The 144179-nt window shown below is 39.9% G+C and overlaps 1 protein-coding gene across 4 annotated transcripts; it reads right to left on the bottom strand.

Annotated features, from left to right (window-relative positions):
• Positions 1–21005: 21005 nt before the first annotated feature.
• Positions 21006–98053, bottom strand: HYCC1 (hyccin PI4KA lipid kinase complex subunit 1). 4 transcript variants are annotated; one of them, XM_075212218.1, is made up of 12 exons: positions 97714–98048; positions 80829–80890; positions 67647–67728; positions 65911–66012; positions 63261–63440; positions 50947–51027; positions 49242–49357; positions 46439–46534; positions 37787–37903; positions 35584–35671; positions 33165–33324; positions 21006–23799 (listed from the first exon to the last, which is right to left on the bottom strand). In XM_075212218.1, exons 3-12 carry the CDS (start codon positions 67695–67697, stop codon positions 23210–23212), a joined length of 1581 nt encoding a protein of 526 aa, XP_075068319.1. In that variant the 5' UTR covers positions 67698–67728; positions 80829–80890; positions 97714–98048; the 3' UTR covers positions 21006–23209. The 4 variants fall into 4 exon arrangements, with proteins under 4 accessions (XP_075068319.1, XP_075068318.1, XP_075068321.1 ...); XM_075212220.1 differs by lacking the exon at positions 80829–80890 and adding an exon at positions 24766–24980 and having other exon boundaries at positions 23662–23799; positions 97714–98053; XM_075212219.1 differs by lacking the exon at positions 80829–80890 and adding an exon at positions 24688–24980 and having other exon boundaries at positions 23711–23799; positions 97714–98053.
• Between the last annotated feature and the right edge of the window lie 46126 nt (positions 98054–144179).

The following is a 144179-nucleotide window of genomic DNA, read 5'->3' on the forward strand; positions in this document are numbered from 1 at the left end:
CCATTGCGGACCTAGGGGCTGGTGAGGTGCACTCATCCATTCCTCTGCTGCCACATATTTAGTCTGCACTACTTTCAGCGGAGCAATAAATGAAGACAGGAACTTAGCTTCCTGATGTTGCTGACTTTTCCGCTCCTTCAACTGATGCAAAGGCAGGTTTGTAATATTCATGGCCATTCTGCACCACTTTTAGGAGAATATTACTAACTGGATTCTTGTGAGTTGGGCCTCTGGTAAAATAATGGATAGTTCTAGATCACTTAGTTCCTTTTGTTTCCGAAATCCAATTTGGAATGAACCTCAAAGTCATGGTCAAACCTCTCCCAGTTATCTTTAATGATTTATAGCATGCTGATGTTCTCAGACAGGACTTCTATAACCTGCTTCACATTGTCTTGAATGGATTTAGTCTTGTACTGAAGGTCTTTTTGAACATTAGGCAATTCTGACTGAATTTGTGAGGTTTATTCCTAGGAGTTAACTTAAATTTCTTTTCCATCTACAGACATTTGTTGGCTTCCCAGTGCTGTTATCTTTGCTTCAGCCTGGGCATGAGAATCTCTTAACTCTTGTACTTCTTTTTGAGAAGCTCGCTCTTCTGACTGTGCTGGCTGGGCTGCGAAGGTCTCAGCACCCAGCTTATCATGCTGAATCTTTAACTCTTCATACTGAGTCTTGTATCGCCATCCAATATTTTTATCCTGGGTTATGGTCTTAATTTGCTGCTTGTATCTTAAAAATCCCACTTGTGTAACTTCAAATCTTGTTTCAGAAACTACTTCAACTCATCTCACAAATCTGAGCATTTCTATAACTTCTCCTGAGACTTTCCTTCTCCACTGAAAGAGACATTGAATGCTCCCTCTTGATCAGATGTCACCATTTTACTGAGGGCTTCATGGTCTTGGTGCTGTTGCCTCTAGGTCTCCTCAAGGGCTAACTGTTGCCCCCTGGTGGATGCCTGCTGAACCCTGATTGCTTATCAGAACGCTTTAACTGCGTCCTCCATCTTAAGGCACTGTAATACAGCCCAGTTTTTATCCACGTAATGTGCTTCCTGCAGGTTTCCCAAGGCTACTGCTGTTCTCAATATGCGCAGATCTCATGCTCACATTCTCCACCATGTTGCAACTGGGTTAGGGGAACAGGTGCCATCTCCTGGGGAAGATGGCCGTGTACAACAGCAGAGAAGTCACAAAAGTCCAAGGTTTTGGTACATTTGACCGCAGCCAGTTTTATTAAGCAAAAAAAATAAAGAGAATTTCAATATAAACACCTTGCCTGTCTGGTACTAACTAAACACACAGAAACATCCTCTCTCCTGTGAAGGACCCTGTGTCCCACACATATACAAAATATACAACCTACTGGTCACCATTTGCAGTGTCTCTCAGGATGCATCTAACCTCCTCCCCAGGTCTGAGACTGATCTAACAACTTTGAAACACATTTTTCAGGTGCAACCATTAATCAGTCTGCTGTCACACTGGGAGATCAGAAGACCCAGACTGGGCTTCATAAATGGAGCCCACCCTTCTCTCTCTATTTACACCTTAGGGACCCTTACCAGTTTGTCCGAAAGCTGAACATACTATTTGGGAAGCTTTACCCAAACACCAACAATCTCCATGGGGTTTAAAAGCATATTAGAAGCATATTAGACAGACAGCCTGGTACATATATAACTGCAATTTGCCAATTTCCCAGAGCTTCTGTTACAATATATTTACAAAAAACATATGAACAAAGCGATGATTGTTGCAATACCACACATGAATCTCTTAAGGGCAATGTATATGTGATCATCATCTACTTGAAACTTCATTTGTTAAACAGTAATCAGTTGCCCCCAGGACTTAAGTTTGGGTAGTAGTAGTTGTTGATTAACAATTGCCCGATTGAGAAGACAGAACATGGTAGAAGGTAGTGAGCAACCAGATGCTGTAGTATTGCAAATTGAGAATCAGACAGGCAGGGTTTAATGCAAATAACAGACAGGCCATGGGTCCGGAGTGAAGAATACAGCAGAATCTGTTAAACAAGCCAAGGGTCAGGACAGGTAGAGATACATATGAAGATCTATTTAACAAGCCAAAGACCATGAGTGGAGAAAACAGCAGTATCCTTTAAACAACAAGGCGCACTTGGTAATAGCATTTCTATGAGGCCAAAAAGAGGTTTATAAAGGCAGCAGCACCAATCAGAAACTGCAGGGTGATTAGCTGCATGAGTGTGATAGTAATTGCACAGCTAAAGCTGCCAGACAGAGTTGAAGAGAGGCTGGTTGTTAGTTACACTAATTACGCTAATGTGGTTGCTAGGCAACAGGTTGAAGTGCAGCAGCGGACATCCTGCAGATATACATATCTTAGCATAATTACAGCCACTTGCAAGGAAAATAATGGCAACTGATTGGACATGCGGCGGAGACTACCGCATGTCAAACATATGAGGGCACATACTATAAGCGGCTGTCAGGAGACATGCCGATTACACGATCTGACAGGTAGCGTTGACCAAAGTTTCCGGGGCACAAGTATCAATAGGATATGCAGTGGTGATTTAGTACATCAAGATGCAGCCCGCTGCTATCTGACAGAAAAAGAGTGCCGCCCACTGTTGCTAGGCAACTGATCCAGCGTGCTTGAGTGATCACCATGTTTCTTAATAGAATCATAGAAAGCTAAACATTAAAGATTCATCAACAGTCCCGTTCATAAGACCTGTGTAAAAGTTATCACACTTTAGAAAGGTCAATTAAGTAATGATGTAAAAAATATACTATAAGCCTCCTTTTTAAAGGCAATGATTTGTTCAGTTTAGAGCCAATAAATAGCATTGTCTGATATAGATAAATGCCATCTCACACATGCCTGAAGCTACTATACCTGATATATTATCTGTGTGATTCCTAGAAGGTGGAACAAGGTCAGCTATTTGTCAACTATCCTGAAGTTATGTCCATAGCTTTGTTTATCACACTAGTAGGGTGACACAGGGTGAGGCAGTACTGTTCATAATACAGCAGACACATGTTCTATGTCAGTTTACTTTACCCTTTTAATATAAAATAATATACTATATTATAGAATAATAAGAATTGTAATGAGTAGTTGCTCAATATTGGAGAACACGTACATTTCAAGGGACATTAATTTCCAGGAATCAATCCTTAAAACCTGGGACTGTCCCTGGATGTTAGGTACTATTAACCGCTATATAAACCATGTGGTAGGGAGTGGTCCATGGATATTTGTAGCGTAAAAAATAAAATAAAATAAAATATAGGCAAATATAGTGTAGTGAGTTCGATATATATATATTTTCTATATAGAGATATAGATACAATATGGTGTTTGTAGAGTCTAGAACTCTTAAAGACAATGATAATTTTCCGGTGATTGATGCTCCTATAGAATATATATCGAACAGATTACACTATATTTGCCTTTATATTTTACTCTCATATATCTGGTCCTATTGGATGACCCTTTTCCATCGTGAAAGTCAAAGGATATTTGGAAAACAATAGAAGAAGATCGGACTGTATGAATTTGATTTATGACTGTTAAATATGGCTATGATCCATTGCAAGAGCCAAAAGTTGTATATATGTTGGTTATTAGACAAGAGATATGCCCTGTTCATCCTACACTGGATGAAATTGCAGGCAATTCCCGAACTACACAACTTCCCCCAATATTTCATCTTTTGATGTAAAACATTTATACACTTCTGACTCTCTGCATCATTTCTATAAGGCTCGGTTCCTATGTTATGGAATGTACCTTCATCACGCTTAGAATCAGCTGACTAAGATAATCAGATTGCATTTATTGAAAAAGTCCTATTATGTTCAGACTAGGAATCAAAGTGCCCACTATGATATCTACAAATAGTGTCCCATAATTGACTCAAAATGAATAAACACAATACAGAGGGGAGAATTCAATTGGGAGCGTTACTGTAAAAAGTAACGCAGCTTGCGTACTATTACAGTAATAGTGCGCGTAATTAACATTAATACGGTAACTTCAACGCCGACTTTTTGCTTGCGGCTCTGGGAGCCTCGAACAGAAATCTCTTCAAAAATTACTGTATGAACGGTAATAAACTTAGCACTGCGTTGTTTCGGGGAGAATTGATTTCCCCCCCCCAGAATGTGCAAATTTTGCTTGAAAGAAATGTCCAAATAATAACTAGTTGTTGGTCATAGGCAAAATGGTGAAAAACATATATAAATGGCTACATTGTTGCATTTGTTCCAAAGTTACAATTACTTGTTAATAACTGTATGTGTCTGTTGGCCATACCTTGGGTGCCAGCGGAAATATCTCCTAGCGCTGGTATCTAAAAACAAAAGACCCCACCCATCCCTGGCATGTCATTCAGCTGATGTCACAAGAGATTATTTAGCTGCGCTAGTACTTTGAATTCTAAGGAGAGCTATAGCAAAGCCCATGACAATTACCAATGGGTAGCGTTAACTTCAATAAGACATATAGCTAGGTTGGCACTTGCATTTAATTGTATTTTCAAAACATAATTTCTAACAACTTTTGATTGAGTCAACATAAACATTTTTCCTAAGGGGGTCACTCCCCATAGCTGGAGCCTGCTACATCCAACTTCCCCCTCTCCCAGTTTTCATCCGAGCCTGCGACGGCGCCTTGGAGAAAAATGTCTGGATGCAGCAGCCCCTGGGGCTCCGTGTAGAGAGAGGGGCCACCTTGGGAGAAAGGTTTCCTAGGTGGAAATGTATTATTATTATTATTATTATTATTATTATTATTAATTTTTATTTATAGGGCGCCACAAAGTATCCGTAGTGCCGTACAAGGACAATGTAATGTAATTTCCTTGTAACTAATATTGATAACCCAAGTCTGTAATCTGATCCCAAATGCCTGAGATACAATGTGCAAAAGTGACCATGCAGTCACTAAAAAATGAAGAAAATAGACAAAAAAAATATCTATTAATACCTAAAAAATGTTCCTTGTCAAGAAATATGGCCATATGTTTATAGGAGAAATGTGATGTACTGTGAAACTGCATATACTCATGGAACAGAAATTAAAGCGAATGTTTGTCTTGATGGATCAGATGCAATAATATATCCTACAGTAAATAAAATATGTAAATACAGAGTGAGTTAATGCTCTTTTTAAAGTAAGTCCTGGAATATGTAGCATTGGTTTGAAATTTGCATAGAAAATGTGTTTTAATTGTTTTATTGCATTACTTGCTTTCCTTATTGTTATTTTTGCTTTAGTTTTGAGTTTGTTTTCACCAAGCTCTGATGATTCAACTAATATATGTAGGATAAATAACACATTATCCTAATAAAGATTTGGGATTTATTATCCAGAATGCTTGGAACTGGATTTTTAATAATTTGGCGCACCATGCCTAAAATACATTAACTTACATTTAAAATGTACCGCTGTGTTTCCCCACATTGCCCCTGCATTACACTTTATTAAACTATCTGATTAGTGAGTGCCTCTTCTTACAGTCACTCCGCTGAGCACTGCTAACAGGGGCAGGCTGGGCTGGGGTGTCTGCCTCACATGTCAGTCCCATACTGGGCTACCTTGGGCTGGGTCACTGGACCACCTGCATTTTTTTTCTTTAAAATGTTCCTAATAGGCTGGAGTCGAGTTCTGCCCCCCAGGCTAAAATTTGCCAGCCCTCCCCTGACTGCTAATGACATTATAACCGAGTTGCGTCAATAATTTTGTTTTGCTTCTCTCTCTTCGACATAACCGGGTTTCCAGTGGAACGATGCTAGACTTATAATCCACAAAGCAGAGCAATATACCAGAGCAGAATTCATATGTCACCAACTGAACATTACACAATGTACTAAACATCCTCATTGTAAGCAATGAAACACAGTTAAATAGTACATGCCAATAAAATTCTAAAGTCACCCACAGCATCATACATTTACCTTTATACTGTAGAGCTAAAATAGCATCCGTTTTGCACTCCTATTTTAAAAAAAATTCTACATCTTCCAAACACACTTATAAATGGACCTTGGTTAAGTATTTACCATATATTTTCTTCTTGTCCTTCTCTTGTGTATTAGGGGGCTGTGCTTCTGCCCTTTCATTTCCAGGACCATCAAATTCTTCTAATTCTTCCAGCATTGCAGATTACTATACACAAAGCAAACACCCATTTCAATTTACATACACTAGCAAACTTGAAAGCAAAGAAATAAGGTTAAAGAGCAATAATAATATAGTGGAAACATAATAAACACTAAAAAAAATATTGTTACATAGATTCATATTATTAAACTAAATAAAGAGTGCAAAGTATTCCTAAATATTTATCCCTTTTAAAAATTCCATAGTCAGGTAACAAAAACACTATGTAGATGTGGCTTCGTATTATGTTATCTTTCCCCGAAATAAAGAAACTCAAACTAATCAAACATAAAACATTCCTACCAGACATAAATAAATTCAGTAAATAAAAGCATGCAACAATAAAACCTCAATAAGTAATAAAATGACCAGCTAACGAATTGCAATAATTCAGTATACTCCCATATAGCACATGGATGCTTATGGTGCAACTGTGTTAACCCATAAACCCCCTATTGAGTAAAAAATGATCCCATTATAATATACAGAGTATCTTCCTGTTATCATCATCACATACAAATTAGGTGGACCTGATACGAACAGCTCAATCGGTAATTTAACTCAGGGATAACGGTTATTTAGACACAGTGCAGAATAAGCATTTATCTGCAATATTACACTTATAATGAAGGCACACAGTGTTTTTCTAAGTACATAATCCTGGTACTTACCATACACACGCAGAATCAAAACGCTCATCTGTCCTAATGAGTTTTTACAAACTGTTGCTGGAATCAGTTTGATAATTGGAGAGAGGCCCTCCCAGGCATGGAAAGATGATATTTTCCAAAAGGAAGGTGAAGGAAAAGAAAAGGGATGAGATCACTTTATGAAACTTACATGGACACTTGCTAACATGTACCCCATTGTGTAAAAATGCTGGAGGTGCAAATGTTTCATGTTTGTTGTGAAAAGGACAGCCAGCACTTTCTGTCACACGTGACAGGCTAGTACAATGTGCTGTATCTAGGGTCATTTTCAGCTATGGGAATGCAGTGGCTGGAGACAGGCTATGCATTAGACAGCTGGGGATTTCGTTTTTACAACACAATGGGGGGAAAAAAAACTGGACCGCTGCACGCAATCAGTGAAATATATATTGACAGAAACCCTACTGCTGCCATACAATATTTAGGATCAGTACGTCACTGTGACACTGAGGTTTACAGACTTCTCTGCGATTTTATAACTCAAAATTCTAATAAATTCATTGAAATTAACATTGGTAATTTAATATTGTAATAAATTATTTTTGCTAATGTGACACAAGTACCAAAAGTTACATATGGAAAGCCAACATTGCTACCCAGTAAATGCAATGTACAGATGAAAGATATCCTGACACTACACGTCGTTGATCATTATATTAAACTGTAACTTTTTACTGTTTGATGCTGAATAAATTGATCTACTGCCCTCAATATATTTTTTCTAAACTACAATTTTTTTTGTTCCCCATTATAGAAAATCTCCATCTGATTTCACCAAATACTAAAACTGGGTACACAACTATGTAATTACCGTGCAGATCACATGATTCACAACCGTTTGGTCGGATATTACAAGAGTGTGTACACTCCCACGATCATGCTTGATTGTACCAAACACATCGCATAGTTTTATTTGGTTTTCTAAATTTCATAAAAATCACGATCAATGATGGAACAATATTGGGCAAATTTGAAAGTTTTGCACGCACTCACGACTGTCTATCGATCACTTCTAGCGATAGTTCCTCCAACAGAGCCACTTTTGTGGCTGTGCATATTTAAATCTATAATGTTGTATCCTATGTGCTCTGTTGTCTAAACGTACAAACTCAGCACATGAAAATACAGTACTGTCTTCATAGCGAATCAATAGTACACGTTCTTTATGTCATCTATTTGATCCTGTATGTAAGTGTATAGAACATGAATTGTTAAAACATGTACAAATACATATTCTCTGTAAAGTTTATTTACTTGTGTGCTATGTGTAAATTTCTTAAATGTTGTGTTATCTACCAGTATGTAGTGTTATATTGCCTGCGCTTATTATATATATATATATATATATATATATATATATATATATATATATATATATATAAGCACAAGCATGGCCCAGAGTGCTCTTTTTGTTCTCATCCAACTCCAGTCTTAATGTTATATTATCCATATCTGTGTATATATAATTATGCGCAGTATAAAACATATGGACAAGTCCATAGGTTCACACCACATGTCAACTTACTAGGCCTTTATTGCAGGCTTTTTAAGGAATGCCACTAAATAACCCTTAATTGTCGTTTGAAATACTTTTCCAAGAAAGAAAAGTATTTAATTGTCTTTGAATCTCTTTCACAATATAGAATGCAATGATTGATACATAACAAGATATACATATATTAATTATTCACAATAAAAAACTCAATAACCAGAGAAACACAGCATCCAGATATAGTATTTGTCATTTCAATATAATCATTTAATAAAGGGCACATATATGACCATTTCAAGCTGTACACGGGGTGCAAACTGTATTCTCTGTGGTCCTATAAATATGCCTTCATAAATATATATTTTGTAAGTATTGTTTTATATTCTATATTATACTTTTATATTATATTAAAATAAATGTCAAATGAAAAATATTATTTCATATTTAGGGCAGATTTAATCCAAAATGAAACAAAATGAAAGTGTATCCTTGATCTGAGGCCAACACTAATAAAGCCCATTTAACTAGAGTGCAGTCCTGGTATTTGGGATTAAGGTATTAAGCATGAAGAAGTAGACGAGCCTCCAGAACAGCAACAGAAACATTCTGTAATTTACTGCATATATTGGTGGCTGAAAATCACCTTTTATATTGCATTTTATCACATTTACAGCTGTTGCATCTATGTGCAGTCTATTAAACGGAATATAAGTTTCCATAACCAAAAAACGACCTTGGTATAAAGGACGTTTTTTGGTTATGGAAACTTATATTCTGTTTGAGTTTTCGAGGTTGAGCTGAACGACCACATCACAAAATGTCTATCACCGTGGTTAGATGATGACTGCTCATATGGACAATGACTAATTGTTTTTCCACTCTAAATTATACAGATCCATTGGGGACCACTGATGTCTCTAGGACACCCACACACGATTTCAGGACAATTGTAACTTGGCCAAGTCTCACGTGTGTCATGGAGCTGGGTGGCAGAGCCATTGGTGTAAAATCTATGAGCATCATTTACAATACGCAAACCAGCAGAGGCACTTTGGTGGCACTGTGCTGTGCCAAGATGGAGAGCTTGACGATAAACATAAATTTGCACAATCTGATAGGGGAAGTTGAGTGGAACAAGGGCAATCCTTACGTATTGAGTAGGAGCAGTGTGAAAAGAGATTACATTTTGCGGATTGAGAATATTAAAATGAGATCTTTGGAGAGTAGAGTGGGGTCTCATGAATAGTGAGTGGAGATCTCTTCTGAACTAGCACTTACGCAGTGGATACCAGCTCAGAAGAGGCTCTCATTCTGCTCATTGAGAGCAGAGTGGGGAGTCTGGGAGGGTGGAGGGCATTGCCTAGCTCCTACCCAAGTCATGCCATTGAGCTCAGCAACTGGTGCTCTGCACTAAAACAGCGCAGTCCCTGGATAAAGGGTTGGAGAAGGCGTATTTTAAGGGACATTCCTTCATTTGCATTAGTACCCACAGATCCGGAGATCACAGAGCAGGCATTCACCTTCATGTGTGCTGGAGAAACCATCTAGGCACATCTGTGTAAAACTAAGGCATTTCTCAATCTCTTTTAGTGGGCTTTGTAATTGAAGTCTTATTATTGGCTTAAAGGTACAAAGTAAATAAATTGACATATAATTTTAGGCATTGTAGAGTATGTTATTGTTTTATATTTTGCTACATTTTATCACGCCATTAATTAATGATGCTTCAAGGTTTGTCAGATTTCACGGTGATGAATAACTACAGGTACTGTCACTAATTTAGCTGATGTCTATGGTTCTTGGAGTAGGAACAGTGCGAAGCGATCTAAAATCACTGTGTGAGTAAATATAGAGCTTTGCACAACAATCAGTGACTAGCTGACAAGGACAGACCCTTGTCTGAATAGGGTCAAGTATGTCAGCTAGTCAGGTTGAATAGAAATTTGGGTCTACATACCACTCAAATCCTATGCAATGCAGACTGGTAGCAGGGAGCTGAGTGGCTTACAGTGTGTTGTATCTTCATAAAGCAAAGAAACAACTTGCACAGGTATACTGTAATAATTATCCATCATCTCATATCCCATTGGTATTAAGCATGTTAATGTCCAATATCTCTCTTTCATTTGGGAGGTGACATCATTTAGACCCATAAAAATCACATCTACTTAAAACAATAAAGTCTTATATTATGATGCACTCTGAGAACGTAACCTTTATTATATTCGTCTAAAAAGCTATTTTAAATTCACTATTGTGTTCATTACAATGTCTAGCAAAATAAAAGCTACAATGTGAAAGAAAAGAAGGAGTAGCAGTTAAAAATGTTGCTGCGTCTTGTGATTGTTCATGTACCGAAAATCTATACATCCTGTATGTGCAATTCTTAATTGTCTGTGTGATTAGTAGAACAACAGTCACATTAACCCTTTCCTATAACTTTGCTACTATCAAAATCAGAACATGAATAACTTCATTCTGATATAGCTTTATAGAGCTCTTGCTCATATGAGTATATATCTCGCTTTTGTGATTGTAAATGGCAATAATTTCTATTGTTGGGCCAAATTTTTTCCAGCATTTGAAATAGAGACTGAGATCTTTGCGGGGGGGGGGGCGCTTTTTTAAAAATGCCTAGGGCGCCGTGGACCCTAGCACCTGCCCTGCTTACACAGAACTAGTCTCCAGTGGTATAGACACACTTCAAATGCAATGACAACCAAAAAAGAATAAAAATGTAAGTAAAAGTAAAGAGGTAGCTCTGCGAGAAATAATGTCATAGCAGAATGTGGAAATTAAACCATCCGGCATGGGAGAAAATGTGAATTATATGGCTTAAAAATGAATATCTAAATGAAGTATAAAGTAAGTATATATAAATAACAGTGCTATAAAATATTAATATTTAATGCAGCAACTAATTTTTTAAAAGAATATCTGGGAATCTATTGAAGAATGCACAAGACTCTGCTCTTTCATTTCTTTCACATTGTATTTTTTATTTCACTGGAGATTTCAATGAATTAAAAATTGTTTTTAAGAACAATATCATAAAGGTTACCGTACATTTATCCATTCTCAGAGTGCATCATAATGATTTTCTTTTCTTGTTTAAGAAAAGAGTGCAGTATTTCTATGAGTGCTGGTACACTAGATAGGCAAACGCAAATAAAGAATAAATGACCATTCAAGGGAGTTGAGGGTATTTTATTTAACCAATACTTTAAAGGATTTTTCAATGTGTTGCCAATAATGGGCTGTTACCCTGGAGATACACTAAAGATGGGGTGCTGCACCCAGTATTAATAGGCCACATGTATTTAGGTAGAATATATGAAGACTAGATCAGTTTATTTGAATACAAGAGTAACTCAAACTCACAGTGATTATCATTTCTGCTTCATAGTACTAGGGGCATAGATTCCAATGAGGGCACTATTGGTGTGGAGCTTGTATGTTCTTACGGATGTGGTTGGTTTTCCTGGCTCTGATATAGCAACATAGTGAAGAGTATAAGAACGACAAGGAGAAAATGTACACTTACCATTTAACAGACAAACACTATTTCCCCCAAGTTGAATGGGCGGCACATGTAAAATGCAACTTTAAGAAATATCGTCAGGAACAAATAATGTCACTTGTAATAGCTACACTAAAAATTGCGGTTTTAAAGTGGTAATGTCCGGACCCGCTGCCTGTATTATGTAATCCAGGTGGCGGTTCTGCCCATTGCCGCTTTAAAACCGGCTTTTTTACTGTCGGCATTGTAAGTGACGTAATTTGTTCCTGTAGAGATTTCTTAAAAGTCGCATTTTCTCCTTGTTGCTTTTATACTCTTTGCTATTGTAATCTTGTTGTAAGGTATGTCGGAATTTTCAGAGCCGGGAAAAAGACTAACACCTGTTCTTACGGTGTTTTCATGTCTTTCCTCCAGGTGCTCCAATTTCTTTCCACAATCCCAAAACATACTGGTAGGTTCAGAATTCTGGGCAGAGAACTTAGTGTAAGCTCCACTGGGGCAGGGGCAGAGTGATTAAATTTTCTTCATAATATGTTGGTGCTATATAAAATGTAAGTAATAAACAACATATGCTGTAGTTTTATGTGGATAAACAATTCCAAGCAGGAGATACAGTGAAACATAGTAAACCAGGGTTAGCAAATTTTGAAATGGAAATAAATAGGAGAAAGGAGACAGGTGGACATAACACAGTATCTAGAGACTGCCTTTAATGTATCCACAGGCTTCTTCTGATCACAATTTACTTATGTGGCCGGTAATGTATGTAATGCACCTCAAGAGAGAGTCTGGATTACTGGTTTTCATTGGTAGTGCGGAAAGTTTCAATATTCGTTTCAATATTATTGTGAATATTACACTATTTTGTTGTTTTGTGTAAGAAATGAGAGGAACTAATTTCAGTTGCAACCTGAGACAGCAGCATGGCTAATAGTTGTGGTACATTAGACAAGATAATACACAAGTTAGCAATTTAACTGGAACTGAAGTGGTTCTAGAGTTAATTCTGATCTTCAGAACATTGTTTGCAGCTGCATAATCTTCCACATTCTATGGATGCTGCATTATACCTAGATCACTGGAATCTGAGACCTTGCTGGATACCACAATGGACATATTTTGGGGCATTATAATTTGCATATTACAATTTGTTTGGGATTATCCACAGCATTTTGAATTTTACAAGCTCAATGATGGCATTTGGGAGAGACCATGTGACTCAATAGATGGTATGGTCAGTTCACCTTTTTCATGGCAAGTAACACCAGGATCAGTAATAGCATGTGGGACACATGGCCTAGAGCAGGCTTGTCTAACCTGTGGCACTCCAGGTATACCCAGCATACCCTTCCAGCAATACGCTGCTATATATTGGCAAAGCATGCTGGGGCTTGTAGTTTCACAACACCTAGAGTGCCACAGGTTAGCCAAGCCTGGCCTAGAGTATAACCAGACCATAAATGGTAAATCAGTGTGTTAAAAATAAAATACATGACATGCATGTGGCTTTAAGTGCTAATGTAATAGATGTTGAAGAAATTTTAACTGCAGAAATGTGTGTGTTTAGTTAATCACTCATGCATCAGAGTGGAGCACAGCTCTTTGGTCATTCAAATACAATTTTCCCTCTGGTTTATAGGTGTGGTCATTAAGTCATTGGGGGACCTATTAGGTGCTATTGAACCAAACCCTGCACTTTACAAAAGAGAATGCTCCTTTTAATTAAACAGCTCAGGAATGTGCATGGTCATATGCTGCGTCCTGTTCCTCACAGTCACACAGCTCATCCCTATCTTTAGATCAGAAGCAGCTTAGGGATTCATTGACAGTTGAACTACCGATCCCAAGTCTGCATGCACTGATGTCTAAGAAAGCAGCAGCTCATCCCGCAGACTCCACAAATCCACAGGGCAGGCTCCAGCTCCAGCCAATTGGATTGTCAGCATCTGCAGCAGTCTGTCTCTCACTTTCTGTTGCAAGGTAGATGACATCCAGGAATATCTATATTGATAATTGACAAAACTATAATGTGCCCTTGGGCAACGTCCCATTGGATGAACTTTGTACAAATGAATACATGCAGTGTTCCCTGAATATGATCGGCAAAAGATTATGTATCTCAGGATATGTGACTTTTTAAAAGATTTGCAAGTGCACAGTATTACACAATGGGTGCCTTACATTTCATGTACTGTGCCTAAAGAGCATAGAAACTCTCTCTGACTCCAAGCTGTTACATTTGATACTGCATTCACTGTAATACAGCAAAACTAAGCATTACCCACAGGGCCTCACCACATCACATAATTTGTCACAAAAACCTCATCCATCAGTTATAATAAAAGTGATACATAGTTCTCACAAGGTTAAAGAGGCCTTATGGTACCGCATCTGAGCAATGTTGGACAGGCTGAGGTTACGGGTCTTTTATAAACATCTGGTGTTACTGATCTGTTCAGTTTTGGCATGTGTAGCAATCCTCATCAGTGACACTACTAAAGTCTTGGGGGGTATATTTACTAAACTGCGGGTTTCAAATAGTGGAGATGTTGCCTATAGCAACCAATCAGATTCTAGTTATAATTTACTTAGTACTTTATACAAAATGACAGCTAGAATCTGATTGGTTGCTATAGGCTACATCCCCACTTTTTCAAACCCGCAGTTTAGTAAATATACACCCTTGATTTCTGTATTATCTCTCTTGTCCTTTTTTTTTGACTCCCTGCTGAAGGCCTTGTATAAACTTTCTGATCAACTTTTCATGCAAATCCTCAATGGGGCCAGATGCTTTGTCACAACGCACTGGAAATGTCCAGATGCACCTTCACAGCAGCAGCTCCTCAATAAATTACAATTCTTGTACACTTAAATAACAAATCTTACAAATACATGCAATTGGTTCGTCTACAATAGTCCACCTGCCAAAAAGAGACCCTTCCACAGCCTATCAGTAGCTAGTGTTTGCTTTTCTAGTTAACTCAACACTTGTGCTAGTTTGATGTAGCTTCCTGTTACATACAAGTGCTCCTATTCTCCTAGCGCAGATCCAAAGACGCCGGGCTCCTGTCCTTTGCCTCAACTCATCTTTCCCTAGCTCCTCCCCCTCCCCCAATACATCGGTACATGTCCCTTTAAGCCTGGTGGCACCTGTGTTTCTTGTCAGATATAAACAGATATGTGTGTTTGTGTGGATGAAGAGAGGGTAGACAGTGTGTGTGCGCGCGTGTAATGAAGAGGGGCAGACGGTGTGTGCGCGCGTGTAATGAAGAAGGGCAGACGGTGTGTGCGCGCGTGTAATGAAGAGGGGCAGACGGTGTGTGCGCGCGTGTAATGAAGAAGGGCAGATGGTGTGTGCGCGCGTGTAATGAAGAAGGGCAGACGGTGTGTGCGCGCGTGTAATGAAGAAGGGCAGACGGTGTGTGCGCGCGTGTAATGAAGAGGGGCAGACGGTGTGTGTGTGCGCGTGTAATGAAGAGGGGCAGACGGTGTGTGTGTGCGCGTGTAATGAAGAGGGGCAGACGGTGTGTGTGTGCGCGTGGAATGAAGAGGGGCAGACGGTGTGTGTGTGTGTGCGCGCGTGGAATGAAGAGGGGCAGACGGCGTGTGTGTGTGTGCGCGTGGAATGAAGAGGGGCAGACGGCGTGTGTGCGTGGAATGAAGAGGGGCAGACGGCGTGCGCGCGCGCGCGTGGAATGAAGAGGGGCAGACGGCGTGTGTGTGTGTGCCCGTGGAATGAAGAGGGGCAGACGGCGTGTGTGCGGAATGAAGAGGGGCACACGGCGTGTGTGTGGAATGAAGAGGGGCAGACGGCGTGTGTGCGCGCGCGCGCGTGGAACGAAGAGGGGCAGACGGTGTGTGTGCGCGCGTGGAATGAAGAGGGGCAGACGGTCGGTGTGTGTGTGTGTGTGTGGAATGAAGAGGGGAAGTGTGTGTGTGTGTGTGGAATGAAGAGGGGAAGTGTGTGTGTGTAATGAAGAGGGGAAGTGTGTGTGTGTGTGTGTGTGTGTGTGTGTGTGCGCGCGCGTGTGGAATGAAGAGGGGAAGAGGGTGTGTGTGCGTGTGGAATGAAGAGGGTGTGTGTGCGTGTGGAATGAAGAGGGTAAGTGTGTGCGTGTGGAATGAAGAGGGTAAGTGTGTGCGTGTGGAATGAAGAGGGTAAGTGTGTGCGTGTGGAATGAAGAGGGTAAGTGTGTGCGTGTGGAATGAAGAGGGTAAGTGTGTGCGTGTGGAATGAAGAGGGTAAGTGTGTGCGTGTGGAATGAAGAGGGTAAGTGTGTGCGTGTGGAATGAAGAGGGTAAGTGTGTGCGTGTGCGTGTGCGTGTGTGTGTGTGTGTGTGTGTGTGTAAGAAGAGGGGCAGTGTGATCATTTTTGTACGTTTTATTTTGTTTGATCTTATTCCTCTTAATATTAGCTGTCAATCAATCTGTGAAAGAAATATAATTGGAAAAAAATATTCTTTTCCCTTGGATTTATGTGTATTATTTTTGCAAACAACTTACTAAGTATATCTGTCCTGACCTAAACACTTTTTACGTTATTTTGACTCAAATACTTAAAAAAAAATGGGACTGCTCTGTAATTATTTTGGAGGGGTGCCTTGAAAAAATTATGGAGACTCTAAAGGGTGCTGCAAACTGAAAAAGTTTGGGAACCACTGACAAACTCTTAACACACAGGTACTGATTTTCTCTGTAAATAACTGCCAAACGCATTGACAGAACCAATCAGTTTGTGTGGCAGGAACTTACCACCCAAACAGCAAATAATCGCAGAGTAGCCTAGGCTGCACAAAACATGTATGTGCCATTAGCATCTTCACTGGTGTGCGAGTCTGCTCACAGCTCACCTGCTATGATCACACTATGGAAGGGATTCTCGTCACTCTCAGATGCCTCTGGATCAGCCGACTGTTTGGGACCTTTATAGAGGTGTTTTTAGGCTGAGTGGTATAGTGCACGTAGGTAGAGGGGATATAGCCCCTTTATTCCTAGTTACAAACATGTACATAAAAGTAGAATTGGTATAGCAACCAAATCCACACGTAACTTACAATTTAAGCTGAACATACACAAATCTTTGCTATTGTGATTAGCATAGGATTATCTTTAGTGTCTAAAGTGTGCTCCCACATACTTGCTCTTGTGGCGATACACCTTTTCATACACTTGGTAAATTTGGGTTCATGGACTGATATATATTATACACACACACACAAGATAATTCAGCATTTTAAACATAAATTAGTTTATCAGGAACTGTAACAAAATGAACAAGGACTTAAAGAAAACCACAACTCTAGACCCTATCAATGGGCAGCTCGGCCGCTCACCACTCTCGCTGTAGTGGCTTAACAAATAAATACACATTGTTTGTACTTCTCAAGTTACTGGCTGAGGAGGGAACTCTGGTCACTTGATGTGGTTCTGCTCTTCAGGAACAAGACTCCATCCTGTCTCAAATAAACTATTGTAGCAGATTTGGGTCTCTTTCTCACAGATGCTTCGGAGATGCTATCTTGCGGAATCCATTCTATATTAAACACACAACCATTGCACGAACAATGCAATCTCGTTTGTTTTTGCATTGTCCATTTATAGCTTTATATTTATTCTACAACTCCCCCCCTCCCCAATACTATTAAAAGCGTTCCAAATAAAGGTTAGTGAAATAATAATAAAAATCAATAATAATCGGTTGGTCACCCAAAATACAAAGCAGTCTGTAACAAAGAACAAAATGTATGAATACAAACAGAAACTTATGTTGCAGATTTTAGTAGGAAGAAGGGGGGGGGGGGGGGCTTGGAACCAGGGGCAGGACGGAAGAGTCGGGTGAACCACACAGCCAAGCGCTTTAGAGAGGAATATACCAATTTACAAAAATGTTATGCAATGTCCCCACGGAGAAGAGGTTGGGTTCTGGCTTAGTTTAGTTGAGGTTGGTTGTGGAAAGCAGAGGATCTTCTCAGAATACTTGTTGTATGCTTCATCTGATGTGTGCCACACACAGTTGCATACCAATGCAATGGCATCCTTAAAGCTGAGAATGGTGGATGTTTAGAGCAGCTGGACCAGGTGAGCAGCAATGACTCCAGCAGGCCACAGTTCCTTAAACAGGCACCTGGGAAGATGTCACGGAGACTAGTGGGGTTGTAATACCATCAATGTAGCATTTTATAGGCATTGTCTATACATTAAAAGAAGATTTTGCAACTTCTTCAAATAGGTCAGCCCAAGGCTCTGGGTCTATAGATTCACCAAGTTCAGCTTCCCAGTTTGATTAGAGAGAATCCATCTCACCATCTGAAATGGGGTGAGCATTATAAAGCATTGAAATGAGGCCCTTTTAAGAAAGACCGGAGAGGCAGAGGTACTCTGACATGAAAGCAGGCCTTGGCAGTGTGGAAGAAATGTCTGAGCTGCAGGTACTAGTGGAACTACTTCTTGGAGAACCCAGGTTAGCCGACCAGAACCGAGAACTAGGAAGGTTATTTATTAAAAAAAAGGGTGCCGACTTTAGACCACACAGAAGACAGTGTAGTGAAAGACCTGGACAAATTCTGAATTATCACAGAAACAAATGACTGGGAATGGGTCCGGGAGATTTTACTATATGAAGCCTAAATAGCTAAGGAGATGCAGAGCACAGTATATGTACATGTGGGAAGTGGTCTCTGAGCATGTTTATTCTACTTCAGATTAAGTCAGCAGAATGTCTGTACTATCTGTAAGAAGGAAGTCACAGAAGAGCGTTCGACTGTGTGGAATATTGCACTGAAAGATGAGCAGCGCCAGAAGATACATTTTACAGATAATTGCTTAAGATTAGGAAAATATAAATTGACATATAATCTTAACAAATTCTATTCACAGCACAATAATTCTTAGATTGCATAGTGAATTATTTATTCTAAAATTAAAAAAGTTACCCATCTTGCTCCTGACAAATGACAGATGTGAAATCACTGAGTAACATGAATTTCCCTTCATTGCCACCCAATTACAAATGGGATCTCACGCGGGCTGCTTGTGAATGGCTGATGGGAAAGGGGAATTCAGGCTTCATAGTGAAAGAGGTACAAAGATAATGTAGGAGTTGAGTCACTGGACAGAGAGCCCAATTAGGTGCAGTGTAGCTGGTGAGCAAATGCCACCAGAGCTTACGGTCTAAAGGGAAAGAGGGCAGACAAATGGTTGACAGATGGTGGTGAGCCAATGTAAGGGGATCTGAGGGCAAGAAGATAGAGTGGAAGTGATGGAGGATGAAAGAGTGAGGAAATTGGATTACAGTGCATACACCTCTCATTACCTGTGGTATTACATCAAATGGGTGCTTGTTATGCTAATGATTTAAGCGTATCTTGAAGTAATTATATTTAATACAATTTTTTTTAAAAAAAAAAAAAGAAGAAAAGTCAGTCCAGCGCTAGTGCTGTCAACCTGGTATTTGCAAAAATTGGGGAGATAAGTGTGGGGTCCCACAAAATGACAATAACCATCACTAGGCTATGCCAGCCGGGTGTGTTGGTGGAAGCAGGTAAAGCATAGGGTCCCCCCTGCCATAGTACCAACCAACACTAATCAGTCAGCACAGAGCTGAATTGCCAGAAGAGATAGGGTCTGCAAAAAACCATATAAAAACAAATGTATGTAAAAGCGTATTTTGCTGGACTAGTGTCCGGCTATGCACGAGGTCCAGTGTGCATACAGCTGTAGCTCGTTCTAAATTTATCTTTCCTGCAACATATGCTGTACTTGCAAATCTGTATACAATTGATTACCTAATGCATATAGCTGGATGCTAACAGATATGTAGTTTAAACATTTGTGCAGAAGTAGAGATACACAAGAAAACCTTTTTTAATATATATTTTTTTTTTTTTACAGGAATTTATTTCAATATGAAGACAATTGTGCATTACTAAATACTAGAGTGTAAAAAAGGTCTAAAAAGTAAAACACTGCTATACAACATTCCAATAAAGCAAAACTATCTGACATACAGTATATCAAAGACAAAACAATTTCTACATTAGACAAGGAAACATCATCTGTAAAAGTATCAATGACAAAGAGATGGGAAATACAAATGATATCAGAAATTACACTACAGGGCACATTTTTATCACAAAAGTGCCAAAAACAAACAATAATAAAAACAACAAACAAGAACAGAACGCACTCAGGTTAAATAAACTAATTCTTCACCAGGCTTCATTTTCTTCTGAAGGTTTTAGCCTTTATGTGAATATTGTTGGGTTACAAATGTCCTGTGGAATATAATAGTACAAGATATTGTAGCTCTTGAATTTTTTTATTAAAGCTAAATTACAGAACTGGAAATTTATGTTCAGGCCCTGAGCTTCATGTGTCCTTACCAGTGCCAGAGATGGAGAATATTACCCTACGAGATGAACAATTATGTGCAATGGGTATTATATCTGTACATACAACTAAGCCACAAAGACATGTGCTTTACATCAGTGGATAAACCATCCTGTCTATGAAATGGACACTGATAAACAATAGTACTTATGGCTGTGTTTTCAAGTAACTTAACTAGCACCAGTAATTTTGTTTTGAAAGACAGCAGTCCTGTTGTTGGTGATTATGTAATTCAAGATCTTTGATGTCACCCACGTTTATTTCAATGTAAGCTTTACCTTTCTACCAAGGAACTAAAACCAGAGGGTAAATGTATTATGGTCCGTTTTTTTCAACTCGCCGGATATCGGCGAGTTTACAGCTAAAGTTTAAAGCAGCGCTGGCTTGTAAAGGCAAACTTGCCTTTACAAGGCAGCACCGCTTTAAAATTTAGCTGTAAACTCGCCGATTTCCGGGGAGTTGAAAAAAACGGACCATAATACATTTACCCCCTGCTGTGGAATTAAGTTTTCAAATGTTCTAATCGGGTATTAGTACAGACATTAATTGAGCATGTTTGTTCCCCATCATTTCATGGTAATACTGTGATGGCACTGACTACAGGTGCATTTATAAAAAGCAAATGCAACCTCTAACATGCACTTCCATATAGTAAGGGGAGACTCATTGGAGGAAAGCCCTTCTTCCTTAGTAAGCCATTATATATGGTAACAGCAGACTAGAGCAGTGTTGGCTAACCTGTGACACTCCAGGTGTTGTGAAACTACAAGTCCCAGCATACCCTTCCAGCAATAAGCTGCCATATATTGGCAAAGCATGTTGGGACTTGTAGTTTCACAACACCTGGAGTGTCACAGGTTAGCCAACACTGGACTAGAGTAGAACATTAAAATGCATTGGTTTATTCCCAGCGTGTCTATTGTGCCAAGAAGAGAGGATAGGCAAAAGGTAATACCCTAATTAATGCAAAGCACAAGAATTCAATCCCTTTTTATATCACAGCAATAGTCTGTCAACTTTAAAAGTATTTTCTCAAACTCTGACCAATGGAAAAGACTAATCCCAGCACCCCATCCTATTCACTACTGTACACCCCAGCCTTAAATCACTTGCTAATAACCAGCTACATGATGTTGAATACTTTTGTGTCTGTTTACAAATTAATGACAGTCTCAGTCATTAATTTGTAAACTAATGAAGGGGCCTCTGTGCTCTGAAAGCTACTAAATCTAAAAAATTATATTGGTTAGCCAATAAAGGTATTGCTCCTATAACACTTTTGTCTTTTTGACACGAAAGTATTCATCATGTAGATTTTTCTGGCTGACACGGTACTGCAATAATTTGTTTTTTCTACTACACATTCTAGCAACCAGCTATAAAGTTATCCCTTCAAAGCTTTGTAATTTGAAGATCACACTGCTCAAGATACTGATGAGCAAGGGCAATCTAGGCAACTCTATTGTTTCACTTATCAATTACTTGTCTTCCCTCTGTGACCCCCTAATTCCACCTACAGCCAGCTAATGTATGTATATAGACTTTGTAAGAACTTAATTGTAGCTTTTCAGGTTAGCAAAACATTGAATGGTGTTGTAAGCTCTGTCTTCTCCAAACACCAATCCCTACTTTTGACAGGTATTGGTAGCATAACTATGAAAGGGGAGGGGATGTTCAGAGGCACAAATAGAGCCATACGATTAGCAGAACTTTGCTGACCGATCCCTGTGAAAAACATTAATCTGTTGTAAAAGAAGGGAGGGTGTACAACTGTTTAATAGAGTGCAATAGAAACAAACAATTGAACAAAGTACTATAAAACCGTTCGGGTTAATAACTGGGTTGTGTTTTGCAATCTGCTAATAAGGATATTAATTTAGCAAAGATTGCAATGGTACGTCAGTAAATGAATAATTGTGGCGACAGCAGATACTTAGATAAACTGCAATTCCCATTAACTATTGTCCTACCACCAAATTATTAACTATGTCTCAATGTAATCTCCTTTTTTTTTTCCCCTCAAATTCATGCACTGGAATGCATGGACATATTAATATCCACAAATAACCATGGCTTATAGGTAGTTTCCATAGTAGCAATAAAAAAGGTTTAACTGTAAAATATCCAAGATCTTCCAAACATTAAAATATTTATATGAAATTAAAAAGGCCAAGTAGTAAAAATTCCTTTTTTTTTTCTGAATCACACTTATAGTTTACAAAACAACTACATGTACATTTGTATTTTCCCCCAACAAACCAGCAGCAGACCTGAAAACACTGTCAAACAGTACATAGCGCTGACATCTGGTGGTGTGTTCCGATACACTGTGGTATGTACTTTAGTGCAGACAATAAAATCCAATGTAAAGTGCCATCTCAACTACACATTACAGCAGTAAACATTTTGTGGGCTAGATGAATTTTCAAGAAAATTCAGCCTATCCATGGACAGGAACCAGTGATGTAACTGCTTCCTAGTGAATCGGCTTCCATTCTCTTGCAAATCCCTTCAATCCACAACATGGCTTCCTGAACAGTGTATGGGTTATGGGTCCACTTTAAAGTCAACAGATAGACATTTAAAACACAAACAAAAAACAACAACAAAAAAAACTTGCACATTATTTTCAACTAAATAGGCAACTAGTAAAATATATATTATACTAGGAGTGTAATAAAACTATAAACACTTGTCTGAGCAATACAGTTTTGAGCTAGGTGTTTTGTGGGATTGAAACAACATTAAAAAGCTATGGCGGATCACCCAAATTTATACAAACTGTTTAATGTTTCAATTGGGTAAGCAAGTAAAAACTTTGGCAAACCACAAGTAAGAGAAATATCAAAGGCCCCCAATAAAGTTTAGAAAAACGTAGGGACAACAGAATTGGCAGTTTACCATGCTTTGTAGCCCCCTGCCACATTACTGCCAGGCCTAGTCGGTAGACAATGTAATGCATATACTAGGGGACCTCTGATGGACATTTGGGTGGGGTTTAGCAGGCACCACAAGCTCAGTCCTCTCAGAAATGTAGACCAGTTTCTCCTCCTGTAGGCTGCACGCACTGAATCTATTAGTTCCCACACTAGAGCCTGTACCACTAGTGTTTGCACCTGGGACATAGTGTGAACCTGCTGCACCACTCATTTGTTCAAAGGACTTGCTGAATACAGCTGTCGCAGTCCGTGCAAGACTATGGCTGCCGGGCTTGGGGAGGGACTGACTGGTTGTCAGAGTCAGCCTCTTCAGTGACACCAGCTCCAGGTTCTCGCTCATCGCCCTCTGGTTCTGCTTCCTGCTGAGATGCTCACGGCAATAATCTCCCCCAGAATCCTTTTCTTTACCCCCAGCCTTGATTCCAGCAGATCTTCTCTGAATCTTTCCCAAGGGTGGCCTGCTGAAGCTCCCACTGCTGCTGTGAGACAGGGCAGACTGGCTTGAGTTAGAGGCTGCTCTTGAACAAAAACCTTCGTCCACCTCAGCTATTTCACTCAGTTCATCTGGAAGTGTCAGATCTGCAGAGTCTGGAGGAAGGGAGGAGTAAAAGCAGTTAATGTTAGTGGTCTAATTAGAAGAACAAGTAATTCCAATAACAAAGAAACATCCAAAGCAAAAATCATTTGGAGCAGCGTCATTCAATACTTACCCTTTTTTAAACAAGCACAGATTAATAACACTACTGTGCATATAGGGGGAAAAAAAAAGAATAGCATAGGCAAAGAAACATGCAAAAGGTGATTGTGAAGAAAGTTCAGTTGTTTATCATGCAATTCAGAGTAGATTACACCATCACCCAAGTATGCACTAGGTTGAATTTTTTGCCCTGTCCAAGCACATAAGAAACAAGCGTCATATTGATTTGTTGCAACGCTCACTCTTTCAAGAATTTGATGGCTAACAAGTGGAAAGGTCACATGATGCACACTGTGACGTGCGTGTCTATTAAGGGACATATAACTCAGCCCATACATTATTATTAATATTGTAACATTACGAGGATGGACCTGCCAGAAATGGGAAAGCATTTTATAGCCATCCATATATATTTTAGCTTACAAATTTTTTTTGGGGTGATATCCAGAGTTGAAAGCATGCTGGACGCGCATCTTTTCTTTTTTAGCACATTTGTTTATTATATAAAGTATATGCACACATACATGTGCTAACACACACATTGTATATTATACATAAACAAAACATACGTGCTAAGATAGATCTATATGACCGCTTTCAATTCCAGTCTAGTCTTCCAAGCCTCCAAAGTGGGTGGCTGTACCATGTGTTCAGGCATGGCTAAGCTCGGTGTACAGAGTATACCAACAGATAGGCATGCATGCTTGACCCAATTCATTTAGAAGTAAAGTCATGTTGTGTGTGCACCCATGCATTGTGACCATTTCACTTGCAGGTACCTTGGCGCCCATCTACCAAGTGATTTAACACTGCACTCTGCCAGGTGATGTTATTCCGTCCTCCATCAATTTCCTTACAGATTTTTGCCTTCTGATCTCAGGCATTGGCTTGCCCTCAGTTCTAGGTTCTGAACTGATTTCCTGCATAGCCTGCACATGCTGAACATCATTCTCTGTTAGTGATTTCACTCTCTCCCCATTCCCGATTCTGTCTCCGGACACACTTGTGACACTTATCTCAGGTATGACAAGGTTGCCCAAATCTGAGGATTCATTATTAGTGTCATTTTGTTCTGAATGGAAAAAAAAAAGAAAAAAAAAAAAAAGACAAAAAGAAAGATGGCGGCTGAAATGATAATGGTAGCACCAGGGAAACAGAAGTAATGTAAATGAAGTTTAACACAAAAGTTACATGAGTAATGAACAAATATAGATCAACTAGACATTAGTTTAGATGAAAAGTTTGAAAATACAGAGCATGGTCAAAAACATGGTTGATCTGAGGGGAATAAAGCCAATTTTCCCTTTACAACTCTGTAGGCTTGTGAGTAGGGCCCTTTTATCTGTCGGACTGTTAATACCCCGTCTTCTGTCATTACGATCTCTGTTCCCAACTGTAAAGTGCTGTGGAGTATACCAGCGCTAGATAAAGCTAATTCACCTACTCAGAATATGGCTATACAGACAGACGAGTTATATAACAATTACCTAGCCAGCTACACTGAACTGCACTAAGAACACATAACCTATTAATGTAGTTTAAAAAAAAACCCTCACTAACCCTAAAATATAAAAGTTACACTGTATGAACCTATTAATGTCATTAATAGCTTTTTTCAAATACCTTGAGATATTTGACAAGGTATTCTCATTTGCCGTCAGCTAATTGCCAGCTTTTTTTCTCTGTCATCTGTCAATTTCTAGAGACTGGCTGCAGTGTCCTTTTATGAGATGACAGACAAGGAAACTGCAGTGTATAGGAAAAATATCTTCCCCCCATGATCACAATTTATTCTCCAATATCTTAATAACACAGTCACACATATGTGTTATTAGTAGATCTTTTATACAATTATCCTTTCATTTTAGGCTTAGTGGTCCTTTAATGAATGGAAGATATAGTAAAAAATAATGGATTAGTACAGTAAAAAAAACAAACAACATTTAACCCCTTGGGGGGCGCTGTTCCCATTATGACCATTTCATTTTAAGCTATACACAGAGCCATTAATCATGCTAATAAAAAAGTAATATACAGACAAATTACGTTCTCTTTGTTGAAATACTTACATGTTTACCATCCATAGGTAAGTAAAGCCTACAAACGTGCACTCAAAACTCACCTCTTCCTCAAAGCCTACCCAACCATCTACTTAACCCCCATCTCCACCCTTTGCTTGTCCTCCCTTCTCTCATCTTGCCTCAACTGGCTCCTCTTGTGCCTGGTCTGTTTACCCTCCCTTAGGATGTAAGTTTGTATGAGCAGGGCCCCCTCCCCTCCTGTCTCCATACCTGTTCTTCCGCTCCGTCTTTACTGCATATGACTAGCTGGAGTTTCTGAAGTATTGGTACTTTTTTTTCATTGTTCTGTATGGTTTCACCCTGTATAGTCTACTGTTAGTACTGTGTGCGGCGTTGCGGATACCTTGTGGCGCCTAACAAATAAATGATAATAATAATACATAATGATTTTTAGGAGTCTAGGTTTTGTGAAATCACACAATGAAATGCGAGTGCTGAAAGTGCCAAAACGTTGAAATGGTGAGTGAATATTGTACTTGGTTATTGGACCAGAATAGTGTCAGGCAAATGCGCCCAACAATCTATTAATGACAGTTTATTTTATATAGAGTTACTCAAATCTGTATTCCTCATCCGAGCATAGACCAGGTGCGACCAGATGCCCACACGGCAGTGCAGGAAACCCATCACTTTTTCACAAGGCTGTATCATCATATAACCAAGAACATTTTTTTACAATTACTACATTTCAATAAACGATAGAGAGCAGCACAGATTTAAATGAGCAATGTCTGCTTTATATGATTTATTCCATCTTTAGAATTGTTTTATTTTACCTCCTTTTTGAACAGTTGGTATGGAGCATAACTCAACATAAGGAAGTTGAAAAAGAGGAAGGGGATAGGGTGAAAGGAGAATGGTAATCTAGGAGTCGGAGGATCTTGTGAAGATTGTATTCGCCAATGATGAGGAGCTGTAATGTCTGAGAATAAATAGGGGAATGAGTAATATCAAATGGGCCAACAGGGTTATCCAGCAGTTTAGATGCACTGAAATGTTCTAACCATGGGTTTCTAGTGAAGGTAAACGGTTTCTCGGTATCTCACAATACGGTTGTCATATACTCCATTATATCAACAGACAATATTCTACTAATTAAAGGGGAGAGCTCAGGAAGATCAAGTGACATTCATTTGGAAGTGATCAGGCAAGTGGCATATTTAAAGATATCTTGAACAGGAAGGAGGTGCAAGTAAAATTCAGGTGAACCTGGGAATTGGACATTAACCAAACTCAAAAGTAAATCTCTAACCAGAAACGTCAAAGCACTTTGGATGCATATGTAGAAGGGTGTCCCCCCATGGAGCGTTGCCCATGCAGAGGGCGAAGAAGAGGAAACAAAAAGAGGACAACGCCGGAGCCAGCCAGGAGGCAAAAAAAAGAAGAATATACTACTTACCTCTGATCCAGCACAGTCGGCGCTCCCCAGCATTGGTGACCGGGAATCTGAATACGATTTTCCCATTGTACTGTGTTGAGGTGTATGTATTGTCTTGTTACTGTTTGCTGTATGCTGCTGTTCTTCCCTATCCACTCCAATGTGTATTACAGTGAGTAGGGTCTTTCCAGGAAAAGTGCACTACACCTACTCTGCTGCAGTGTTGCACACAAACCCAGTACAATTGTTCAAGCCTTGTTGTTGAATAGGCTAAAGTTTGGTGGGATACACACTAACCGGAGATTAGGGCCAATCAGCCATGTGGGGAGGGTTTGTTCCGTTTGCCCCCAAAGCCACAAAAAGGAAGAGTGCACAGCAATTAAAGAAATAAAAATGTCCTTTGGTGAATGGACCCTCTTTGCGGTTTGTTTGTCCTCATGATTTTGTGCGCGTTTCTTTCAGGGCGTTACAGATCGGAGGTTATGGATAAGTGCTCTCAAGTATTGTGACGAATCCCTACAAGTAAAATAGGTAAAAGACTTCAAGGATATCTGATACTCCCCCATGTGGAGCCCCTTTTTACGGATGCCCCAGTGGTTGCCTCGTTATCAGGCAAGACGTTTGTGTGTTGTAAACCTTGAAATTAAAGAAAAGACGACAAGAGAGAAAGTTTTAGTTATTCTGTCCAAAATGCTGCAGGGGAAAGAGCGTTGGTAGCTCGCTACAGATTGGAGGAAACAAACAAGAAGGACACAGAAGTGTGGGGAAAGAAATAATCTATGAAGGCTGCTTCATTGTCAAAAGTTAGGGGCCAGGGAGAATAAGCAAACCAATGCACTGAGCCAAATGGGAAGCATAGAAATATTTTTGTTTGTTTATGTAGAATGTGCATTTTAACTCTGGATTTTCTCTCAGCTCAAATGAAACAGGAAGTTTAAAGTTAGGGATGTCAGGACCTTAAAAATAAGGGTTTAGCTTGCTGGTCACCCCTTTTACTATTATTAAATTTTTATTTATAGGGCGCTACTAGGTGTCCGTAGCGCCGTACAGGGAAAAACGAAATTACAATACGAGGAGAGACAGCACAGTACAGTAAACAATAAGCACAGTAACTCAGTGAGCTCAAAGCACAGCTAGGGGCGGGGGAGGGGAGAGGGGAAGGTCTGCATACGACGGAGCCCAAGAGGGTGGGCACGGATGACAGGGAGACTCCCAGAGGGGAGAGGAGGGAGCGAGAGGGGACAGGGGGGGGGGGGGGGGGGGGAGAGGATCCTCAAGGAGGAGGGCAAGGTAGCTGGAGAGCAGAGTTAAAAGTGGTGAAGACAGGAGGAGAGATGACCCTACTCAAAGGAGCATACAATCTAAGGGGTGGGGTAGACAGACAGACGCGGGGGAGAGAGGGAGAGAAGGAGGAACGGAGGATAAGGATAAGGGAAGGGGAATGAAGGGGAAGAGGCAGAAGAAAAGGTAGAAAATTAAGTGGAGGACTGGAAGGCTTTAAGAAAAAGGTGGGTTTTTAAAGCCCGTTTGAAACTGGACAGATTAGGGGAAGTTCTGATGTAGGGAGGGAGCTTGTTCCAGTGGAGGGGGGCAGCGCAGACGAAGTCTTGGATACGCGCATGGGAGGAGGTGATCAGGGGGGAAGAGAGGCGACGGTCATTGGCAGATCGGAGAGGGCAGGAAGGAGCATGAAGAGAGAGGAGGGTGGAGATGTAGGGTGCAGTGGAGTTGACGAGGGCCTTGTATGTAAGGAGTGAGGAGCTTGAAGAGGATTCTGAAGAGGACCCCTTCTCGTCTGCATTGTATTAGGCGCTAGCAGGAGCACAGAGCTGGATCTTTGCCTAGCTTGTGAATAACTATTATTTTGACTTATGTAGAAGATGGGTCGAGTGTAAATTAATTTTGGAGAATTTGACTTGCCTGCACAGAGCCGTGCCCTCAACCTCATTGACTAACTTTGGGATGAACTGAAATGTCGACTGCAAGTCAGGCCTTATCGCTCAACATCAGTGTCAGATCTCACTAATGGCTCTTGTGACTGAATGGTTGCGAATCCCTGCAGTCATGTTACAAAATGTAGTCAAAAGCCTTCCCAGAAGTGTGCAAAGGGGGGACCAACTCCATATTAATGGCCATGGTTTTGGAAGGAGATGTTCAACAAGCACGTATGGATGTGTGTCCACTTGCTGTTGGCCATGTAGTGTATATCAAAGTTCTGAGACTTTTCATATTCAGTGTATTACTACATATAAGCTCACTACAATGAATACACAGTCTCACTGCCTATCTAATGTCCAGCCAGGGTACAACACCAGAGCAACTGCAGTAACAGCCATCAGATTACACATAGGAACTTGCTTTAATATTAAACACAATCTCAGGCAATGTATATATCCTCAGACTCATGGAACCTTGAAGCAGCAATGATAATAGAGTTGAAGCTGAATTTTCAACCAGGGTAAAGCGCCAGGAACACCATGGTACAAGCAATGAATGGCAGTTTAGCGGCAGTCAGAAACCACTTCAGAAACAGCAGGTTTAGGAGCCAGTAATACAGTTCCTTCAGTAGTAGAGTCACCAACGGGTTTCCAGAGCAATAAGAAACTTAGCACCAACTATGCACTAACCAGATCAGTATGGCAGGCAGCGATCAACCAATCAAACAGATTGCTGGACACTAGTCAAACAGACTCAATCTGGCAAGGTAGCGTTCTACTGACCGGATCTGCGAAGGTATGTGCCCACCACCCAGGAAGTGCCAAGAAGAGCGCCTGTGCCATTAAGCATGAGACTGGGTGGCTTGAAAAAGGGACAACGTGCTTCACATTTCTCTGTCAGAGCTAGACCTGTCCAACCTTGTGCTGATCATCACTTAAGCAGGGAGATTCATTGGTGACAGTTTGAGGTATTTGGGGAGAAAGGTGAAAAAGGTATTTACCAGAGCAGAGCTTCTATTCATTTCATCAGCCCTTTTATTTCAATTGTTTTTTTGCATGTAGCTCACACTATGGATAGCCACTTGAAATTCATTTGGAAAAGCAGCAATATTTTCAAAACAAGTTCCCAGTGACAAATCTTTAACAAACCCTTAATTTGGAAGAAAAAATAATATTGCAATTTACTAGATTAGATTAGAGAGTTTGGTAAACAAATTTACAAATTTTATTATAGGATTTGAATCTCTGAACAAAATCTTCTTTTACTAGATCCGTACCTTAGCGTCATTGCCTTGGACATGCAATGTTTATCTAGTATGCAATCACTGGCTAATCCTCTCAACATAATCCAAATCTCCCCTCTATAACACCTACATTTTCTATTAAGCCCATCGTCACACAAAACTATGTAACTCTCTAGTTCATGTTTATTTAGAGATTTGTCTGGTATATTTCAAAACAGAACATTTCTAATGGAGATGGAAAACCAAATTTTGTAAATGCTCTGTTGTCTAGAATAAATTTAATTTCTGGTTACTAATGCTGCACTCCTAATTGGAGTTTTGTTATTCTGAAATCATACATTTATACAATGATACAGATAAAAACACTAAATTAGATGGAAAAAATTAAATTTCATTGCAAGGTGTGAAACAGCTTGTCACCTCCCAATGGCAGATGGGAGGTATACACAACCAGTAGGTAGAGGAAGGAATGTCCCCAAGTACTACATACCATGTTACTGCTCAGTGTCACAGCCTGTGAGAAGAGAGCGCCAGTGATGTCATATTTACAGCCTACCAATGATTTGGAGAAGCAGCAGGATGGGGCAGCACGGCGGCTAAGTGGTTAGCACTTCTGCCTCACAGCACTGGGGTTACGAGTTCAATTCCCGACCATGGCCTTATCTGTGAGGAGTTTGCATATTCTCCCCGTGTTTGCGTGGATTTCCTCCGGGTGCTCCGGTTTCCTCCCACAATCCAAAAACATACTGGTAGGTTAATTGGTTTGTATCAAATTGACCCTAGTCTCTCCCTCTGTGTCTGTATGTCTGTATGTATGTGTGTGATTGTGTGTGTATATTAGTGAATTTAGACTGTAAGCTCCAATGGGGCAGGGACTGATGTGAATGAGTTCTCTGTACAGCGCTGCGTAATCAGTGGCGCTATATAAATAAATGGTGATGATGTGTGATCTATTCCTCTGCCACTTGTAGATGAGGTAAGACGAGGGTGGGAGGAAGGACAATGGATTACACAGTGGATATAAATCAGTGTTCTCCCCCAAAAATTTTGCCAGCCGGGTGGCATTAAGAAGCAGCCGGGTGGGGGCAGTGTAATACTTTGCAATAATATTGAAAAATGTTGGCGGTTATTGCCCACCCCTGCCAGGACTGGCCATACTGGGGGTCAGTGGTCTAACACACACTGCTGGCTGTAGTGCTCACATAGTGCCTGTTAAAACAGGAGAAACAATGGTTTATTGTATTATAATAGGACTCTGTTGGGCTACAAGAGTGGCAAGTAAAAACAGTCGAGTGGAGCACCCAGGAAATAGGTGCTGGAAAGAACATTGTACATTATACAGGAGGGGTGGGTGAATTACTGGGGAGAGGGAGGTGTGAATGAATAGATACATTAAATGTTTTTATTTCCTATCAACAAAACACAATGAAGGCTGCCATTAATGACAATATTCATGAGAATGCAGCCCATCAGTCAGCAGGGACTAGTAACATCAATGACAGATAGGGCCCTTCCTGCCTCAGAAATTACACTATTTCCTAGTTAACTAATGGGCTGAAAATGTGTCCAGCCTCCAAAATGTTTGCTCCAACTGTGTGCAAACTACAGGTACACCGCAATTTAGTCACACCGATCTTAAATGATGTGATATAGCTAATACATCTAATTTCTCAAAAGCTTATCAGTAAATTCAACTGCAGACAAAGCAGAAAACATAGCTTCCATGTACTTTCAAAGCAAACATTAGAATTTGAAGTGATAAGTTATTGTAATCTATTAGAAATTCAGAACCAGACAGACAATCTTATACAAGGGAAAAAAACAAAAACACCATTTCATGCAGGTATTCGGCTTAAAAGCAGACAACAACAACATTATTATGCCTGAATGTGATTACATTATTCGTCACTTTACAATTTTTGTTATGTTATCAAATGCATATCAATTTTAAAAAACAGCTCATTAAGCATTTATATTGTCTTTGAAGGAGGAAAATGATGCTCTTTGAAATCACAAAACAATTGCACGCACATAGGCCATAATAGTTCTCACATTTGTGCAGTTAAGTGTGATTTGATGAAACGAGAACCTTTCACCGTAATGGTTATATAGATAGCATGGGTTTCTGGGAGGGGTAAGTGTGCTGTTCCCGGTTTTGTTACCAGTTAAGAATTGTATTTGTGCCAAGTCATTGCAAGAAAGCAAAATGGGCAGAAAAAGGTAGATATACTAAAACTAGAAATACTGTAGTAGGTAGTAATTATGTCAGCAGAAGGGCAAATAAAAATTATGGAAATAGCAATCATAAGGTCAATGTACTCTAAAAGCAAAAATGCACCACTTGTGGTTACCTATAAGCCATCTCCCCTATTACTTACCTATTATTCTAACCCATTACTACAATGCACGTACATGCTTTTGCTACAAGCGTCAATTCACTTTATTGTTCAGAACTTAAAAAACAAAAGGACAATTGTAAGTCAAGCTGTATTAACTACAGCATCATTTCATAGTTTTTCCAGTTTACCTCTAAAAATCCACACACCCCCCTAAAGGTCATTTCTCCTGGAACACCAAAGATACTAAACATAAACAGAAGATGAGGATTAGTCTCACCATTTCTCTTCCACCGGTGGCCACGTATAGACATACTGGTCACAGCGTTTCTAGATATCCTAGATGAGGTCGGGGCAATTTCAACCTCTATACATCTAGTTCCTTTCTTCGTTCCCTTAACAGCTCCTTGTGGTAATGAAGCTTTGATTGCATTCGCCACCTGGAAAGAGAAAAAAAACAAAACATTCAGAATGTAAGGAATGTTGTTTATTTTAATTATGCAATAACAGATATATACACGCAATAAATATATGATAGATAGTTAAAAAGATAGATACACACATATACACATGTCAATTTATGGCTCTGGCACCCCTGAATTTTTAGTATAACCTGTACAATATCTTCAGAAATAAATGTACCAATTTCCTATCATTTTAATAGGGTATCCAAAGTTAAGAATCCTAAAAACTTTCCTTTTCAAAGGACATGTGCTAATGTCAAAGACAAAATATGACCTGGACAGTATGAAAAGCACCCTGCCTTAATATTTGGTTATACACCCTCTGGCAACAATGACTGCCTCCAAATGTTTCTTGTAGTCATCTATAAGCTTCTTGCACATGTCTGATGGTAGTTTCTCCCACTCTTCTACTGTAATTTGTTGAAGCTCTTGAATGTTTGCAGGATTACTTTTTTTAAAGACAGATTTCAGTTCTCTCCAAATATTTTCAATTGAATTGAGATCCGGAAACATTGTTAGCCAGTTTAAAACCACAAATGGTTTCCTTTTCAAACATTCTTTTGTGCTTTTGGATGTGTGTTTTGGGTCTTTATCCTGCTGGAGGACCCATGTCCTTTTACCCAAACCTAGTTTTCTTACACTGGGCAGCACATTTTGCTTCAAAATGCCTTATAATCCTCTGATTTCACAATTCCTCAAATACGTTCAAGGCCTCTATTACGAGAGGACAACATTATGGATTCTCCACCAAGTTTAACTGTAGGTAAGGGTGGTGTTCTCCTTAAAAGCTTAATTTTGTGGCTAAGAAAAAAGAAAAAAAATTGCTGAAAGAGCTCTATTTTGCTTTTGTCTGTCGACTGAACATTTGCACAGAAGGATTGTAGTTTGTCTAGGTAAGTTTTGGCAAGGATCAGACTTTTTATGTCTTTCAGCAGTGGGGTCCTTCTTGGTTTAGTATGTGGCGTATAGACAGGTTGAAACCATCACTCCAGATTGTTTCAGGTCAACCATGCAAGACATCCAAAGACTTCTTTCTTCAATTTTCCCCTTTCCACCACATGCAGGGAGGTTCCTCAGAGTTCCAGGAGTAGCAAACTTCTGAACAACATTGCGCACGGTTGAAACTGGGATGCCAAAGGCTTTGGAGATAGCCTTGTACCCTTTAGAGGTCTTGTGTTTGGTGGTAATAGCACTTCTGATGTGCTAAGGCAGTTCTCTTGTCTTCATTGTTGTGCAACAAGGAATACAAAGTGGTCTTTAAACATTAAAGCCATCATTCATTGATTAATTCAAGTCACATGAGCACTGCCAATTTATCACGACGTATCTGCAGATCCGGAAGGGTGTTTGCCACATCCAATAGGCAGATATTTCTGTATATGGAGATCAACTCATGAGGATTACAGATAAGACTTATTTGATTTCCTAACTGTACGCAGATTATATTGAAAAACATCTAATTCTTGTTGTTTAGTACCACTACACTAAGAGCGCTCTGTAGCTGTGTGTGTATGTATATGTGTGTATATATATATATATATATATATATATATATATATATATATATATATATATATATATATATATATATATATATATATATATATATATATATTGCCATGCAGCTGGTACCATTGATAATATAGGATAAACCGAACGCAGGCTTACAGGCTTATGTTTTCTCTAGTTTTGTTTCAAAATGTTGTCTTAGCAGCTGTCAATCATGCCTATTTAAGGCTCATTTAGGTGTGGCTACAAGCCAGCCCTTGCTAGATGTAAGCCCCTATACCTGGGGGGTAAGTGCATCTGATTTTAACTGCATTTTAATGGTGTTTAAAGCATATAGATCAGTGCAGGACCTGCATACAATGAGGTGCCCTTGAGGCTGGGTTGCAGGCTTAAATGTTTTGATCAAAATATGAACCAATACCTCATGTTTACATTTTTCTAGATACACACATATATGCAGTGTTAAGGATAAGCGCGGACAACAAACTGATGAAGGAGATGGCCAAAATGGGGACAGAGGAATAAAAAAGAAAAAGAAAAAAAGAAGTGGTATTTTAACTGTAACCAGAAATAAAACGGTGTTTAAAGAAAGATGATCATTTTATAATGCGATATTCCGTTATTTATATTCACCAATGTAAAGCTACCAATCATTTCACAGTTGAGAAGATGGATTTGTACAGACCATTCAAGGCTATCCAGAATAAAGGAAATATCTACACTTACCAAGAGTGGCTCTGGGAATAGTTCCAGCTGCGCCCTGTACAGAACATCATCCAATGCTCTACGGGCTGCATCCCATTCTCCATTGTAACTACAAGTGAGATGAAGTTTGTTAACACGGAGACATTCTGCAATGTACGCGCACATCCAGAGTATGCAAAGCGCATATAAATGGCTGATAAGACAGGTGAAGCCCATCCCTTCTCACACACATTACAGGCACTGTAAGCTGCCTGCTTTCTGTGGTCTCTGTCCCATTTCTATTTAGTGTTATTGTTACGTTATACCTCTTGAGGCTTTGCTATGCTATTGTGATCATATGTCATGTTGTTGCATCTTTGCAGAGAAAACTGACAATTTCACAACAATGTGGGCATCAAGCAGTTAAACTCAGGTCTCACTGAATAATACCACATCTGAGTGCCAATAAGATACAGTGAACACGAAGCATTTATGCCATATGATACCCCATTGTTCGCCCCCCCCTGCATATGGCCTTGGCTAGATTAGCAAAGCGTAATTTATGTCCTCCACCCACATGTTCCTGGCTGCTCAAATCATACCATCTATGGCTGGGGTTACCTGTGCATGCTGGTTACCATGGTTTCAATACTTTACATCTCTAAGCTTCTATCTTTTATATCAATAAGATTAATTACGAAACAGATGATTAGTGACAGCCATTTATAAACAGGACTTCCTAAAAACAAAATGAACAATGTAACTGTTCAAATGTGTGTGTGTGTGTGTGTGTGTGTGTGTGTGTGTGTGTGTGTGTGTGTGTGTGTGTGTGTGTGTGTGTGTATATATATATATATATATATATATATATATATATATATATATATATATATATATATATATATATATATATATATATATATATATATATATATATATATATATATTTTACTTAGACACACACACACACATTTAAAAATCAATTATTTTTAAAACTGTTAATTTTATTATTTTTTTTTTGTTTGCACTACGTGGTTGATTTAAATGGATCCAGCGCTAGTTTTACAGTTACCATCTTGTATAAAGTCGCTCAACTGTAATCGTGGTCAGATAGAAAATGTGCATCACACACGAATTGGGGTTCATTTACAATTGGACATATGTCTTTTCTGTATGGAGCATAATAAACATGTACACACGTTTGTATGTTGTGCTGCATACTGTTGATCTGCATCACCTTACGCCATGAGAGAGCCGGGGCAGGAAAGCATAGGCCAAGCAACAATGATGATAAGTGTCAGCAGCAATGTCCAGCTGCTTCTGATTGGCCGACTGCGCACCAACCTGTCCAGCTGATAGCACTTAATAAGCGTTGCGGCTATACTATATGAAATAGCAGCCATATTTTCATATTATTTAGACCATTCCACTTGGCCTACAGCAGGAAAGCAGATTCCCATTTGATTTATTGCAAAACAGATATTTGTATTTAACTTAAAATGTAATTACTTCCAATTTTAAATTATGTGGAACATGTAACTCACTTTTATTAATAACTGGCAAGACAATATTCTCGTGTGTGTATGATACTTTATTACATTATTATATTGTGTACAAAAATGGTAATACGACTACAGCATTCACTACTAATAATGTGAAGCCACATCTCTGCACACTAAAAACTGACATATGCCTGGTACAAATACTACTGTGTCTAAACTGGATACATCTCGAGACTTAACATATGCACTACACTCACACACTTTATGCATCCACCTCTAAATGAGCCCCATTAAGTGCATGTATATATGTACACACACCCAACCAGGAGGAATCCAACTGTTCTAGTTGGACTGGTTAGTAGTATATCTTGTACACCGATGTTCCTGCTTTACTTAAGTAGTGGTGACCAACACTATGTAATGATAACAATACTTCATAAAAGCACGATATACCACATACTTTTACATAGTATTTTGCATTCCATGTCTTTTCTATTAACAAACATTTGCATATTGTACAAGCAATATATATTGTACAGAATATTATATTTATATATATTAAAATTACTGTACAAAATAATTTCATTTAGCATTTCATGGATCTATAAGACTCCAGATGGCCCTCTGAATATCTGTGGCTCACCCCTTGGCTCCTATGTGTCCTGACACTTGGGTGGCAGAATGGCACTTACACATAACATACATGGAGATAGACAGACAATACCACACAGGTGTAATCTTACAATGAGTAGTAAATGCCGGTTAGAAGCTGCACCATAAATTCAGAGGAGACCTGTATTCTGTTCTTGACACCCATGTATTTTCTTGCATGTTGGCGAGGGTATCCACAGACACAGAGCCTACAAGACAAATCAGTAACAAATATATTTAGTTAAGTTAAGAAATGAAAAAGGAATAAACAAGGTAAATATGAATTCATTCATTCATTCTGTTAGCATGCAGTTCTGTATACAAGGCCAGCGAATGGCCTCACCTTGGCTCTTTGTGAGCAGATAATTCAGGACATTGTCTGGACATGATGAAGTTAAAAAGGAAGTTTTATGTTTTTTCAAAAAATAAATTAAGAAGCAACTTACCAGTTGCTTCTTATATTGCAGCAATATACATCTCACAAACAGCGAGTTATTGTTTCCAGTCTCGTATGTCTTTTTTCTTTATTAACAACTGACAGTGCATTAGTCTCGGTAAGCATATGAATTATTATTATTCTAAGAATCACATTCGGAAACTACGTTTGGGAGTGTCATCTTGGTTCCATACATCCCAACATTTGGGTAGGCGGGGGCGGGCCTGTTTAAATTGGGAAGGTAGAGAGGTGTGTGGTTGTGAGTTCCAGATCTGGAATTGGTTGAAAGATTTAAAAAAAAAAAATTTCATCATCAGCTTTAAATCCACTGCAGAGTCTGGTGGACGGGCAATCTCTGCATCTCCCCCCACAACTGGCAGAGGTTGTGGTGCTGTTAGACCAGCGTCTCCCAGCAATGCTCTTGTGGATCTTTTGACTCTAAAAACGTGGTAACTAGTCCATCTCCTTCCATAGCTAGATGCCCTAATTAGAGTTAATTGTCACTTTGCTCATTTATCCTGTGTTTCTATTTGGGCTCATTGTTCAGACTGAACTACTTGTGAAATGTTGTTAAATATGATTGGCTCCTCTGCTAATTGTTAGCGTTTAGGCTTTTTGGTACAGAAACATGTATATTTGTTTTACTCTAGCTTTACTTAGGCTACTAGATGTCATTCTTTACATGTGTTTCCCACTGGGCACACTTTTCGGTTTTTACAAGTACCTTAGCCATCAAATATTTTAATGTTCTACAGCGAACACTTATTTCTGTTTCACTGTCTGTATGGCGTTTTTCCTGAAGCCTTACTGGGCAAACAGCTTGGGAGATAATAGCCTGTCATGATAGCTTCAACTTAATATATTATTGGCATATCTGTGTCAAAGCATAAGGTACTCTCTGCTGTACTATTCTCTTTGGAAAGTCCATTTTTTTACAAGACAGTTAGTGTATTCCCATTATCTGCACTTAGGATCTTCAAGCATCATCTAACTACAGTGATCAACGGTTAGCGAACGGCTCTTTACCTAGCTTCCTTATTGCTGATGATTTCCTATGTTGTAGACAGTGGTGTGACCTATAGATGCAGTTCATAGGTTTGTCCAGCACTTCAACTGGTGTGTGACTCTTGTGACTTTGCACCGGTCATACTTTTAGGTCACAACAGGTTGTGACATAAACCATGTTTAGAGAGTTTTTTCAATGACATGTTGCTTTAAAGACTAGGTACACCATTTACTGGCATCTTTCTGGTGTGCCGGTATAAGACTGTATGTCATATCGGCCCTTGTTATTTCTTACGGTCCCTGACCTGCAAGCATGTATTTTTCTACACTGCCACACTGATGTGTGCTCATGCGTTCGCTGTGTGTAATTTTTTTGTTATTGGTCATGCCCAGCAGTGTGACCTTCTTGGTTAATCAACTACCAGACTGCTGCCTCTTCTCATGCGGAGTGATGTAGACACTTCCATCTCCTGTTATACTTGGATAAGCCTGTGGTACAGACTGTCGGGCAACAGTGTAATGAGAGGCACTGTGATGAGGGGGGGCTGCAGTGTGATGATGGAGGGGCAAAAGTGTGAATTCAGTAGTGAGAGGGAATAGTAGGAAGAGGAAGAGCGAGAGAGAGAAGCAGGATGTGAGGCACAGGGGATAGCAGGTAGGGAGAAAGAGAGGGGAATACCTACAATGAAGATCGGGGCACATAGGAACAGAGAAAGGAAACAGATCAGAGAAAGATAAAGGGTAACAAGGAAGATATTTTGGAAAGTTTTATTATAATTTTATATAGATATTAGGGAACATGTAAGTACACAAAGTAAGTTATGAGGGAGAGGTGGAGGGACACAGAGGAAAGGTAATTGTACACAGGAGAGGTAGGAGACACAGGGTGGATAGCCTTGTATTATTTAATATGTTTTAGATTATACTATACAGTGTTAATATGAATCTAAAATTAATTTCACTTTATCAAAACCCCTAACCCTTCGGCGGCCTTGGCAGTCATTCAATTCAAAGTGAAAGTTCCAAACCAGCACTTCTACATTTCCACTGCGACCACTGGTGTAGGGAGATTGACAGTTATTGATTCTCCTCCGGGCACATTCTCATTGATTGAGCTCTCAGTTTCCCACTTGTATTCACCCACAAACTTGTCTTTAACATCTTGTAACATGAGCTTGTCGTCATCGGGTCTATCATCAAGTGCAGCCCCCAAGCAATTCATAAATGTTGGGGAAACACCACTACATGGAAGTCTTATTTATTCTCTGCCACTCTTAATATATTCCTTATGCAGTTTTTTATATGTTGGCCCTTAATCATCTTAGCTTGATAGCATTCTGATTAAATACAATTTATTGCTGACTTTGCTCTTTAATGTACTTTTTGTAACTCCTCCCACATTTCTTTCTTTAATATTAGCATATATGCACAATTTAATCATCATCTTTTGGATTGGCGAAATTCATCAAACTCTTGTAAGTTAATATTTTCTCTCTCTTCAGCCTTTAAGCAGAACTTAAGGGTTGAAGAATACAGAATGAAGAATACACTACGTTCCAACACACATATGCCAACGCAGTATAAATATATTGTGCGGCTTGTTGGAGGAGTTATGGACTGCAAAATCTATAAAGATGGTCACCACTGTTTGGAACCTTTGAACACTGTCGCAAGCCTGGTGAGGTCTAACGAAGAGTGACACACAGTCATTTTGTAACTGTGAGCCCTATGTAAAACGTTGCTCTATCATGCCGCTGACTTTGCAGCGATGCATATATCAGTAGTGCACAAGTTTAAAATCCAGTAGCACATGCTGTTGCCATTATTATCCTGTGTCACAAGCAACAAAATAGCAACATTAAAACAGACTAAACAGGCCAACTATTTCCCCAGTCCAGCTTTAATTAACAAATAAATAAATCTGATCGGCTTAAAAATGTGTCCAGGTGGAAGTTTTTAATATGAATAATGCAGAGTTCAGTAGCTTTAGCCCCATCGCTGGAAATCGCTCTGCTGCACCCCCCCCCCCTCCTCCCTCTCTCTCTCTCCAAAATCATAACAGATATGTAACTGGCCACATCAATATTGCTACTGGAGCAGCTAATTCACAATCCTGGAAGTCTCCCCTCCCCACAATGGTTGTAGCCAAAACTCAGAAGAGCTATGTTATGGAGACTCTTGGGTCTCCCATATTCCTCGTCAGCTTCTACCCCTCTGAATAAATGGTTTGATTGGAATACTTATTACTCCGAGCACCCAGCCCCATCACAGACGTCCTCCTCTTCGTAAAAGCAATGCAGCTCTACCAACTTCTGACATATATTTTCTGTTTGTGTCTGAAGTATTTGTTTAAAGTGAATCAGTGTACCCCCCTCGATGTCCTCCCTCACCTTACCTAATGTTGTGTATGTACCTTATATTGCTTTTATTCCCTAAACTTCAATAGAAATTTCATTTGTTAAAAAATGTGTCCAGGTAGGTAGTCAGCATGGGTATTGGACACTTCTCTTTACGCTTGATGTTTATTACAGTATATAGATGGCAGTGTCCATAAACAGTGCCCATAAACTACCAAACATTTACCTTGGGGCTTGTCTAATAACTTGGAGATTTGCACAATAATGTGCTGTGTCAGAGCAGCCAGATGTTTTCTTCAATTTTCAAGACAAAAAGTAGAGGTAGACTTTGATGGTCTGCTAGTGTTTCTGCAAACACTTTTAATAAACAAACCCTTGAGTTTGTGCAGTCACACAGAAAATTAAACTATTCCCGGTACTTGGTCTTCAAGCCCTGGACAGTCCATTAGTTACTATATTAATAGCGTGCAGAGATGATTGAAATGTTCTTTTTACAGCAGGGACTATTGAACGTCTCTGCACTTAATTAGTTAGATGATCAATACACTTCAGTCCGCGATCGTTCAAGCACAAAGAAGATTTCCATTTATATGTATTTAGAAAGTTAACAAATACACATCTTGAACAAAAGTGATCTACCAGCACCATAAAATACTGGTTACATAATAGACATCTGCATTCAGTCACTCTTATAAACGGCATTTTTTCTTTTACTGCATATTCATTTTATAGACACTAGTAATGTGACTGCTAGTATTCCAATTTCCTTGTTTCTATAGTAGACCTGATATATAAATACATTATATGTAAAGCCTTTCCATATTGTTCTATATCTATATATAGATATATCTATATAGCTATCTATTATAGAGAATTTATTTTATATAAACACTAATTAAAAGCATATGGGTATACCATTTTGCATATAATATATAAAAAAACATTTTTATACAAAGAATACAAACTACTTAAAACACTGCAGGAAATTGTGAACATCTAGGTGTGAGTTTATGCATATTGGCTCTGGGATATCTTGGCATGTCGGTGTGTTGAATAGAGACCACAACATGTACTGGGAGAGTGAGAGCTGGGAGCGTACCTTTCAGTATATAAAGTGCAATAAGCTGCGTCCACTTTGCCTTCTTAGGATGTACAGCACTGCGGTACCCTAGTGGCGCCTTATAAATAAAAGCCAATAGATAACGTGCACTGCACAAGGATTTGCTCTCAGATATACATCTTCATTTCAGACGTGATTACGACATGCACCAGTGGGGAATATATTTACCTCTTCACGCTAGCATCTAATCTGCATTATACACTGTTCATCAGAACAGGTCTGTATAATCTTTACTCGTTAGCAAAATTGGACCATGATGCAGATTTGGAACATAGCAAAGTTAATTAGACGCTGATGTGGCTCTGCATTCTAAGCTGTCCAATGATGGTCAGTAGATGTGGCAGCACTGGATTTGATAACTAATTTAAATAGCTATATTTAATACATTTTGGTGCAGTGCAATACCACATGATTTCCTTAGTAGCTGGTTTACAGTTTCAATTTTAAATTTCATTATGCCTCAAAGCGAACATTATCTTCTGTGGGTGCACTGACAGAACTTAAACAGTTGTGTTAGGTGATAGGTCCCAGAAAGTATGGTTAGTCCCTCTAAATGGGTACATAGGATTCAGTTAATCAGATTAAGATTTGAACAAGTGGATCTGTCCTGGCTGGTCGACCAAGACTGTGGCCACATTGAACAGATCTAGGGCTAGATTTACTAAGCTGCGGGTTTGAAAAAGTGGGGATGTTGCCTATAGCAACCAATCAGATTATCTCTGTCATTTTGTAGAAAGTAAAAAATAAATTAAAGCTAGAATCTGATTGGTTGCTATAGGCAACACCCCCACTTTTTCAAACCCGCAGCTTAGTAAATCTAGCCCCTAGTTGTATATATTTGAATGGTCATTTATTACCCTGAGCCTTAAAGTTCTTAGGTGATGGACTAAACATTCTATGAATTTTGGAACGGATTAAAACACTGTACACAACCTTTTACTGAATATTCAGATATGACAGGCACTGGGGTCATTTTAATCATGACTACCACATAAGGTCTCTAACCACTCAACCATTTCCTGGTACACACACAAATGACTGGTATCGGATGCGCAAATAAAAATATAATCAATGGCATTAGGATATAAGTTATTTTCATTAAATATTTCCTTGTTTAACAGTTTACAAGCTACTGCTGGAGTTCCTTAGGCCAAGAAAATTACTGTAGTCTCATAGTAGTGACTGTTTGTTACCAGTTAACAAAAAAAAATGGAAATGTATACTAACAATATTATTATTAAAAAGCAGAATGCACACTGTACATGTTGGCTAAAGTTCAATGTATGTTTATGTGGTTTTGAGTGTGTTACTATAGTCTGTTATTATGATCACTGATGTAGACACACATTAAATGCTTCACAATGTCAAAAAAAAATACAGGCCAAAAAAAAAAAAAAAAGGAAAAGCAAACCGTCCTAAAAGGTTGCTCAGACATGAAACACAATGTTCTTTTGTATCAATGCCTTATGGTAGTGCAGCTTTAGAATCAGCTGTCGATTGCCCAATGATAAAACTAACTAAAACATTCCATTAAATAAAAAATAAGAACTATCCTGCCAAAAATTTTGTTTACCGAGAAATTCCCCTCAGCTCTGGGCTTTAGAAAATGTCCCAGCTGAATCTGTGTAATCATGCACACTAAGAGGAGCAAACATGGAATGACTGCTAAGGAATACCCGCCTGCTCCATCTGTTAGGAAACATAAATGGAGAACAGGCAGGATTATTCTGACATAAGACTGGTTGTCCATTTAGGAGAACAGCATTTTCAATAAATGGTTTTACATTGTGGGCAGCTGCATCATATGAGCTATAAAAAGAATGGTCTCCTGCATTCCAGCCATTACTGTAGAGTGTCCTTTACCATCAGACAGGGGAATGCCAAGCAGCCTCACACCATTACTCTGCAATGCTCTGATTGGCTACATGTGGACCTATCCCCTGCCACTTCAAGTCTGTCTAAACAAGGACATGTAAGAGTTGGCTGACCTAAAATACCTTGTGCTGCTATTATAATGAAAAAATAAATAATATACTGTAGGTCTAGATCTAGCCAGTGAATTACACTTAAAGACAATACGTAATGAAAAAAATTGCAAGAAATATGGTACGGTTATGAGCCGCCATGGCCTGCGGCTCGTTTCCCTTGCTAGCATTTCGGCCGTTGCCATGTTGACAGCTGGGACGCTCTGTGTTACAGCGCCGCACACCGGCATTAGAGGACAAATGTTAGTTAAGCAAATTAATTAATCATCATTAGCCTCCTGTGGCTATCCTTGTTGCTGAGCTTAGTCTTGACGTGGTGTATGACCTGTGCAAGTGTACCTAGAAGAAGTGATGCTGTTTTGAAGGCAAATGGTGGTCACACCAAATATTGATTTGATTTAGATTTCTCTTCTGTTCATGATTCCATGACTATGTAGGAGGTAAGAATCATGTAAAATGATAAATCAGTCATCACTGGCATACACAGGCCATCATTTTCCAGAATCAGTTAGAGGTTCTGTAACATTTTGCCTTTATTTTGTAACTGGTCGCTCTTGTTCTTATACGAAGCTGGCATCAGATATAAGGATTATTACACAGGGAGAGAGAGTTTATACTTATTGGGAACAATTAATGAGAAAAGAGTAATAAAACATCTCCAAATGTTGGAGACAGAATACATAACAGCTGAAATCCAAAGCCAATATCAGATAAGAACCATTCCTGCCACTACAAAATTATAATGAGAAAATAAAATATTTCTTGCCCCAGAGAACATAATAAAAGGCTTATACTGAGATTAGTGTATACATTCAGCCTAGCAGGAAGCAATTACACAGCACACCATTCTGCAGATGGTTCAGCACAAACTGAGACACGGATCATTGTCTTTCCAGTAGGTGATCTGTGTCTACTCAGACCAGGGTCATAAGTCCATGCAAGATAAACGTAATTGGGACAATTGGTGGTTCTTAATTTTTTTGTCAGCTTTATGGATTAATTAATGAGGCACACGTTAGTGTCACGTCACTTACTCCTAATAAAAAATATATTAAATTCAAAATGTTGTTGGCTATTTTTTATTCAAACCCCCAATTGTCAAGTTGATTTGCAAACATGTTTTTCTATTTTTCTGCTGTCTCTGGCTGATTACAGACAAACCCTCAGCTTATATGCGTATAGGCGTAACTGTATTGTAGTGTGTGGCAACACTGTTTCAACAAAGTAAAATAAACTAAAACAGTAGAAGTGGTTGCCTGCCAAGTTGTATTGTAGTCATTAGAGAATATAGGGGATGGAGACTATACGATCATTTCAAACTCACTTGATAATTTTTTTAAGCTAAATCCTCTAATTCCCAAGACACAACTTTAATATAGGTTTTTTTTTCCAGCAGAACAAAAAAACAATTTGCAATAATTATAATCAATATAGACATGAATAAAAATAAAAAAAAATCACTGTGAAATACGTGTTTTATAAATTGCTTTTATAGTTCAACAGTACATAAAGGAGATTAAATATTTCCCATTTTGGAAATACAAATTCAAATACACAAAACCTCAATATTCTACAATACTGATCTGATTCATGCTGTATGTGGATTCCTTTGTAAAAGGTCTCATAAAAGGTTTTCACCCAGGGTAAAGACGATGCTACTATTTTAATACGGTTAAGGATCAGTGTTCTTAGGATTTAAAGACGGTCTTAGGAATTAAAGAATCTTACACAGACAAAGTCTTACTTTACCGATCATAATCAGTGAATGCATCAGAAATATACAAATATATACAGAAATAATATATGCTCCAAATATTGTCATATGCGAACTATAATCTTACCTTGAGGACATCTGACACAGGGATCGGAGGGAAAGAGCTGGCATGTAGTTTAAGGCAGCATTATAGCACAGTAAGAGAAATGTCAATACTTCAAACCTAGAAGAAGAAAGCACATAACACCGTCAGTACTGAAACACAATACATTATTAATACTCATGGAGGCAGGATATACAAGAGAATGAATATGGATGCTGGATGAGATTTAGCTTATGACACTCCTTTTCCTACTCTATTACAAAGTGAGTTGTATTAAGCCAACCATACAGGATATTATCCAGTTATTTAACCCAACTGCCAAATGCCCAGATCTGTTGGCCAAACCAGACAGGAACAGGGAGGCCAAATATTCAAGATCAGGTTGTTCAGCAACCGGGCCAAGGCCCTCAGTTGTTCGGAAAAATGGTATTGGCTGTCTACACTTTAAAATAAAAGCAGAAGCTTTAGAGAATCAACATCAACATTTATGTATATAGGGCCACCAAATTCCCTAACGCTTTACATTTGGGGACAAACCCAATAATATACAATACTGGGCAATACAGACAAAGATTGTAAGCTTGCGAGCAGGGCCTTCTTACCTCTAAGAGAATGACCTTTGGTGGGGCTGAGGGTCATACTGTAACGTAGGCCGTTTCTTAAAGTAACCCAAATTTGACCCTGTTTTAAAATGTTTAAAAGCTTCCAAGATATTCTGAGACCAAGGGATACGCCTCATCAATATGCAAGGTAAAGAACTGTACTACAGAGGCCATCTCCTGACATCTACAGAAGCAGCCAGTATGCATTACCAAATGAAATACCAGGGGGCTGTCCTAACAACCAATGCAGATAGACACCAGTAGTCTAATTGGTGATTATTGCTGGTAGCCAATTACAGCCCACTGTACAAGAGTCAGCTAATGCTATATACCAATCAGAGTGTTGGGGGCTGGAAGTCCAATAGAAACAAGGCACAATGATGTACCAAGGCCAGCCATGAGTAATCAAATTGGAGAAGGCACCAGAGTTTTAAAATTGAGGTATGTAATGTATAGTAATCACCACACTGAGGTCTGACTTGTAGATTGATCCCCAATGAGCTGTATACTGTACAGTCATCAGTATGTGCTCAGTATTATATAATTGTTTTCAGAACAGTACCAGTATTGCACATTCTAATGTCTACTAAACAATACAGAACGAACATTGTGCTCCGTACTGTATATTGCTCCTTAAATCCATTATTTAATTGCCAGATAGGGACTGTGTTATTTAGAATTACAACACTACTAAATTACACTTTTATACATTTTATTGGTTAGGTGAAAATGCCCACATCAAACCTACATCTTAAACACACAGTCATTCTCTTGCTGTGGCATGTACAGCAGAAGCCCCTAGAATTTACAGCCTCCACTGGATTTATATATAAAGTAGGAATACATATTACACAATTGTAAACCTATACTTCAAATACATATGGAAAGGTCATATGTATAACACTATAGCTATAATATTTTCAGGTATTATTTACAAACACACACACTATACACACATATTTAAAAAGGTTATAATTAAGTAGGAGTGCCTATTGTTTACTATAAAAGAACAGTAAACCTGTATTTCCTTATTCAGAGAGACTATGCATATAAATGCAGGGGGATGAGTAATACAATGCCAGACAGGAGATAAATTACTTTTGTTGTCTAAAGGTTTACGCTTCCATAATGATTGCAGATAAATGCAGATTAAAATTGCCTTTGATAACTGCTCTGCTCCAATGTGCTGAGGCAGACATGAAATTGTGCTCAGCAGAGATGAAAAACACCATCCCATCCCGATTTAAATAGACTGTTTGCTTTTCCATGCAGACAAAGCATATTACAGATAAACACTGTCTTACTTTACTGATCATAATCAGTGAGTGCATCAGGAATATGACACATGCTTAAAAAAGGTAAGCATTTTAAACATTAACTATGTATTTGCCACCAGGTTGAGCCATTTGCAGGGAATTACCGAATTTGGGAAAAATAAATAGGGTGGAATGAGCAAACGACAAAAGCCAGTAGCCAATGTTTAATATAAACAACCTCATTACAATTTACACCAGAATTATCAATGTAAGATTTGTTTTCAAAATTATAATACATTTAGCATTGTATTCCTTTTTATCATGGGCTAAATGATATTCTTACACACACATATCGAACATGTATAATACACTATATATTCAGCATTACAAACACTATTTGAATGACTCTGTAAAGTGAACACTGAAGTATGGAGTTGGAAACAGGCATTAAGCATCAGTAAAATAACTGAGCTTGTATCTGTATTAAAGTCATACTTGTCTACTCTCCCGGAATGACCGGGAGACTCCTGAATTCTGGGTATGTGTCCCGGACTCCTCAGAGAGCAGTAAAGTCTCTCGCAACCTGTCCCTAACGGGCCTCAATGATGTGATTCATGGCGAATTGCGTCATTTTGACTCCATCCTTCACCATGGATTTAAGGAGCAATATACAGTACAGAGCACAATTTTCATTGTCAAATGTCAAAATCGACATTCTGTCATGTGGGACGGGAAAGAATTACGGGATTCACAATGCCCCACCCCCTTGCGCGCTCCCACCACACCCCTCTTCAGGGATCTCCTTGGAAGGAGATCCCTCAAAGTAGGCAAGTATGATTAACATAACAATATTCCATCTGCATATCTCTACCGGGTGTATATCTATAAAGTTCTCAAAATCCAGAAACAAATCGTAAATTGTTGCTTTTCCATCCAAATATAAACGTTTATACCTGCTGCATATTTTACCTGTTTTGAGCTGTTAACATCTCTCTCTGTGGATGAGGTCCGCTGTACACGACCCTGGCAAGGCCATGCTGTGACAGAGCTCCGTCTGTGAGTGCCATTGACCCTATACTAGAAGGCTAAAGACAAAACATTGGAATTGGATGTAAAGCCAAACAACTGACAACAGGTGCATGTGATACCTTCAGATGTAAAAAGCTTTCACTGTTTTGTACAGTTCTAGTATTTAGCCGTCTTTAAGCCCACGTGACCATAACAATAATGGTTCCTCTGTAAAAGCTTAGCTTAGCTTTTTACAATTAGAAATGGCTGCTAACCATTTGGAGCCACCATATTCTGCTCCTCTGTTCCTTTCAGTTACCCCCCAAATATTACAAAGATGAGAAGAAAGCTAGAGGGTGAAGCTGCTCAGAGTTGGAAGATGTCAAGTTAATTAACATGTTAAACTGAAACTACGGCTTTCAACTTTTATCAAAACAGATCACAATTTAATGCACATCTATACATAAGCCATTACGGTGAAATAAAATTCCCCCCAAAGTACAACCGCGCTAAAACTGTTACTACGATAATAGTGTGCGAAATTACCATTATTACGGTAGTTCTAACGCCAGCAGCTCCCTGAGCTGCGAGCAGAAAGCTGGGTTAATATTACCGTAATATCTATAACGCGGCGGTACTTGAGGGGGAATTGTATTCCCCCATTGAGTCTGCTTAACACATTACACTAACAGAAGACAAAAATCAGTGAGATACACGGTTTATACCTTTTCTGTGAAGAATTATGCCCAAACAGTCATGACAGAATGCACTTGAAATATTGTATCACAACCAATAAAGTATGCACATCTATTTACTATTCTATTTATCTGCTATAGTCTAAAACAATTGGAAAAAAAAAAAAAAAAAAAAAGCATCCATACAGTATTTTTAGGCCCTTTATATATTAACTTTGGTAAAACCAATTTAATTAATTATCGCAAAAAATGTATAGTGAACCACTGCTCTCCTGTCCAACCCCAAACTCTTTGTAGCAAGCCGGACTAATATGCATCATTTGTTCACATGATATGACAATAAACAGCCCATTACTCCAGCAACTTTGCTTAAAGCAAAAACAAAAGATAAAAACAAGACAGCCATAATTAAAAGTGATTAGTAACTAGATGATTAAAAGCCTTGCTAATGGACACAGGCCATTAAATCAGTTCTTCAACTCAAATAAAGCGCTGACAAATTCCGAAATATTTCCAGTGGTGGAATTTTGCAAATTTTTTTTTTTAAAAAAAGGAGTTAGACCACCCTATTAGCAAAAGCGCCGTGGAGTGGCAGGTGGCTTAAACATACATCTGCATATGTGTGCAACTGAGACTTTTGCATTTTTATGTACAAGTAGACATGGCAGCTCCTTTGCTGGCTATAGCAGTGTGCTGGGGGATTTTTCTTTGTGTTTCAGGATAACCCCTCTCTTCCATGCACCTGCTATGAGCCTATAAATTGATTGAGCAACTTCCACTTCTGTAATATTTAAAAAGGTAACAACAAAACACTGATCCATCTATCTAGTCCCTATAGAGATAACATGTGATTAGGCGTACAATGTGTATAGCTAGACAGAATCAGTAAGCATAAAACAACTTCATTTTCTATATGCAAATTACATCTGGAAAATGAGCACACACTGAGAATGAAAACAGCATCTTCCTACCTCGTGGAATACGGATGGCTTCGATAAGGATGGAATTGTAAACGACAAAACCTTGCTGTGTCCCTGTTCATCCATAATTTCCTGAGGAAAGGGGGAGGAAAAGATTTTAGATTAAACATAAACCATTGACTACAACATCATTTGTTATTTTAACTCTTGTTTAAAACGGTGTTTAAACGGGCACCAGAATGAAAATTATTTTTTTGACTTTTATATAGGTGTTAACATTTCTCCGATTTATTGCTTTGGAATTTCTGTGCTTCTACAACACCAGTGCACAGCCGTTAGTTCACACTTTCATATCGTTTGAACCATTCTCTCATGTGGCCGGGTTTTAGCTATCTCGGCATAAAAGTTATTAGAGATAATATGTATGTATTGAAGTCGTGTTTTTCCAGAGAGATATTTTAAATGCTTTTTTTGTGTGCAGTTTTCAAACCCTGTGATTTATCAAAGCAAAAATCTCACATCAAAACACATTTAAAGTGGTTACTTATTTTGTCACCTGGGATTCACACAAATGGTATAATGTCTCAAGCAGCAAAAACAAACACGAACAAAAAAAAAAACCTCTGGACAAGTATCTTACATTCAAGACAACATTGGACACATTACAAAGGGACGTGGTTAACCTGTGTGTGCCCTTACTTTACCAAGCATAATATGCACTACTGAAATTACAAGGACAACTGTTACCTTTGGTACTGTAACAAAATTGACCAGAAACACATTTGTGCAAGTGTCCAGCTCATACATCAGGTAGTAACAACGGAATGTTCGGGAGACTCCGGAATTCTGGTAGGTCTCCCAGACTCCCGGAAGAGCAGGCAAATATCCTGCATCCTGCCCATTGTATACCAAAATGCTGCCAATCACCCCCCTCCCCCCAACACACCCCCTTCTCCAGGATCTCCCAGATGCCAGCAACATAAAGTTGGTAAGTATGACAAAACAGTCTTTGCGTTAGATTCAGTTGGCAAACAAGCGCTTTATAAAACGCATACAGTTTGCATCTTTTAAAACCACCAACACTTAGGGTGTGATTATACACAAACTGCAGATTAGTTCTTAATGCAATTTGTGTTTTAAAACGGCTTCCAACTGAAGGCAATTTCAGAAACAAAGCCACAATTAGGTATATCATATCCTTCACAATGTTTGCAGCATAAGGAAAAAGGAACAAGACACTGATAAAATATTAATTCTAAAATTGTAATACAAAGCCCAACATTCTAGAACATGGCACAAAAAATTTCTCTTGCATTATAGTGCCAGGACTTCTGCTGCAGAAGAGATCAGTCGCAGTGGTTCTAAATGAAAGCTGGCTGCTGATTGGGGGAGCAACTTTTACTAAGCGTCAGATAATAAAGCAGTGTATTTATTTAGCACTGCTCTGTATTCAAACATTTACAGTTCTTGTGACAAGGACATGATAAGCAGCTATTAGAATGAGTCCCTGAAGGCTTCATAGGTTGTACAAAGGACACAGTTCATTGCAGTAAAGAGATTAATAATTTGTATTTTTGACCGTCCCTTCAATTGTTACGTTTTATGGTGTTGGAGATAAGGACAAACCCTAAACAGGCACTTCTATCAATAAATGTTACACAACAACACACCTAGCTAATGTATGCATCAGAACAGGAGTCTTTTACATGGAGATAATGTTCCACATCTGAGAGAAGAAAATGAACACATAATTTAAATACCATGTGATGACACTGTATCTCTGCATTGCCAAGACAAATGCAAAACACACTCCACCATGTGTTTTTAATTCATATCCTCCAACTGATAGATTTGCAAATCACTATGTGCTCTCCACTATAGGGCAGCACAAAAAAAATATATAATATAATATATATATATATATATATATATATATATATATATATATATATATATATATATATATATATATATATATATATATACTAAGCTTATCAGCAGAATCCATCCAACCTGAACTAAAGGAGCTATAAATATCATATAACCCTCCCCATTCATTCCAGTTCACTATAAAGGACCTTAGCAGACAGCCTGCGGTTTCACACATTAATTGATAGCGTTAAATCTTAAGTTTACCACATATATCATTTAGGCCGAAGAGCCTTTTGTTTCCTATTTAACACCACATTATTATGCACCAATGTTAATCATATTTAATCATTCACATCAGCCCCTGTCACATTGGCCTACCAGTATGTTTTTGGACAGTGGGATAATGAATTGTGATGGAAAATTAAGCTAGTCACTTAAGTATTTACTATTTCTAAGTTGACTGATGGGGATAATGAACACCCCGATTTTACGTCCTAACAGGATTTCTGAAAAATGAATACAGGAATTTTATGGGCCCCGCACAATACAATGGTCAACTAATACAAAGCAACAAGACTGACCAACCAAATCTGTGTGTGGCCAGAATTAGTGCCGAGATGATGTTTAAATGCCGCTTTGCCACCGTAACATGTCAACTTTGCATCATGTACTAAAGCTATAAACAAGCTAAGAAACTCTACAGATGGATAAAATACATGGGGATGAATCGCTAAGTTTGTAAACTAATCTTTTCATCCACAGAAAACTGGACTTGTGGTAGAGATGGGGGAAGCGAGGGGAGAAGAGAAAAATAAATAAGGGGCCTCCTGTTACAGCTATTTTTCGTTACATCTCTAGCACGTAAGCTTCCGCGGGCAGGGTCCTCTCTACCTATTGTCCTACGTCTGTCTACTGTCTGACTCCCTTGTACCGACTGTTATGTCTTTTGCTGCACTCTTTGTGAGCTCACATAGCATTACTCACGCTTTGCTGTGCTACTTATGTGTATTACCCAATCTACTTGTTATCTGCTGCTGTATTTCTATATCTATATCTGGCGCCACAGAATCTGTGGTGATTATATATATATATATATATATACATACATACATACATACATACACACACACACGTTAACCCGTGCATGATACTCATGCATTCTAGTCAAATCAAGCTACTTAAGGTGTTAAAAAAGTTCTTGTCATGCATTTGGGCCTAGCCCAGGCCTCCTCAGGGGAAGAGCGTTAGTTCCCGACGCAAGCGCCCTTTTTTAACGTGGTTTTGTCCACATGTCACCACCTCATCATTTTTCTCCATCACCTCATCCTTCATCGCCACATCCTTCATCAAGCTACTTAAGGTGTTAAAAACTCCCCACTGTCACCCCCGGCAACCACCAACCACTCCCAACTGTCACTTCTCCTTCAAGAAATATATAGGTCAGTGTATAACTCTGCCCAGCAGGTGGCGCTGCAGCTTGGTTTTTTTTTCCACACACGCCACTAGGCATTTATATAGTAGAGATATTAATTAAATAGTAATAAGTTATAGTAACAATGGAGGGAGGGACAGGGCACTCTCTGTACAGTTCTGCAAAATTGGTGACTCTATATAAATGATGATATTTTTTCTTTCACATCAGTCCCTTCCCCATTGGAGCTTACAGTCTAAATGCCCTAACACACGGGTTCATTTTGTCAACAGACAATTAACCCACTAATCTGTTTTTGGAGTGTGGGAGGAAACGCACGCCAACATGGGAAGAACATACAAATTCCACACAGAAGTCCCTTAATGCATTAAAACAAAAAAACCAAAAAAAACAGCACCCTGTTGGTATGTAATAGACACGGGGCCATCATACAAATCTTGGACCTATTCCTATGATATCTTTACACAGAGAAAGATATTACACTCCACCCAAGAATACACACAAAGATGACAGCCAAAGATACTCTGCTGCCCGGCAGGGAAGCCCAATCATTAATCACCACATATACTTATAGCTGAAGACGCCTATACATCTCCCACAAGAAACGCCTCCAAGCACATTATCCAACAATAGGATTCATAATTACTGTTCATTACAGCTTCAAGCCACATGCCAACTAGAACGTCTCATTCTGCAGGTACAATTAAGTCACATTTTCCCCTTCCATCAATGGAAATACAACATAAGCAAGTACAAAACACTTTTTATTAAAATGAACTAGAAATAAAAGGGATTGTTTGCTATATTTTACAACGTGTGTGTGCTCTTTGCACAAGGTTACTGGAGAATAACTGTGCTGTTGCACAATGTAGGGAAAGCAGATACAAACTTGTTTGGAAATAAAGCAAATTGTTATTTTAAGTGTGCTACATTGTTCAATTCTGCAAGGTATCTGATAATGCTCACATTACATTATTCTATCTACATTCCTTTCTGCAAACATTTTGTACAGTATTTCCATTAAGAGTGATTTGCTGCTTAATAGGACAAACTATCCTCAGAGGGCAGACAGTGTTGTGGCTGAAACGTGTAATAAACACAGGGAAAGTGTAAAACATTGCAATTTATTATTTATTTATAGTCATGCTTTAATTGCATGTAGACCTGTTCTCTGTATGATTGCTCAGGATTTACAAGTTTAGCGGTTAGTGAATTTGCTCATATCTAGTATACTTAAAAACATACAAAACTGTACTATTCTACTGTAGATTTACAAACAATTACATTTACAATACATTACTGTTCATAGCACATATTAATGAACAAATTAATGTGATGTTTGCATGTTTCTCGTTGAATATACTGAAGACATACAGTTGTATATGTTACATACTAAAGTAAAAGGACAAATTTAGTATAAAGATAAAATGAAAGGAAAGACAGTGTAATTTGAGGCACTCCGTGGGTGCTTAATTAAAATATAACTTTTATTGAGTATGATTAAGATGGAAAGTACTGCAGATTTTGGGATATCTAGCGATGTCTTATGTTTTATATATTAGGATCGCTATTTAAACCCGGGAATACAATATCCTAATATTATAATCAGCATACAGTGCCTTTTTCAGTTTCAGGCAACAGAGTTTCATTACATCTTATATGCAATAGATACCATTATCAGTGCTATATCAGCTCACTATTGTATATGTATTAGGATATAGGTGAGACCTTGCAAAAAACTTTCTCCCCCCATTTTTTGCAATTTTAAATCACAGTTCACTATATTTTTATTATTTCGCTCATCTACTTTCCATCTTAATCATACTCAATAAAAGTTATATTTTAATTAAGCACCCACGGAGTGCCTCAAATTACACTGTCTTTCCTCTCCTTCTTTTATCTTTATACTCAATTGTTACAGTGTTGGGTGCACCCCCCGATTAGAGTCTCTCGTCGGGTTAACAAACAATTATCATACTCAGTGCTTGTGTTATTTTCCCTAGTGCGGTTTTCTACTCAAGTCTTAGTAAAAGGACAAATTTGTAGGGACATAAGATGGATAGGCACAATAGTATTTACATGGACAATCATCTCCACATGACACCATCCACACTCAATCACAACACAGGCTTCAGAACTACACCAAAGTACAGTCTTGTGTGAATGAGGCGGTGATTGGGGAACTGCGAATTGCAACATTTTAGACCCGTGCCCTGCAACGCTACGAACTCCCTAAAATAAATTTTAAAAAATAAATAAAAAAAAAAAGCTCCTTGAAAAAGTCTTATTGATAAGGCGAAACGCGTCGGTAGGTTTGCCGGCTGGAATCTTCTGCGATTGTGTGATAGGACAGATAAGCTTATTTTAATTGTTTTTATGTACGGGCATTGATTTTAGTGAGATGCAGTGTTTATCATGCTGCTAATAAATTTATATTTGCCTTGAGACTCATGGTCTCCATTTTTATGGTATCACACTATTGTGGCTATATTTGAGTCCGCAGGTATCCTGTTTGCTATTCTGCTCATATTGGAAGGATCCTCTGTTATCCAGGCTTGTCGTGAATTTCCAGTATTCTTAGAGAGAAGTTCATTCTATTGGCTCTAATCCAATTAATATCTGGTACGGAAAATACCTATCTGTGGAGAGTTTTATGTATTGTTAATCATCTGTAATACACTATGTGTGGCGCCCCCTGTCTTTTTTGTATTTCAAATAAAAAAAAAAAAAGGTCTAGGTCTGCCCCTGCCTCAACTCTCCCCTTCCAGAATATAACCCTATGTATGCTAAGCACAAAAGCAAACACCCACAAGCCTACAACTGATACAGCAGCACATTTTCAGTGTAGGACGTGACCTGAGGGACAACCCAACTAGGGGCTGTGTGGGATTATTGCCCATGTGATTGTACATAAATAAGGCTTCTTTTTACATATCAGGACATAATTAACAATCATCTAGTCCTCATTATGTGATACATTTTACTTTGATATTTAATAATAATAATTAAAAAAGTGACCATGAAGTTTGTATATATGTAAACCCCAGGATTCAGTAGCTTGTACAACCACAATTAGCAGCAATACGTTAAAAAGTAATCATTTTCTGTACAAGTTTACATCATATTTTAGTAATTTTGGTCCACTCCTTACTGCTCTAGTTCAGTGATCTTTGATGGCATTTGAGGGTACAGCATCGCAAAAGGGTAAAAGGGTTGAGGTCTGGACTTTGGCTTGGCTATTCCAAATCTTTGATTCTTTTCTATTAAATTGTATACTTGCTGGAGTGCTTAGGATCATTGTCTAGTTGTATGATCTGTCAGACAACTGTGGCGTGGCCAAAATTAGATGGCCTAAAATTTTCCGCTAGAATAAAATAGGAATTTGTGATGAAGTCGATGACTGAGAGACAACTAGGGGCAATGGTTGCAATACAGCCCCAAAATTGGCACATTAACTCTGGTAATTGATGGTTGGTGTTTTTGGTACTTGTGATGATAGTCAGTGCTTGGTTTTCTTCAAAAATAGCATTGAGCATGAAGACCAAACAATTCTACTTTGGACTCCTCTAGAGGCGACTGCAGTACGGCTTAGGTTTGAAGAGTTGTATCTGAACAAAGCAGAAGACTTCTAGAACAAAGTTTTGGGGTATTTCTGGAGATGAAGTGATTTCACCTGGCTACCCTTCCATGAGAGCCATACCTACTGGTAGATCTCTAGATGTCTCAGAGCATCATATGGTCTGATCATTGAGTGAATTTGCTGGGACATCCATTCAAAGGAAGATTGGTAATGATCTTCAACGTTACTCACTTCTAAATATTTCTCTCTGGATAACGACAGACTTTATTTTGGGGAAATGGCCTTATAATCCTTTACATATTAATGGGCACGAGTCTCCAAGATCATTGCCGATGTTTCTCCTGGTCACAGTGCTACCACAGACCTGAATGTTCCAGACCAAACTGGCAAAGTTTCTGCTTTTAAATAGTGGCAATAGCACTTCCTGGTGAACAAATAATGAAGGGCACTTGATTAGCAGCACCTAGTCCAAAATATCTTGCTTATCACTATGGAGAAAATACGTGTGTACTTACTTTTCACACAAGGCTTCTTTGTGTTGGCTTATTTTGTGGAATAAGTAATAACACAATCAAATCTATGTTATTTGACACAAGATAACTTGCTTGGCAAGTTACAGATGATTGCTAAATATGTCCTAATAGGTAATAACACAGATTAGCAAGGGGATGACCTATACTTTTCATAAGACATATTGTACTTAAGCAGCCTTAATACATGTGTATTGGGTTTGGCAAATAATTTTTCTATGTGTCGGATGTTACCTAAACTGTTCCCGCCCTACCTCCTACCACCAATGTGTGCGTAATATAAATATATATAAATATATAACCACACTTTAAAATGCTGGCAACAGCAGAGATCATCTACACCTCTTAAGCTGGGTACACACTACAGAAATTTCAAACAACTTTTTATGCCGAGCGGTTTTACATGCGATCGATGGTCCGATCGCTCGGTCCATGGACTGCATACACACTAGCCTTGTTTAGGACGAGAAAGGGAAGAGCGGACGTCCCGTTAGCGACTTTTTACAGCCATGTTGTCGTGAGCAATGACTGTAATTTCGTACTCACTGTTGTGGATCGGTCGGAAGTTTATACACACTACACAGCGGAAACGAGATTGGAACGAAAATATTAAACGGTACGACCAACCAAATGAGGCGACAATCGTCCATTTGGGCAGACTTTCGACCATCGTGTAACGGTACACACTGACCCGACTCTTGAACGATCGGTCGTATGTCGGCTGTTTGAGCCGATTATTGGACGAAAACAGTGTAGTGTGTACCCAGCTTTAAGCATCGAATACCATTGCTGCTTTAATGCTAACTTAATTGCTTATTTTAAACATGCTATACTAGAAACCAGTGTTCCCCTGTTTTATTCGCAAAAGGATTGCACCAGTTAGAAGCTCATGTTAAGATCCTGTACTTTGAATACACCAGTGTACTGCTAACAAGCTCAGCTGGGAGTCTATTTCCCTGCAGCCAACCTTTGACAGAGAATATCCTGTATTTTAAGTCATGAGTGTTTAGCGAATGTACAGTTCATGGAAGATTGGTTATTCACTCTTTTACTGTAAGCAGGGCATCAGCAGGGGAGCCTGAACGGACCACTGGATGACGGACCCAAATGCTTTTTATGTAATGTTTTCCAGTACAGATTCTTGCAAAAATACTTCTTCAATCAAAGGCAGCAACATGAAATTGATGGAACTCAAGATCTAATTTCCCAATAGTTCTGGTATCAACAGGCTAAAATGTAAGGCAGGAAAAGCAATTTTACTTATTTGAAGCCTATATTGAGACAGCATAGGCAACACAAATTACAGAGCAATACCTCACAGGTGTTTTTGCCACTTATGGCATCTGACCACATGCCATCCAGGTTCACTAGATGCAAAGTTTTGTTTTAAATAGTGTGTTCTCTGGACTTGGAGAGATTACAATCACTGGTCCAGCGATTCCAGCAATTTATCAAGGACATGACATGGTACAGTGCATACATAATTACATCTACTTTTATGGGTCAGCAGAAACATTCTCACACCTACAATGGGCATGGTTAACGGTGGTTCAAAAACACCCAATCAGGTGCGACGCTACAGTGCGCCTCCCTTGCACATGTGAAAGCATCACCACTAAGCACTGCCTGCTATCAAAATTGGCCAGACCCAACATTACGTTAAACTTACATTTTTCTTACACAATTCGCAAAAATGTATTTGCATTGTGCTTTGCTTGTGTATTTTTTTTTTTCACTTCGAGGCAGTGTAAACTTCACATAAATTTGCCTGGCTTAAAAGCCCTGCAGCAGCATGTACATTCAGGAAGGCAGTGTCTCTATCCATGATCTATTTTAATTTTAAAAAATACATAAATCTTGCTTTAAAGATAAAAAAGTAGGTTTAACAGTGTGCAAGACCCACAGAACTCTCTCCAGATCTATATTTCTTTCTGAAACATTAAACAGACCACCAGTCCAATAAATTCCTTTGGGTTTTTTTTTGGTCTGAAAAATGCCAGACAAAATATCATATTGCTTGAGGGAGAAAGCGCACATGACTATAAAGGAAGCAGGGGCGCACGCAAGATTTTTTTTTTTTTTTTTAAAAACCAGAGAGCTGCTGAGCATGCGGCCGCGCATGCGCAGCAGCTCCATTTCGGCGGCACTGCACTGAACAGCAGCCGCGACGCTGTCAAAGAAGCGTCCGCGGCAGTGCTGTATTGTACTACAATAGAGCACCGCCGTGGACGCTTCTTTGACAGCGACGCGGCTGCTGTCTGTATAGTACAGTGCCGCTAAGTAGGGACACTGTTCTACGCGGAGGGAAGGGGACTCCCCCTGCGTGCGCCACTGGGAAGGACTTGACTTGATCAGTAGCCCTCTAAATGCATTAGCAACACTGGGGCTTCACAATCTGAGTTTTGGAACAACATGTGCTTAGGCACATTTCAGCTTTAGCATGAGCTTACTATGCCATAAATGCATGTACCACATAACTTATGATCTATTTTACTTTAATAAGAACATTCTTACAGTCATTAAATGGTTCCTATGCGATGTGCAGTTTTGGCAACTAAAGTGCAGTGACCATTTGACCATAAAGGCAAGCTAGAAACATTCCCAGCAGCCCAGAAAATAGCTTAATTTCCAACAAGTTTCATTTTGATCTTACCCCATTTTGTACAAACACCTGTTTTTCTCACTGCCAAACGAATTAGCTTTTCTTCATATTTTTTTTTTTTTTTAAATATCTTAAAGTGTACCCATGCCTGCACACAACAAAGGCAGCAGTTTGTGGGTAGAACCACTACCCATTCACTGGGAACTAGTGACATCACTGAGGCATAAGACACTTTCTGCCTCATGCCTCAGCAATGAGACTAGTTTCTAGTGAATACTTAGACTAACAAATCCACTTTAAAACTAAGAATAAAATAAAACGAACACAAACAAGTTAGCAAAAAAAAAAAAAAAAAAAAAAACACAGTAAAGAGAAATCTTTGGCCCTTTTTTGAAGGTTGCAAATAGCTTACAGACAACCAAATATATTATACATTAACTGCTGACATTAAGTGCTGATAATAAGAGAAGGGAAAGTCACACACAGCTTATCAGAGTGAATACTGTCTGAGCAGACAGCATGGGATAAATTAAGACCGTGGGCACCTTCTCTGAAGGAGGCCCGTACCACATCCAGCACTTTGAATCTATAAACTGTTGTGTTAGATGTCTCCTCTCTAGTGAGAGGAAGGAACATCACCCCAGGCAGCAGAAATAGAATAAATGTCTCCTAGGGAGGACATGAGAATTGTCACATTTGCTTAAGTAAAAGACCCATCAAGTAAAACGCTTTTTATTGGCTGCCGTTCTGTTGCTCTAATTTTTAAAGATATTTAACCCCTTCATTGGCACCGCAGGAGGATTTACCATTTAACAATATCTTCTTCTCATAAAATGGGCTTTACACCAATTACCCTACATATTGTAAATAATACATTTTGGAGATATACCTTCCAGACATGAAACACAGGTACCTCCATGATAGAGAGAACAACAAGTGCACAATTCCATACAAGTCTATGGGTGACATTAATTTTACCTAGGCTGGCGGCGAGGGGAAGGGATGTATGGCAGCTCATTCTTGTTACTTAATGTAAATATACAGACAAATCAGGTTGTCTGAAGAATCCCTTCTATGGCCAGATTTTGCAAAAAGATAAAGCTTTAAATAAAACTATTATAACTAAAACATAAATAAATACATGAGAGCGCACAATGGATTTTAGCAGCTGAACCAATGTTTAGAGAATGCAGCCTATACAGTCTCTAGGAATTCTTGCTTCAGTGATGTCATCAATTACTAGTGAAATCATAGACTGCATTCACATGAACGTAAAATGGCTGCCTCCACAGCCTACAGCTGTGGTTCCCAAACTTTTCAGTTCGCCGCACCCTTACAGTCTCCATAATTTTTTCAAGGCACCCCTCCAAAATAATTACCGAGCAGTCCCGTTTTATAAGTAGTTGGGTCAAAATAACGTAATAAGTATTTAGGTCAGGACAGAAATACTTAGTAAATTGTTTGCAAAATAATACACATAAATCCAAGGGAAAAGAATATTTTTATATATTTTTTTCAACTATATTTCTGTCAAAGAATAGTTTACAGCTATATTAAGAGGAATAAGAACAAACAAAATAAAACATCACGTGCAAAAACCATCACTCTGCCCCCTCCTTCATCCACACACACTCTGCCCCCTCCTTCATCCACACACACTCTGCCCCCTCCTTCATCCACACACACTCTGCCCCCTCCTTCATCCACACACACTCTGCCCCCTCCTTCATCCACACACACTCTGCCCCCTCCTTCATCCACACACACTCTGACCCCTCCTTCATCCACACACACTCTGACCCCTCCTTCATCCACACACACTCTGACCCCTCCTTCATCCACACACACTCTGACCCCTCCTTCATTCTTTTGCCCCTCCATTGCTGTATCCCATCACGATTTCCCCTCAGTTTCTTTACTTACCATACTTGGCATTTTTTCGTCTGTCTTCTTACCAATCCGGCAGCTCCCGGGACCCAGCACCCTCCTCTCTCCTGTCGCTTCTCACTGAATATGTGAGAAGTGGGGAGGGAGGAGGATGCTGGGTCCCGGGAGTCGCCGGAATGGTAAGTATTCTTTCTTTTTATTTCCTGGCCACAGCGGCACCCCTGTGACAGCGCCGCGGCACCTCTGGGAACCGCGGTGCACACTTTAGAAACCGCTGGCCTACAGGATACAGGGGAGGTTGCCAAAAATGCAACAAGATGAAAGATGACAGAAACAGCAAAGATTCCCTCCCTCCCTCCCAATACATAAAAGAGGAGGTTGACAGGTAAAGCTTTAAGAGCTTTCCATAACAATACATTTTTCAGCATATCACAGGTTGTCACTCCTGGTATGGACACTAACCAAATTGTAGATACTCAGCAGAAGAGCCTCGATGCAGCCATTGCTCTGTAGGTCCCTGCTGGTGGACACAGACAGGTAACACCATATTAGTTCTGGAAGGAACTGAATCGTAAACGTCCTCAAGTGCTTCTCTTTGCTGCGGTAGAACTCAAAGAGTTGGTGGCAGACTGGTTCCAGCAGCTGTGGGGAAAAAATAGCCAATTCATGCATCATTTATGTATATAAAATATAACTACATAAATATATATATATATATATATATATATATATATATATATATATATATATATATATATATATATATATATATATATATATATATATATATATATTACAAAATTGTAAACACACTGACAAACGCAATACTGTCAGATTGTAAACAATAATTATGTGATGGGAGTACCAACAGCGCTGAATAAACAATAACATGCACAAATGCGTAAATATAGTATACTAAACATTATCCCAGGCTGGCAGGTCATGCTGGTACATGTAGTCCTACAAACAGCTGGAGAGCAATGTGTTGTCCTACCCGGCAGTAAAAAATAATTCTGATTACAGTACATGTGACAGTGAGACATCCACAAAACAGAGCCATATGTGCAGTGTACAAAACACTGAGCAGAAGCCATGGTGTCCTACCTACACTCTCCTCAAAGCAATCTAAAAAACACCATGCAGCAATATTGTTGCCGTGATGGCTGGACAAGTGCTAAAAATCAATTATATTGTTCTCTAAAAGCAGCCTTTAGACATAAACAGTGTTACTGATGCAAGTAAATGCTCCATAAAAACTGACTAGGTGGGTTGCTAAGCTGCGGCACTGACAGAAGTACCACCCACACCTTTCAAGAAAATAAACATTTTATGAATCACCGTAGCAGGATTCCATTCGCCTCTTTCAATCAGACCATTAAATGTCACTATTACAGTTGAATTTACACTTAAAGCAGTTCAAAATATATTACATCTAACCCTATCTACGCCCCCCACTCTCTCTCTATAAATCTATATCTAAATAAAACTGCAATGTGTAAGGCAGGAACTATTCTTTTTTTTTTTTTTTTTTTTTAAACGATGTTAGTCAGCGCAGTGAAATTATAAAGGATTGGTGCTAGCATTAGCATGTTTGGCATTTAATATGTTTCAGGTCTATGAATTCACCACTGTCCATGGCAGCCTGGACTGGGGACCCCTAAATTTCAAGTGTATGGCCTTTAAGCTGAACAACTGCAAGCATTTTCTTACCGTACCCAGTTGGCGACACTAGGTGTTACTACAATAGATGTAGTACGTCCTCGGCGTAGTCATGAGGGAGGAGACTAGAGAGTGACTGAGTGGAAAAACCTTGAGGGAGGTAAAAGCTCCCATGTAAGTTAGGAAGCACGTGTAAAACATGTGGATGGAGTAGATGGGATATATGTTGTGCATGTGGCAGGTGTTACTAGGCGGTAACCAGGACCCAGAAGCCTTTAAGCAAGGTAACAAATACCACAGACAGCACATACAGAGACTTATTTTAATAGAAAACAGAGAAATCTTATAGACAGACAGGCATTAGAGTTAGACTTCAGCATGTATTCCCAGTAGTTCTTCACATGAGGCCCACCAGTTCAGACATGATCCATACACGTTGCTTAACTGTATTGTAATTTGCACATATGCATGCATCAACAGTATTAGCTACAATATGTTATATGAACGTGTATCTAATTTTATGAATGTAGATTTAATCTAAAATAATGGGACTTTTATTTTACTTTCCACCACTGTTGAGGGCGGAAATTCAATGCACAGGGTACTACAAATGAGCAGTGTAAACCGTTATTAAATGGGGAGGGGGGATTAGTATTACTTGTTTAATGGATAGTTTTCATGGCAGAACAAAGACCAGAGGGTATATTTACTAAACTGCAAGTTTGAAAAAGTGGAGATGTTGTCTATAGCAACCAATCAGATTCTAACTGTTATTTTGCAGAATGTACTAAATAAATGAAAGCTAGAATCTGATTGGTTGCTACAGGCAACATCTCCACTTTCTCATACCCGCAGTTTAGTAAATATATCCCCAGGAAGGGTTTTCAAAGTTACTTAATTTCTCAGCAAAATGGAAAATGGACCAATTTTCTGTTGAAACTATGAGCTGCACAATGTTCTGGCTCAGACCTCAGCAATTGGCGGTCTCCTGCCTATAACCCGCACATGACTTATGTCCGTTATATAACATTAGTTTAGCTAGTTTAAATTATATTGAATAAACACTTAACTCATTGAGTGAGCAATAAGCACGAACAGTACAATGATAGCCTAAATATAAACATCTGACATGATGATGGGGGGGTGTTCAATTGTGCACAATGTACCGCTGAACATCGCAACTGCACATGATGTACCGCAAATAACATGGTGGATTTCTCCTTGCGGAGTGCCTTCATGACCGTTCTGGAGGCACTCTGCAGCCAACTGAATCCCCTCCCTCTCCATAAAGTGCAGATTATACATAAAACTCAAAAAACCTACTAAAAGAAATCCAGTTTGAAGTTCAAATATAGTGTTGTGGTTATAAGACACCGATTTATTATGACCAGTTAAAGATTACATCATATAAATGGTTTGCTGTAAACTCTATGAATCCACATTTGCTACTTACCTCACTCTGAGGTTCCTGAATCACTTCATACAGGGCAGAGACCAAAGAACTCTTCTCCTTCAAACTTACAGCATAATTGGTAATGGATGCCTCAGGCAGGGTCTAAGAACAAAACATAGTCTGTAAACAATTAAAAGATCTTTGTGCTCCCTCTAAAACCTTTTCCATAAACTAGTTACTCATATGCACGTAGACATCTGGAATTACCACAGGCATTATGCAAACATGGCTTTTTTTAAGCAAATTATAAGCCAATTTGAATGTGATTTCTCATGTACCTGTATCCATCACTGGAATTTGCAAATGAAGTGTAATCTTTTAGTTCTTGTATAGAAATAATATCTTACATACACAAGATATATAGCATCTGATAATTAAAAAATAAATAAAATAAAACGGTTAACGTGATGGGATAAGCACTACACCTTACACCTGCCTTCCACCAGCACCACTTTGTAGAACAACATTCCCTGTTTAGTACTTCTCTGCAAGATGCCTTCAGAGGAGCCCTCCCGTGGAAAGGGAGGCTGCGGGTGTAAAGCATTCTATAGCATCTGCATAGTTGACCAGTTGGTGATTGCACTACTCTTTGTGAAACTATTATTTTCCGCCATTAAGGCTTACTGAAAAGTTTTGCACAGAGACCGGAAGGTGCGTAGGAGTTTGTGGTATCTATAACAACAGATATGGTTAATGTCTGCATTCCTTCAAGATGTCTAAAATGCTAGGAGCCCTTGCTATGCAGCAAGTGCAAGTTATTGTTCTATTATCACCTATTCCAGCATCATTCTATAGGCGCAAAGAGAAGTAGTTAGGTACTCCGAGGACAAAAATGCTGGCTACAACCCTTGCTGCTTACCAAACACATCCTCCGTTCTTATATCTGTATGAAATGTAAAAATTATATATATATATATATATATATATATATATATACATACATACACACACACACACACACACTTGTATTTTAGGTTCAATGGCCCAATCAATTCATGCGTCTGCACTTCTAACTGTGCCTAGTGTACATGCAGAATTTACAAAAGGCAATTTGTTGGTGTATCCGTTATATACAGATATTGCAGAAGCCCAATGCCCTCTATCTTTATAAGCATTTACGTCAGGTCACAAAAACTTATTCTGAACAATACTAACAATTATTTTTGACATTACAGTGGATGACAAGTCACCTAATATAATATTACACATTAGGTTTGCCTCTAAGCATTTCTGTTCCATGGGTAAAGTGACAGCATGAGCACCATGAATCACCCAATGTGATAATGTCTGAAGCTTAATAACAGACACGTACGAGAGAGCCACATATAAATACTATCATTGCCAGCCAACAAAACTTGACCAGGGTCTTAAAAGGGGAATACCCTTATCTGGACGTCACACCCTAGCAAAAGAAGGTCATTTTTATTATCATTATGGTAGATTGGTAAGGTGCCAAGAGAAGCTATTGTGGCTCAGAGTGGAGATTGGGACAGTTGTGAGAGTGGATTAGTGCAAATAGTATCATCGGGATTAGGTAAACTATTAAAAAAAAAAAAAAGGATGGGTTTTCAGGGAGCGTCTACACCAATCAGGCTTTATCACAGCCTTCAAATCTTTATAGACTTGTTTTGTGTGTTGAAAAACATACACTGTACATAACCGAGGGGCAACAAACAACAATCAGTTGCCCCACTGATAGGTCACAAGAAGGTTTCATATAGTTCTCAAATAAATACCTTAAACTCAGATAACCATTCCTCCACAGCTCCTCTCTCTGTAGTCAACATCTTCCCACATCTAGTAGTCTATACTGGTCGTCTACAAGAAGATATAAAGGGAAATTAGAACAGTGTTAATGCAAATATCTGAACAAACAATGTTTACATTCAGTAATAAATTGAAACAATTAAACAATTCCTATATATTATCTCTAGTTAAAGTAAGGACTAGACTTGAGGGGAAAAAAAAAAAAAAGTTTTCATACAAGACTGATCCAAAATCTAGCCCTAGTTAAACAAAATCTAATTAGGTGAAATGAAATGTCACTATAGCAAAAATATTTTTCACAAATATACAATTTAAGTTTAGTAACAACTTTTAGTCCTTGTTGGCTCATCCCTGGGCCCTTGTAATATCTATTTTGTAAATGTCTTGTTTTTTGAACAAAAACGCACAAAAGGTGAAGAACAATAAATCAACGGATACATAGGTACAGGTGCATTTCACAGTCTTACAAAAAAGTCAAAAATACTAGCTCAAAGGGCAAAGATGGGTTCAATTACTCTGCTTGGAACATATACATACTGAGGTGTATCTATATGCCGTTGCCTTTTGGGGGGAGGAAGCCCTACAATGGGGTGGAGGGATCCAGGGAAGAGGGGGGTGGGAAGGTTATTAGACAAAATGTGAGAGTGGGAAAATGATGTTGGCCATTGATGAATCACTCATGTGGTGAGGGCAGATGGGGGGAGTTTAGTAAGTGGGAATAGGTTGTGGTTAAAGGAGGGGCATCTCCGTAGTAAGTCGTCCATAGTGACCAAACAGCCTGGAAAGCAGTGGGGGTATTATGAAGGGTGGTTGTGATGCTGTACTATGTGTCAGATCAACTTTTGTGTATGTATCAGGGATGGGTAGGGTAATAGTGTATATAGTACAGAAGGAAGCGTGCAGACATCAGTGATGGATAGTATAATCGAGTGGACTTCTTGCCAGTAGAGGCGTATTTTCGGGCATGTCCACCAGATATGCAGCAGGGTGCCCCGCTGACCCTTAGGTCCGCCACCAGAGATCCAAGAAATTGCGGAAAACTGAGCGAACGCGGGTGTGGACCCAGTACAGTCTATAAAAAAACCTTGTGCGCATTTTTACTCAAACTGAAATACTCCTACATGTCCAGAACCTCCTCGGTGGCTCACTCCCGCACCAATTTGGGAGGGGGGGGGGGGGGGATTTGATAGATAGCGGAAATAAGGCTTTTGGTCTGAAAGGAACTGCAACAAAACCTTCAGCGGTGAGCATCGCTCGGTGGCTAACGGGAGCTTCAGGGAACTAAAGTAGTGTCTACGTTGAAGGTATTGATAAAATACCTGGTCGGGGAGTTGCAATGTGTTGTTGAGGGCAGTGAAAGCGGGAAGAACGCTGCATGGGGGCCAAGTCCTGCACCAATGGCAGGTTATGTTGTGTCAAATGTCTGAAGAAACGGTGCTCCCGTCCCGGGGAAAAACGTATGCTAGTTCCAAAGTGGGACGAAAAAGGCGTAGCTGGTCAGTAGTTGGAGACAGGCGCATCACGCGGCTGACGGTGAGGGGAATGTGAAAAAAGGAATTTCTTCTACTAGGCTATCCAAGTCAGAAGAACCCTGGAGGACCATTGGAAATAACCAAGCAGGGAAAGAGTAGGGTAAGAACCTTCCATCTCTTCGGTGCCGATACCAAATCATGTATTTTACAGAGAGCATAAACAGTTTATGTGAGCTTGTTTGATTTGATTTATGCATAGATGTTATATACATTTATTTAGAAGATATGAAATTCATTCAGAAGCACTAGACACATAATAACATAGTGCCCCATGCGCTTGTATCTGGGTTGAAATTAATCTTTACTTTGCAACATATTTCTTATGTTTTATAACTAACTTGTAAAGTCAAAGGCAAGGTATGTTATTAAACATATACTATAGCACTATATTTATATGGTAACAATACATTCATATTGTTTGTCGCTTCTTCACCAAATAAATCTTGTTGTGTTTTAACAATTTCTTAAAATAACAAATTAAAACTCACTATCTTATTATTGCTCAATGTTCCATGTAGCTTCTTCATTATACTGACAGGCAAAACTTTGTGCAAGAGCCCATGTGCAATAATCCTTCAGGCTAAACTGAAACAATGACAATGTGTTGAAGCCATGCTCACAATCTTACTTTTCAGCATGGTGTTTGGCAGTGGAAATGCTTTGCATATTAGCAAGGATTTAAAAAGGGAATGCGAAAGAATATATTAAAAAAAAAAGTAATAAAAGCAAACAGCAGGAAATATCAAAGTAAAAATAAATCATACCCAATGGGTCGCCGGCAATGCAAGTTATTGTGTACTCTCGGTTACACGGTTCACACGGTAAAGAGATATGCTCATTTATTTGATATGTGTGGTTAGATAGGGTGTTTAATATGTTTTGTTCATTATGTATAAAAACTCATACTTTATTAAAAAAAAAAATAATCATACCTTAAATTGTATTATTTTCACTTCATACATCACTATGGGTGTATTAATATCTGAGGGAAAATGCCATTTAAAGGGGTATTCCACATTCAGATGACCAATTCATTGGTTTGTACAAGTCCTGCTACAACCTTTTATAACTATATTGGTTTAGCTTTCAATCTTCCTTCTGTGATTTTAGTCATACATTGATATCAGAGCAGTCTGCAAAAATGTAAGAGGGCATGAACAAGTGACAAAGTGGACATCTGATGGTGGAAGACCCCTATGACACCTCAGCTATCACAGTGGGAATGTAGCGTTATCTGAAGGTTAAAAATGGATCTTTGTTCCCAATTAATAGGATACTTGTGCACAGTATCTTTTCCAATTTATGATGGACAAAAACAGGAAGCACCTATTTTTGTTTGACATTACTTTGAAACATTTTTCCACCCAATAATAAAAGTTAATAATATAGGTCATGGGGATAGCAGTAAAACATGTCAATTCCCAGCTCTTCACGATCCATTGGAAATCTAGAATCTCTTCACTCCCTGCAGCTCCCTTTTACCAACACCTTCAGCTGATTTGGTGTCCCAACTGTATGGAGCCAAACTCATCAAGCCAAGAGATTCTGTAATAACCTGGAGCGCTGTGCTTATACGCGAATTGGCAGTTACGGTAATAAAAACCATCTCTCTTTTTTTGCTTGCAATTCCACAAGATTCAGCTGCTGGCGATGTGCCTTGCAGACATCACCGCAATGTCCGGCTGCACACATTACGGTAGGAATCTTCTCAAATTTTTTTGCTCACCTTTTAGAGGGTGCGAAAAAAAAATTAGCCGAAATTCCTGCCACAACATTGATACGGTATGTGGACCTGAATCTTCCCTTATAAAAAGGTGCGAGCAAAGAAAAAAAAAAAAAGAAAAGAAATAGAGAAGAAGATCTTTGCCAAATCCTCACACAGAAATGCACAGCATGATGCTAGTGCGGCTAATTGAATCAGATCCTATAGGAGGCTTGAACGCTTGTTCAAGTAACACCCAGAGCGGTGCTGGCTTCTAAACCTCAACTACAATAAAAGACATCGGCCAGGCATGAACGAGACTCCCTGGATATCCACTGAATTGGGGAGAGTAGGAAGGAAGTCTACATGCAGTACACAGAGATTTTAGATTTGCTTTAGTTTCAGATCCCCTTTAACTCTACATTTTCATCATAGTGACAGAAGGTATCTAAACCTAGACAGAAGGAAGAACACTTGTGTGCATAGCTCAGCTTGCTCTTTTAGGCTAGTCATTGCTTTGGTGTTAAACACCGTTTGAGTGCGAGACCCTAGCGTAAAGTCCCTAAATGGACCAATAAACTTAAGATGTTAAGAGCTATAAACATTATATACAGTAAGAGTTCCCATAGCTTATTTATAAGAACTGATTAAGCAAATATTGTCAAATACATTGACTCCTGTCAGGGTTTAGTAACTTACATATCATGTTAATGTTACAAAATGTGTTTTCATTTCACTATACTGCATTAACCCAGTTTGTTTGCGGAAGTTAACTCCATACAGTTTTATATCCCGCTGTAAGTTTGTTGTGATGCACTGAGAGCCAGGTAGCAAGTACAGATATATAGTCAAAGAAATATTTCCGCAAAAAAAAAAAGTAACGCCTGATCTTAGAACACATGTAGGTTAATTATATGCCGCTTCTCTCTAATGTGATTTACCACCGACATATGCCAAACAAACAAGCCCACGTTATTAAGTAATTTGTTATCAGAAAATGGAAAGCTGTGATTCTACAGTATTTTGACATCTGTTAAGCGATACTCCTTCTAAAGGAGACAACATGCTGTGCAGCTGTAACATTATGATATCAAGGTAGGTTTAATTAAAGATATGAAAATCCACACACCTTGTAAAGAATGACAGTCTCAGCTGTATCCCTTATATCTCATCTCCTAGGAAGCCGGGAATGTCATGAACTGTGACTAACACAGTAGTTAGACTGCTCTAGCCCACAGCACTCCTACTCAGAGCTGGGATGAATACACTAAGTGCTGCCATTTTAAATAGAACGATCCTTCATTTGTATACTTCACTTATATGATGTTATATTAATGGTAACAGCCTGTATCTCATCACACTAGCAGTAACAAGATATCATTAACTTAAAGCACACTTGTCGCCTACACAGTGTGGGAACAGCCATTGTGGGAGGTGGGAAAAAAACAAACAATAAAAAGTCTTTCAATGTATTAGGAACCAATGACACCACTGACACCAGCAGGAGGGTTGGGGACAGGTGCCCAGAACTCCTTCTATAGACCAAATTTGCAGATTCAAATCTGAGAGAAAACTGGCGCACTGTATTGTACTACAGTACTTTCACTGTCAAAATCCTTTGCTTGCACCTGACTGAGGGAAGAGCTAATGTGAAAAATGAGATATGACAACATAAAAGTAGTTGAAGACAGAGACAGAACAGTATAAACCTTTTTGCCCATTGGATGGAAATTTATTAACTTTATAATGGATATTATTGCTTACTTCATTGGGAGAATTTCTTGGTGCTTTAATTTCCTAGAAAAAATTCCCCCAGCACACATTTGAAAATGTAAGGAAAGCCACCCGTTCCGTCAAGGTGCTTCTGCTAATAGGGTGGTCTTAACTCTAAAGAATGAGAGTCCATATATTGGGGTCATACATATATGTGTTTTTAAAGTGAGAGCTAACTTACCAAGAGGTACCCCAAGAGCCTCCAAACGGCAATACAGCACAAGCACTCCCCATCAGCTACTGATAGCAACATGTCTCTCCAACAAACAATACAGAAGTGGAAGTTGCTCGATCAATTTATAGGTTCATAGCAGGTGTTTGAAAGGGCGGGGTATTCTGAGATTTCTGCATTTTATGCACAAGTAGAAATAGCAGAGCTTTGCTGGTTATAGCAGTGTGCTGTGGGATTTTTCTCTGTATTTGTTCCTTATTGGATAACCTCAACCTTTCAAGCACCTGCTCTAAACCTATAAATTGATTGAGCAACTTCCACTTCTGTAATGCTCTACATTTCTCCCACAGCCCAAACACATACTACTGGGTCACTTGGAGCCAAAGTATAATGGCACTAATGCATGTATATTTACCTGGGGTACGGAAGGACATTTTTTTTTTCCCCACTTGCAACCTAACCTGCACACTGCAAAATCAATTGTAATCATAGTCTAATACTAGCTAACATGCAAGCTCATTAGTTTTTAAATGGCTTCAGTTCCCTCATTAGCAAGAGACAAAGGCTCTTTAATTGCCTGTAATATCAATTATCCATTGTAAAGATACTGTATATGTGTATTTTATGTCTGCTAATGGGCGTAGGGTGCCTAACCGAACTATGCGCTTCAGAAGACCACCCTAAAGGTTCTATGCCCCTTAAGAGGGTAAGCGGAGATACCTGTGGCTAGTGTCAAGAGTGAGGGCACTGAGGACGGGCCTTGAGAGATACTTGTTCTTAATAATAAATTTGTCCAATTCAGTAATTGGCTTCCTCCAACACCCAAAATGCAGTCGATGTGACATCAGTCAATGGCTTGGAGGGAGACCCAAAGCTTGTCCAATTCCCCTGGATGCCTCTCAAAAAGGTATTTCCATTTGATAGGCTCTACAGTCATGGCCAAAAGTTTTAAGAATTACACAAAAATTATTTTTCACAAAGTCTACTGCCTCAGTTTTTATGATGGCAATTTGCATCTACTCCAGAATTTTATGGAGTGGTCAGATGAATTGCAAATAATTATAAAATTTCCTCTTTGTCATGACAATGATTTTTATCCCAAAACATTTTCACTGCATTTTAGCCCTGCCCCAAAAGGACCAGCTGACATCAGATCAGTGATTCTCTTGTTACCACAGGTGAAAGTGTTGACAAGGACAAGGATGGAGATTACTCTGTCATGCTGACTGAGTTAGAATAACAGACTGGAAGCTTTAAAAGGAGGGTGGTGCTTGAAATCATTGTTCTTCCTCTGTTAACCATGTTTTGCTGCAAGGAAACATGAGCAGTCATCATTGCTTTGCACAAAAAGGGCTTCACAGGGACAGACTGATGTTCTACAAAAGGTACAGGGATTGGACTGCTGAGGACTGGGGTAAAGTCATTTTCTCTGATGAATCCCCTTTCATATTGTTTTGGGAATCTGGAAAATCGCTTGTCCAGAGAAGGAAAGGTAAGCACTACAATCAGTCCTGTGTCATGCCAACAGTAAAGCATCTTGAGACCATTCATGTGCAGGGTTGCTTTTCATCCAAGGGAGTAAGCTCACTACCAATTTTGCCTAGGAACACAGCCATGCATAAAGTATGTTACAAAAACATCCTTTAAGAGCAACTTCTCCCAACCATCCAAGAACAGTTTGGTGAAGAAACAATGCCTTTTCCAGCATGATTAAGCACCTTGCTATAAGGCAAAAGTGATAACGAAGTGGCTCGGGATCAAAACATCGAAATTTGGGTCCATGGCCAGGAAGCTCCCCAGACCTTAATCCAATTGAGAACTTGTGGTCAATCCTCAAGAGTCAGGTAGACAAACAAAAACACACACATTCTGACAAACTCCAGGCAAATTGATTAGGCAAGAATGGACAGCCAGTCAGTCAGTATTGGCCCAGTAGTTGACTGACAGCATGCCAGGGCGAATTGCAGAGGTCTTCAAAAAGAAGGGTCAACACTGCAAATATTGACTTTTGCATAAACTTAATGTAAACAATAAAAGCCTTTGACACTTATAAAATGCTTGTAAATTTTACCTCAGTATACCATAGAAACATCTGACTAAAAGATCTAAACACTGAAGCAACAAACTTCTGTGAAAACCAATACTTGTGTCATTCTCAAAACTTTTGGCCATGACTGTATAATCCAATACTGGGTTCAGTGCTCCCAAACCACCGCTGTACTTCTGGGCTGCCAATATTTGCCAGTTTAATCTACAAATGTATTTGATGAAGGTAGTCATAAGAAATCTGAACTAGGCCTGCACCAACTGAACTTGTAGCATCTGCAGGAGAAACAATATTATTTAGTGGACATGTCTCATCGACTTGGAAACAGATGTGCTTGAAAAAGTCTGTACATAAATGTTGATTAGTTTCTGAGGGATATCTGCCCAAAATAATGTAAAAGGCATTTCAACAGAAAGGAAAAGATGTCTGCCTGCTAACCAAGGCGTCAGCACTAAGTATTGAGAAATGGAAGGCCTCAAGTTGTGTTAAGTTAATGTTTGAGTTGAGTGAGAAATAGATTGTTACCTGCTTAATTTTCCATTTTACGTTCCGAACACAAACACCAACAGTGCCTTTATGTGATAGGGGACTATTTTTCCTTGCCAGACCCTCCAATTATATTAAAAAACGAACCACAACAAAGGCTGTGCACTAGTTTCAAAGTCCACAGGTGACAAGAGAAGGCCATTTACCTTCACTCATGCAGTAGGTCTGATATATAATGCATAGATCCAGCTGAGCATGAGCCTCCAAGGTTCCCAATGGAAGTTTAATAACTACGCTCTCAATTCTATCAAAAACCTTCTCAGCTCCTGGAGGATGTGCCACATATTAGATGCAGGGTCAAAATCATGATGTCTTTAGCATCCATTCACAATATTGCATATATTATGGGGGGGGGGGGGGGGAGATAGCCCTCAGTTCATAGGTCAGCGATAGACAACCTGATACACTTCAGGGGACACACAGGCAGCCCTCTAACCTTCGAGGCCAACACATTACCCTCAATCTCAGTAATAAGTTGTAACTGTGCATTTAATTAAAGAAAGAGGCATATCTGTACTAACATACCAGCGGGCATTTTAAACAAGTGCTACAACCTAAAACAAACAATAAAGAAGAAATGAGATGGGGGTCACAGGTGAAGGCTCAGAGGACGGCATGTGGCCCTAGGGTCACCTATTGCCAATCACGGCCATAGGCAATGGGGCTAAAACATTTTCTGGCCCTCATTTTAAAAAGGTAAATGAGGGTTTTTAGGCTTTTTAGTCAACACCGTAACCTAAACTTAAAATGATGAGGGGGCGGGGTTCACTGTCCCATCTGCCAATAAATTACAAGCCTTCTAAAACTTGGGTAATACATTCTGTAGTGTTTCATTTAATGATTTTCTACCCAATACCACAGCTACCTTCTCTATAAGAATGGGAAATTATACTTCCAATATACTCTGATTTTCTATTCTCTAGTGAATTTGGGCAAATCAGTGTCATTGTCTTTAATGTACAGGAGTTCCTGATTGTATCTGTACAAAGAATATTTGCCCTAAATAAACATATGTTTTTGGCATATGGCAACAAGAGCAGACGTTTACTAGTGAGAGTTCTGAGAAAGAACAGAGCAGCTTTACACATTGCCAGCTTGCAAGATAAAATCCAAAAAAATAAAACAACTTAACATAAGCCATCTATTTTCACCATTAACAAGATGTTTATTTTAAAATTTGCCAACACAAAGATACAATAGATAAGTGTCTAAAGCAGACAGCACTGTACAGCCATGTCATATACCAGAGCACCAAAAGATTAAGACAGACGACATGTACAAGCCGAAATGTTAAAAAGCAATCATAACCGTTTTACATTTAACGTTCCTCTATCAGCTAATTCCTATGCGGATTGCAGACTTATTGTTTGTTGTTATAATTGAGACGTTACTAAAGCAACATATATACCACAAGTTAACCCGTGCATGATACTCATGCATTCTAGTCAAATCAAGCTACTTAAGGTGTTAAAAAGGTTCTTGTCATGCATTTGGGCCATAGCCCAGGCCTCCTCAGGGGAAGAGCGTTACTTCCAGACACAAGCGCCCTTTTTTAACGTGGTTTTGTCCACATGTCACCACCTCATCATTTTTCTCCATCACCTCATCCTTCATCTTCATCACAACATCCTTCATCAAGCTACTTAAGGTGTTAAAAACTCCCCACTGTCACCCCCGGCAACCACCAACCATTCCCAACTGTCACTTCTCCTTCAAGAAATATATAGGTCAGTGTATAACTCTGCCCAGCAGGTGGCGCTGCAGCTTGGTTTTTTTTTCCCCACACACGCCACTAGGCATTTATATAGTAGATAGATATATAGATATATATATATATATAGTAGATAAATAAAAAAAAAACTCTCCTCTTTACATTTGAGTCACTTGTCCTCTAGCCTGCACTGGCTATGTAACCCACATGTTACGCAACAAATGACAAGTCCTCACACTATTAAACACATGTCCGTAGGACTTGTAGCTGTGCAGGAGAGGTGTCCCATTCCAGATTGAAAACATCTGAATGATCTGGAAACCATTATACAAAACCACATCAGTTCCTTGTTTAACAAACCATTCAGAGGACTGTGCATCACAGACACAAAAACTCATGGACATTTTTTTGGGGTACAATGATATTAAATACAAGAGGTTTTCTTTTACTGTTTTTTTTTAATCAATACCTTTGTATTTGAATACTTGAATGTATTTATCCTTTTATGCATAACCAGAATGTCCAGTCATGACTGCGATGGCTGCAAGCTGAGGAGCTCGAAGCAACAGGACATACATTTGACAAGTTGGCAAACCTGTATCTCTACAATGCTCACTTGGCTTCCCAGCACATTAAAAAAATAAGATGATGTAAAAGTTCAATTTAGAGCAGGGTGCAGTTCAGCTTTAGTCCCCCGTGTACCTCTTTTGTAAAACTATTGTGTAATACCAAATTATCTATATACTGTAAAAAGAATATTGTATTGTATTATTTTCTGGTAGGTATATTTTATTAAAGAGATACTCAGAGCATTCAAGAAGTTTGGGAAAAGAAAAACGACCTCCCCCCCACCCTCCAAAAAGCAAGTATTTTATTGTTTTGCTTGTTAAGACACACCACTGTCCCCCACTGTGCTGAAGAAATAGTGCACCCATACCAAGTATAGTGCCTAAGCTTATTAGGCCTTTATAGAGTTGAGGTTCTGCAGTGAGATGTGTGGAAGAGACAGTGACAGTGACTACAGGACCCTTCTTAAGTAGTCCAGCAGTATCACAATCTAGCATCAAAGTGCAGGCATCTTATACGTACTCCCACATCGTCCGAGCGATTGGACCTTAAAGTCCTTGTAGATAACATATTGGATGGAAAATTCTGCAGTGTGTACCAGCTTAAGTCTTTAAATAAAAGACTTCTAGAAAAAACATAAGTGATGTAACTCACAGCAACTAATTTACTTTCAGTACGCTTGTTACATCAGGGCTGGACAAAATCCGGTTTTAGTCTTGCAAGAGGCAAAGCTTAGCACCACAGCAGACTAGAGCTAGCTAGTCTGTTTGGTGTAAATATGGTTCTCCTCTAAGCCGCAGCACAGGTATCATAGACGGGGAATTTTTTTTTTGCCCCACTTACAAAATTGCTGGCTCCTAACTAGAGAGTTGATCGAATTTCACCAGGTCAACAACACTGATCCATGTTCACACTTCAATATAATATGGACCCAGATTCAAAAATTACAGTTCAAAATTTGTGGCTCACGTTCGTCGTTTGTTTTAAAAATAGTGTTATAAAATTTGAAAATTTCGAGCAAATTTTCAAACCAATTAACGGAAGCAGTTTGAGAACCAAACCACAACCAGTTTGAACATTTTTACTCTTTACTCTTTATCAAATCATGGGTTGCATTATGCTAATAAAAGTAAAAATAAACATATTTACAGCTATGTTTCTTCTTTTTAGTAGGTTATAAAAATATAGCTGATGTCAGCTTGATTGTGAGATCCCAGATCAGGCATCATGGATAGAACGATTCATTGATAGTGATATCCATAACGTTGTTCGTTCAAATTATTAACTGACAGACCTAAACGTACACAAAACAACTTTTTTTGTTCAACAAGAGAAGCCACAGTTGCAGTAAAGAACCTTCAACAGGGAAATCATAAAAATGTACGTCTACATTCCAGCTGCTTCCTGTTTATCATCAGGGGTAGATTCTGAGACGCTAGAGATTTGCTATGAAAATCCCCAGTTTCATCACCTGGATTTACTGTATGCTGAAGCTAAGGGATTAAGACTATTACACAGATGGGAGCGCATGTTAACAGCATTACATGCTTTCCCTACTCACTTTGCAGTCACAAACCAAAAGCAGCATTATTACTCAGCTACACTGCACTATTTTGGGTTAGGTTTCGCTCTAGAAATCACTGAGGTCTCACTGAATATGGATTTGGGAAAAATGTAGTCTGGGTTTGACATAAACATAAATACAAAAATTTTAAAATAAAAGTACTTGTTTCATTTTTGCTTCTAGCTGTGGGGTAATCACGAGTGGTATCCAGTGTCTTATGAGCCACAGAATTTAATGCAGAAGATACTATAACAAACTAAAACTCTTGATCAACTTAAGGGAATATCCAACCAGCTTTTTTTGCAATATTAAACTCCTCTCCAAGTATTTAAATGACCGTGGTACAATACTCAGGATCCCTGCCTTATGAAACATACTCACAGGTGTGCAGATACTATAAATGGAATAGTAATAGCTAATACTTATCCTTGGCAAGTAAGAAGCTACTGAAATAGTAAGCAATGTAATAAGAACGGCCAAAATGGATTACTTTAGGTGCAAAAGCAGAAGCATTTTTTATATTCGATGCAAAACATTGAAATTATTATTTAAAATTATAAAACTGGCAGCTTATTGTACATACTAATTTTAAAAGTACAGCAATGTCTCAACTGAAAAACAAATATCCAGACTGTCACTCCTGAATTTATATTTGACATATTTATCATCAAGGCAGATCAATATAAGAGCAGATAATCACCATTGTGAAGTCCACTATAATCCGTTTTTAGGCTATGCTCCCGTATGATATGTATTTGATCATCATATTAACCAAAACAAGACATCAGGGAGTTCTAGGGTTCATTGATCTTGGTCACTCACATTCCAACACATAATTCACTAAAATATTTGACTCAAGTATGCAGAATTGTTGTGCATGTTAGTACACAGTATATGAACAGAGATAGTGCACGGATGTCAGAATCAATGGTCACAATGCTTGTACTAGGTGAAGTTCACTGTGAATTCTGACAGCACGGTCAAATCACACAGACCACTTCAAGTGCAATATATTACAAACCTTAGGGGAAAGAAAATGTGAATTCTGGATTAGTGCATCTCTAACCTTAAATCAAAGGATTATGTATGGAGATTTGTCAATAGATACAGTAACTGTGTCCTACATATTTCATAGCCAAAGGTTGCTTTACTCAATTAGACATTCTGCAAAGTTGATGGCAAAAATTGGTCTGCTTCTGTTACACCCTAAATCCAGCTGGATTTCCTAATAACGAGTCTACAGGGCAGAGCAGACTGTCAGCAAACTGAACAGAGGAGTCTTTGTTTTGTTTTTTTTTTAATGACTTTTTGTACAAAACAGATTATCTGGAATGAAAACATAACTGTTCATTATGTGTTTATAGATAGTTACAGATAATAAGTGATATCTGAAGCAGCAGGCTATGGGCCGCAGGTGAAGGCTCCGCGGGCAGCCTGTTGCCCACCACTAATATATGAATATTGTAACCCCCTACTATACATGCTTCTAGATCAAATTCATGCTGGAAAACAGGAATGTCATTATAATCTTACTCACCTTGTGATTGAGAACTGTGACCCCCTCCACTCACATATCACCATTAAGTACAACAATGACTCCTAACACAGGTGAGACAGGAAAAGAAGGAGTATTAGACAGGCTTGAATTTAAATAAACCTGTGACTGTTCCTATAAAGTGTTGCAATGCACAATAACTTTTTAAGATACCCTCTGAAATAAGACCAGTCCCTGTGACTAAATGAGGAACATATACTTTAAATAGTTCTTTTCCAGTCTTGTCAGCAAAGCTAATTGTTTCCAAAGCCCGTTCTGCATTAGTTCAACAGTTCATTGGTTGCAAGCTGGCCTCAATAACGTCACGACACCATACAAAGAAACAGTTAAAGCAAAAACATACAAAGCTAACACTACAATAAATGTGTTATTAACCTTCACAAGCACAAAACTAAATCCCACCAACTAAACATATAGACCAATAATCCATTACAAACAATGTCACAATTAATAAACCAAAGGCGGGGAGGCAAAGGTGAGGCTGTAGTTATGATTAACACAGACTACATGAAAGGAACACAGACACATTGAGGCAAAATTACAGATGTAAGGAAGATCCCTACATGCACTCCTCTCCATGCAATGTAATCATGAAAGATAGTCAGATGTATATAAAGGTTTAGAAAGGACGTCCTAGCAACAACATTGCAATTAATAAAAGTCAATATAAATAAACTCATCTAAAAAGTATTTTGAAGGTGTAAATGTTACTGTCCATTTAGGTCTAACTTAAAAGCATTAGTCTGAAAACCAGGACTACACATCCAATAAAACTGCATAGTAGGTTCTAAGTAATAAAAAGACAAAGTGAAGTCTAAAATAGAACAATATGTAGAAACTAATTGTTAAGAAACAACGTGATCACTGCCGTATGCCAGATCAGCTGCCTAGCGACAGTAGCCAACATCCTCCCCCTATCAGGCAGAAGCAGATTGTGCCTGATATTCTAAGAAATATGGTGATCCCCACTGCACACCGGATCAGTTGCCGGCAACTGCTTCCTGACAGGCTGTAGCGGATTGCACCCTGGTGTCAGCAGGGTTCCATATATGGTGGCAGAAGGTTTTCTGCTACATTCTCTCTTTCGGATGCAGCCGGCGCCATTTCGGTTACAGCTATATAAATAACAATCAGCTTCTTCTCTGCTCTCAGCTAGTCGCTAGGTAGTGTTGCCCTTAAACAAGGGTGTAAATCGGCAGAGAAATCCTGAACTGCACAGAATTCCACAGGTGATCTGTAAACTCTGGATGAAATGACCCAGCCCTCCATAGCCAGTTCCGAGTAAGACTGAGTGATCACTGAAAAGAGGTGTTAGTCCAATTTCCTATTCTGAAAACTTAAGAATCTTTATACTAATAGACAAACGCATCAGACAGGCGACACATGGAACGCCACCAGAAGGAGTCATTAGCGGTTATCACTAATTCTTTTCCTCCACTCGCTAATAGGGACAGTCCTGAACCCATGCAATGAGGTACTTACATCTCCTCAGAAGAGAGAGTCAGGAGACTATCCCAAGGGTTATGTCTGTATATTGGCAGCAAGGGACATTCAGAACAAGAATGACCAAAGAAGTCTGGAAAATTCAAGGCCTAGGAAATGATGGCAGCTTTTCCTAGGCTAAACCAACTTACCGACCACCAACTCCCTTCAGATCGCTGATGAAATTTCTTTTCACCTGGCACATTTTCCCACAGCTGCTCTAGTGGATAGCACAGCAGCAGGAACCTTCACTGGTCAGGACGTGGTACAGAAACTTAAGATATCCACGGTACTTCTGGAAACCTCAGTCTTTGTCTTGGAATTGGATGGGACTTGATTCCTGAAGGACCTAGAAGGCTAAAAACCACCCCTATCATCTTACGGGTGGGATGCTTGCACTCAGAATATCTCCTTTTATATTGTCAGGTCTCATAATTATCCTATAATTTTGGGCTCCCTGTGACTTGTTTCAATATAATCACAGATTCACTGGAGAGAATCCTGTTTACTATCCTGTCTGGCCACTTCTTTGTCTAGTTCCATATCTCCTGCATATCAGGATTTTGCAGGTGTCTTCTGTAAGGAAGTAGCAGATTCATTTCCATTCCATAGAACATATGACTGCATCATTGATCTCATGCCAGGGGCTACACTACCTATAGGCCAACTATTTAACCTTGCTTCAGCAAAACTAAAAGCTGTAAAAGATTACAAATTTTGAAAATTTCGCCAAAGGTTTTATCAGGTCTTCCAAGTCTACTTCAGGTGCTGGCCTGTTCTTAGTGGCCAGAAAATATGGGGGTTTAAGACTGTTGATTACAAGGACTGAATCAGGTAACCATTAAAAACTATATCCTCTCCCACTCATTCCCAAAGTATGTAATCAATTAAAAGGGAGCAACAATCATTACTAAGATAGATCTCAGAAGAGCATAGGAGCATACAACCTCATATTTATTCATCAGGGGGATGAGTAGAAGAAAGTTTAGTACACATACAAGGTATTATGAATACCTTGTCATGACCTTCGGGCTAAGTAATGTCCCCGATGTATTTCAAGAACTGATTAATGACATGAGAGAATTACTGGGAAGATACTTCGTGGTGTATCTGGACGTCATCCTAATATATTCTCGTTCTTTGTCACAACATCACTGTCATGTCAAGGCAGTTCTTCAGAAGTTGAGAAAATAAATTTTGCAAAACTGTAAAAAATGCGAATTTGAAGTATCTCAAGTTACTTTTCTGTATAAGGTCAATCAGGTCCTTATACAATATTTTAGGTGTAATGCTTCACACCTTCATAACAACTGGGCTGAGGTATTGCCATGGGCAGAATTTGCCTGCAATACCCCCCCCCCCTCCCCAATTATCATCCTGCACATCTCCATTCTTCTGCATTTTTAGTCATCATCAGCTACTTATATAGCACCACTAATTTCACAGCACAGAACTCACTCACTAAATCCTTAATATACACACACACACAGACCGAGAAAGGCTAGGGTCAACTTAATAGCAGCCAATTAACCTACTAGTATCTTTTTGGACTGTGGGAGGAAATCAGAGCACCCGGAGGAAACCCACACAAACATGGTTAGAACATACAAATTCCGCACAGATAAGGCCATGGTCGGGAATCAAACTCATGACCCCGGTGCGGTGAGGCAACAGTAACCAGATTCCCCCGACCCCAACAGTGCAGATTGCACCCTGACGTTCTAAGAAATCCCTGCTGCACACTGGATCAGTTGCCAGCATTCCTGCATATATGGTTGCAGGACATTCACTGCTACATGCTGGACTGATTGCCTAATGACCACATTGGTGTCCTCTCCTTCTGAAGCAGCCAGGACTATTTTGGTTCCAGCTGGTTGCTATGTAAATTACAACCAGCTTCTTCTCAGCCTTCAGCTTGTCACCTCTCTACTTGCTCTTAATCAGTTGCTGCACTTGAGCAGCTAATCACCTTGCAAACTCTCAATGGGTCCTATTGGGTTTATAGGCCTCTTCCTGTTGTTCGCCAATGCTGGTGATTATTCCTGCTTGACCTAGTTGACTTTTATATCCTGACCTGATTTGGTCTCTCAGTGCTAGACTTGGATTGTTTAAACAGAATTGCTGTCTTCTCCTGCTCTTGACTTTGGCTTGATTTAGGAATCTGCATTAATCCTAGTCAATCCGGTACTCTGTTACTGCTTCTGTTACCATCTCTAGGTAGCTCACTAACTCCTTCTGTGTTCTGTTCACTCCACTGGCACTAGGGTTATCAACAGCTGCTACTACTCAAGCATAAGTCTTGGGGGGAAGTGGAATACAATGAAACACATATCTAGTTCCTTGGAAAGGGGGCTGTCTAGGTGAATACCTCATGAAGCAGTTCTGGTAGTTGAGGATCACATGCCATATTACCATTAACACTAAAGACATGTTTTCAGGTACCGTGAACTCCAAAACAGATGCTCTGCTTCCAACTAAAATTAAAAGGGTTATTAATTATTTAATAATAAATGCACTGAACGATGCCAAGCGTGTTTTTCACAATAGAAGAACTTACCCTAGATGTTATCCCAGTGGGGTCAGGCATTAATTTGAATCCCTCCCCCCCCATGACTGCCAGGCAGCCGTGGATACCATTCACACCTTGTGGACTTTCTGTGTATATGACATTCGTATTGAGGAGCAAACACTATTAAAAGCAACAGAGCTGGAACAATCACAATCCATGTACACCATGACAGGGAGAATCTGCAGAACAGAAGTATTATAGTAGCTATTCCTATTATAAAAACCTACATAAGACAGAGATTGGGGACACATTAAATTAAAAGTAAGAGAAAACGTGCATCTCAGACTTTCTGGCCCTGCTTAAGCAACCCTGTATGTATGTTACAGCTTCTTATTTATTACGATAGAGGAGCAACTTTATCTACTTATTTTGTTTCTTTTCTATAAACGGTTTAATGCACTTTTTATTCTGTTAGATTGTCATGCACTCTGCTACTAGCCCTCTTTGTAACCTGTGTCTCCCATTTCCTGTAGCTCATAATGGCACTTCTCCAAAGCAACTCACATTAAGGACCAAAGAGGGATTTTATTTAAAACAATTTTTAAATATTAAAAAAAAATACATTTTAAAACAAAAGTCATAAATAATGTCAAGAAAACTGACAGATCACAACCAAGACCTTTATAGATATTTTTGTACACTGGTTCTCTAAAACCTTAAACAGGCCATAGATAATCTGAATTTATGACATTAGGATATATTTACTAAACTGCAGGTTTGAAAAGGTGGAGATGTAGCAATCAATCAGATTCTAGCTTTCATTCATTCATTCTACAAAATGACAGCTGGAATCTAATTGGTTGTTATAGGCAACCTGTTTCAAACCAGCAGTTTAGTAAATATACCCTATTGCGTCCAATTAAAATGTAGTTGTTTGTTTTATAAGCTACACCCATTAGGCATTGCCTCCCTGTGTAGGAGGTGTGATCGCCACATCAATTTGTACCCGCTGATTTGAAACATAACAAATTATAAAAAGATAACAAAGAAAATAAAATGCTGAAGTCAAACCTGCTTTTGAGATATGTAGTGAATGTGGTACTTCAGTCACAAAACCACACTCTACTACCAGCTATTTCAGGGTCAGGCATTTTCTTGCACATTAGAAAAAAACCATGGGTAAAGTGTGAAATTAAAACAAATTACCCTCTATGAGCTAGTTTACACACGATATGCTAAATGCAGCCAGTTCTACTTTTTATGTGATAAAAACACTTCGTACAATAGAAATTATTGGTAAATTGTTAAATACACTTCTGAAAAAAATACAAGATCTCTCTTTGATTGACGTTTCCAGCCAAAAACATAAATTAAACAGTACAGTACAGCAAAAGCACATGTAGAAGTGCATCACAAATAATAATGCTTTTGAAATGTGAATATAGGCCACACCAATGGGAACAAACCTTTAGAAAGGTTCCCAGGACTGTCCATCAAGAGGGTTACATAACAAAAGTATAATGTGAGAACAACCCCCCCCCCCCCCCCCACACACAATTATCCAATTTCTTTCGGACAAGATTACCGACACTTATTTTATACAGTGCAACTGCCATTTTGTACTTTTTAATTCTTTAACTATTATTCACAGGAGGGGGGGTGGGGGCACTACATAGAAAATGTATTTCCAGGTAAATGTGCATTATAGCAGGAAAATGAATGCACCCAGACTATTACATAGAAAAACAGAACAGCTCATTCATCCACATCCTGCCACAACTTCATCTGCAGACCCCATGGAGTAGAATGCCTTTGGTCTGCACTGGTGACCACAGACACCATTACCCAAATGACTTCCCATTTTAATGACTGCATCAAATGTTACAAAAACACCACTACTATACAACATAGTTGCAGAGATTTGCAACACAAGAAACAATATTTCCCTCTCAAAATAAGCGACAGCTCTATGTATACACAGTTATCTTTCAGCAGAGGGGAAAATACTATTTTGCAAGACATACAATAAAGCTGATGTTAAATAAATGGCTATGTGACATTACCCTAAAGCCAAACTTAATAATTCAGCACTTTATACATGTCAAGGATATATAAAAGGACCTCAGCCTCATCTAAACCAACAGTGTTCCTACCATAGCTTTACAGTGGCTACCATAGCTTTACAGTGGCTACCATAGCTTTACAGTGGCTATAGACAAGAGCATAGTGCTATATAACATTTACGTTCTATCCATAATACACAGGAAATAGAAATGATTCAGTCTGTACATGTCTGTCACGATGGAAACAGACAGAATTTCAATATGAAATTACACAACGCTTTGTTCTTGCTACACAATCTTGCATCAATAAAAAGTTACACAAATCTACTAGCAAGGACAATCTAAAGAACATATATTTAAAAAACAAAAAGCAACCAGTCTGCTCACAAAATACAAAAAAAAACAAACACACACAACACAGACTAAAATAATACTAAAGTGTTAGTAAGGGCATACATAAAATATGTTCCCATAGATTGTAAGCTTGCGAGCAGGGCCTTCTCACCTCTTTGTCTGTTTTACCCAGTTTGTTTATTAGTTTATTACGTTTGTCCCCAATTGTAAAGCGCTACGGAATATGTTGGCGCTATATAAATAAATGATGATGATGATGATGATGATGATGATGTTAACATTGTATGGCTATCAGTGATGACTGCAGTGAAAAGCTTGGCTTTGTGTCTAATGATTGTATTACTAATATTTATAATGAGTCACTGAAGCATACTGGGCATTTCTCCATTTAAGATGATCTCAAGGTCTTGCATATTTCAAAATAAGTTTCTGCAAAAAAAAATAAAAAAATGCTGCTTAATAGCGGTAATTATAACCAGAGGTCTACACTGCAGATTGAAGTGTACAGTTTTGCTTCTAGATAGATAGGAGATATAATATATATATATATATATATATATTATACACACACACACACACACACAAGATTGGGGAGGGGTGGAGTACTTTGGGTAGTGTTTTGGGTTTTTTGTTTGTTTTCTTTTAAAATTAGAATAAATATCAGACGTTTAAACATAGACCGTAAATATAATATATTTCTTTTGTAAAGCAAGCATCAATTGGAGATTGATATTGAAAAAGCATTAACAAGATCATCATCAACATTTATTTATATAGCGCCAGCAGATTCCATAGCGCTTTACAAACAGTAATAAAACAATACTGGGTAATACATACATACGTAGAGGCAAGAGGGCCCTGCTCGCATGTTTACAATCTATGGAACAATGGTTTGATACACAAGAGTAAGTGCTACATCATATTGAATATTTGTCCAGCTAGAATGCAAAGGTTACAAATGGCTCTACTACTAATATATATATATATAAGGCTATAGATAGGATAGGGAATTGGGCCTCATTTAGAGTTCAGAGCCAATCAGGCGAAGGGTGTAAGTTTGCAAATGGACAAAATAAGTTGCATTGCAAGAGGTGCAAATTAAGGGGGTTTGTTTCTCTGCATGCATGGAAAATACTTCCTGCTTGTGCATGTAGCATACAAATACTGGGCAGCTGTATTTTTACACTGAGATAATTTAGAGATGAGCTAGGATGCAACCCCTCCCAACTGTATCTCTCAGCACATTTTAAGCTTTTCCCCTTCTGCAAAGCAACATCTAGCTGGATTTACTCCTAGCTCTAAATCAGACTGTCTGTATTTTGCACATTTAAGCCTCAAACAAAGAACAGTCCTCTACATAGATCGTGTTTTCCTTCTTCACAGCTACATAGAGGATTCCATAGTCTGATACATTTATATATGTATTAAAACAAATTCTAATTATTTAATGAATGTATTTTATTTATATAAAAAGGTGCATGAGAACATCTACAAACCAATAAGTCAACTGTAGGTGAAAACCCCCCTTTATCCTGTTGTAGAAGGTCTGCACATGTATTATGTTAAATAAAATTGAATATATAAGCCAAGAGAATAGATCATGGCAAGCAAAGTTCCCCGATTACCAACATGAAAGATCCACGCTGAGCACTTCTCCAGCATTGCTTTAGTGAACACAGAAGTATTAAGAGGTGCTGCTGCCCCCTAATTTCAATGAGTGGTCTGTAGATCAGAAGAATTGAATAGCAAATTGGTAATCATTGCTAAACTACCATTTACTGCTATGCAAGCCATCAATATACACCAGAAAATGCATATTCCCAGATACAAGTAGGGATATGGTTTAAAATGTTTGTATTGCTTTTTCTGTAATTTACATAGCTACCTCTTACACATGCAGACACACCTTTAAAACACTCACAGCTTATACAACAAAAACCCAGGCTATTATTAACACAGTACAGAGAAAAATGAACTTGCACAGATACAATGTGGAATCCTGGAGGTTTCACTTCTGTAAATTCTACCTGTAGGTTTCAGGCAGACTCCTTTAGCCTACAATTGCATCCAAAACTAGAATAAAGCCATTTACAAAGGCTTCAGATATTGTTTGATCAGCTTTCCCTCTAGCATTAAAGCTGTTCGCAACTTTAAAATGGTGGTCAGCGGGGATGAGCAAGAGAACCAATCACAAGCCTCAATTTATTGATTGCAGCTTATGATTGGTCAATTCACACTCCTGTCCCATTTGTCAGCTAGAGCTGTGAGTAGAACAGGGGGCCTGTGGATAAACTGCTCCAGGTAGCAGCTTCTGGGACGCTCCGGCTGGAGGAAGCAGCACGACGATAAGAAACTTTCAGTATCTGATTATGCAAAATATGTTACTAAACTAAGAGCTTGACGAGTTCACCATTCCAAAGGCATTTTAACATAAGCAGTGGGCTTCAAAATACTACTAGAGGTGTTGACAAACACACTAAAGATGAGAAAGAAAAGAAAACTAAAGATGAGCGGGCTCAGATTTCGGTAATCCGAGCCCACCCGAACAGTGCGGATCCGACGGGATCCGAGCACTGTTCAGGTACTTCCGGCCGCCAAAGCAATCCAAAACGAGGCTATGACATCCAAGTCTCGCGTCGGATCTCGCGAGACTCGGATGTCATAAATTCCCCGCTCGCGGCCGCCATCTTCATTCTGCCTGCGATCACTGAGGAGGGAGGTTGTTTGGGAGCCCCTGTCCTGCTTAGTTATTTTTTCAGTGGTTATTTGGGAGATCCTGTGCTCTGTCCTGCTGAGTCCAGTGGTGCTGTGTCCTGTACTGCTGAGTCCAGTGGTGCTGTGTCCTGCTAAGGCCATTGTTATTTAAAAATTATTAAAAAATTATAAAAAAAAAATATACAAAAATAATTAAAAAAAATATAAAAAAAAGTCTATAAAAATTTCTACTGCAATATATGAATAGGTTTACTGTTCCTGCAGTCAAGAAATATTAGTACTGCAATATATAAAAATACGTTCACTGTTGCTGCTGTACCAAAAATTAGGTACTGCTATTTCAAACTATGTTCACTGTTGCTGCTGTACCAAAAAATAGGTACTGCTATTTCAAACTACGTTCACTGTTGCTGCAGTCCAGAAATATTAGTACCAGAGATTAAACTACGTTCACTGTTCCTGATTGGTTTGTTAAAGTGCGAATGTCCTATTTCAACAACATCAGGGTGGGTGGGAGGGCCAAAGGACAATTCCATCTTGCACCTCTAGCAAACTGCCATCCTGTCTGCCACTGCAGTGCCACTCCTAGATGGGCCACGTGTTTGTGCCGCCCACTTGTGTCGCTTAGCTTAGACATCCAGCTACCTCGGTGCAACCTTTTGGACTAAAAATATTGTGAGGTGTTCAGAATAGACTGGAAATTAGTGGAAATGAATGTTATCGAGGTTAATAATAGTGTAGGAGTGAAAAAAAAAATAAAAAATAAAAATCAGAACCCAAAACCCAAAATCAGAACCAAAACCTTTCGTGGGGTGTTTTGGCAAAACAAATCAGAACCCAAAACCTCAAGCTAATCAGAACCCAAAACACCAAAAGTGGCCGATGCACACCCCTACTGAAAACTAGAGCTAGACAATCACAGAGGTAAAATACCAATGGTGGCATCATGAAGAGAGTAGCATTTAATATATATTAATTTGCATTGGTGTTCAGAACATAACTAGTGATAAGCAAGGTTTGCACAATATATTATTTGGCCCACCCATTGACTTGTTGATCAACTGGCCACTGCAGCAACAAAACTAACTGCTGAAGAGGCGTTCTAAAGTGTTCTTATCAGGCAACAACTAAACTAGCTATTCTTAGTGGTGTGATTGTCTCATCTGTAACCAAGGGATCCTTATACTTGGATACATATCTTCACTTGCTCTTTAAAATATTATATTACTCTGTAAATGCAAGTTTTATTCGAGTGATTAGAAGTCTATATTTCTCTATTTGACAGCACCTGCTGATAATATATTGAAAATACTACTCACTTGTGTGTCAGTGAACCCTGCTGTTTGCTATGAAATATCATGTTAGTAAAGTCACGCTTCCTTAAAATAGCCCATGTAACATTGACGTTGAGTATTTCCAAGTACCCAAATGCATGCCAGGACAGTCTCGCTTATTCAAATAAGTAAAAGTGGCTGCACACAGATAACATACAATGAAGTGATTTTATGTGCTGCTGATATAGAACTACTTGATTTATCTACTTATAAGAAATAAACAGCATTGTGTGATATTTCACAGTAGATAGTGACTGTTCAATAAATATAGGGTGTGTGTGTGTGTGTGTGTGTGTGTGTGTGTGTGGTCAGAATTGCAGAAATCCCTCAGACTGCACCAGGTGCTGCTTTGTACCAAAATTCTAACCGCTTTACACAAAAAGATGTTCTTTGTAATCAGATATTTGCAGCCGACAGTACCATTTACTAAAATTATCAGGTAGCTCAGGGAAACCAATGAGCAATTTAACTTTGATCAATACTGAGCACAATAGATTGGCCACACACCTAGGTTGATCCTGTTTGCTCTGCTTGGATGAGAACGAGCTGAATGGCTAGATAGCTTCTAACGACATGTGAACCTGCGCAGACAGACAGGAGTCCATTCACATTATGGGCATCTTCAATAATGATCCAGTCACTTTACACTGCATTATAAGGCATCACAAGAATTATAAAGAATGTACATACAGCAATATTGGGCAAATTGCCCCATATCAGTTTACAGAACATTGAAACTATTGCTTACATTTGCAGTTTGATAGTAAAGAACCATAAATATGTCTAATGTTTAGCCAATGACCTGCTCAATACATCTACTCTTGTCCATTAGAATTCAGTTCTACTTGCCTTTTATTCAGCCAATAGGAATTAATTCCAGTCTCTTCTGGATATATACTCAATCTACCTTATAGAATTTCCCATTTTACTCTAGACACTAAAGTCTCAGATTTTAAAGTGTATGTCCAACCTGGGGGAAAAACTGGTTTAAGCATATTTACGCCCATCTACAATCATTGGAAAAATACACACTCTAGTCACATTAAAATACACAAAAATCCTCCTGTCCGTATGGCATTTGGAGGGAATGCTGTATGGGAAAGGTACATCACCCTTCACCCACCATCATCAAACCAACAGGAGAAGATTTTATAATTACAGCTCAAATTGTGCTACATGTTAATTTATAACAAACAAACTACAGTTAAGCAAGTGGCAATGTATGAAAGCCATTTGGAATTGTGAATTATTTGACTTTTCTCCCCCCATCTACAATAACTGTATTAATGATTTTGAGCGCTTTCAATAAGGAATATACAGTTTTTCTTATTTTGATTTGAAAAAACGAAACCATGTAAACATTTGTTAAAAGTAAAGGAATAGGAGGAGCATTAAAGTACAAAAAAGTATGATGCATTAACACCATCATATGCAATAAAACTACAATCTTAACTTTAAATGTATTTTATTATCATTTATCTATATAGTGCCACCTCCTCCTTACTACTCCTCCTCTTTACTGGCCTCCCCTGCTCCCACCTCCGCTCTATACTCAATGCGGCTGCGAGACTCATCTTCCTCTCACGCCGCTCCTCCTCTGCCTCCCCCTCCCCTTCAGAATCCTTTTCAAACTCCTTACCACCACCTACAAGGCTCTCTCCCAGTCTACTGCCCCTTACATCTCTAACCTCCTCAACATTCACACTCCCGACGGCTCCCTGCACTCGGCCAATGATCGCCGCCTCTCCTCCACTCTGATCACCTCTTCCCACTCCAGAATCCAAGACTTCTCCCGCGCTGCCCCCCTTCACTGGAACGACCTCCCTTGCTCCATCCGTCTCTCTCCCAATCTGTGCTCCTTCAAGCGGGCACTTAAAACTCACCTGTGCCTCAAGGCCTACCAACCATCCACTTAACCTCTCATCTCTTCTGTTTCTGCCCTGGCCCCTTTTTTCTCTCCCCTTTGCTTCACTGGCTCCCTTCTGTGCCTGATTTGTTTACCCTCCCTTAGGATGTAAGCTCGTATGAGCAGGGCCCCCCTTCCTTTCTGTCTCCATACCTGTTCTTCCGCTCCGTCTCTACTGTATTTGCCTGCCTGGAGTTTCTGGAGTACTGGTACTTTGTGTTTATTGTTCTGTTTTACCCTATATAGTCTACTGTTCGTACTGTGTACGGCGCTGCGGAAACCTTGTGGCGCCTAACAAATAAACGATAATAATAATAATAATATTACTCAACGCTGTACAAAGAATATTTGCCATCCAGATCAGTCCTTGCCGCACGGAGCTTACACTATACGTTCCCCAACACACACACACACACACACACACACACACTAGGGCCCATTTTAAAATCAGCAGCCAATGAATCTGCAGTTATGTTTTTGGACCGTGTGGGCGGAAACCCATGCAAACTCCACACAAATAGTGCCCTGGTCAGGAAGTCATATTTGCAGTGTTGACCCCTCTTTTTGAAGACCTCTGCAATCCGCACTGGCATGCTGCCAACTTCTGGGCCACATACTGATTGATGGCTGCCCATTCTTGCCTAATCAATGCTTGGAGTTTGTCAGAATTTGTGGGTTTTGTTTGTCCACCTGCCTCTTGAGGATTGACCACAAGTTCTCAATGGGATTAAAGTCTGGAGAGTTTCCTGGCCATGGACCCAAAATGTTAATGTATTGATCTCCAAGCCACTTAGTTATCACTTTTGCCTTATGGCAAGGTGCTCCATCATGACATTGTACGTCACCAAACTGTTCTTGGATAGTTGGGAGTTGCTCTTGGAGGATGTTTTGGTAACATTCTTTATTCATGGCTGTGTTCTTAGGCAAAACTGTGAGTGAGCCCACTCTTTTGGCCGAGAAGCAACCGCACACATGAATGGTCTCAGGATGCTTTGTTGTTAGCATGACACAGGACTGATGGTAGCACTCACCTTTCCTTCTCCGGACAAGCGTTTTTTCCAGATGCCCCAAACAATCTGAAAGGGGATTCATTAGAGAAAATAACTTTACCCCAGTCCTCAGCAGTCCAATCCCTGTATCTTTTGCAGAATATCAGTATGTCCCTGGCGAGAATTGGCTTCATTGCTGGGCTTCTTGACACCAGGCCATCCTCCAAAAGACTTCGGGCTAGATTTACTAAGCTGCGGGTTTGAAAAAGTGGGGATGTTGCCTATAGCAACCAATCAGATTCTAGCTGTCATTTTGTAGAAGGTACTTAATAAATGAAAGCTAGAATCTGATTGGTTGCTATAGGCAACTTCCCCACTTTTTCAAACCCACAGCTTAGTAAATCTAGCCCTTCGTCTCACTGTGCGTGCACTCACACCTGCATGCTGCCATTCCTGAGCAAGTGCTGCACTGGTGATGCCCCGATCACGCAGCTGAATCAACTTTAGGAGACGGTCCTGGCGCTTGCTGGATGTTCTTAGGCGCCCTGAAGCCTTCTTCACAACTATTGATTCTCTCTCCTTGAAGTTCTTGATGACCTGATAAATGGTTGATTTAGGTGCAATATTACTAGCAGCAATATCCTTGCCTGTGAAGCCATTTTTGTGCAAAGCAATGATGAATGCATGTGTTTCCATGCAGTCAACCATGGTTAACATAGGAACAATGATTTCAAGCCCCACCCTCCTTTTAAAGCTTCCAGTCTGTTATTCTAACTCAATCAGCATGACAGAGTGATCTCCAGCCTCGTCTTCATCAACACCCTCACCTGTGTTACGAGAGAATCACTGACCTGATGTCAGCCGCTCCTTTTGTGGCAGGACTGAAATGCAGTGGAAATGTTGTTTTTGTGATAAAGTTCATTGTCATGGCAAAGAGGGATTTTGAAATTAATTGCAATTCATCTGATCACTTCATGACATTCTGGAGTATATGCAAATTGCCATTATAAAAACTGAGGCAGCAGACTTTGTGAAAAATAATATTTGTGTCCTTCTCAAAACTTTTGGCCATGACTGTATATAACACAAACACATGCGAGATAGAACGTGATTCACTTAATCAAAGACACTTTCAAGACTGTAAGCATACAAGGTATATTTTCCTTTTAATACATACTACTTAAAATAAAGAACAGCATGACCTTAGAGATGCATAAATCAAAACAAATTGCAAGCATCAATTTACAGAACAATGGCAACAGAAAACAATGAAAGTTTAATATTGTGAAAGTACACATGAAAAGCATGCCAAAATATAATTGAGAGCATGAGAAAATCTTCTATTATTTTTTAAATTACACCTACAACATGAAGGCACAATCAGGTTTCTCCAATCCAACATTCAGGAAATACAAAACTGGTTTTGAAGATTAGGATATTTAAACATATTGTGGGATTTGTACTAATGTTTCCTCAAGCCAATAGGCAGAAACTCCTTGGAGACAAGTCGCAATGTCAAATATTTAGACAAATAACAAGTACATGCTGTATTTGCAGTTCCAAAGTGTGAGCATTGCTTTTACCTTATGGATTGTATCTGTATACTGTCAATATTCACATTTAGTTACAAAGGAAAAAAAAGGGATGAAGACAAAGTACAATAAGACTATTTTACTTAAATGCTACCCAACAACTTATGACTCGGGTCAATTATGAGATTATTTGATAGCAACATTATTTGTGTATGCAAACAGAGCTTTTGCACAATCCCTAGTGTTTAGGTTATACAGAATGAAACGGGTCATTTTCTTTGCACATCTGTGCGTTCATAACTAGTGCACCACTTTGCTAAACCAGTTTCCATTCTACTGCTCATTTGTGAATAATCTATGAAAGGGATCTGCTTCCAGCCGCTGCAAAACCTCCTGGTTGTCAGTGATACTTTCAGGAAACCCCACAAAATGAAACTAAATTAAAACACAGCTTCCCAAGAGCCTCTTAAAATGCCTTCATGCAATCAAGTCACTAATGGGGTTTAAAGGTCTATCAACATGACCGATTGATGGCCTTCTGGTGACCCTATGTCTGCGCTAAGAAATTAATTTCAGTCAAAAAGCTGAATGCCTGTCGAGAACATGCCCCCACCCAATTTCCACTAATTCTTGGCTACCATTCAGAGAGCAAAATTGTACTTTGCAATCACCGCTTAGTGTAGCTAGATCAGATATGTAGCTATTGATTGCATTCCATTTTTGTTAACTCTTTCCATACAAATATTGTACACTTTTACAGAAACTAAGTTAGTTGTTAGGTACACACTACAGAAAATTACTCCAGATGCAATTTCTCTAACGATTTTACCAACAACTGAAAGTCCTGATCAGCATACTGATTTATGTGTATACACTATTTACCTTTAAATCTGTGCTCTTCATCTGTCAAAACATCTGCTGAAAAAATTATGACTTTGTATATTCTATGGAAATCTGCCTACACTTCTGGATGTGAATGCATACACACTGCAGAAATTGCCCAATATCATTCATAGAAATCTTTAGTCCATTTATACAAACGAAACGATGCAATGGGCTTTGGTACAATAAAGCACGATCGTGGGAGCATACACATTAATGCAATATCAGACCTAACAGTCATTTATTAAGTGAATGGCACAATAATCTTGTGGAAAGCCTGTAGTGTCTACCCAGCCTTATTCTGGAACACAATTGCAAGCAAGTCTGATTTGGGGGGTTTTGTCATTAGGATGAGAAAGAAACACCATGCCCCACTGGTAAGCAATATGTGAATAAAAACAAAACAAAAAACACAGTTATTACCTTTAAATCCCAATGATCCAAAAGCAACCACCATCTGAGACTACTCGCCATGAGACAGGTCTCATCAAAAGCTCATTGTAAAATATGATTTGCAGAGACCATATAAGATTTCCAGGGATGATGGGTGAATTTTTTTTTATTTATTTTTTTAACTTAACCAAAGTAGTTGATGAAACTAACAAACATTTATAGTGTGTCTCATGGCAAGTTAGATGTACAATGAACATAAGTGACCTGCATTTTATAGTTTAACATCCTTTAATATGCAAACCTATAAAAGATGAAGTAGCAGGAACATAATCTGACTCAAGGAGGCACAAGCTGTGAATTCCACCACATCAAACACTGTCCAAGCATTTAATACAAGGAGAGTATTACTAGACATATACAACTTCCTCAACAGACGAAGATGTACAACACAAAATACAACTGTAAAGTGCCCACGTCCTAATATCACCCTGTAGTACACGCAACACTCAGTCTCACATAAACTGTCTGCTTATGGGGCATCCCCACTACTGGAACGTGAAAACAAAAGCTGTGCTGGGATGTGGCACTAATGATGGAGGTTTTTTTGGGATATGACAGAAACTGGGTGTGATCCTTTGTACATCAGAAGACCGGAGACATACTAGAAATAAATCAATGTCAATATCAACTGAGAATGAAAGTACTCACACAATGCGGAGTGAAGAGTGGAGGTGTTCCCTAACTGGACGGGCCGGTTCGGATCCGCACAACAAAGTTTCCGAGCATTTGAAAGGAAGTGGATCCCTCCCTACTGGTGCTCTCGCCGAAAAGGTCCCAGAAGAAACCACAAAAGGCTGGAGGAAGAGCAGCCGATCCGAGTCCAGAATGGTCACCCAGGGATGCAGCATGACATTGCTGGCAGAGACTCAGCCTCCCGCACCCTCGCTCTTGTCTCTTCTCCTCGGGAGCTGTCAATCAACGGGTATCACGTGACCCAGGGTACTCTTCAAACCAGAGTTCCGATGAGCGCGTTTAGCACTTGACTGACGTCACGTAGACACGCCCCCAAGCTGTGTAGAACGGGGAGGCTGAAGGCTGAAGTCCCTCTTGTAAACAGCGCTGTGCAGTGGCGCTGCCTCCTGCCATCCAGATAGCATTGTCCAGATGCTAAATCTATAGGAAATTACAGCTGTCTGTAACCATCTTTGTGCACTAGAAATGCCGATGGGCTTTTAGCAATATAAAATACTGTATTGGACGATATAAAATAAGCTGTCTTACTACTATTTCTATCACAATGAAAGCGCTTGCACTAACTGCTGCTTACATGGTAATGTAATATGCTATATAATTATAACATGGGTACCCTTCCTGCTGTGATAACATTTTGTTGACTGATGAGGATTTCTTGTTAATACATGGTGCCAACTGTAAAAACGGTAAATAACATTTATTTGAGGGAGCTGATTGACCTGTATTATTTATCGGGTGTTCTCTATAATGTGTTGGAACATTATCATCAGTTATTTATACAGCGCCACTAATTCCACTGCACTGTACAGGAAACTCACTCATATCAGTCCCTGCCCCATTGGACCTTACAGACTAAGGGGTATATTTAAGAAAGCACGGTAGTGCACTATCGTGCACTTACCGTGTAAATTAGGCCACAATGTGCTCTCCGCAAATTTATTAAAGGTGCATCGCTGCTTTGCACTCCTGATCGTTTTTGCGAGCAGTCACCATTCAACAGAATGGTGACTGCTCCTGGCCACAATCTAATTTTTCGGAAACTTGTTGTGTTAATGTACGCCAGCTGAGGCTGGCATACATAATCCGAAATGCTGGTAAAACTTCTGTTCTTCGTTATGTCCAGCTTTGCTCCGGAGAGCAGAGCTGGACAGCGCATGCGCAGGGAGTGATCTTGTGATCCCTCCCTGTCACAGCCTCAAGCTCTCCGGACGGCACATGCGCAGTAGCATGAAGAAAAGAAAGTACGACCGAAGAGGCAGTGGTGAGTATGTTTTTTATATCACAGAAACAGCAGTTTTTCGGAACTGCTGTTTCTGTGATCCATTTTTCATAAATTTGAGAAATACATCAATCCTTATCCATGCGATAAGAAACCCCTCCAGAAACCCCTCCCCTCCGCTAAAAAAGTGCCCTACATAGCGGCACTATACTATACAGCAGCCGCGGCGCTGTCAAAGAAGCGTCCGCGGCGGTGCTGAATTGTATACAGCACCGCCGCGGACGCTTTTTTGACAGCGCCACGGCTGCTGTATAGTACAGTGCTGCCTATACGGAGCTGCTGTATGTGGCAGCTCTTTCGCTTTTTTTTTTTTTTTTCGGTGGAGGGGAAACCCCCTCTTAAAAATCCTCCGTGCGCCCCTGCCAAGTGCTCTTGGCTTTTCTATCAACAAAAAAATAGGTGTGTGCCGTCCTTGAAATATATGGACAATTGTTATTTCAAAGAGCTATATTCAGACAAAGTCCCTTCTGACTAGTATTCAATATATAGCCTATTCTAGTGATCCTTATACAGTACAGAAATCATTCTAGTAACCCACAATGCATAGAACATTCTAGTGATATCTGTACAACGCAGAGAATATTCTAGTGGCCTCCATACACAGAGGACAGTGGCGCACGCAGGGGGGGGTTTCTGGGTCTCCAGAAACCCCCCCCCCTATCCGCTAAAAAAGTGCCCTGCATATCGGCACTGTAGTATACAGCAGCTGCGGCGCTGTCTAAGAAGCGTCCGCAGCGGTGCTGTATTGTATACAGCACCGCCGCTGATGCTTGCGCAGCACGTCTCTAGGGTTTGTTTTTTTCGGGGGTGGAGGAAACCCCCCCTGAAAAATCCTCTGTGCGCCCCTGGAGGGAGCACTTTGGCAATATCCGTACAATACAGATAGCATTCTAGTGACCTATGTACAATGCAGAGAGCATTCTAGTGTCTTTTATGCATCAGAAAGAGCATTCTAGTAACAGCTTTACAATTAGAGATGGGCGGGTCCGGTTCCCCGAGAACCGAACACACCCGAACTTTGGGTATCCGAGTACCGAGCTACCCCGCCCACTCCGAATCCAAATCGAGGCCGAACGTCATCGTGACGTCGTCGGATCTCGTGGCTCGGTTCTCGTGATACTTGAAGATTATAAATACACGCCTCCACAGCAATCCATCGCCATTTGACAGAGGGAGAGAGCAGGGTGTAGTCACAGGCTGATTAGAGCAGGGACAGAGATTACAATATTCTTATTCCAATTGCTGTAACAAAAATCGCTAGAGAAGAGAGGAGGATAGAGGTTTATTTTATTTTTGTAATATTTGGCACTCCCCAGTGCTTTTGGGGTGTCCACTATAATTGTGCATAAATATTTCTGGCTGTCAAAAGTCATATCTGTCAGCAGTATCTACCAAATAATTTTTAGCACTCCTCAGTGCTTTTGGGGTGTCCCCCATAATTGTGCATAAATATTTCTGGCTGTCAAAAGTCATATCTGTCAGCAGTATCTACCAAATAATTTTTAGCACCCCTCAGTGCTTTTGGGGTGTCCCCCATAATTGTGCATAAATATTTCTGGCTGTCAAAAGTCATATCTGTCAGCAGTATCTACCAAATCATTTTTAGCACTCAGTGCTTTTGGGGTGTCCCTCATAATTGTGCATAAATATTTCTGGCTGTCAAAAGTCATATCTGTCAGCAGTATCTACCAAATAATTTTTAGCACTCCCCAGTGCTTTTAGGGTGTCCCCCATAATTGTGCATAAATATTTCTGGCTGTCAAAAGTCATATTTGTCAGCAGTATCTTACCAAATAATTTTTACCACTACAAGTGCTTTGCGCTCAGAATGGATTCAAAGCAGTCCACATATGATCAGAATGAGCAACCAGGTTCTGTCACCAGTCCTGATGTTAGTGTTTCCAGTACGTCATCTGGGCAAGGCGATGTCAAACTACAGAGTGTTTCGAAATCAGTCCAAAAAACAAAATCCCCAAAAATTTTTACTGTGTTGAAGCGAAAAAGAAGTGTTACTGAGCAAAAGTTAAGTGCTGATAAAATAAAAATTGCCAACATGCCATTCTACACACGCAGTGGCAAAGAGAGAATGAGGCCTTCACCTTTGGCTATTAGTGGCAGATCCCAAAAAGTTACCGAGCCGACAATTGGTGCACAACTACTGTTACGCGTCAAAGCCGAGCTGCAAGATAACAGTAAGGCACTAGAAGATAATGTTTGCTCTGATTCACAAATGACACCAATCCCTGTGGAGAGTCCATCCAACAGTGGGATGTCTAATCGTGAGCATTCTGCTGATGTGTGCCTTAATAGCCCGAGTGTAGCCGGTGATACACAAATTGAGGATGCCACTTTGGAATTAGAAGAGGATGAGGAGGAGATTTGTGTAGGCGACGAGGGCGCTAATGAGGATGTTGATGAGGATGAGGTTGTTTGTGTAAGTCCTGCACCAGTGGCAGCAGTTCTGGCACGTGACAAGAAAAAGGCCATTGTCATGCCTGGGCATAAAACAAAAAAATCCACTTCTTATGTGTGGAATTATTTCTACCCAAATCCAGACAACAATTGTATAGCCATTTGTAGTGTATGTCAAGCCACAGTCAGTCGAGGGAGGGACCTTAACCATCTTGGAACCTCGTCTATGTTACGCCATTTAACGAGAGTTCATGGCAAAGTGTTGGGAAAAGCTGAAAGTTCTTCCCAAAAAATTACAAGCACTCCATCATCAGCTAAGATCCTCCGCTCACTGACATCCCGACAGCTACAAAATACACCCACCACACCATCCTCATCAATATCCTCAGTAGCGCTTGGAGTTAGCCCGGCATTCCACTTAAGGCTGGATGACTCCTGCACTATTATTGATTCCTCTGAAGAAAGCGTTAGTCCCACTGCTGCTGCTGTTGCTGGGGGTGAATCGTCATCCCAGAGGCAGGTCAAGAAAATGAGCAGTCCTACATTTCAGCAATTAACTGTGAAACAATCATTTGCGAGGGGAAGCAAATATGACAGCAGTCACCCAGTCGCCAAGTGAATCACAGACGCCATGGCTGCAATGTTAGTGTTAGATCTGCGTCCAATCTCCGCAATAAACGCAGCTGGTTTTTCACAGTTAATTGAGGTTTTGTGTCTGCGTTACAGAATTCCATTGCGACACCATTTCTCCCGTAAAGCAATTCCACAACTATACCAAATAGTGTGTAAAAATGTAGAGATTGCGCTGAAAAATGCCATTCTGCCCACTGTCCACTTAACCACAGATATGTGGACAAGTGGAAGTGGCCAAACCAAAGACTATATGACTGTGACAGTCCACTGGGTTGGTCATTCACCTTCACCAGCAGGAACAGCAGCAGCATGTACACCACTACGTAACATTTGTCACAGGCAGGCCACTCTTTGTATCACCGGCTTCACTAACAGGCATACGGCTAACATTTTGTTACGCAAACTGAGAGATGTGATTGATGCATGGCTTATACCACTCGGACTCTCCCCAGGGTATGTAATTTCTGATAACGCCAACAATATAGTGCAAGCATTACAGCTGGGTGATTTCCAACATATTCCCTGTTTTGCTCACACCATCAAATTGGTGGTGCAGAGCTTCCTACGAAATAACCGTGAGGTGCAGGAGATGCTTTCAGTGGCCCGTAAAATTTCAGGCCATTTCAGGCATTCAGCCACAGCCTAAGGCGAGCTCAGGGAGGACAGAAACCTCCCGTGGATGGAACGACTGGGTAAGAAGGAGGCAGATAACAGCAGCTCCAAGAGCAGTTTAACTCTCCCTGCCACCAACTTAAGCAAGAGGTGGTAACTAGGTGGAATTCCACCCTGTACATGCTTCAGAGGGTGGAGGAACAGCGCAAAGCCATCCAAGCATATTGCACAAGCCATGACATTGGGAAAGGAGGGGGGATGTATTTCACTCTTGCACAGTGGGGAATCCTATCAGTCCTGTGCAAGGTGCTGAAACCATTTGAAGTTGTGACGTGTGAGGTGAGTGCAGACTCTGCTAGTTTGAGCCAAGTCATTCCTTTAATTAGACTATTGGAAAAGCAGCTTGAGAAAATGAAGGAGAAGCTGAAAGCAAGCAATTCAGCAAAGTATGTTGGCCTTGTCGATCAAGTACTTAATTCGCTTAACAATGATCCTCAAGTTATTAAGATCTTGAACTCCGATCAGTACGTTTTGGCCACTGTGCTTGATCCAAGGTTTAAAACCTACATTGAGTCTTTACTTGTAAATGAGCGAGATGTGAACTTTTGCATGGAGCTATTGCTCAGCAAGTTGGCCGCTGAACTGGGCCTTGGCTTTACAACGTGTCCTCCTTCACTTTCTCAAGCTGCTGCTGCTCGTAAAAAATTAAATTTCCCAAAAAGAAGCAGGGAAGACGCAAGGAGCAGACCAGAACAATTTAACATCTGGGCTGGTTTGAAGGATTTTTCAAAAAAATGTGTCACTTTGCCCATAACTCCATCCAATACGAGTATAAACATGCAAAGGATGGTGGAGGATTACTTTCAAGAGGTAGTTGATATGGAAATGTCAGACAGTCCCTTTCCTTACTGGGAAGAAAAGCAGGCCATTTGGAAACCCATGTACAAATTTGCTTTGCAATACCAAAGCTGCCCACCCTCCAGTGTGTACTCTGAACGAGTGTTCAGCACAGCAGGGAACTTAGTCAGTTATCGCCGTAGAAGGTTACTTCCCAAAAATGTGGAGAAAATGATGTTTATAAAAATGAACTACATCTTCCACGAGGAAGGCCTTCACCATCCAAGACATCCAATCACTGACTGTTCTCTAATGGCGGATTCAAGCGGCGATGAATTGATAGTCTGTGATGATGGCGTACACACTGATGAGGGTGAGGATGAAGCTGAAGATGATGATGATAACATCTTTTTAAAACTTTCTATGTAAGTGTAGGGTGCAATCTACCCCCAAAGAGGAAAGGGACTTGTGGCATTTCCATATCACGTACCGTCTTGAAAGGCTGCTGTTTGGGCAATTTCTCCTTAAGGGTAGGGTGTCATAAACAGAGTGACCCCAAACTGCCTTTGTCCATTTCTCTTAATATTGTACAGTCTATAATGGCTGAATTTTTTGGTATTTTATACAAGTGGAGGGGGGCCTAGAGAGACAGAAACCAAACTGGCTTTCTCCATGTCAATTAATATTGTACAGTCTATAACGGCTGAATTTTTTTGTATTTTATACAAATGGAGGGGAGCCTAGAGACAGAAACCAAACTGGCTTTCTCCATTTCAATTAATATTGTACAGTCTATAACGGCTGAATTTTTTTTTTTTTTTAAACAAGTGGAGGGGGGCCTATAGAGACAGTAAGCAAACTGCCTTTTTCCATTTCTTTACATATTTAGCTATAAGTGTAGGGTGTAATATACATCCAAAGACGATGGCTGCATTGCCAATATGCATAGATGGAGAGGAAGACAATCTGTTTTGTGTGTAGAATAAATGAAGGCCTACCAACGAAGAATTAAACTGTTTTTTGGATGATTTATTACCTCTACATATAGATTACTTATCTCTAAAACAGTTGGAGCACTAAATTGGGTTATTTTAGGCCCAAAAACATTGATTTTCTAACAAAATAGCAAAACAAAACCAAACCCAAAACACGCAATGGCGGTTTTGCAAAACCAAAACACGACGGTAATCCAGATCCAAAACCGGATCCAAAACACGGGGGTCAGTGACCATCTCTATATACAATACAGAGAACTTTCTAGTGACAACCACCTAGTGACCAACATACAATACAGGCAACATTATACTAAACAGAAGGCATACTAGTGACTGTTATGCAATGCCGACCTTGTTCTGGAAGTGACTATACAATACAGACCCCCAAATTTCTAGTGGCTTTACAATGCAGACCTCCAAAATCTCTGGTGGTGACACAATGCACACCCCATATCTCTGGTGGAGAAGTAAAGCAGATACAAATAGATGACTTACATCTAATTCGTTCTAGAGCTGTGTCGGTTATGCCACAAAGCCATCATACCCAGTAAACAGCTCCCATCAGCTTGTCAGAATCGCTTGACACCGTGATTGATAAACGGCCAGCGTAATTCATCAACCAGTAATGAGTTAGAGCTGATTGGCAAAGACATACCGTTCCTAGTGCAAAATACTTGCATGTCACCCTTCTCAGCACTCAGCATGGTAAGGACCATTTTTCCTTTTTTGATTAGTGACACATTGGCACATATGTTCACCACAGGAACCCAGAGTTTTTCTGTTTCTTTTATATGCAGATAGGAGGCAAAGTAAATGCCTCGCTTTTGGCACACTTGTGCTGATAAGATCTGTGTCTTGAAAAGCTTATCAACATTAGGTGACAGGAACCTGGCATTTATACTGATTGATAGATATTATGTTCTGGTGGCTAATATATGCCAGTGGGACAATTATCTCAAATATCTCCAATTATGTTAACTTTCTGAATCTTTTGCATATATATTTATATTTAATGGTACAAGTACCGTATTTCCCCATGTATAAGACGCACCTTTTCCCCCAAAATTTTGGGTCTAAAAACTGGGTGCGTCTTATACAGGGGTAGTAGCACTTACCCCATCAGATGATTCCTCTGTCCGGTAAAGTCTTTTTTCTTCTGTCCGTCTGATCCTGATGCTGGAAAGTCGCTTAAGGTCCTTTTTGCGATGACCGGATGTGGCGCGTGAACCGCAGGTGGAACGCACACTTCCGGTTTCTGCATTTGGTGTTTTTCCAGTCAGGACCTTGTAACGGTCCTGAAAGGACATCCGGACATCGCGAAGAGGACGGTAAGCGGCTTTCCAGCATCTTGATCAGACAGAGAGAAGACAGAAGACTTTACCAGACAGAGGAATCATCTGACAGGGTAAGTCAGAATCCACTATAGCGTTGTCTCTCCTCTGTATAAGCTGCACAAATACTCTGTGAAAAAATTGAGGATAATGTTTAACCTCAATTTTTTCACATGATTTATATAGGTGCGTCTTATACAGTGGAGCGTCATATACATGGGGAAATACGGGTATATATTTTATATTATGTTTGGATTTGGTCCTTTGGATGTAGTCACAGCATTGCCTTTGTGTTACATACAGATGAGAAAATAAGATAACAACCCCTTGCTTACTGATTACATATTGTTACATCAACTGTTTAATCCACATTTGGACTCATTTTATAGCACATACAAGCATGGCAAGTGATTAAGGTGGTCATTAGTCTAGTACACAACCTTAAAACCACCTGCTTAATATTGTGTAGATCCCTCTCGTACTGCCAAAACAGCTCTCGCTTGTTGAGGCATGGACTCCATAAGTCCATGCCTCCACAGGTGAGCAGCAGATCCTTTCAGTCCTGTAAGTTGTATGGTGGGGCCTCCATGGCTCTGACTTGTTTTTCCAGCACATCCCACAGGTGCTTGATTGAAATGAGATCTGGGGAATTTGGAGGCCAAGTCAACACGTTCAACTCTTTGTCATGTTCCTCAAACCAGTCCTGAACAATATTTGCAGTGTGGTAGGACACATTATCCTGCTGAAAGAGACCATTGTCATCAGGGAATACAGGTGCCATGAAGAGGTGTACTTGCTCTGCAACAATGTTTAGGTAGGTGGTACATGTCAAAGTAACATTCACATGAATGCCAGGACCCCAGTTTACCCAGCAGAACATTTCTCTTAGTATCACACTGCCTTCACTAGCTTGCTTTCTTCCTATAGTGCATCCTGGTGCCATCTCTTCGCACATGCACCCGGGTTTCTACATGTTGTAAAAGAAAACATGATTCATCACACCAGGCCACCTTTTTCCATTGCTCCATGGTCCAGTTCTGACGCTACTGTGCCCATTGTAAGCACTTTCAGCAGTGGACAGGGGTCAGCATGGGCACTCTGACCTGTCGGCGTCTACACAGCCACATATGCAGCAAGCTGCAATGCACTTTGTTCTGACACCTTTGTATCTTAGTCAGCATTAACTATTTCAACAATTTGTGCTACAGTAGCTCTTCTGTGGGATTGGAAGTTATGTGCAAATGTTGCTTATGGTGCAAATTTATCTTCTTGACAATTAAGGTTGCAAGGGGTGCAAATGCAATTGTTTTGCTTGCATCAGAAAATGGTTTGTCCATGTGAAAATGTTACTGGATTTGCTCTTAAATCTAAATCTGCCCCATCAGGTTGGTTTATTGATGAAAGAGGGTCCTGGCTGTGATACTTAGATATATATCAATATAATGATTGTGTATTTCACTTTTGTAGTAAAATAATTTGTCCCTTATTGCATCACATTCAGAATAGCTTAAATTATTCCTCCCAAAACTTAAAATCTTGTGTTGATTGGAATTCAGAATATTAGCATTGAATATTGAGTTTTACTTGCATCTGATGTGCCAATCCCTTAATCCGTCAGGTCCCCCAAAGATTTCAGTGGTCCGGTGCTACTCTAATGTATTCAAGTTCTCTCACCTTAATCAAACAGGTAGATGTGTTGGCGATGATCTTCCTCAGGCAGCAGTATGGTTTAGCCTCCGATATGTACTAAAAAGCAGTCCTGCCATTCAAAGCAGATCAGCCCACATTTGTGTAAGTACCTAAAGCCAAAAAACATGTCACAGAGAGCTTCATTTTCTGGATGGTTGGGGTAGCATGGTGGCCCAGTGGTTAGCCGCACAGGGTCATGTGTCCAATTCCAACAAGGGTTCTATCTGTGTAGAGTTCTCCCCATGTTTGCGTAGGTTCATTTGTTTCTGACAAAAATTAATAATAAATCCTACTGTGTATGGTAGGGGATATAGATTGTAAACTTCACTAGAGGCAGAGAGTGATATAAATGTTTAAATATTCTATGTACAGCAGTGCATAATATGTATCATGAACATGAGTGAGATGGAGGCTTTCTGCAAGTATTAGCGCAACTGAACAGGGAGGCGCGGAGTCTTCTGGCGGTCAGTGACGTCACTGACTGCCGAAACTAATGAGAAGAGCGCCCCCACTGCTAGGCAATGGAGACGCAGCTGGTGCGAATACTCACAGAAGGGGAAGTCGGCTGGGAACAATCGTGTCCTCTTGCTAAGCAAAGGGACGTCTGCAGCCTGAAGTAGCTGGACTGCCGCTGTCCCTTGCAGCATCGGAACTGCGGGGATGGCGCCTGACATTAAACCCTCCCCTCTCTCCACTGGGGAAGTGAAGGATGCTTGCCTCTTTTTAATTTTGGATAGGAGGTGGGGAGCATGGAGATCTTCCTCGGAGACCCAGGACCTCTCTTCAGGGCCATAATCCTTCCAATACACTAGATACTGTGTCTTAACCCGAGAAATAGGAAATTTCAAAATATGCTCAACCTCATATTCCTCCCCAGAGAATCTTTTGAATGGGGACAAGAGGGTTCCTTGAAAAATTTGTTGAGAATCAAAGGCTTCAGTAATAATATATGAAAGGTGTTATGAATGTTGAGAGGAGAAAGCTGGAGTTATGATACTGCATTGCCAACCTGGGAAATCTGAAAAGGACCGGTGAAGCATGAAGCTAGCTTCATAGTAGAAACTTAGAGTTTTAGATTATGAATCAATAGCTGTACCTTGTCGCCTAGGTATTTATAATGGCCGTCTTGTGTATTAAAAGCCATTTTCCATTCATCACCCTGACAGATGTGAATGAAATTATTTGCTCCCTAAGATCTAATTTGGAAAATAATTGAGCAACATGATCCTGTCAATCAATTCGGGTAGCAGATGAAAAGAATAGCAAGTCTTGATTGTAATAGCATTGAGCTGGAATAGTCAATGAAAGTTCTTAATGAGCCATCCTTCTTCTTTACAAAAAAGAATACAGCACCAGAAGGAGAAGATTTACGAATGAACCCCCGTTGGAGGTTTTCAGAGATATAGTCAGACATTGTCTGGGTTTCAGGCAAGGATAAGGAATACACCCTTTCTCTAGGGATTCTCTTGCTTGGAACAAGATCGATGGGACAATCTCAGGGCAATGAGGAGGTAATTCTTCCGAGGCAGATTTGCTAAAGCCATCATGGAAGGTAGAGTATGGTTTAGGTTGGCCTGGAACTAAAAGCAAGGTAAATAAAGCTTGGTCCTAGAACCACAGGAAAGACAATGCTCGCTACAAAAAGATCCCCAAGAGATGACTTGAGCCCATCGCCAATTGAACTAGGGAGAATGGACTCTTAGCCAAGGTTACCCAAAAGTGATAGAATTGACAGATTGAGGTAGTATCAGGAACTTTATTTGTTCGGTAAGGCAAGCTTACCTGAAGTTGAACTGGACCCATGACCAAAGAGATGGAGTCATTAGAGACCCGGTTACCATCTACAGTGGTAAAGACCAGGGTCTGTGGCAAAGGATAGTGAGGCAAACGGAGCTGATCTTGAGAACCATCAGAGATAGTTAGAGTGATGGGTATCAGGAAATCTGGGTCTTTTAGAGAGCAAGGAGTAAAGGACTCAGATCCTTGGAGGACTTCCCTGAAACTGCCTAGGGGGTAGCATTTCCCGGTCTCTTAGAGCCAGAAGATAGTAGATGACCAGCTTCACCACAATATAAACAGAGACGATTATTGATTCGTCGCTTCCTCTCTTCTGAAGATAGGCGAGAATGACCCAACTGCATCTGGTCCTCAGGTGGAGAAGTAAAAGGATACTGGAAATGGGGTGCCAGTGAGGAGAGAAATGGTGAGTGCGATCTTTTTCTGGAGAACGTTCTGTGTGACAAATGTCCACTTTGACACAAAGAGAGATCAGGTCCTCCAAATTGGCGCGTAATTCTCATAAGGCGAGATCAACCTTTATGTGATCTGAAAACCCTGGTCAAAAGGTAGCTACCAGGGCTTCGTTGTTCCACTTTAATTCTGAAGTGAAAGTCCAAAATCGAAATGCACTTTGACCTGCAGTGAGGGAACCTTGACGGATGACCAATAAACAGGAAGCGGCAGAAGACACTCTGTCAGGTTCATTGAACACTTTTTTAAAAATGCTCAATAAATGTGGAATAGGATAGAATATCATTCCATTCTCATAGGGGAGATGCCCATGCCAGGACTTGGCCAGAGAGGAGAAAAATGTTTACGCTGCTTTAGCTCTCTCAGAGGAAAACTTTTCATGAGCAAGTTCAAATTGAATAGCTCATTAGGTCAAAAACCTACGACATCTCTTTAGGGTTGCCGTTATATTTTTCTGATGTGGGGGTGTGGAGACCACTGGAACCGGAAATACCGATGGAAGCCACAGGACCCAGAGAACAAGAAGTAGTAGAAACTGACACTGTCACAAACTGGAATAAGATGGAGGCTATCTGCCAGTATTAGTGCAACTGAACAGGGAGGCATGGAGTCTAACGCACCTCTGGTGTTCACCAGGGACCCTCGAAAGGAAGTGTGGGCTTGACTGCAAGAGGTGCGCGTTTCTCCAAGACAGTCACTGGTGCAATAGTGGTGAACTGAGAGTAGTCAGAAAATCCAGTGTCAGAACCAGCCAGGCAAAGCTATACCAAATCCAAAGACGGAAGAATGGTCAGGTAAACCAAAGTTATACCGGAGGGAGATTCTGTGCCAAAGGAAGGTCAGGAACAAGCTAAGTCAATACAGGGAACACTAACAGAGTAGCAAGATGCTTCCAAACAGGAACGCAGGATTCAAGTGCGAGGCTAATACTCTGACAACCTAATAGAACCAGAGGCTACGTTTAATAGAGGCTGGAAAAGCTTGATTGGTGGCTCCTGATTTCACTGGCCACCAAAACTAATGAGAAGGCAGTGGGGATGCAGCTGGTGTACATGTGCACAGAAGGGGGAAGCCGGCCAGGAACAAATGCATCCCATTGCTAAGCAACGAGATGTCTGCAGCAAGAAGGAGTCGGCATCCGTCCCTGGTATTAGCGGAGCTGCATGGACGGCATCTGACAATTTGTAGACGCTATATAAATAACTGACAATAAATAGTTTGTGTCACGGGCACTAGGAGTTCTATCCAGGATTCACCAGATGATAATGCTTACCAGAGGGGCGGGTTTACACGGCGATCCTCTGGGCAGTAGGGTGAATAGTAGGAACGTTATATAACAGCAGATGGAGAGAGAATGCCAATGGAATAGATAGGAGTCAGCGACTTGCAGCTATGGTGGAGAGGCAGGTGTCAACCAGGAAGAGCAGAACGGACGTGAGTAGGTGAAGGAAGGTAACGGGAGAGTCAGTGGTCTGTGGATAGCAAGTTGTACCACTGCTGTGATGAGAAGACTTGTCCAGGTGCAGGTAGGTAGCGGGAGAGTCAGTGGTCTGCGGATAGCAAGTTGTACCACTGCTGTGATGGGAAGACTTGTCCAGGTGCAGGTAGGTAGCAGAGGAGTCAGTGGTCTGCGGATAGCAAGTTGTACCACTGCTGTGATGGGAAGACTTGTTCAGGGGCGGGTAGGTAGCGGAGGAGTCAGTGGTCTGCGGATAGCAAGTTGTACCACTGCTGTGATGGAAGACTTGTCCAGGTGCAGGTAGGTAGCGGAGGAGTCAGTGGTCTGCGGATAGCAAGTTGTACCACTGCTGTGATGGAAGACTTGTCCAGGTGCAGGTAGGTAGCGGAGGAGTCAGTGGTCTGCGGATAGCAAGTTGTACCACTGCTGTGATGGAAGACTTGTCCAGGTGCAGGTAGGTAGCGGAGGAGTCAGTGGTCTGTGGATAGCAAGTTGTACCACTGCTGTGATGGAAGACTTGTCCAGGTGCAGGTAGGTAGCGGAGGAGTCAGTGGTCTGCGGATAGCAAGTTGTACCACTGCTGTGATGGAAGACTTGTCCAGGTGCAGGTAGGTAGCGGGGAAGTCAGTGGTCTGCGGATAGCAAGTTGTACCACTGTGAGGAGGTGAGGACTTGTCCAGGTGCGGATAAGTGGAGTAATAATAATAGTCTATGGCTGTATGTATACAGCTGGAGAGCAGAGGAGCTTGTCCAAACAGATATGCAGAGTAACAGCTAATAGTCTATAGCGGGTATGTATACCGCTGCTGAGTAGAGAGGTTTGTCTAAAGCGGATATGCAGGATAACAGCTGATAGTCAATAACAGGTATGCATACCGCCGCTAAATAGAGAAACTTGTTCAAACAGATATGCAGCATAACAGCTAATAGTCTATAGCGGGTATGTATACCACTGCTGATTAGAGAAGCTTGTCCAAAGCGGATATGCAGGATAACAGCTAATAGTCAATAACAAGTATGCATACCGCTGCTGAGTAGAGAAGCTTGTCCAGGTGCAGGCACAGCTGGAGAGCTGGGAGACTGTAGCGGGTATGGGAACCGCCGGTGAGCAGAGCAGGTAATCCAGCAGGAAACTGAAGATACGAGCAGGACACAGGAAACACCTTCAGAGACTCACAGGGAGTGAGACTCAAGATCAGGCAACGATACAAAGGCCATAGGTGCCTTAAATAGGGAGAGGTGATTGATCCACCAATTAGGTTAAAAGCAAGGTCATAAGAGTTCAGGGATCCTGCACATGCGCAGTCCTATCAAGATGGCGGACGGCCGCGGCTCAGGACAGGCGCCGGCAGGAAGGAGAGAGTACCACGCACAAGAGCAGAGGCACTCACGGTCCGGTGAGTGACAGTTTGCGATTGTGTCACTTGGGATACCACTGACCCAGCACACAAGTCAATACCAAGTGCAGAGTATCTATGACTATGTCAAACAACTATTTGTATTAAAATCAGGCCTGGCGCTCCCATCAGGCAAGGTTAGGCACTTGCCTAGGGCGCCGGGCTCTGGAGGGCGCCTGGAGGCGCCACAGAATGAACATTACTTTAAAACTGTGCGGCGACCGCTGACCATACCTGTCACGGCCGCTGCACAGCATGCAGATACATCCACATGGAGGGGGGAAGAGGCTATTGCTCACCACCGCCGCCTCTCTGCTCCGTCTCCTCCCCTCCACTTACTGACTGTCGGGCCGTGACATTATCATCACAGCCCGACAGTGTCAGTGAGTGGAGGGGAGGAGACGGAGCAGAGAGGCGGCGGTGGTGATTCAAGGTAAGGAAAGACGGGGTGAGGAGGGAGGAGGGCGCCGATTTTTTCAGGGGGGGTGCCGATTTTTACAAAATGCCTAGGGCGCCATGCACCCTAGCACCGGCACTGATTAAAATGGTGCTGTGAGACTGAATTAGGCTGAGCAGTGATTGCTTTTCGATCTCTTTACTTCTGTTTGACATTGAAACAATTGAATACAGAAATATCTGATGAATTGAAAAGAGTTGGGAAAAAAATAACATTTACATAGATGTAAATTATATTGAATGAATAATAACAAAGAACACACTTCAAAAGTTTGTTTTTAATGTGTGATGTTCAATTGGGAGGTGCAGGTGTATAGGGATGTGTAAAGATGAGTTAGTTACTTAAGGCCCGGTAGTGGTGTTCCAGGTTTTAATCACCTTTGTGTAAGTATTCTTAAGGAGGCCGTATATGGTTAATTACTGAAATCAAGGATGGAGGATTATTCTCTTTTCAGAATTTGGAACCTCGCAGCATTGATAATGTGCATAATGAGTCTATCACTGCTAGTGGTTTATTCAGGCGAAAAATAATTGAATCAGATGGTTTGAGTTCTGTGATGTTCTTGTTGACTCTAGTTATTTTGGACCAAAACAGCCATTTTAAGGCATGACCGCCAATTGTGACTAAAGACGCCTATGTGTCCACATTGTGTGCAGAATTTCTCAGAAGCTGAGGGGAAAATGTTGTTAGGGATCAGATATCATCTACTATATGTTATAGCTATTTTTTCACAGCTATATTGATTGAACGTATCGCCATCACAGGCCTGATTCATCGGTGGAAACTACCCCATTCATACTGCACCAAAATCCCGGGTTTTTGCCGGGGCGAGCTCAAACGACCCGGGTCTTGGTGCAGTATGAATGGTACAAGTCAAAGATCCCGGGTCTAAAAACCCGGGTCTTCAACCCGGGATTTATCGAGGGGTAATTCCTGGGTCGGACCCGGGTTGCCTGCACTATGAATGGTGCAACCCGGGTTTTTCAACCCGGGTTGCACAGAAAACAAGCTGATTGGCTGTCTGCCTGTCTCTGGAGGATGATGTCATCGGTGGGAGCCCGTGGAAGATTCGAGAAGGAGTTTAGGAGAAATGGTGGATGGTGGAGTGCAGATCAAGCTGAAGCAGAATCAGAGTTTGTTGGAGAAAATTGCTTTTATTTCACTGAAAAAGTGTGTATTAACAGCAATTATGACACACTGGATGGAGGTGCGTGAGCTGCTGAATGTCAGAGGGGAGGAAGAAATTCGAAGGCAAGTGACTGGGACTGTGAAGGATGCCACAGTGTCTTACAACATCGCCAAAATACTAACACAACGTGGCATAAAGAGGACACAGCAACAAGTCCTGAACAAATTGAAGTCCCTGAGGAAGCAGTACACTAAATTCCATGACCACAACAGGCGCAAAAGTGGCGCTGCAAGAATGGACTGGCCCTTTTATGACCAGTGCAATATGGTCTTCGGACATTCTCCTCTGACAAATCCAATTGCACTGTCATCTTCTAGCAATGTGGATGCGGCTATACCAACACCACCAGAGAGCACACAGACAAGCGAGGCCGCAACGGTAATAATAGAAGATTCTATAGAAGACACCCCAGAACTGGAGTGCTCTGCCACAACAGATGACACCAACATTTCTTGGGACGAACTGAACGATTCACTGCGCAAGTCGTTACAGATACTTCGCAAGAAACGCAGCCAGAACCAGTGCGGGTGTCAGAGTCTACGCCAGGTCCCAGTTTACGCTCCAACAGTAAGTATCTTTAATAATCTCACATAATAACCAACTATATATACATACCAATATATCTACATAATTGGCAAAAAAAAAAATAACTGTATAAACATAACTGCCAAAAACAGAGAACTTTATCAACAGAAATGCAAGCCAAATACCAATAAATATATCTACATAACTTTAAAAAAAAAAAAAAATGTTTGAACATAACTGGCAAAAAAAGAGAAGTATATCAACATAAATGCAAACCAAATACCAATATATCTACATAACTTAAAAAAGAGAACTATATCAACAAAAATCCCAAAAGACAAATATAATACACTCCAAAGTATTAAAACATTAACACGCATATGTTGCAGTGCAAAACTACTGGGCAAGAGGGAGGAGGCCTCAAGCACATATCAGCTTACAACACTGCTTTTTTGTTCTGCCACATTATATATTCTAATGTATGTTTTACTGTGTTTTTTTTCTACGTACAGTTTACAACGTTCCTAAAAAACGCAAAAGGCCCAACAAAATGGAGCAAGCAACTAAAACAATGACAACTGTCGTGATGGATCAACTGCGGGAGATGGACAGCACCATGAGGGAACACGAGAATACACAACTGCAGCGTTTCATGGACAATGAGCGGGATCTCCAGGACTCTTTCCTCATGCAAATCATGAACATGCAGGAACGCGTGTTACGTGAAAATCGTGACTGTATGATGGGATTCATGGACAGACTCCTCTCACGGGTGCAGGCACCTCCTCCAAGTCCTTACTATTATGACGGACATTATCCTATGTACCAGCGGGGGCAACCCATGTTAGGCAACAATAACCCTCCAAACCCGGTACAGAATACACAACATGCTGAACCTATGGGTAACCCCAACATAGAATACCCACCTGGTAACCAAACCACTCCACAACCAGAAATGCCACAATATCGGCAATTGTAATAATCATGTTTTATGGACAAATGTTTAACAGTTAATTGTTATCATGTATGTTACGTGTGATCTGGAAACACGCCGTTAGCTTCACATATTACGTGAAAAGCAAATTTGCACTTACTGTTTGGGCACATTTGTGTCTTCTGTTTACTACTTGTGTATATATATTTTCTTTTTCTACATGCAAGTAAGCACTTTTGTATTGTGTCATTTTATATTTTTGTGAAGAGACATATGAGGAAATATGTACAAAACAAAATACAATATGTGAAATAAACATTTTTTTTTTACTTTTACATTTGTGTGGTACATTCAAACAAGTGAGGTCAAATTGGCAGTGAGGGTGGTCCTAATAAGTTCAGCAGAGGTATTGGTGCGCTCTCCTTCAAAAGTACTGGAGTCCACTGACAGCACTGGCATTTCAGATTCCTGCACATTCCACTCAGGTAGAAATTGCTCTTTTTGTATTTCGCAAATGTTATGTAAAATACAGCAAGCAGCAACCACGTGGGGCACAAGCTTGGTGTCAATGTCATTGCGCTTCAATAGACAGCGCCAACGTCCTTTCAAGCGCCCAAAAGCATTTACCACCATCCGAGCCGAGCTGAGGGTATGTGTAAACCGGATCTGTTCCTGAGACAGGTGATGTTGCTGAGTGAACCCCTTCATCAGCCAGCGCCTCAAAGGGTAAGCAGCATCCCCAATGATGTGTACCGGTATCTCAACCACCATCAACAAATGTAGATTTCTGTAAATAAAAACATGCAGTTTCACGTCACCATGTTAAAAATATTGGTCACATAACGCAGTACACTTGGTACTATATGGTGAAAATGCATTTTGCAAGTGGTACATCTATATATAAAAAGGCAGTAAATACATACAATATTGATAGCAAACAATAGTATATAAGCTTCAATTACAAAAACATCATACAACATTACACCTATATTTACCTCTCTAGGGACCAGCCAGCCATCTTGTCTTTCTTCAGCAATTTGGTAAAGGTCTGAATTTGCTAGAACTCTGGCGTCATGGGAACGTCCAGGCCAGCCGATGAAAACATCTGTGAAACTGACATAAAAAAATACATATAGCAATGTTTTACAATACGCATTACACATGGCACAGTCACATAAAAAAAACATAAAAAATGCTTACCAATAGTTGCGGTCAACCACAGCCTGCAGAATGATGGAATGCCAGCCTTTGCGGTTGTAGTAATCCGCATGGTTGTCTGTGGGGGCAATGATGGGGATGTGTGTCCTGTCTATGGCTCCAGCACACTGTGGAAACCCACGCTTCAGGAATCCTGCAATTGTATCATCCAGGCGCTGACCTTGCGGTAAGGAGATGAAGCGATGATACAGGGCTTCCAGCAATGCCGTGGTGACTCCAGGGGTAGCATACCACCACAACACAATAGAAAGGCGCCTACATGGTGGAATAGGTTTCCCAAAGTTAGTGGCATTCCTGGAAAGTGCTGGGGTAATAAGGTCCAGCACATAGTTAAATGTCCCACGTGACATTCTGAAGTGTTGCATCCACTGCTGTTCCTCAAACGCTTCCACAGTAGACCAGAAAGCTTCTCCGTGGCTACGCTCTCTGGCACGCATGGTTCGGTTACTGGCAGCACTGAATCTCAAAATTGAGGCAATGCTGGCCCTGAGAAACGCTCTCCTCCTGCGCATATACAGACACCGAGTTTTCTTCTGTTGTGCCATAAACTTCGCCTTCCTCCTCCTGAACTGGGACTGTGCAAGAGTGCACAGTGTCAGCAGCTGCAGCAAACTCTCATTTGCTGCATAAAACAGCAAAAACACACTAGTAAACATGAACTCTGGGCTACACAAAAGTGAGTCGTCGGCCATGATGAAAAGTAATGTGGTAAACAATCACCACCCACTTTTGCATCATCTTTATGCGTCAAAAAAACAGTCACCTTTCAATGACATCACCATTTTTCAGCCAATGAAAACTGCTCTGGTGATGACTCCCACAAATTGCCAGGGCACAGACTCGTGCAGTATGAATGGGGTCAACCCGGGAAATTCCCGGGTCCGAGGTGCAGTATGAATGGTGTTTCTGAGCTGGGACGCTCCGAGCCCCGGCAAAAACCCGGCTTGAAAAACCTGGGATATTGCCGGGGCGGCAGTATGAAAGCGGTATAAATCCATTTGTGTATATCTTGCGCAAAATTGCTCTGCACATGTGCCAGAATAGGCTTATGCCAATGAATCCAATTGCATGCAATTCATGTCTACTAGCAAATGACACTTACGACTGTCTATGATTTAAAGGGTGGAATAAGTGAGGGAAGGAGCGGATTAACGTAATGTACAGTAAAGGCGTTGGCTTGCCAAGGGCAATGCTGACGCAGACATAGTCAATCCAAGTTGTGGGTTACTCTTAAGTACATGTCTTTAGCTGTATAATTTGCACCAGCTGCAGGGCAGCAGTAAGTGCCAACTGATACTGATGACTGTCACGGCATTGTCTTTGTATTATAATCTATACATATGCATACCACTATGGAAAGATAAACTACATAAACAGATTGTATGTACCGTATGCATTAAGAACATCCTGATTTATATATTTAATGTAAAAAAAACATTTAAAACAAATTTTTATTAATGATTATAGTATTAAGAGTTGTTAGTTTATTTTAGAACCTTTTTTTTGTGTGTAATGATGGGAGTTTTTATTGTACAATGCATATCCTGCACTATGTTCGGTCTGTTAACATACGGCAAGATCATAGGCAGATTATACTTATGCCCATATTCAAATATAAGCTTATCTTGAGATCCGCTTGGACTTGAATACAGGCGCACGAATGCCTCAAATTCCTTGCTTGTAAAAATGCAACATGTGTGCAGGTTGCGTTTGCAGATTAATCAAGCCCCATATGTCTAATGCCTTCTCAGTCAATTTGGTAATTGGTTGCGTTAGTTTGTTGCATAAGTGTTAAAAGTGGGCTAAAGTGCGGGAAGACCTTTGGTAGAGATGTGACTGTACAAAGTGTCTAACCTGTAAACATTTGTAGAAGTCTTTTGTCAGTATATATAATTTGACTTCCAGAACCTCGAATGAGAGCATAAGCTGATCCTGAAAGAGTTGATATAGGCAAACCAGTCCTTCTTTACTTCACTTGGGGTACAACCAAGCCCAGATTTGAATTGAGGATTTAGCCATAATAGTGCATTAGTTAAACAGTGTTTAATTATGATTTAAGCTTATCCCAAAGTTATAAGGAGTTGAAAACCATTAGTATTGGTGCTATTATTGTTGGTGTGATTTTTGCTTATCCATATAATATGGACTATGAGTCCATGGGTTGTAAGCTAAGCATTTAATTTTTAATATGACTCAATTTAATTCAGATAGGTGGGCCATGATTTGGCTAAGATGTGCTACCTTCAAATATTTTAGGAATAAAGGTAGGCCCAAAGCCTGTGCAGTTCCTGGTCTTGTCAGTGTATTGAGTTTGATCCTAGTTTTTTTAATTTCTCATATAAATTGGTTAAATATATACTCAGTGGCCACTTTATTAGGTACACTTTTCTACTACTGGATAGGAACCCCCCCCCCCCCCTTTTGCCCCAGAACAGCCTCAATTCTTTGTGGCATGGATTTAACATGTATTGACATGATAGCATCATACAGTTGCTGCCGATTTGGGGACTGCACATTCATGCTGCGACTCTCCCATTCCACCGCATCCCAAAAGGGCTCTGTTGGATTGAGATCTGGTGACTGTGGAGACTACTGGAGTATACTGAACTCATGGTCATGATTGTGGAACCAACTTGAAGTGGGTAGACTGTGGTCATAAACGGATGCATATGTCCAGCAAAAATACTCAGGTAGGCTGTGGCGTTTAGTGATGCTCAGTTAGTATTAAGGCAGACACTACACTGCTCAGGGCAAGGCTGCTAAGTGCTAGATCTCGGTTTCTGCACGGCTCTGCAAATCTCTGAGCTGTTTCATGTTTTCCTGCTAATATGGCTACTACTGTTGGCTTCTGTCCTAGGCTTCACTATCTTTAAAATATCAGTGCCTGCAGCTGAGTGTGTGATACACAGGAATGCAGGAATGAGACAGGTGTTTCAGTCAAGCACTATATATTCTGGTCTCATTGTCTCTTCAGTGCTGGTGATTGTCTGGTACCAGTACTCTCGACTTCTGTGAACCTGCGTTACTTTTGTTAACTGCCTGTCAACGAACCTTTGCTTTTGAAAACGGATTACTCTTGACTTTTGCCTGCCCATGAATCTTGCTTTGCAAAAATTGATTATATTTTGTTTCTGCCTGTCAAACTGAATTTGCTCTGATTTTAGCAGCAAATGGTTAGGGGGAGATTTTTGTAGAGTTTATATCATAAAGGGCTTTGAAAAGCCTTCTCAACGTCCAAGGCTAGGATCAATTGCATGAAAACAACTTAGTTAAGTTAATATTAGGTGTTATTGAGTTTAGACGGTTTGCTAGGTTTTTGGTGATTAACTAAGTCCAGCAAGAAGATGAGTGTGTGTATATACACTATATATACACTATATGGGCAAAAGTATTTGGCCACACCTGTTAATTATTGAATTGAGGTGTTTCAATCAGACCCGTTGCCAGAGGTGTATAAAATCAAGCACCTAGTCATTGTGATACAAAATGGGTTCTGAGGAGCTCAGTGACTTCAAGCGTGGTACTGTGATAGGATGCCACCTTTGCAATAAGATGGTTTGTGAAATTTTATCCCTGCTGGATATTCCACGGTCAACTGTAAGTGATATTATTAGAAAGTGGAAGCGTTTAGGAACAACAGCAACTCAGCCACGAAGCGGAAGATCACGTAAAATCACAGATCGGGGGTCAATGACTGCTAAAGCACATGGTGCGTGAAAGTCGCCAACGCTCTGCTGATTCCATAGCTGAAGAGTTTGGAACTTTCACTGGCATTAATGTAAGTACAAAATCTGTGCAGCGGAAGCTTAATGGAATGGGATTCCATAGCTGAACAGCTGTATGCAAGCCTCACATCACCAAGACCAATACCAAGCGTCGGATGGAGTGGTGTAAGGCATATCAACACTGGACTGTGGAGTAGTGGAAACGTGTTCGGAGGGACGAATCACGCTTCTCTGTTTGGCAGTCAGATGGTCGAGTCTGGGTTTGATGTTACCTGCCTGACTGCATTATGCCAACTGTAAAGTTTGGTGGAAGAGAGATAATGGTATGGGGCTGTTTTTCAGGGTTTGGGTTAGGCCCCTTATCTCCAGTGAAGGGCAATATTAATGCTTCAGTATACCAAGTCATTTTGGACAAGCTATGCTTCCAACTTTGTGGCAACAGTTTTGAGAAGGCCTTTTTCTATTTCAACATGACTGTGCCCCAGTGCACAAAGCAAGGACTACAAAGATATGGTTTGATGAGTTTGGTGTGGAAGAACTTGACTGGCCCGCACAGAGCCCTGACCTCAACAGTATCAAACACCTTTGGGATGAACTGGAACTGAGATTGAGCCAGGCCTTCTCATCCAACATCAGTGCCTGACCTCATAAATGCTCTACAGAATGAATGGGCACAAATTCCCAAAGAAAAACTCCAACATCTTTTGGAAAGCCTTCCACGAAGAGTGGAAGCTGTTACCGCTGCAAAAGGGGGACCAACTCCATATTAAAGTATATGTATTTGAATACAATGTCATTACAGTCCCTGTTGGTGTAATGGTCAAGTGTCCAAATACTTTTGTCCATATAGGGCCCGAGTCATTAAGGAGAGCAAAGCATAAAAAAGAGTAACATTTGCACCTGGGCAAAACCATGTGGCATTGGAGGGGGAGGTAAATTTAAAATGTGGGGACAGATTTATAGTTGGGGTAGGGCATGTCCTAGATCAACTTTAAATTTCAATGTAGTAATAAAGCTATCAAGTATTTGTGTGCTAGATGAAAAAACACCCAGTATTTAACTGTAATAAACTAATTTGCACCCCTTGCATTGTAACATGGTTTGTCCCAGAGAACATTTACTCCTTTTTTGCCTTAATGACTCAGGCCCATAGTGTGTATATATATATATATATATATATATATATATATATATATATATACAGTATTATAGAGTATGTTGGGGCATGAAAAGTTTTGCAAAAAGGCTGTAGTGTGCCATAGTAAATCCATCAGGACCTGAAGCTTTAGATGTTATTTGAGTCATAGCTGTTTCTTCTACTGTGATGCTGTGATATCATTTTTAACGAGGAAGGGTGAAGGGGCAGATAAATGTGGTTCTCTCAGTTATTAAGTATCACTTTGAAGTCTTGGGATGGGTGAGAGGTAATGGCAGGGGAGGGGTTATTTGGGCAGTGTTAAATAGTGGGTAGTGGTAACAATGTAATTATAGGGTTGCGATAAAACCCTAAAGTGTAGTTACTGTAGCAGACTTGACTTCAGAAAATAATACTTATTCATGGGGCTGTGTACCCAAACCCATATAGCCTTGATTACAGTGCTGGAGAAAATGGTACATATCCTTCACAGACAATAATAAGGACATAAAGGAAAGTGTAATTAAACAAACTTTAGGATATGAGAACCAACTGGTATGAATTAGAGCATTAATTTGATTTTAGTATGAATTTAGTTTATAAGTAAATGTTATATTCTAGTAAAATACAAGTATATATTAATTACAATATGAGAGACATGCATATATTATAGATGAAGGGTTTAAGGAATAACTCTTATAATAAGATGTTTTACATTATACAATAGTTATGATATATTATAACAACAACCATTGTAGACATTAGATACCTATATAGTATAATGGCTATTTAAAAAATAAAACATTTAGCTTTATCCAGTAACTGTAAGGAGGGGCAGAGTGATAGGGACAACAACATTTAACTGTGGAAAGTGATATAGGAACTTGCATGACTCAATTGAATGCCAGTCCACTAGTTGAGGTTATCAGCCTCAAACCCCAGGAATCCTGAGCCACGTGAGCAGGGCTGCCAAGAAGAATTCAGGGCCCGGGTACAACAAATTCATGGGGCCCCCCTCATAGTGAAGTAAGCCCCAAAATTTTTTTGCGCCGCCTTACGGCGGCGCAAAAAAGATTAGGTATATGGTCATATATTCAGGGGCGTGGCTAGCCAAACGGCAGTGCAAAAATTTTGGGAGGGGCGGTCATGCATTTGGGGGCGTGGCAAACGTGCCATTGGGGCGTGGCTAACATAAAAACCACTAGGCTCTCAATTCGCCGGAGCGTCACATATGTTTAAGCACTCCTGACTTTCAGGACATCTACCACCACAGGGTAGTATACAAACAATGCAGTGTGTACACAAACAGTTCAGTCTTGGCCTACACCTTACATTGGACACAACATTCACCAAAAATTGGTATTGTCCCTACTAGAATCACAACATTTCACACACTGTGCTGCTCTCTCCTACCTGTTCTTCTCACTTTCTCCACCTGTGGCTGCTGCTTTCTTTAGTTGTGGCTTGTCCGGATCCAGAAATGTTGAAGGACCTATTTTGAAAAAAAAATGGCTACATTTAGAAAATTACAGCCAGCCCCAGCGTTAAATCAATAGCACCCACGATTAATAATTAGGCCTTCCTCCAGCTCCAATATTACAATAATGTGCCCCTTCATCATCGCCATGCCTTATGATCACACTGTGCCCTCCATGCTGTTTTTGCCCCCTTCATCTGGCTCCCCTTCATCAGACTATACTATGCTGCTCCCCCCCTTTTTCAATCCCACTGTGCCATGCCTCCCCCCCCCCTTTGTAACCCCACTGTGTCATGCTGCCCACCATTTTTTAACCCCACTGTGCCATGCTGACCCCTGTTTATTAACCCCACTGTGCCATACTGCCCCGTTTTTTAACCCATCTGTGCCCCTCTCATTTTTTCACCCCCTCTGTCATGCTGCTTTCCCATTTTTTAACCCCTCTGTGCTCCCCCCTCAATTTTTAACCCCTCTGACATGCTGCTTTCCCATTTTTTAACCCATCTGTGCCCCTCTCATTTTTTAACCCCTCTGACATGCTGCTTTCCCGTTTTTTAACCCCTCTGTGCTCCCCCCTCAATTTTTAACCCCTCTGACATGCTGCTTTCCCATTTTTTAACCCCTCTGTGCCCCCCCCTCATTTTTTAACCCCTCTGACATGCTGCTTTCCCATTTTTTAACCCCTCTGTGCTCCCCCTCATTTTTTAACCCCTCTGACATGCTGCTTCCCCGTTTTTAACCCCTTTGACATGCTGCTTTCCCGTTTTTTAACCCCTCTGTGCTCCCCCTAATTTTTTAACCCCTCTGACATGCTGCTTCCCCGTTTTTAACTCCTCTGACATGCTGCTTCCCCGTTTTTTAACCCCTCTGTGCCCCCCCTTATTTTTTAACCCCTCTGTCATGCTGCCCCCCCGTTTTTTAACCCCTTTGTGCCCCCTCATTTTTTAACCCCTCTGTCATGCTGCCCCCCCGTTTTTTAACCCCTTTGTGCTCCCCCTCATTTTTTAACCCCTCTGTCATGCTGCCCCCCCCCCCCCCCCCGTTTTTTAACCCCTCTGTGCCCCCCTCGTTTTCCTCCCTTCACTTACCTTTTCTCCTCTCTTGGTCTTCTCTGCTGCTCTGTGCTCCAGACTGACTGAATGCTGGGCATGACATGATGACATCACACCCAGCATTCAGACAGTCTGAATAGAGCACAGAGCAGCAGAGAGGAGGGATGCCGGCTCCGCGATCAGGTGAGTATGTTTTTTTTTTTTTTTTTAAACTAGCCTGCTCCCCCCACCAACGACCGAGCCCCCCCCCCCCCCGCCAAAAAAAAAAAAAAAAAGGAAAGGAAAAAAAACGTTTTAAAAAAAAAAATTAAAAAATTAAAAAAAATCAGCAGCGCAAGGGCCCGGGCCGGGCCCCCTGACATGCCGGGCCCGGGTAATTAGTACCCGCTCCCCCCCCCTCTCGGCGGCCCTGCACGTGAGACGTGACCACATATATATATATATATATATATATATATATATATATATATATATATGTGGATATCAGTGTTTTCATTCTCTGTTGTTTGTGAAACAAAGGAGTGCAGATAGTGTATGAGCGCTAAGAACATATGTCCTGGAAAGCCATTCGCTGATTGATTTCCTTTCTCTAGTACCTTCTGTCTTCTCATGATCAGTCTTTCCGAATGTTCCTCTGGCTGCAAACAAAACCTAATGAGGAGTGTGTCTTCTCCGGGTCTTTTAACTTATAAAGGTTGTCTGCATAGTCTATGTTTATACAAAATGGGAATCCCCAGTTATGTTGTATGCCATTGTTTCTAAGTGCACTGTTCTGTTGGTGATTAAGTCTGTTTTCCTCAAATTGCTTACGCTATATATCGGGTCTGAATACACAGGAGATCATAGATTACACATCAGGTGCCCATGTGACCTTCATCCTGAGTAGTGAATTTTAACAAAATAACCACTTGTTTTTTAACAAAAGTATCAACTTATTCACATTGAAAATTGTACCCAGGTATGAAATTAACTTTATTGAATGAAAATGATCTAAAATGCAGCAATCACACATACGGTTATTTGTTATATTTTATTATACACATAGCCCAGTTGCTATAAAATTGTTCTACAAAACAATTCTACAAAGCGAATGACAGAAATATGAATGCTCCTGGTAAAGATTCCCTGTATAACATAAATCAGTGGTTATTTGCAACACAGTAGTGAGTCATCACCTTCCAGCCTGAGGTGTACAATCTCACCAGACTAGATAAGAAAAAGATTTAGATGTGATTTATTAATACTCTAACAACACTTGTAATAGTGGCTGTTCTGAAGGTTCAAGGCCAGCTTAGAAAGATTTATAGTGCACGTTTTTTCCAACTGCAAAGGAGAGAGGCTGAAGTCCATTATCAAGGACACTTATAAAATCTAGCATAACAAGCCAAAACGTAGTATTACTAATGCAACTCAAAGTCTGTGTATTATAATAACATGACAAAAATAGGCATTTGCCCTGGGTCATATGCCTCAGAGGGGAGCTCTGAACCACAACTTACCTGGGTTCCAATGTAAATTGCGCAATGTTATTATATTTTGCTTCCCAATTACTAGACATTTATTAGGAATTAAAATAAAGCAAACAATTATAAATAAAATTCAGTGTTTTATTTGCATTCTTACTCATGTTACTAGTTAAATGTCACTTGCTTTATATTGCATTGGGTCTCTCGTGCCTAAAATCAGCTTTTCTTACATGCAGGGACTGTGACTTGCACTAGTCTATTTCACATCAGAGACCACTGCGCTGTGAGCATATTTGATTTTCCGCTTAATTCCCAGATATCTGTGGGGTAGATTTATTGCCTCAGTGACTGCAACATACTGTCAGGCTAGCAAAATAACATAAAATGTCTTTAAAAATTGTCATTTTCAAAGACGCATTATGAATTAAGATATGTCTTATTGCCCTTTATTCCAAAAAAGTTTGGCCTTGTTTACCAGCTGAAATAATTTGATGACTCATCCAGTGTGTTTCCTGAAAAAAGTATCTAGAGATCATTGATAGTGCACCTGATCTGATGTTTATTTCTTACCAAAAGTTTCACAAGGATCTATCTTAAAGTGTTCATGTTTTTCACACTAGTTCCCTTTGGCTAGCAGAAACGGGACTGAAACACTTACCAAGATGAGACCAACTACATTTTGAGTTTTCCATACAAGTTTATTTAGAACTTTTTTTTTTCTAGTTAGGAAAATTCAGTTTATTGTACATGGGCCATTGCCCAACATGTTCTTAGTATATTTCAACACAGTGCCACACACTCTGAGAAAGATCATGTCAGGCCTCAGCCAGCAAAGGTTGAGATTGTAGAACTGATGTATGTCCAAATAAAATACCCATTTATTACTTTTACATGTAAGAAAATTTATGTGAAGATTTAAAATCCATATTTTCATGCTTTGTACTTGTAGTGCTCAGGTACAACGTTGGCGTATGAAGAGAGTCAAGTGTATATTAGCTTGGTAAATCATTGGTCATTTAGCAAATACAGCTCATGTAACAAACATTATTGCTGTTTTCTGCCTTGTTTGAATACATTGAACACTCCTTAATGACATCAATGACCTATTTCTACAAAATTATTTCTACGTTCTAAGTCTAAGAGAAACAACTGTATTGAAAGCAACTTTAAAATTTCCATAAATTGAAAGTTGAAGATGAAAATTAGTCTGTATTATAAAACTGCGTAGGATGCAGGAGTGCAATATTTAAAGGGACACAAAATACTACATTTAAGACCTGATTTAACTTCAAGCACCCTCTATGCAATTTGCGTTTAAAAAACATGCATGGAATTTGAGGGTAGTTCTGATCATATTCAAATTCAAGCAGATCTCAATATATATTTCCATTTGAATCTGGGTATAAGCACGCTCTGGATAATTGTTACTTGCTGTATCTAGACAGACTGAATAGAGTGCAGAATATGCACAATGATAGGTGCAATATAAAGTCCTATCAGAACGCACAAAAATATATTTTATAAAATAAACTAACAACTCTTAACACTGTAATCAGTAATACAAATATTTGTAAATCTTTTATTTTTTTTAAATAGTAAATAAATAAACCAGGATGTTCTTAATGCGTACTGTACATACAATGAGTTTTTGTAGTCTATTTTACTTGCATACACATGTTCTTTGTTAGCTAACAAAAAACTATGCCGTGTTAGTCATCGCTATCAGTTGACACTTACACCTTACTTAAGAGAAATCCAGGACTTGAATTGACCGCATCTCAGCATGCCCTTACTGTACACTACCTACGTTCATCCTCCCCATCACTCCCACATTCAGCTATTTCAAGCAAGATACAGCATGCAAAGGGCTTATGTGCAAAGATGAATCAGGTGCTTCATTTTTATCTTATCATTAACTATTGTTTTCCTATTTCTATTTCTGCAGGACTATTTGAATCAGAATGTTTGTTAATATATTATTTCACTAACCACATTTTACTTACTGGTTCTGGAGCATATCAGTGGGAACTATGAGTGGCTAAAAATGAAAGTTGTAAAACCATTTGCAAACTGACACAGAACTATTTGACAGCAATGGCCACTTATTTTAATAAAAAAGAAAAATAGAGAGAATCATGGAGCAGGACATGACTACAGTTGCCCTGGGTCCTACAACTGCTCTATGTTAAGGTTGGGAAGTCTCACATGACTGGAATGTGGTCCTGCGTGACTTCTGTTACTTGCACAAGAATGGTTAACATAGTTGATGGGTGGCAGAGAAGGGGGGTTGTGTTACATTCTGCTGCTAGAAATACATAAGCAGCATGCACACGCTCCCTCTACTCTTACGTGATATGTATATGGAGGCAATAGGTCTCCTGCAGCTGGGCTTTTCTTTTCAGGTGCTTTAGATTTACACAGAAGCAGGGACAGCAGACCTCATGGTCCTGGAGGCATGGCAGCTGAAAGTTTGGAAGCACTGTTGCAGGTTCTACAGTCCAGATGTCAAGAGCATTGATCCTATATGGCTTTCTGTACAGACTTCTACTTCTGTTAGCACTTCTGCCATGCAATAATTTGTTGGGTAAGTTGGCATCATGCTCCCCATCTCCGTGGTAGCAGACAGTAGTTGACATAGCAGTATCCTTGTTTGCCATACTGTCAAACATTTTTTGGTGGAGACAGTTGAAGTCAGGGTAGTATGTACCTAATGTTACAGTTGTAGGGAAACTTCACCCCCCTATTCCAGATCTTTGCCTATAGATAGTGGATGCTAAAGGCATTGGCTAAGAGCTGAAAAACTGATGATTGAGCAGCTTGTGATGGTGAATAGTGGTCGATGGCTTTCTGTTCTTCAACATTGGTAGGTCCAACAAAGGCTATCCATCAGACAATTCAGTCCCTCTTAAGGCACTTGGGGCTAGATTTACTAAGCTGCGGGTTTGAAAAAGCAGGGATGTTGCCAATAGCAACCACTCAGATTCTAGCTTTTATTTATTTAGTACCTTCTACAAAATGATAGATAGAATCTGATTGGTTGCCATAGGCAACATCCCCACTTTTTCAAACCCGCAGCTTAGTAAATCTAGCCCTTGGTGTTTGCCTGCCGTGTAATGCACAAGTCTTTTGGAGGTGCCTCTTTGATGCCTCTTGGAATCTGTGCAGGCCTAACCATCTTTTATGGCTCACCAGCAAAATCTAATAAAACTCCTATTACACGGGAGTAGGTCCCAGGTGCAGGCAGAGACTACAATAACCAACCTGTATTCTGTCTGAGGATGCATAAAGTAGATCAGTCAGCAAAATAGCTGCATACTAGCAAAAGCTAGCAAATTTGGAAAGTAGGATAATCAAGGTTACGAGACAGAGCCAGGATTGGAGACAGTAAATTGGTCAAGGTCACTAACCAATGTCAATGGTTGGTAAAAGCAGAGTGATCAAGCATTCAAATGTACAGAGTAACAATAGACAATGCAGTTCTCACAAAAAAAGCTCAGAACCAATAAGTAGCTTTAAACAGGAGGAATGCATTTGCAGCCACTGATGAGGGTTAATGCCATATAATGTGCCAAATTAAAAAACAAATCATGCAACAGTTGCACAAACAAACACATGACATCATCATGTACTAACATCACCTGCACCTGCAATACATAAGGCCCAGGCTTATTGATGAAGGCCCAACTGTGGCAAAGAGGAGTAGGCTGCACACGTGCATGCTGGATACCCTTGTAACATTACTCTTCCTTCAGTGGCAACCTCCGGGGTACCTCTAGGTGGGTTGGTAAAGCCTTTGTGATGAAATACTCCTACAAACCTGGGAGTGTAAAGATCCAAGGTGTGCACCTAAAATCTGTATTTTGTGCCATAGAATACAGGATATGTTGAACTTCATACTTTAGATGATCTTAAACTAGAGCAAAAGAAGGCAAGGGAGTGGTGTGGTGGGAAAAATAATTGGAATTTGAGGAGGGACATGTTTGGATGGATTTTGAAAGGTGTACAGATATCAAGGCACACAGTAAGAGGGGACAATCTCCCCATGAGTCAATTTAAATTCTCCTAGAGAGCCAAGTTCCTAGGTACCCTGATTTTCCACAGTGCAAATCCATAGCAACCGTGCAGCCAGTGATGGAGCCTTGCGGTAGAGCAGGTCTGTGTCCACCGTTCCTAATACTTAAGTCAAGATTTGCAGAAAGCACCATGAACAGGCAGTCAAACATTCAGCATTAGAATTACAGGCACTGGAGTTCTCATAGCAAATGCTTGCACATGTGACATACATAAAAAGGAATTTAAATGTCATAATCCTGTGTTAAATATAAAAAAAATCTCAGTGCAACAGATACATTACATCATTGCATACTAAAATTGAAACAAGATGAAACAAGATGTTAGGACCTAGCAATGATGATGCTGCATATGCGCATGCTGAGGAGCTTGGTCAGGTAAATTGTCCTATAGATTGTAAGCTTACATCTTTGTCTGTTTGTTAATACACAGTCTTGTTTTATTACTATGTTTGTTCCCAACTGTAAAGTTCTGTGGAGTTTGTTTAGAGTAATGAATACACAAGAAATGCTAAAATTACGTACAACAAATGAGAAAACATCACCAGCAATGTTCAAAATAATGTTTTAAATAATGCTGATTTTCATAAGCCAATGCATATGAATATTATCTGTAAAGTAATATTGTTCTTAGTAGTTGTTCTTAGTTTTTCTCATAGATGCCAATAAAGCTTATCAATAATAAGTATACATACTTTAAAAAACATTTAAACAGAATAAATAAAACATAATCAATTATACTCATAACAAATAATGCAAGAAATATAATAAATCACAATATGAACGTAACCCTGTGAGATAATGTGTAATAGAATTTCATATATATTCAGTATATATGCTGTATATATTGAACGGAAAATTTTAAGCGCTGTATATATCTCTTATTAGATCCATATAACATATAAAAAAATTATACTTCATTTCGTTCAGTGTTGTTTGCAGATCTTCTGTTTCTTCAACAAGTTTCTCAAGGGTGATATATAAAAACAGAAAAAAAAAACAACACAATAATAGTGCAATACTTTTTGTACAAATAGTGGCCAAAATCCTTAATAATGTGACTTTCTCTATTGGAAGGTGCTCAATCAGGATCAAACTTTCCAAACGTGATAATCCCCTTAGTGTCAGAAAACTTACTAGAAGTTTTTCTTTAACTTTTGCCTTAGAGATGATAATCTCTTTAGTGAAGCGCTGTAGAAACTTATTTATTTGTATTTTCATGCTGTATAGATTGTCATAATATAGTATTGGGCTACCTTCTTCTGGGGTAGACGACTGCACTTTAGACAGGTCAATCGAGGATATCACACCTGTCAATTGTTTTAGTTTAACTGGCCGCATCTAGTTTTATTCACCATATTCAAAACAAACAAATCATAAACAAAAGTTCCTAGCCTGTCTGGCTTCTTACTAATGTACAGGAACACCCTCTCTCAAGTGAGGGACCTTGTGTCCCACACACATACAAAATAGAGGGTGTACTGGTCACGGTTTACAGTATCTCTCAGGAGGCATCCAAACTCCTCCCAAGGTCTGAAAAAGAGCGAGGAAGCTAGCTAACAGCTTTTTATCAGCACCTTGCAGGTGCAAATTACCAGCAAGTGGAACTCCTGAAATGGGCCCACCCTTCTCTCTCAGTTTATACCCCAGGGACCCTTACCAGCTTTTCCTACAGCAGAAGACACCCCCCGGGGAGCTTTTCCCAAACACACACAATTTTCCTGGGGTTTAAAAGCACATAGAACAGACAGCCTGGGACTTATATACCTGTCATTTGCCACTTTCCCAGTGCTTCTGTCACAATATATATGAAACTGAAATTGCAGCTATCAGCCAGGGGGCGCTGGGGTACACTTATTTTCACCCCATTTATTTAGTTATTAAATAAAACACATTAATATGCCAGTCATCATCATCAAGTTTTTGTTGATGACTGGTATCTCTACTGCATGACAATATCCTTAAAACGCATAATACTTTATATTATACCTTTTAAGGGGATCTTCCAGCAGTAGATGCATTTTACATAGCATGCTAAGCTGCATATTCTTTAAGATATCTGCAACTTAGGGATTAAATATTATCTGTGTTTTGACACAAAATGCTCCCAACTGTAAATGATGCCCTATATCTAAGCCACACTAGTTGGGTCTCACCAATAGCATATGAACAGCAAAAGCTTGGGAATCTACTTGCAGAAGTATGCCAAGATTTCTGTCACAGTGCATGGGTTTCTAGAGCAATATGGCAGAGTTTGCGGAGGAGAATTTTGAGCAGGCGTAGCGGAGGGGTTGGGTATAATGAGAGCTTTCCTTGCAAAGTACAGATGATAAGAATAATGGTTTCTAACAGGCTCGTTCCCACCATTGTGTTCTAAAATTTTAACTCATACTTGCCAACTCTCCCGGAATGTCCGGGAGACTCCCGCATTTTGCGAGTGTGGCAATCTTCCGAATTCTGCCCACTTCACTAGGAAGTGCCCCACCAGAATTAGATCCCAGTGATTCCCGGTGAATCGCGGCGTTTGGCCCCGCTGTCAAATGACGCGTTTACGTCATGACGTCACAGGGGGAGGGGCCAAAATGACGTCATTTTGGCCATCCTGCCCCCCTCACGCCCCCCTCCACTGGCTGGCTCCCGGAAGGGAGCTGAAGAAAGTGGGCAAGTATGTTTTAACTGCGTGTTTAAAATTTTGGAAAGTGGCGTTACATATTTCTTATTCATTAGCACATGCTACCAATATAACAGTTTGTATTTGTGTGTAAATCCCAAGGCATGTAAGAGGAGAACACATAACTAAAACACGTTTACGAGGCATGTCAGATTTGATGCGTTTTACCAGCGTATATATGTGATCAAGCCCTTCATGGCATTTCTCGCTGTTCAGAGAGGTGCACAGCCATTTCCACTTCACAAGATGACTTGATTTTTGCACCACCCCTACATTGGGTAACATACATTCAGTAATTCTTGCACTTTGCAGAGACGCCAATTTGTAGATGCCCTTTGCCCAATGTAAAATAAATCTTCAAACATATTAATATGCCACATGTAGGGCCTGATGCATTAAGGCACATACATGCTGATACGTCTCTTATTTTAAACGCGCAAAGGGCCTTTACTACAGCCTATGATTTCTTGGGCAGAAAGGGGAGAGGAATGAGCATATGCATATAGTCAATGAACAGTAAGGGCGTGCCAACCTCGAGCACACGTAGTAGCGTCCAATTCAAGCTTTGAGCACCTTAAAGGTACGTGTTTTCTGTCGTATCACTTGCACCAGCTACAGGTCTAGTGTAAGTGTCGATTACTAGTGATGACACGTGTATGCACGCTAGAACATGTTTGCAATCAAGAGCAACTGTAAAATGCATTTTATGTACAGTAGACATTAAGAACATCCTAATAAAAGTATTTCATGGAAAAAAAACTGTAAAAAACATCCTTTTTTATTGTTTTGTCATTAATGAATATATTATTAACTGGAGTTGTTCTTTTGGTACTTTATATTCCACATATGTATTGGGCGTATCCTGCAGTGTCTTGTCTGTGTCAGAGCGGACCTAGACCCGTATTCATCAACAGATGTATCTTTACATCCGCTCCTTGTTGAATACAGACGTGCGTATGCCCGATTTATTTGCATTTTTTAAAAACAACGTACATTATGTTCGCTTTGTGTGCTTCAAACAGCAATATTGTAGGATAAAAATGGAAGCATTTTATTTAATGAAGCGAGTGTTTCTGAAGTGGTGGCAAGTCGTGATGGGATGTTTAAACTATTTCACAGTGGATCTCCAGATTTTTTTCTTTGTACCTTGAAGAGTTCTGGGGGGACAATCTAGTCGCTTCGGTGAAACCAAGGTGTTATGTGGCGCGCTTCCAGTAAATACATTGGCATTCCCAAATTTCACACTCTTGTGTTTGTCAAATTCTATTCCCTCCTCTTGTAAATTCTAACTGTTTCCTGTTAACATTTACACTTTATTCCTTTGTCAGCACAGAATCTTTAACAAGTCACCTCAATTATTTTCTTTCTACAGTAGATAAATAGCACAGTCATTTTTCCAATACTTTTTTCCTTCTCACCTAAACGGGCTATTAATCACCTCTGCTTTCTTATGTCCAGTCATTTGTTCTTAAATCAGCAGCTAATTCATCACAGTGTTTTAAAATTCCTGACTCCTCTGAAAACTGTCACAAACTTGCAGAACCACAAAAGTATACAGCCTAAAGAGAGGGTAATATGTCTGATATGCCAGCTAATGTGCTGTGCGTAGACTAAAGATAAAAGAGACAATAAGGGTAATTTCTAAAATTACAATAGTGTAGAGCCTTTCTATTTGGCAAATGCAACTAATTGTTCACCTAGTCATTTCATGCACACATCTCGGTGTTTGTAACAGCCCCAGAAAATTAACCTGCGACTATTTTGCATTTCTGACTAGAACAGAGAAAGTAACACAGGGTAAATGCTCTAAACCGCGGTGTTGTCAAACTTATGATTTTCGGCAATTTTGACAGCCATATTTAAAATGGCAATTTTAGTAAAGGCAAACTACTAAGATTTTGCAATCTCACAAGACCACAATTTAGTACTTTTCCCCCACATCTAAATCCAGTCCCTTCATTAAATTAAAAGTTAAAATTTTACCTAAAATACCGCTCAGTTTAGACTCATGCCTTAACTTAATCATGAGAGTGAGAGGATTTATTACATGTGGTTGAAATGTGCTTAGAAATATGTTTCCCCCATAAAAGTTTACCTGGAAGATTCAAAAGGCAGCCCATTCAGATATAACATATAATTCCTCATTACTGGTAACCTGGAACATTCACAAACTATTGGTTCCCCTTTAACATGATCAAACAATAGCAAAATTTAAAATATAGTGTAAACAGACATAAATTGTCGTGGAGAACCTCTACACTCAAACGCCAGTACACATTGTGCCCTGGCTCCCAAAAACCCCAGAGACTTCACATCCCACTATAGGCCCCACTCTGTAAATGTCCAGAGTAAATGCAAATAGATATTATTTGTCTGAACCCAGCAAGAAATGTATAGAGCACAATATTACTAAACATCCACCTGTCAGTTGGCGCGCAGTATCAGAAAAACGGTAGTGCAATGAGGAACAGTTGATAGTAGATACAAAGAGAAAGTGGCTTAACTATGGGCTAATCAATAATGTGCATTAGTAAACTCATGGAAACTGGAACAGCAGTAGTAAGTCTGGACACACAGGAGTACAAGTGCTGAATCTACAATCGAGCACAGCTCCAGAGCACAAGTAATGCATACAACAGGTGGTCAGGTAACACACTTGGAACAGAAAATGGGTTCACTACAAATCAGAAGTGAGTAGCAATAGCTCATGCAGTATTGTCTATGGGTCATACAGCAATAGTGCACACAATATCACAACTTCACAGCAACAACCAGAAAACCAAATCAAAAGTTTTTAAAAAGTAAGATAGCAGGGTCTGTATGGTAGAACTGAGAACTGTGTGACAATTGTGGTACAGAGAATTCACCAAAGATCACCCGGCATGTAGTAATGTATATGCGTACCAGAGATATAAAAATATGCGCTTATCTGTAGATAATCACTGCATACAGGATCTCCAAATCAGCACGTGGTTGTCATTTACATACACGATTTGTCTCAATCATCCATGGGAGAGGGAAAGCCCTGTATATACGGTGACCAGTTCTCATCTCCACTGGCCAAGTATGTAATATAATAAAGGAAATCCCATATGGTGTAGTATGTTGAACACAATAATTTATTTCACATAAAATATACAATGCTCACTCACAATTTGTAAAATCAAAATATGTTTGTCTGTGATGCCCAACTGCTAAGTTAACAGTGTGGGGTCTCCAATGGGTCCATACAGTAAATTCCCCAGAGGAGAATATTTTATGTGCAATAAATTATTGTGTTCAACATACTACACCATATGGGATTTATTTTAATATATTACATACTTGGGTACAAACTACAGAATTTTCCGACCAATGTGTTATCTACAACGACTGAAGTTCTAATCGGTCGGTGGATTCATACATACAAACTATACACGTTTTCAATGATTTTTGCACGACTAACCGTCCAGCCAGCAATTTTTGTCAGGCATAAAATCATCTCAAAACATTGTGATCTTGTACACACTGAAACGATATATAACCTCCCTGTAGCGATATGCCAGAATAATTTAAATTAAGGGCTGAACATTACTGGCAACAAAATATCCAAGGAGACATATGCAATACACATCTGACCAATACACAACTCTGTTCTTTTGATCTAGACAGGATGGACACCAGTGTCCAATTATACAAGGAGACACATGCAATACACATCTATATAAATTGCTGCCTACTCAGCCATTACTTTAGGAAAGTTCTATACACATAGAGGTTTTACTGGCCATAATATGTACAATCATTACGCATAAATATGAGGCTGTTATGCCATTGCATTTTAAAAAATAATTACATATAATAATATGAAATCAAATACATGGACACATGTTACATCAGGAAATAAATGATACTTTAATGAGAATATGTATTTTCACATGTGGTAAGAATACATGTTGTATATAATTGCATGCGGGAACACATAAATGTCATATGGAGCATGTAAAACAGGTTTATTATTGCTTCTCCATTAAAAGCACTTTATTGCAGTTTGACTGACGTTCTGACATCACACCATGTGGGATAGAGACAACATCATACATTTAATTATACACGTCCAGGAAGGAGCCGCTGATTGAGGAAATATGGGCACAGCAGGATCGGAAGGCGGTTGGAACGAGATTTATAGATTTGCTGAGCAATCAAATGAAATGATAATCGGTACTTTGGATCGACATTCGTTCATCATTCAAGTATACACACTAATGCGATATTACCCAAACGGTTGTTTATCACTAGATTGACCCAATAGATGGCTCAAAAACCTGTAGTGTGTACCCAGCCTAACCCAGTTCTATTGAAACAACAATATCAATATATAAATTGTGTGTAACTAGTGGTTGAAATTGTTCAATATCACAGTATTTACAAGCGATGTGACAATGACACTCAAAATGTAGTGCTAGACAATCTTTTATCATCCCACATTTTAAAACAGGAGTTTATAAAGCCATTACACTATACATTATAATATATGTAGATTCTGGGTTCCTGCGGGATACAGCATGTGATCATATACTGTGGAAACACTTGAAATTCCAATCATATGATTGCCTGGTAATGTGCCATGTGGAAAGTGCCTTCTTTTCCCACACTCTTGAATATTGTTGTGCAATTGCATCAGTAATGCTTCAACAGATTACTAATATCCATTTGTATAGAAATTCTGAGAATGCCTTGCTGTAGTCCCAGACCTCTGGACTTGGCTATCATGTCCTTTCACGTGGTTCATCTACAAATCAGCTACATTCATTTACCAGCTGACATGATCCAGCCTAGGTTATATTACATGAAGAAAATCCCTTGTGTTTTTATTTAAAAGCATAGAAACAGAACAGAAAAGACTAGTCTGATCCTTTTTATCTTTTTTTTATATTTTCTTTAATTTCTATATCTAAGTTTTAAAATAGCCATATGATAGTCTCATGCATTATTGACTTTCTAATATATCTACTATTCTAATCGCATCCGCTGAGAGACTGCACCGTGGACTTATCACCCTTTCTGTAAAAGAGATCATCCTTATATTACCTTTGAGTCTTCCTCCAATTTCAGCGTGTACCCCTTAGTTCTTGAGATCAACATATTGTTATAAAGACTGTCTTTCTGTATTAATACCTTTGATGTATTTGAATGTTTCTAGTCCCCAACGGGTGGCCACTCCTGGCATGTTTTGTTCCATTCTGTGTTAGCATTAATAAACATACCCCTCATATGGATGAATCACTAACTGATACCTGTATTCAGGCGTTGAACTATTTTTTTAAGCATTGTATAATGTTCACCTAAATGGGCATTGTATTGTAGAATATAACAAGAATGCTCTGTGTATTGTATATTGGTCACTAAAACACTTTCGGCATTGTATATTGGTCTTTAAAATTGGGTCTGCAAGCTAAACTAGTTAGATTGTCTTTGAAAATGCAGTTTTTCACAATTGTCACTGTCTGTGTAAAATCCTAGCCACAACCAACCAAGTCACACCCACAACCATTCTGAAAGTCACTCGTTTGGAAAATACTATTATTGTTGCCAATAAAATCCACTATGCTTGAGAATTTATTGCCAATATCATCATCATCAATGTCATTGGTAACATCTGGAACCTAGATTACCATTAGAATACACCTGGGGGAGTTCGATGTATTCCTGTCTTGAACTTGGCTGTATAAGGACGAAGTGCTGTTTATACTATTTTGTGTCTGTTTTTATTGAAATGGTCTTAGTAATGTCCACAGATCATATGTGACCGATGATGCAATGTAAAATCTCTAGGACCACAAATTGTCTAACAGCAGGTAAACCTGGAGGCAGGTGGACAAACAAAAACCCACAAATTCTGGCAAACTCCAAGCATTGATTAGGCAAGGATGGGCGGCCTTCAGTCAGTATGTGGCCCAGAAGTTGATTGACAGCATGCCAGGGCGAATTGCAGTTGTCTTCAAAAAGAAGGGTCAACATCGCAAATGTTGAATCTTTGCATAAACTTAATGTAATTGTCAAGAAAAGCCTTTGACACTTGTAATTTTATTTCAGTATACCATAGTAACATCTGACAAAAAGGTCTAAAAACACTGAAGCAGCACTCTGATTTTCTGCAGCTATGTAGCTCCATTCGCAGCATGCTGTGAGGCACTGTGTGTTCTTACACCTTTCTATCATAGCCAGCATTAACTTTTTTAGCAATTTTTGCTACAGTAGCTCTTCTGTGGGATTGGACCAGATGGGCTAGTCTTCACTACCCACGCACATCAATGAGCCTAGGGTGCCCTTGACCCTGTCGCCAGTTCACCTGTGATCCTTCCTTGGACCACTTTTGGTAGGTACTAACCACTGTATGCCAGGAATGGGCCACAAGACCTGCCATTTTGAAGATGCTCTGACCCAGTCGTCTAGCATCACAATTTTGCCCTTGTCAATATTGCTCAAATCCTTTCGCTTGCTCATTTTTCCTCCTTCCAACACATCAACTTCAAGAACTGACTGCACACTTACGGCCTAATGTATCGCACCCCTTGACAGGTGCCATTGTAACAAGATAATCACTTTTATTTAGCAGATGAATGCTAGATCTGAAAATATTCTTATCATATTTACAATAAATGAAATCAGATAGTGTTAAAACAATAGGCTCTATTGCATAAACTATTAAACAAAAAAAAAGAATAAAGCCATCAATATTGTTCTCATACCAAAACATACTGTAAGACCTTTCCAAGTTTCCATGTTTACATAGTAATTATTTATATGTGATTTCTTCTTTATGCTTATTATATAAAGTAACTTATCCTTCCTTGGCCTAGCAAGACAAGACTGGAATCAGACTAGCTTACAGAGCAGGTTTTGTGCCTACCAGGAACCCAATAACAGATAAACCTCTTCTGCATGTAACGCCCCCCTCCACTGTTATAGTTAGCCATGCGTCCTGGTGACTGCTGGTGGGAGTCACCGGGGGTTAGGGGGGGGGGTATGAGTTAGGTACTGTGGCCCTAGAGAGAAGGGGGCTGGAAGTGGCAGTGTGCCTGCACTAAGAGAGAGTTTGGAGAGGAGATTGCTGCAGAGAAGCAGCTGTGAGTGTGATCCAGCATGGCTGAGAGATGCACATATGAGAGGTGCTAGAGCCCAAGGGATATTATCCCCACAGAGGATGGATGAGTAATGGCTGAGCGTACAATAGAGAAGAGTGTCAGAGCCTAAGCGAGTACATGTATGATATTATCCCCACAGAGGATGGATGAGTAATGGCTGAGCGTACAATAGAGAAGAGTGTCAGAGCCTAAGCGAGTACATGTATGATATTATCCCCACAGAGGATGGATGAGTAATGGCTGAGCGTACAATAGAGAAGAGTGTCAGAGCCTAAGCGAGTACATGTATGATATTATCCCCACAGAGGATGGATGAGTAATGGCTGAGCATACAATAGAGAAGAGTGTCAGAGCCTAAGCGAGTACATGTATGATATTATCCCCACGGTGGAGGGATAAAGAGCAGTTGAGAGCTGACCATGATCAGAACTGCATTGAGAAGAAGCTGCCTGGTCAAGGGAGATGTTTGCCTGTCAGCATCCATATGAGTACCCCTGTGAGGATTGGTGATCTGCAGTGAAGTATGGAGTACTGGCGTGTAGGAGAGATATTATTATAACTTGATACATGCTTAATAACTGTGCAGAAGGAGGCAGGAGCTGTTTATATGATATTTACTTTATTGCTGCAACCATTTAAGAATGTGCTGCAGTGGTGAGGAATGTAAATAAATAGTTTATATTGAAATATAGAGATGGTCTGGCCCCAACCTTTATTGCACTACTTAACAAAATTGCATCATCTGTGTCCCAGCACCTTCAAAGAGACTTTGTTGTAAAAAAAATAAAATTGCTTGCATGTGCGGGGAACCCCTGGTCATTACACCCATGAGCTAGCCAGGGCTAGAAAAGACGGTGCCCCTCAACACTACACTACACTACATTACACTACACTACACTACACTACACTACACTACACTCGAGCATGCACAAGATGAAACAAGTGCTCGCAGGACACAGAAACTAAGAGCAGTGATTCCAGAGGAAGTTCACCCGAAGTCTGACTTATATATCAATAAAAGTCTTTAGTAACCATGACACCGTGATTATTGCATGCTTCTTTACTGTAGAACTGCAGGAAACATATTACACAGAAGGTAGATTTATACCCCAATTATATACAGCACAAAATATAGTCTGGTGTATCCTTTCGCCGAATACACACAGTTATAGGAACTACTTACACCACACATGCTAAAGACTGCTTGACTCCTTTCCTCTTATGGAAACTGGAACATCTCTAGAATCTAGAATACTGGGTGCTTCTTGTCCAGGTTGCTCAGATATTGTACCAGGGCTCAGTTACACCACTAACTACAAATGCCTGATGATGATGATGATGATGATGATTATAACTCAAATTAAGCTGGACCTGATTAGGCCACTTTGTCGAAACACTAAATGACCAGATCTTATCCAATTTGGAACCCCCACATCCAGTGTCGGACTGGGGCATGAAGGGCCCACTGGGGGATTGCAACACTAGGGGCCCACCAGAGGGGGTGTGGCCAGCTATGCTTTGGCCCCCATTCACACACTGCCATGCTTCTTTGGCCCCCTTCACATTCTGAAATGCTGCTTTGGCCCCCCTTCACACTCTGCCATGCTGCTTTGGCCCCCTTTCACACTCTGCCATGCTGCATTGGCCGCCCTTCACTCTCTGCCATGCTGCTTTGGCCCCCCTTCACTCTCTGCCATGCTGCTTTGGCCCCCTTCACTCTCTGCCATGCTGCTTTGGCCCCCCTTCACTCTCTGCCATGCTGCTTTGGCCCTTCTCACTCTCTGCCATGCTGCCTTTGCCCCTTCACTCCCCTTCTTCTCTTCTGTCTTCTGTCTTCTTGCCGACTCCTCTCTGCGCCGCTCCTCACTGAACGTCGGGCGTGATAATGTCATGCCCAACATTCAGTGCAAACGAAGCAGAGAGGAGTCGCGGAGCGCCACAGTCATGTGAGTATTTTTTTTTTTTTTTGAAAGTTACCCTGTCCCCCCACCAACGAAGAGGGGAGCGATCAGGGTCAGGGCCTATCAGGGGATAGCCCGGCCCCCTTTGGCCCAGTCCGACCCTGCCAACATCCTCCTCCATGCTCAAACTAAATTAATGCCATTAATCTAAGAGGCTAAGGAAAATGTAGGCATGCTCACCCAATAGCTATACAAATTAGCATATTGAGAGGACTCAGTCAATTTCCTAAGTTGTCCTTTTATTGTTTTAATAAATGTATTTATTTATTTGGAATATGACTTTTTTACCTAATATGCAATATTTGTATAAACATAATGTATTAACAACATGCCATCACATATTTACATTTTCAAAGACATATTGTATACAAAAATAAAGACATCTAGGGGTAAATGTATTATGGTCCGTTTTTTTTAACTCGCCGGATATCGGCGGGTTTACAGCTAAAATTTAAAGCAGCGCTGGCTTGTAAAGGCTGTAAACTCTCAGATTTCCGGCGAATTAAAAAAACTGGACCATAATACATTTACCCCCTAATATCTAAAACTGGAGATTGCACCACATTGTATGTAATGTTAAACATAAGTACTAAGCAAACAATGAACCCTTTTGTAATGTAGGGATGCACCAAATCCATGTTTTAGATTATGTGGAATTCTAAACTGCATTCGTACACTAATTTTTCTAACGGAGTTAGACTGGAGGGCCCTAAAATGAAATGAAAATTGCAGGAAAATCCGAATTCGGTTGGAATCTTCTTACTAAAACCATTAGAGTTTTGGCCAAGTCCTGAACCTAAACCTAGATTATGTAGATATACAATTTTATGTAATGTAGCCAATGAGTCCTTATATAAAGCAACCAGGTTCTCCACAAGGTATATTTTATCTATATATTTAAACGTAACTCATCACAACAAATCTAGGGGTTTCTATTCATTTATACACTGCAGTAAATCATTGTCATTCAGTCATAGCCCAAACACAAGAAATCAGACAAATAATGGAATGTGGAACAATGTTTTAGCCACTCCCTTCACTTTTCTCTACAGTCAGATTACTTTAGGGCAGATCTATATGATGAAATAAAGCACTCGTATTCCAGCCACTACCAGTGTCCAGGTTCCATTTACTGTATACTGACCATAGGAGCCAACGTTTTAAAATGCTTGGGTGCTCATGTTACCCTCTCCTCCCATAAAACTGAAAAATTCTGGTACAAGAATGTATACAATACAGAGTGAATTCTAGACACGACTATACAACACACAGAGCATTCTACTGACCCTCCAGAGCAAACAGAGCATTCTAATGGTCAATATACCATAAAGAGAACATTTTAATTATAAATAAACTATGCAGAGAACATTCCAGTGACCAATGTATCCTACAAAGAGCATTCTAATGACCACTATACCACCCAGAGAGTATATAGATACCACTATGCAATACAGAGGGCATTTTAGGTACCACTATACAATATATAGAGCATTATAAACACCTATATGCAAGACAGAGAGTATTCTAGACACCACTATACAATACAATACAGAGAATAGTCTAGTGGCTACTATACAGTATATACTTCAAATATTTACAATGCAGGCCCCGAGGTAACTGGTGATTTTACAATGCAGACCTCCAAATCACTGGTATCAATTAATAAACAATAAAGACCACATATTTAATGTATTATTGATGGTCTTATTGTTGCAATAATTGTTCTTCCATTGCACGTAACTGCAGCTGTTACCATTCTAGCTTTTCCCATCATTCTCTATGACTTGTCCATTGTCAATGTGCTGAAAACAATATGTATCTTCACTATATTGCTAAATAGAATAGGTAGCCTGAGTCAGACTGAATACAGCAAAATATATCATCAAGAGGTACAATAGTAAGAGAACATATTAAGGAAACATTAACTTGACATTTATTTAATGTTGATTACAGGGCATGGTTATATTTAAAACAAAAAAATAGTATAGTGGCCCTTTAATGAAAAAAAGCAAAACTGAATTAGGATTACAAAGGCTTGCATAGCTTGTCAGTTCGTGTATCCCATTGTGTCAATGCAATGATTTTCAGTATATCTGCAGTGAGGACTGACCTAATTCATGAGTATTTTGCTTAACAGGCTGTCAGATATGCTTGTGAAAGGCAGCATATTTGTATTGCTGGAGTTGTAATATAAGTTGACTGAAAAATCACATGAAATTGTCCACTAAGTTGCAGCTGTATTTTAATAGCATATTTTAATTGCAAAAAAATATGTTTCTTGGCTAAAACTGCAACTATACATGGTTTTGCTGCTTACACACTTGCCTATTGGAAAATACTGTAAAGGTCATTTGCAAACTGCAAAATACGTAGATATGCAGTACATTTAATTTTGCGCGAATGCACCTATTTGACTACCATGCCCAAAGGTGCACACCCACTTTCTGATTTTGGAAAGTGCCTCAGAGAAAACTCTTGAATGACCATTTGGGAAATTGCACTCTCAAATATGAATGAAAC

This window comes from Mixophyes fleayi, chromosome 5 (genome assembly GCF_038048845.1).
Source record: "Mixophyes fleayi isolate aMixFle1 chromosome 5, aMixFle1.hap1, whole genome shotgun sequence".
NCBI classification, from domain to species: Eukaryota; Metazoa; Chordata; class Amphibia; order Anura; family Limnodynastidae; genus Mixophyes; species Mixophyes fleayi.

Coding starts and splice junctions, on each gene's coding strand:
- HYCC1 (XM_075212217.1), bottom strand. CDS start 67,697: ATGTTGACTACAGAGAGAGGAGCTGTGGAGGAATGGTTATCTGAGTTT. Junction 66,013..67,646: donor AATGGTTATCTGAGTTTAAG/GTATTTATTTGA, acceptor TTTTGTTCTTAG/ACCCTGCCTGAGGCATCCAT. Junction 51,028..63,260: donor TGCTGAGTATCTACAATTTG/GTTAGTGTCCAT, acceptor CCCTTTCCTCAG/GAAATTATGGATGAACAGGG.